The sequence below is a fragment of the Centropristis striata genome, chromosome 18 (assembly GCF_030273125.1).
Source record: "Centropristis striata isolate RG_2023a ecotype Rhode Island chromosome 18, C.striata_1.0, whole genome shotgun sequence".
In the NCBI taxonomy this organism is placed as follows: Eukaryota; Metazoa; Chordata; class Actinopteri; order Perciformes; family Serranidae; genus Centropristis; species Centropristis striata.
This window is the reverse complement of record NC_081534.1, coordinates 15,462,006-15,606,184: the sequence shown is the minus strand read 5'-3', so window position 1 is coordinate 15,606,184 and position 144,179 is coordinate 15,462,006. Positions and strand designations below refer to the sequence as shown.

The 144,179-nt window shown below is 39.5% G+C and overlaps 4 protein-coding genes and 1 non-coding gene across 6 annotated transcripts; 1 reads left to right on the top strand and 4 right to left on the bottom strand.

Moving 5' to 3' along the window:
- Positions 1-35,505: 35,505 nt before the first annotated feature.
- On the bottom strand, positions 35,506-62,567 carry rps6kc1 (ribosomal protein S6 kinase polypeptide 1). The gene is made up of 16 exons (XM_059356185.1): positions 62,405-62,567; positions 60,608-60,643; positions 58,968-59,088; positions 58,636-58,751; positions 58,459-58,552; positions 58,320-58,373; positions 57,772-58,194; positions 56,276-56,400; positions 55,641-55,739; positions 53,328-53,375; positions 52,604-52,736; positions 49,014-50,672; positions 47,690-47,779; positions 41,150-41,232; positions 39,025-39,120; positions 35,506-37,403 (listed from the first exon to the last, which is right to left on the bottom strand). The coding sequence occupies exons 1-16, from the start codon at positions 62,504-62,506 to the stop codon at positions 37,302-37,304; spliced, it is 3,381 nt and encodes a 1,126-aa protein (XP_059212168.1). The 5' UTR covers positions 62,507-62,567; the 3' UTR covers positions 35,506-37,301.
- Positions 62,568-62,923: 356 nt separating this feature from the next.
- LOC131991002 (DBH-like monooxygenase protein 2 homolog) lies at positions 62,924-74,816 on the bottom strand. Its single transcript, XM_059356276.1, has 13 exons — positions 74,547-74,816; positions 74,227-74,373; positions 69,922-70,074; positions 69,305-69,388; positions 68,913-69,068; positions 68,706-68,808; positions 66,706-66,872; positions 66,531-66,619; positions 65,773-65,869; positions 65,578-65,637; positions 64,399-64,498; positions 64,132-64,244; positions 62,924-63,973 (listed from the first exon to the last, which is right to left on the bottom strand). Exons 1-13 carry the CDS (start codon positions 74,814-74,816, stop codon positions 63,797-63,799), a joined length of 1,716 nt encoding a protein of 571 aa, XP_059212259.1. The 3' UTR covers positions 62,924-63,796.
- On the bottom strand, positions 71,496-71,689 carry LOC131991730 (U2 spliceosomal RNA). Its single transcript, XR_009396164.1, has one exon. It is a non-coding gene; the product is annotated as a U2 spliceosomal RNA (small nuclear RNA).
- A 4,035-nt stretch (positions 74,817-78,851) lies between the features above and the next one.
- Positions 78,852-101,545, top strand: snx9b (sorting nexin 9b). Of its 2 annotated transcripts, XM_059356275.1 has the most exons (19): positions 78,852-79,238; positions 81,865-81,951; positions 83,857-83,931; positions 84,913-85,044; positions 86,010-86,087; positions 88,539-88,701; positions 91,470-91,608; positions 91,820-91,904; positions 92,541-92,666; positions 92,751-92,868; positions 92,967-93,097; positions 93,199-93,302; positions 93,390-93,493; positions 94,626-94,703; positions 95,420-95,496; positions 96,925-97,014; positions 98,928-99,042; positions 99,131-99,222; positions 99,351-101,545. In XM_059356275.1, the coding sequence occupies exons 1-19, from the start codon at positions 79,227-79,229 to the stop codon at positions 99,396-99,398; spliced, it is 1,854 nt and encodes a 617-aa protein (XP_059212258.1). In that variant the 5' UTR covers positions 78,852-79,226; the 3' UTR covers positions 99,399-101,545. The 2 variants fall into 2 exon arrangements, with proteins under 2 accessions (XP_059212258.1, XP_059212257.1); XM_059356274.1 differs by lacking the exon at positions 86,010-86,087 and having other exon boundaries at positions 78,856-79,238.
- A 2,642-nt stretch (positions 101,546-104,187) lies between these two features.
- si:ch211-203k16.3 (angiopoietin-related protein 7) lies at positions 104,188-112,981 on the bottom strand. Its single transcript, XM_059356808.1, has 8 exons — positions 112,826-112,981; positions 110,864-111,079; positions 109,070-109,189; positions 107,841-107,955; positions 107,606-107,743; positions 106,345-106,561; positions 106,057-106,252; positions 104,188-105,012 (listed from the first exon to the last, which is right to left on the bottom strand). Exons 1-8 carry the CDS (start codon positions 112,979-112,981, stop codon positions 104,866-104,868), a joined length of 1,305 nt encoding a protein of 434 aa, XP_059212791.1. The 3' UTR covers positions 104,188-104,865.
- Positions 112,982-144,179: the final 31,198 nt, after the last annotated feature.

Genomic DNA, 144,179 nt, shown 5'->3' with positions numbered 1-144,179 from the left:
CCTTCTCTCTGTCTGCCCTTGCTCCGTTTCTCCTCTGGCTCACCTCTCATTAAGCCCCTGTGCCTATTGCCACCATGCCCAGTGTCCACCCACACGTCTCACACCTCTCTTTCTCGCTTTTTGTCTCTTATCTCTGTCCTTCTTTCTCTCTCCATATTTCCATTACGCCTTTATGCACCCTTGCTCACACTCAGGCTTGATCTCCTTCTATTATGTGGTTACTTTATACTTTGAAGTGATATCTCATATCAGATCTGACTGAAATGGATAACATAAAATTGACTTTAAAAATGTAGTGAAGTGTGAAATAACTTCCTGTAACAAACTGCAGATTGTCATTGAGGTATATGCTAGTTTGTAATATTTACATAAATAAATGTGTCAGTAAACATCGCTCTCTCTCTCTCTCGTTGCCTATATACTAACAACGTCTTTTTCTACTGAAATTATAATTTGAATTCTCATTTTATGTTTGTGCCTTATCTTGTTAAGATGGTAGAAACCAAATAGACTAATGCAGGAGCATTGTTACGAGAACATGTGGCAGACATTGACTGTATAAAAGAAATGGAGCCCCCATGATGTCACCCATTGGTTTGTGGACTATTGTTTTGAAGCCTTGAGTTTGGATTTTTTTGCCATTACCATCTTGTTTTTTTGTAGCCAGAAGTGACCTAGCTGGTATAGGTCACTACTTCGCTAGTATAGCTAGCTGGTTCAGCAAGCTGCATCCATAATTCTAAATGAACAACAGACTCCTTAAAGGTTCTTTAAGTACAAAATGTTACAATGAAAAACTAAAAAACAAATTCTAAAAGAGCCAAAGTTCAAAGACCAAAAAACATAACCTGCGTTTCCATCTGTTTTATTCTAAAAGGGTCCATCATTTACAAAATTAACTTCATGCTGTGTTGAAGATGACTTGAAACTACTGATTGAGACCATAAACTCTTTAGGAAAATATCGATTTGCTTATAAATTAAGTGAGAAATGTGGTCATTTTCTCAGAGACTTTTATACATTTGGACCTCTATTTGCAAACAGTGGAGTCGCCCCCTGCTGGCCATTAGAAAGAATGCGGGCAAAAGGCACTTTTCAGACCCGGAGGTCACCCCATGGTGTCAGAGTACAATAATAGATGTATGTATGTAATAGAGGTGGGAATCCCAAGAGATACTCGAGTCACGATACAATGTTATTGCGATTTAAAGCACTTTGCGATATGGTATTGCGATACAATATATTGCAATTTAACTGTGTAACTGCATTTTTTTGTCCACAAAATTAAATTCAATCAAGAATTGTTTTGTCAAATAAGAGAAACTTCTCAGTCTATTCATCTCACTTCAGTCTTTTTATTTCTCCACAATGAGAGTCAAACCCACAGACTGACCAACAAAGTATTCAGTCAAACTGAACTGAACTGATATCAAACATGTATGGATGACAATAACTGCAGCATTTTCTCAAACTTTCCTCAACTTTAAGCTTCACTGCTCTGAATTTTTTTTGGAATGAAATTTTAAAAAAGCCTAACTTTGCAGCGTTATTTTGACAATTTCCCGACATGATATCCTGACGCACATGGTACATTTCTAAAAGTGAGCCGGCTAGAGCGGGTTGAGTTTAATAATTTGTGCAAATAAACGAAACTAAAACAAAAATAGCAAAACTGTAACCTTCTCCTCTGCCAAGTTCATTATTTATGATATCAGGACACCCTGAGTAGTGTTATCATGGTTTATAGCAAGGCCAATTACCACAAGAAAAAAAAAAAAAGCAAATTGTCCACCAATTTGTTTGTTGAAACTATTAAGATTAAGATATCCTTTATTAGTCACACATCTGGGACATTTCAAGCATTACAGTAGCAAAGTGGATAGCAGAAAATAATAAATAGTAAACAGCAGTATAAACTAGAAATATAAGAGGTATAACACAAGGTTAGGAACATTTAACCCAACAGAATATACTTGTATGTAGCAGCAAGCACTGTTGCTACCTAATATTTAATATATCTTGTATACAGCTGTGGTTAAGCTGTTGCCAGAACTATGTTTGAGGAGTTGTGTTATATGATTTTAACAGTTCCCTGCCAGCCAATCACAACCAAGTGTTCTCTGTCGTGGTGCTCTTCTCAGTCTTTATGCATACTATACATCACACATTACTATCTTACTCAAAGCACCCCCTCCCCTCTCCCACCCACGTATGTACGTATGCATTTAGATCAAGCGGCAGCCTTACCTTGACCGTACGGCTCCTCCATTGATTACCGCCTATACTTCTTCGCTCAAAAACACAATGCATCACAAAGACCAAACTGTCCGTGAAGGGCTAAAATAATTGTTTATAATAGACCCTCCACTTGCAATGACAAGAGTGCTATGATGTGTTTTAGGGTGTAGACAAGAGCTCCCGCTTTGTGCTCAGGTAATTTTCTTTCCAGGCGTAAGTGGTCAAGGTCTGGCGTTTTTAAACGCATGTGAGTGATGTGGTGTGGGGGAACCGTATTGTTTCAGGAGATGCGCCAATGTCCATTTGGAGAGCAGCAACACTCGTCTCCCCACTTGAGGAACAATGGAATACACTTCAGAGATGCTGCGTATGAAGTATGTTTATGAGTGCGCTCGGACAATGGGGGACGATGTTACACAACACAAGAAATGGGTTTGGCTCTGAGAGAATTGAGGTGGACCCAGCAGACATCCTTGACATTCACCGTTAATTAAAACCCGTTGACATGGTGAGAAAAAGACTGATTCACTGGCAGTGTTTACAGTAGCATATGATTGCAGAAAGAGCCACTCTGAGTGCAGGAGAAAGTGGGCTGGAGTCATTTGGGGGTGGGGAATTGTGGAGGTACAGTGAGACAGAGCACATTGTGTTGGTGTTTTGTTTGACATAAAAAAAAGTGCCTGCTAACAGCTACTGTAAACCAGGAGCTCTGCCAAAGCTCACAGGTGTCATCAGGGATCTGGCTACGTGCCACGGAGAGCACACCCAAAGGCCCCGAGGCTCGTCTGGAGGTGTCACCCTGCTGCTGATGTACCAAAACATCACAGCGATAGGAAGAGGTCGGGAGAGGATGGAGATAAGTGTGCGAGCAGGACAAAAAATAGATACCTGGTGTGTATTTTGTTTGTCACTGTATCTAATGTTTAGAGAGGTGAAAAGAAGAAGGGGAAGGAATTTTTCACCCTAATTTGTCGGGTGATATAATGACATGTTAATGATCCCAGCATCTGCCCGTTCCATTAGAAGTGTATATTTATACTGAGAAAAAGAGGATAAAAAATAAAGCATGCAGAACAAATGCCTTTGGTTAGGTCAGAGTGTCTTCTAATGACCTCATTTACTAACAACAAACCCTGCAACCAAGCAGGGAAACACACAGCACAGCAAGACCTCTCCTTTATCCCTGTGTGACGGTGGACGGAGGGAAAGAAGGATGGAGGGAGGAGAAGGAAAGAGGAGGCCGTGGGGGAATAAGGAAGACAAGGAAGAAAGGGCAGGAGAAGAGACAGAAGTGGAGAAAGTGTTGGCTAAGAGAAAAGAAAGAGAGGGTGTTAAAGTGGAGAAAGGAGAGATGGAGAGAGCAAGGTAAGAGAGCCTAAAGGAGCAATGCAATCAAACAACACAAACACAGTCTCCGTGCGACTGCTCAACCTTGCCAAAGAAAATAGGTTACCTCTGTTTCTCCGGGTGCCCAGGGGACGCGCAAACTGGCAAGAGTTGTGCCCCTGTGTCATCCTGTAAACATTTAACCACAAAAACTGCCCCGCAACACTACTGACAACACTCACCAATAACACAGGATGTGACGTGTTATGTGTTTCATGTGCACACAGTGGCCAACATTTTCAGTTAAATGCTCACAAAATGAATCACACAAGTAAGGTTAAGTGACAGTCTCATTATAAAATGACTTATTTTTTAAGGCTTAAAACAAAATTAAATCTAAATCAAAATGAAGTTGTATGTTGTATGTATTGCAATAGATAACAATAACAACAACAACAACGATGAATATAAGGCTACAGCCAACAGCTGGTTAGCTTAGTTTAGCACAAACACAGGAAACAAGGAGAAACAGCTAGCCTATCTCCATTTAAAAGGTAACAAAACACAAATGAAACATGAAACCTGTAAATTACCTTTAGCAAAGTTCCTTTTGGTGTATTTGTATTAGATAGCTTTTTCATGTTTCCATATTTTCTAGGTGTTTTACAATGTTTTGATGCTTTTAATTTGAAAAGGTGCCATCCAGGGTGAAATGGGTGCTTTTATTTTGAAAGGAAGTGGAAGGAAATAAGAGGAATGGTGAAATTAGAAAATGAATGGTGGATAATAACGAGTGCTTCGTAATCCAAAAATTCATATAAAGTATGAAAAAGGTTGGCTGACAGGGGCACAAGGTTTGTTGGAGTTTATTTTCTTCTGTATGTTTGTGAAACATTAGTTAAGAGTCGACCGTCATTCAGCCAGGGATGCTACAAAACCTGTAAACAGTGTCTAATATAGCAACAAGATATTGTAAAACTGCAAATTGCCATTTTTACGTTTTGATTTTTATATGGTTTAACCAAACAAGATACATGTTAATTTGTAATTAGCAATTCGTTTTAGGTGCTGATAGGTAGGTAGGTTTTTTCATGCTGAATCGTCACAATACAAGGGTCATGGTTTGGGATACGCAGCCGTTTTTTGTATTTTTAATTTTACAGCATAGAAGACATATTTTCGTTTTAAAGCCTTGTGACCCGTAATTTTGTCTGTCTTTGACATGTTAAACCAAATTTGCACATGACCATGACTCTTAAAGCAGGCTATGAACCAAACCATGACTTCTGTGAACCATCTCACACCTACCGGTAGGTAGATTTGTGTCATTTGGACAGATTCAGTGACTTCCCCTTATTTCCTCTCTGTATGCTAAGCTAACTAATATTTGATGGTCAGACTGCAAACTAGCATATTTGTCAAAATGCCAAACTATTCACCAGCCAGTCATACAGACATGTTCTTTTCCTGTCCAAGATTAAGTTCATTCTGGTCCTCTTTCTACAATACTTTTTCAAAAGCTCTAAACAAATCAAGTGCCTTGGAGTCCTTTAACATCCATCTTTGGGTGCCTGAAGAATTCACACTCTTCACCAACAGGGAAAACAACTGTATCGCTTTTTCATCTCTGGTAGCCCCGTATCTTACTTCATTGGAAGGATAAGAATCCTCCCTCCCCTAACTCTTGGAGATGTACTGGTATAGGGGACGAAACATCAGTGAACGGCAGACTCCTGCTGACGACCCTGCAGCTGTCCTAATGGCACCGGCGGAGGTGCGACAGGCAGAAATGCCGAAGTAGGTAATAACACCTCACCTGTACAACAATCTGGCTAAAGGATCTAATGCCATGTCTACACCTAGAAAAAATCAAGTACAATATTAGGGGGTATGCCAACAAATTTTATAATACCTGGAATCCCATTCTTTCCTTAATCGATTCCATTCTCTCCTTAAATGATTATGATAGATGGTTCTAATTAAGATAAACTGATGAAACTTTTTAAAAAAATACATTTCAGTCAAGAACATTTTTATAGTCTATTTCTGTTGTTTGTTTTTTTCAAGCGTTCTGCATCCCTCCTCTAAATGTCCCTTTTTATTTTGGCTACTGTTAACCCCTACTGTTTTTTCTTTGAGGGGGAGAGAGTTGTGTCTGCTCATTATTAGTATTACTCATTGGATAAAATGTATCCTTACTGATTGAACATGCTGTATATTGATAACCTAATGAAGATATATATGAAGAAAAAAAAGCCAAACTATTCCTTTAAGGATGCAAAAAAAACAAGCAGAAAAAACAAAAAACCTTATAATTTAATTTGTGAAAACTACAAAGACTAAAGTCATAATCAGGTACCAAGATTGCCAACACTGGCTGGCTGCAGCTCCACTCAGCTCAAATGAAAAAGAGGAGCATGTTCAACTGCAAAGGTTCACTTCTTTTTCTTGACAGTGAGCATAAGTGCATCCAGCCATCCCTCCATCCCTCCATCCCGCTCTCCTTCCATCCATCTGAGCATCACTAAAGCCCATCTTAATCTCCCTCTTCCACAATCACGGAACAAAGAGCAGAGTGCTGGCAGATCCTTGTTTTTCTAACTAATGTCGATTACATATTTGATAAACATGCATTTGCATTAGCATTAGCCGAGGTCAGGATTAGCAGCGTTCATCCTCAAACTGTTCTGTCTCTATGCTTCGCCTGTTTGTTGATCTTTTTTCTGGTGGTGCCTTTTTTTTCCTCCTGTTGTTTGTGGCCATCTCAAATCCTAAAGGACACGACTCCACACAAGCGACGGCACAAATATTTGAAAGGGTGATTAAAAATCGTTTGGGAAAACAGATTATTGACTGTTTCCCTTTTTTTTCTTTTTTAAATAAATCAATCTGTAAACACAAACAGGCTGCTTTAAGAAGTCAAAGGGGGTCAGAAACAGTTAACGTTGCATCTGTTAGTTTAAAAAGTCTCCGTCAGATTCATGGACCCTTATCCCTTGATATGTAACATTTTTGGGGCTAAATATTAACAAGCGCAGACACAAAAAAAAATTGTAAATATTCTTTCTTCTGTTTTTTCCTCGTCTCTGTACAAAAGCAATAAAAAAAAGAATTGGCTCCAGACAGCTGGGGCTCACGAAAAGTTTCAAGTGCCTCTGTTGACCGCACACAAAGACACTGATCTGCTTAGCAGGCTTAAAACTCTCCCTCTCTCCCTCTGTCCTTTCTTATGTCAGGCTCTCCCCTAAAACCCTTCTCATACCCCCCGTACACACACACCACACAGACACACACTCTGAGATGCCTCAAACAGCGCGGCCCAGATCGCTCGTCCTGAATGAGGATCTTAAAGACCTCTTCCCGGCCACCTATTAAACAGCTTAGAGGCATATAATTGTCAGCCAAACGCTTCTCTCCAAAATGGGTTTTTAAAAGCCACATTGTTCCTCTCTGCCACCAAAGGTTGAGTAATCCTGAGGCTTAAGCAGCCGAGAAATGGTCCGTTTCATTCTGTTTTTCTCTAGCTAATAAGATCCTTCCCTTTATGAATACTCCTGCTTTAATTGTTTGACATTAATGCTAATCAAGCTTTTGTCTTTCTTTGTAACTTCTCCGCCAGACTTACAAGTATTTGTTTCACATTTCCCCTCTGTTCTGCTTGATCATTTCGAACACATTTTGCTTTTTTTTGTTAAGAAAAATGTTCCTCAGTGAAAACGAGGGCAATAATAATTGGTGGTAATTATGGAACATTTAGTAAAGAATATAAGGAGAGCAAACTGATGCTGTTGTGATGAAACGAGGAGCTGCATTAGTATCCGGAGTTGAACCTAATTACATTTGTGGAAAACAATATCGGACAAGAATCAATCAAGGAGTCCTGTAGCCGCTGCTAATCTGATTTTATTAGTGTCCTTATTGCTCGCTCATGGATCTCAAAGAGGAAAAAGAAATTAGCCGGCGACATTCTCCGACGATCCGTTTGTTTTAATTGGAGAGATGACAAAACAACTGCTCTGGAAGTCTTGATATCTGAAAGATAATTTAAGGGTCGGAGTACAAATGAAGTGAGGAGAGGGGGAGAAAAAAAAAAGCCACTCGCTCCTTAATTAAAATTTTTTGGTCTCCTTCCTCCCTGACCGGACAATTGCATATTAGAGACCTATTAACCGTATCAACGCAGGCAGAAAGACCTAGAAGATTCGGCCTCTAATAAAGCAGGACTGTGAGTAGGATGAAACGAAGACATCTGGTTGATTAAACTACGCAGATTTAACCGTGATCTTTCGGTTTCAGTGTCTTGGTTTGTGGACTCATTAGTTTCTGCGCAAAATGAAAAAACATTGAGTTTTCTGAGGGCACATTATATAGAAATGAACCACAATTTTTTTCAGTTTTATTCATGTCATTTGGTGTAGAAGCTAAAGCAGCTCGTCTGTTTTTGTGTCATCCTAAGAATCAAAGCAGTCCGTTCGTCCCGGACGACTCAACAACGAGACTTTTTCTTACATTTCCATAAAGGCAAGTGCACCTCCAATGCTGTTATTTCTGTCACCGAGAACTTAAACCAAATAAAACGATTTGAGAGATTAGAATTGTTCAATTAGCTTTCATTGAAGGCAAGTGATTGGTGGAAATGAAATCAGGGCTCTCCTGCTGGATCTCCGGGGTCGAGGATTTGTAGAGAACGTGATTGGTTGCTCGTCCCTCCGAGAGTCGTCCAAGTGCTGGTCCATATGGACCCCTCTGACCCCTCCAGCCTCTTCATACTCCCAACTCCATGGCTCCATTTAGCAAACAGAAGCTGCTAAAGGACTGCTAAGTTGTACTTCAGCGGTCCTCCAGTCCAATCACTCATTTACCTGAAGTGATTTTATCACTCTCCAGAGATAATCATGGAGAGTCCGACACAAAGTGCTGGGTTATTGAACTGACAACGAACAATTAACAAAGTTACAAACCTTGTCCATGTTCAGGCTCTGTGCTGGAAGCATCTTAATAAGGTATTACTGGGGTGAGTTTGGGGCATAAAAATGTGCTTTATTTAGATGTTGTGATGTAAATAAATACTGTTGAGTTAAAACTAGACATTAGTCTCTAAGTAATGGACGGTGGATATCCTCTCCAGATGGATTTCTCTCTGTCAAGTAGCTCTAAAAGGTTTTAGGATTTGTGGAGTGGGCATGGCCACTGGTTTTTGCATTTTGGGTCCTGCACTCGCAGTGGTTGGTCTGAGGGGAGATTTTAAGAGGGGAATTATCTGGAATGGAGAGGGAGGAATGAAGGCGATTTGTGTGTATCTTTGTGTGCGAGTGTGTATGACAGAGAGAGAGAGAGAGAGAGAGGGGGAGAGAGAGAGAGAGAGAGAGAGACAGAGAGAGAGAGAGAGAGGGAGGGAGAGAGAGAGAGACCATGCTTCAGTGGTCCCTTTGGTCAGCGTGCAAAAAACCCCACAGAGGGGCCGGAACGCATGGACCGTTTTTGAGAAGGCTGTCTGCATCAGCTTTGCTCAGATCTCCCCTAATCCTTCCCACTTGAACCTTAGTCCACCACAATCTGCATGCCAACAGATTAGCACAATACGCAAAGATAATTCAGCCGGCCCAGGACTGACAGTGATCTCGCAAATCTCTGAACGGCCAAGGGAAGATACCTTCCCAAAAACCCAGATTAAGTCCACAGATCTGAAGCCTTAGACCCTCTTAGGGCATATATTAGCATTACTGCGGGATGCTTTATTTATATATTTATCTGATTTTAAAAAGAGATAATGCTGCCTGGTCAGCTTGAGTGTCACAAAATCTGCCTTGGGTAGGATGGACGGATGAGATCATATCCCAGATTGAGGGAGCAAGAGTGGGAGGTGGAGAGAGAAAGAGAGGGAGAGCGCTCCATAATCCATATTATATGATGCCTAGAGCGAGGGAATTATTTAAGAAGCTCTTTGTTGTACTCTTTTTGGAAGTGTCATTTGGGGATGGGATGAGGGCGGCCTATTCGAGGCCATTTCTATTCTGTGACAGATTATGTGATTTCAATTAAGAGGCTGAAGATTGAAGATTGGGGGAATTATGATTTCCATTTTCGAAGGATGTAGAATTGAGAGATTTAGATAGGAAGGAGAGAGCGGGGTGGCAGAGAGAGGAAGACATGGGTGTGAGTCTTGATACAATGCTCACAATATTACTTTTGGAATTGCATTTTAAAAAAGTAGGATGAGTTTTTACAGTGTAGCTGCAAAGGGAGGGAACAGGCCAGTATGAAGAATACCAACAACTGTTCATATAGTATGTGAGTATTTAACTGTATAGGACACGTAATAGGGCTGGGCAATATGGCAAAAACAATGATCATGATATATTTTTATTATTTTTATCGTCCGATCTCAATTATTATTACAATTTTTATATTGTTTTTTGTTTTTCATTCCGGCACTATAAAATGCACCATATCTGTGTGTGTGAATTGCTGTGCTGTTAATATTATTTTTCTCTCGATACTGCGGCGGATTGATTATAATTTATTTTCTCCTTCACAACATTCACCTGTTCCTCCCTGGTTTATTGCTCCAAGTCATGGCTAACATCTATTTCACCGCCCTCAGCTCCGCGTTTAGCTCCATGTTCGGTCTTTCTGTTTACTTATCCGACAACTTACAAACAGAAGTGGAGCAGGAAAACGGTCAACTCTGTTTGAAATTTATCGCGATCACTAATCACAATCATATGATCGCCCAGGCCTAAAACGTACTTACATCAAAATACATTACTTCGAAATGCTGCACTGCAAAAATCGTCAACACAGTCAAAAATCACAGACAGTGTTGTCAGAAATTTAAAACTGGCTCACCTGAGAGGAAGAATGGCAAATATGTGGTGTGCAAAGACGGACCTAGATGGAAAAGGTCGGACTTAACGGTGTGGCCACAATGCGGTTAAGGAATAATTAGGCTTAGGAAGAAAACACTTGGTTAGGGTCACAGAAAGATTACTTTTTTAGACTATTGGGTTGGATCAATAGGACAAAGGATTTTGGATTGGAATAATGGGACTTCCCATTATTGGAAGACTGTTTTTCAGTACTGATGTATATCATGCATGCTTAACCCATGGATCTGTTTCTCAAACCGGCCTTCTTGATAAATGTTATTTCTCAGTGGTACCTGAAGAAATATGGCACCTCCAACGTTCAATCTACACACCCATTCACCACTCCAATGGTATGCCAAAACTAGTAGTGCAAGCATAAGAAAGTGGCAGTGAAGTGTAATAATATAAAAAAAGACGTGTTCCCTGACCAGGAATCAAACGCGGCCAAATCCTAACCACTAGACCACCAGGGAAAAAAAGACCATGGCTGGGGTTAAAATATGAATGCTTGTTGCGTAACTTGTTGAACAGAACTTCTGGGTGAAAGCCAGTGTTTGTTTGACCTGTCTGACCACACCGTCTTACTGCCTCCACTGATTTTCTTGCTCAATATACTACGTCACATGTTTTTTAGAGCACTTGCTCTGAGTGGCGATATTGCCACAGATGGGTTTACATTACAGTAACTTGAAAGCCCTGTGAGCCACTAAGGGACGTATTTGACAACATGTGAATGAGAACGATCTGTGTGCACATATTTTCAATGATACTGCGCTTCAATATTGTAACAAGACAAATGTGAAAAAATCCCTACCTCTCATTTAAAGAAATGCAAAAGTAGTCTGGGCTTCATTCACACACACGATTGCACATTAGCTAAATAGACAACATCCAATTCAAAAAGTCCCCATTTGCATTTCCACTCCCTCAACTCATAACTTTTTTTTTTTTTTTTTGAGGAGAGGGTGGGGGGAGACGAAGTTGCCAAACTCCTTCCCCATTGTGTTTTTCCCAGTGCGGTGCTGGGATAGTTTGGAGAGCTCGCTGTGTTCCCGCGGCGACAGACTGCGGCCCCTCTCTGCCGCGCTCAAGGGCCCTTGAGGCGGCCATTATCTGGACGCCCGCCTCGCTGAGGCATATGGGTAATTACTGAGCTAATAGAGTGATGGAGGGAGAGGCAGGAGCCTAGGCCAATTAGATGATGCATTAGTGCTCTGTCTTTTGTAAGCACCTAATGTGTGGGGAAAGGATGGGGTAGATAGAGAAAACGTGTCATTTCTGAAGGGTCAGGATCCTTGAGCAAATGCAAACAGTCTCTCTGCCTCTCTCGCACACACACACACAGACACACACACACTTCTGGGACTCACTTGTGCACAGTAGCTGCACACACATTCACACAAGCGTGTGTGCGCAAACACACAGACACTGCGACCACATTTGCACAATTGCACTTCCAATGTACCAAACCACACACACACACTGATTACTGCGCTTTGTTTTGCTCTTTTCTCTAAGTGTCTGAAGAGTGTGAAGTCGTAATTATTGCACACTCTGGCTCTACCTCATGCCTGCATGCGCACATACACACAAACACACACGCACAGACCAAATGCAGATGAGTCCAAATAAACGAGGAGACCCTGCCCAGTCTATTGAGGTCTGCTATGAGAATCCACTCCATCAATTACATTAAAGAGGCTGCCTAATGATGGCCACAGCTGTAATCACGCTCAGCTGAAGCATTTTACACCCCGCTTCTTTGTTTTCACCTATTATCATCCATCCCACAAAGGAGAGAGATTCTATCTCAAGCATCAGCACAGTGTTTTGAGTTAAGAATGTGCTTTTTTGTCATCATCCAGTTTTGTCAGACTGTGAATCAGTGTTTTGGCAGTTGCAGCTGGAGTCGTTGAAGTTGGCAGGCGACAGGAACGGCAGAAAGTTGTCAATTTGTTGCAGAGTTTCCGTCTTTTGGTTTTTCCCTCGCTCAGGTTGAATGACAACAGGTTGTACTTTGAAACTAGAGTAGATTGAGACTCTTTATTTTACAGTGCGTGCTAAAACTGTCCTCTCCTTTGACCCCCCGCTGCTGCAAGATCTAGACTATAATTATCACAGTGAATTATGATCTCGACCTCTCACAACTTTTGTAAACAGCAAGGACTGAGTCACTCATTACGAGTGCCAGTCTTTCTCAGCACCGCAAACATGTTCTCTTAAATGTCCGTGTCATTAGCTTAATCATTATTCCACTGTACAATTAGCATCAAAACAGTCCCATCAAAGGGCGAACTCAGCCAGGACTTTATTGCTGGACTAAAGCGTATGATTAACACTCCAAATCGACTTCATTGTTACGCCCGTAACAATAACTCCAAGGACCTTTTGCTTTCCTCTCCATGTCGCCTGACCGAGGTGGCCGGCCACTTCACTATCAACCCCACAATTACAGACATACAGAATGTGTGTGTTTTAATGTGAATATTGCACAAAGCATTGTTATTCATTCAATCCCAATAGATGAAAATGTAATAGCCATGTATTATTATTCTCTATCAGAAATAGCAGCTCTCATTATCAAACAAAAGACTCTATTACTGATATCATTATCAAAAGGGGAAACGGAGGAGGGGGTCTATAGCTTTCAGCATTTAGATGACTTTGTTTCGCGGGCCCTTAGTGGGATTTTACTGTTGTCGTGATTGGCATGTACGTTTTTTTTCTCTAAAAAACAGGTCATCCTCACATCTTTGACCTTGTTGCTGCTGAGTGACAATGTGTGAAGTTAGTGGGCGATTATTGGTAATGGTGAAGCCACGGCTCTCCTATCATGTGGTTTTTGTTTTATGGTGGCTGTGGAAATACCTTAATTGCACCTAATTCAAGCTCATCTTTGATGAGTAGAAGCGGGGAGGAGGAGGGGGGGGTAAACTCAACTGTGCTTGCATTTTTCGCAGATGCATTGATCTTTTGTGCAGGCAGGCGTAGCTTCAGGGAGGTTCAAAGACATTCCCAGACTGAATCACCTTGAGGAGCTCGCTTCAGGCGGTCTTAGCTCCGCTGACTCACAAATGAAAGCAGCTCGCGGATGGGAGCTGGCATGAAAATATGTTTTAAAGACCCTTGAAAAGATATTGTGACCGCTGAACACAACCTCAGCCACAGAGGCATGTCTCTTTCATGCAAATATTCTCAAGTATTTGAACTTTGATTGCAGGTAACATGTGGAGAACCAAATCCTAAGGTTCATTTTGGAAGATTAAGTTGTAGAGAAGTAGAGATAAATAGGAACATGGATAAGTAATGACTTAGGTCTTGGTAAGAGATACTTCTTGAATTAACATAAGCTTTTCAAATAACATATCTCTATTAATAGTTATTAGTAATAGCTAAAAAATGTAATTTGAGTTGAACAGTAATTGAACTGAAAGCTCTTGTATTTACAGTATTACAAACTGGGTGTCTGTGGCGACACTCCTGGGAAAATTACAAGCAGTGTACAGTTTGTGACTGTTTTCCATCCCGCAGCAGGGGCTGCTCCATCAGAGAAGGTAGGTGGAGATAAGACAACAGTGACTGTGAAATGGCATACTGTTTCCTCCAGTCTCTAATAGAGTTGCAGGTAAACGATGGCTGAACAAACTAAGAAATGATGATTACAGACAATGAAACCTCAAAAACAAGTGAAAGGTAGATCCAACAAACAAAGAGAACAAAACTTTCAAGATTAAAAACTTTTTTAACTTTCTAATTCTGATTTCTTACTTTCTTTTAGTAATTTAGCCATAACTCCTGTCAGTCATAATGAAATTGCACAACCCAAGTCACCTGAATTGGGAAGTCAGTCATGATGTCCATGATCCAAGCTACTCAATTACTTGTATAATAAGTGAGTATACTGTTATCTTAACCAATAAAAATGGTGGCTAAAACTACAGAAAAAAACACCCAAGTTGCTCATTTCTATGCACAGAATCTGATGTACAGGTTCTATTTATGCACATGTGAAGGATGTACATTACAACTATTCCAGACCAGGCATACAAACAAACTAGTGTAATCCTGGTTAAATTACAGACACAAAATCCCCAATTCTACTGTCAACCATGCCAGCGTAATTTATGGATTGTCTTCTACCTTTCCTGAAGTTGAAATCACTTCTTTTAGTAAGAAATGATGCTGCCTATGTGTCTTTTCTCTAGTACTGCATCACAGACCACCAGTGGCTTCATACAGTAGAAGACACTCGGTTAATGACAGTCAATCTGCAAGCATTAATGCCATACTGTACATTTTATGCAATTTAAAGTTACATTTTTATGAAATCAAACTCCTTATTCACATGAAAGTAATTGCACATCATTTATCTGTTTTACACAAACTTCCTGCAGTTATTGTGTTCACTGTTTTGGGTTAATTGTACAGTTTATCAGTTGCCAGTTGCCCGGTACAACATATCGGTATATATATTGTTATTTTAAACAAAACATACAAAGTGTTAACTTCTAACTCAACGCCACAAGAAATCATCATGAACATGTTTTATTTGAAGACTTTATCAAATTCAAAACCTTCCACCTTTTGAAGCAATTTCATCAGATTCAGACGCTCTTCATCTGCAATCTGAAATACCTCCAAATTACATTTTTTTTCTTCTTAGGAACTAGCTCTTGCGAGTGTGCAGAAAGGAGCAAACAAATAGTCATCATAAGTTAAGGCAACATCAAAAGATATTATATATTGGTCTGGTGGTGTTGTCTCAACTACATATCTCTTTCTAAAATATATATCAGTATAACTCGTAATACCAATATGACGCCCAACCCTAAGTTGCCCTGTACTGAATATAATATAAAGTGTCCATAAAACATGTCACTTAGTCAGGGGTTGTCAGATTAGATAGGAAGAGGGTTCCTTAAGATCCACTGGTCCAGGGTTCTTGGCTACAGACACAGTTTGATATAAAACAGTGTATTTATAGGTAGCAATGGGTTTGCATCATTTTAACCAATCTGCTGTCTGCGTAGTATAAATGTGTGTTAGAAAGATTTACATACTTTACATAAGCCTAACACGCTGTGCAAATACTGCTCAGCAAACAAGACGGTGGGTTTACCCTCCTCTGGTTGTTAGTGATACAACTGAGTAACGGACTCTGGGACAGCCGAGCTGAAAACAAAACACATGCTAATGTGTGACCTGGCTCTCCAGTCTCACCTCCTGCGATAGAGAACCATAGTTCTCAAGTACAGCCAACCTGGTCCTTAATCTATCAATGGGAGGCCCTCGGCTCCCAACATTCAGACACAGAGCCATCCTTCCATCCTCCAGACAGAGAGCCCTCTCCTTTCCTCCTGAGCCATCCACCCCTCCTCCCCACCCACACTGTGGCCCCTGCCCCGGGTAAGACCAGTCCCCCATCTCCTCTGGGCTGAAGGGCTCTTCAGACGTCTACTGAGAAAGAGCAGAGGGGTGGGAAAGAGAGGCAGAGGAGATGAGCAAAGAACAGAAAAGACTGGAGAGAGGGGAGAAAGTGTAGAAAAGAGACAGAGAGGTGTGAAAAGAGAAAGATTGAAGGAGGAGGTAGAGGAGATGAATATTGCATCGGGCCCCTGAGGGTTATGGCTATAGTTCATGTTGTGTATTAATGTGTGGAGCGTTGGTATTCTCTGTCATGCTAATCTCACTGTGTTTCTTTGTTGTGTTGGCTGGTGTCTGCTAGTGTCACATACACTCATCTCTCCTCTCTTCCTTTGCTTTCTTCTCTTTATGTGCTCCCCTTTTGGAGTGGACGATCAGAGGGAGTAATAGGGGGTAAACAGTGCTGTTGTCTAAAAGGATCACATTTGAATAACTAATACATTGTTAGCATTAGCATACATTAATTATTCAGCCCTGCAAAAAGGTGCTAGCCATTTTCCAAATAAGCCTTAGTTGTTTTTTCAGTCGTTGTTTACAGAAGGAATGCTTCCAGGAATCAGGACACATGAAAGAAAAAAGAAAAAAGGAAACTGTTAAAAGCACCTCAGCTTGCTATCATCAGCTCTGTAGACCCTGGGGCTTAACAGTGCAACGTCCGTCCTCGTTTTTTTAACATTTTTTATGCAACAATCAAAGAGGAGAATTTCCGATGTGTGGCAAGTGTTGAATAGTCAGCAAGCTGTTTTGTTTTGTTTTTTTTCAGTTTCCTCCTGATTACTTTATCGGTTTGAAATCTTGGATGGGATGAGAAATTGCAAGAGCGAGCCGAGCCAGAATTTCCTGGAGGTAGCATATCTCTCAAGTCTCAGTTGGTGTGGATGGAGGAGAGGAGGGGGATCTCCTCCTGCGTGTTTATCCACAGTAATCAGGAGTCTGTGGAGCAGGAGCGGAGGCTTGGCAGTGAGGGGACCCTGCCACATTAGAGAGGAATGAATAGAAATGTGCCAAGCCTGGCACACCAACACTTTAGACACAGCATCCTTTCTGATTTGGTCAAAACTTTAGGAGGGGAGAGAGAGAGAGAGAGAGAGAGAGAGAGAGAGAGAGAGAGAGAGAGAGAGAGAGAGAGAGAGAGACGTTGAGACTGTTAATCTGGAGCAAACTGGACCAATGTTTCAGTTTTGTTGTGTTGTTTTTTTTTCTCGTTTTTTTCTTCTCCCCGCCCATGAACTTTTGCAGCAAAGCAATGGGGAGGAACAAAAGAAGCCGTTCTGGGTTGACAAAGAGGAGAATAGATGGTATGCGAACGACAAGCCGCCATCTGCTCTGGAGGACGACCAAAATCTTGACACACTTCAGCAATCCCACAATCCCCTGCTCCAGGAGCGTTCCAGGCGCCCCATTCATACTCTCCCCTCCGCTCCCAGAGTCTGTGTGATTTCCCCCTTTTCTCTCCTCCTCAATTAAGTCATTAATTCCTTTCTTCGCCCCCCTCTTAATGACCGCAGAGGCACAAACAAGCCCTGGTTGCTTCCTATTGAGGCCCTGTGATTGGGCATAATTGCTGCGAGGGCCTAAGTATGGGGAAGCGGAGCGAGGGAGGAGGGAAGCATTGTTTTTTGGTGGAGGCAAAGAGGAGAACAGAGATGAAGATGCACATTAGGTGGGACCCTTCCTCTCTTGACCTGCGGCACATTAGTGTCAGTGAACATTCGCCGGTCTGAGATGGGAGGGACGATGAAAATGAATTGAACAAATCTGGACAAGGAAAGAGATAGAATTCAGCTTCATAGAAAGCACAGGGGACTGCATAAATTTCCATGTTAAACAGCAGATCCTTTGTCCACCTCCTAATTATTATGACACATCATGTCTTCATCATGCAAGTTTCAAGACTGCCATGTGTTGAGTGCTTCAGGGGGAAAGGTGCTGTTGTTGGCAGCAAAGGAAACCCATCTCTTAAAACCAACCCCAAGCCTGCAAAATCCATTATACAATCTTTGTAAAGAAGTGCTTTTCAGGGTTTTATCTGAAGTAAATCACCTGATACATGTATGGCACCCAGCATGTCTTTTTTGCAATCCGACTACATTGTTGCAGGCAGGCAAGCTCTTTTACTCACTCCAGTTTTTGGACTGGAAACTGGGTCCAGTTAAAGGAAGATTCAGGATTGGTTATGACTGTTGCTGGCTCACTGCGTGCAGCTAACATCTAATGGCTTCTAGCTAGCAATGTCCACCAAGGATGCCCTCCAAGAGAGAGGGAGTCCAACATTCCACCCTGAAATCAGCCGTCTTGTTTGGCTGATTGTGCATTATGTGACCATCTGCAAAAAAAAAAAAAGAAAAAAGAAAATGGGAGTGTGTGTGTGTGTGTGTGTGTGTTGTTGGGCATGGTCAGGGGGTGGGGATGGAGAAGCTGAGGGATGTGAAGGGAATTAGACAGTCTTTAATAACACATTTTGGGGATAAATGCATTTTTGAAATACTCACAGATTGCTCCATTTATAGATGTTGAGAAGTAGAAACAGAGAGGAAAAAGAGAAACAGAGGGAGAGGGGAACAGATATAGTAAATCTCCAGATTAGAGATTAGCCATAGTAGCAGATTTAAAGGGGTGTCTGGTCCTCGGCCAGCCTGCTCAGGCATCTATCTGGCTTCTGCTGGCCAGGCCTGCCATGGCCCTTCTAAGTAGATCACTCAACCCTTACTGGGGACGTCATGTTACCACTGCTATGGTCTCTCTCTCTGCCTCTCTCTCTCCCTGTTGTCACTCATCTCTCAGAACAGGAGACAAAAGGTTCTGCCTGAATCAGTCCTAGACAGAGGATGGAATGAATGGAAAGCATTTGTCCACCCTTCCTGGCTACAACTCCTGGCTTTTTCACCATTTTCCCCCCTCTCAAAATTAAACTCCAAAGCCCCCACGCTAATGTCCAGATCAGAGGAGCAGTTAAGCATCACCGCCGTCAGCTCAGTTCGCTAGTTTTGGGAGGGGTGGAGGGGTATTTACTCCTTTTTAACGTGTAATGGCGAGTGTGGGTGTTAGCGTGATGCAATGTTCCTCTTGGCCTTAATGATTATCTTTGACGTTTTTAGGCCCTGTAAGCACTTCTTATTGGGAACTAATTCCTGTTTTTACATGGGTGTAAGTAATCTGCTGTAATCGGCACACTCACCCAAACACACTCACATATGTATGAACAGAAAAGCAGTGGGTCAAATAACTATTACACACTCGTGGTGTAAATCCCATTGGGGCTAAGCTTCAGGGGTTGGGCGCAGGGGGTGGCCGCAAAGGTAAGAGGTTAAATATGATCTGTGGGAACTTTTACCGCCTCAGTCGTTTAACCCCTTTAGATCTATTTAATCGGTTTTAGAATATGTTTAAACAGACATTTTGGGCATCTGTTTACTTCCCAAATCTCTCGAGCATACGAGCTCATTGTCAACAGCTGGACACAACTGCAAGTGCACTGATCCAGAGACTTCATTTAAATAACAACATATTTTAGAATTATCTGTGGTGCATCACTTTGTAAAAAAAAAAGAAAGGTGTTTTATAATAAGAACAGCTGCAAATGCATCTAATTAAAAAAGTGAGGGGTTGGAACATCAGAAATATTTAGTTACTAGTTACAACTGCAGCATTTTATCAAACTTTCCTCAACTTTAAGCTTCACTGCTCTGTATAGCTTCTTTGCGGCATTATTTACGATTTCCTAACGCACATGGTGCCTATAGATTCCTTAGATCATCTAGTTTCAAATGATCCCAGTATATAGTTTCATATAGTGTACCAGTATCTCCAGTGTATTCCTAAAAGTATCCCCCACCGGCCTCCAAATAAAACAAATGGCGAAAATACTGACACACGCCGGTCGCCGGAACGCTAAATATCGATACTGCGGCTATAAATGATATAATATTGCAACGCAAAATATCGCGATACTATGCTGTATTTTTTCTCCTTCCTCTATTAGTTACTGACTTTAAAGAGCAGGTCGATTCTTTTTTTTTTTGGTTTTTATATAATTCTGTAGCTTCTCAGTACTGTTCCTAATGTATACAAATCCAAACATTCATATTTTGGTTAAAGCATGTATGTTTTTGCATCAAATGCTGTCTTCCTATGCCCTTCTCAAAACCCCTTCCCACATAATGTGATGTAGCTTTCTGTATGATGAAGTTGCTACAAATATTCTCCAAAGCCAGAGTGAAGCCCCCAAGAAGAGCACCAAGCTTTTCAGCCAATTCTTGTAGTGGACAAACAGTGGAACTTCCATGTTTGTCACTATGACAATGCCATGGGGCTCAAAATAATACTTTTTCCCCCATAGACCAGGATCATCAACTACATTTACCCAAGGGCCAGACATTTTCTAAGCAGTCACTTTAGCTGCCAGACTTTCATATAAAGAAAATATAATGTACTAACCTCTACTAACTAGATATAGTTAGTAGAAACATCACTGTAAATATGCTAAATACCTAAATGCATTTTCTTCCTCCTCACATTTTTATGGCTTATATTCTGTGGGCCGGGCTGGAAGCATAGGCGGGCTGAATGTGGCCTGCAGTCCACCAGTTGATGATCATAGTCATAGATTATAAATCAGAGGCTACATTTTTTTAATGACACAACAGGACTCATTTAATAGTAAGATTTTGATTAATTGAGTCTGATAGTCATCGAGAGTCTAAAAGAGCTGCAGAATTAAATAATTTTATCCCCATTCAAGTTAGCATTAGACTAAATTGGAAGAAGTGATTTTTTTATCCATGGAAATCAAACTTTTGATTGCTTTTGACAAGGGATGGACGTTTGGAAGAAATCTGCCAACTTGAGTATCTATAACATTGATTAATCGCTGCATTCATACATGTGCAAAATAAAAGATATACAGTACTATACAAAGGCGTGTTTTGATAACGGATGCTTTTGTTTTTAAAGGACGAAAAGAGTTGATCGTAAAACTAGCGTTAACTCAAGTGAGATGATACTATAAAGATAACGTCAAGGAGCTCAGTGTTTTATGTTTGAACACCAACTGAACACTCGTCATTTTTCAGTTCAGTGAGTACTGATACACTGTCATAAAATTAAAATGAAAAAAAAAACAGATCGATTAAAATTCCACGTGATCAACCAAATTCTTAAAGACCATTAATTAATCATCAATTAATTATTCCCAACCCTACTTTTGACAATGAGCAATACTGAATAAATTATTCTCTTAGACTGCAGTTTTTGCTGACATCTGAGTGGGTGTTTCCATTTGAAAAACCTGGAAAAGAATGCACAGTGAATCGACCTTATAAAAATATATATATATTTTTTACTCAGTGCATTTTCCACTTTTGACAGAGCCTTAAACAAAGACTGAGCAGCTATATCTTGCCCTGCATTATTCTTCTCTAAGCTGCTTACAACCCAGTTGTGGTCTGATACAGAGATGAAATCTTGGAGAGGCGTGTCTCTGGACCCAGGAAGCGGTGGCCACTGATTGAAGAATAGAGCTCTTGGATGGAGGATGTGCTCTGGGGGTATCACACACACCCCAAAAGACGGCGGGACACAATGAGAAATCACAGCTCTTTCACTTTCCGTCCATCTGCCCGCCATGGAGCGTGCTCAGTGTGTGCCACTTGGCTTAATTCTGTCCCATCAGCCACCACAAAAGCCCCCCGATCCAATCGCAGGGATCAGACCTGGGCCAAGACCATGAGACGGGGAGCCAAGGAACAGACCAGAATCAACAGCCCATTCTCACAAGATCACACACACACACACACACACACACACACACACACACACACACAGAAAATAGAGGGGGTAAGAAGAGACACAGGAAAGAATATGGAGGCGAGAATGGCACAAAAAGTGTGGACAGAAAAGTGAGAAATATATCCACCTTTAATTCTTTAATTCTAAAGTTCAGCTAGTTCCGACTCTGCCTCCAGGAATGGATGATGAGATGACAAAAGTCAAACAAAACGAGAGAGGAAAAGTTAACATATGTTACAGCTGGTATGCCATTTAAAAAAAAAAAAAAAGGCCAGGAGATCAGGGTAGAAAGATGAGGGCAGAAAAATGCTTTTCTCAAATACCACACATTCTCTCTCTCCCTCTCTCTCTCTCTGCTTCAGCCTCTCTCGCTCTCTCTCTCACTGACTGTTAATTGTGTGAGAGCAGGTCATCAGTAGCAGTGCATTAGAATAATGGAAATAGATGGCAGAGACCTACGGATGGCAACACAAGCCATCTTCCCTATTTGCATGGCTCTGTGCTCCGGGACAATTATGTCATTATCACAGACCTCTGCGTTTGTGTGTGTGTGTGTGTGTGTGTGTGTGTGTGTGTGTGTGTTGGGTGACAGGTGGGCAAACGAAGCTACTAAGTGCCAAGGAAATCTGAACTCACACTCTTTCACTTTCTCAGTTGATTTTTAAAAACACTTTAAATAGGATGTCCTCTGTGTGTCCTAGCAGTTTCTTTTTTAATTGTGCAGTTTTCAACAAAAAAAAAGGGAAAAAAATTCTTTGTTCATTAATTTCCTAATTTCTCTCCAAAAAGTTGGATCCCTGCAGCAAACGTAACACTTTTGTCGACCCAAGGAAAAACTTTGCTTTCTTGTAAAGAGTAAGATGAGAAATCTTTTTTGTTTATATGAAGCTGGAGTCAGCAGGCAGTTAGACTGGTTTAGCAAAAAGACTTGCAGCAAAGGGAAGCAGCTTTCCACATAACTGCTGGAAAACCACACATAATCACTTTTACACGTCTGTTTTTTACAGATTAAACAGTCTAAACTTGTTAATTAGTGAGTTTTAAATATGCTGGCAGGTGGCTGTTTTACCTTTGGACAGAACCAGGCTAGCTGCTTCCAGTCTCTATGCTAAACTAGGCTAATAAGTTGTAGTTGTAGCCTTCTTTTCAGTGTTGTTATGAACTTAAATGGGAGCATGGTTAACAGTTTACCCATGTATCTATGGCACCTGAGTCTGTTCCCCTATCAAAAAATGTTTACTAGAGGTGAGGAAAAAATCAATACAGCATAGTTTCGCGATATTTTGCGTGGCAATACTGTATCGGTTCATGGCCGCCGAGTATTGACATTTACCGTTTATTTAGCGTCATTATTTTCACTGTTTGTTTTTTTACAGAGGCCTTAGCGGGCTCACTTTTAGGAAAATACTCTATTGGTATCATATGAAACTAAAGAGATCTAAGGAATCTTTATTTCATGGACACAACCGTATCGAAGCTATACAGTATTCTATAAAGTTGAGGAAAGTTTAAGAAAATGCTGCAATTGTTGTTGTCCTTAATGTTTGATATCAGTTCAGTTTAGTTAGCCTGAATACTTTGTTGGTCATTCCGTGGGTTTGACTCTCATTGTGGAGAAATAAAAAGACTGAAGTGAGATAAATCGACCGAGAATTTTCTCTTATTTGACAAAAAAATGATTGATGGAATTACATTTTGTGGACCCAAAATTGAGTTAAACAGTTAAATCGCAATAAATCACCATATATCATGAACCCCATGGGAATTTTCCACTCCCTTAACTCCTCCCCCTGCACTCACTCCTCCTGCTCAATCAGCCACACACCTGAAACTCAGTCCGTTCCTCTGCCTCATTGCCAGATCTTAGTGAGTGCTCCTGCCTGCTCTGTATCCCGCATATGATTACTTGTTGGTTTTTTGGATTTTTGACCTTTGCTTTTTGTCTTAAGTAAAGTCTTTTTGCCTAACTCCTGCCTCTGCCTGTGACTCTGCGTTTGGGTCCGCCCTGATCCATGACACCATAACGCAAAATGCTTAAAATCGCAATAATATTGTATTGTGACTCAAGTATCGGGATAAAATCGTATCGTGGGGGCTTCACACCTCTAATGTTTAACTCCAGGTTAAAGGATAAGGTTTGGTTTCGATTTAGGTGAGGGGAAACAAATATATAAGGGGGAACAGGTCTTTGACACAACACTGGTTTTGTGGCTATTGCAAGTGGCAATGCAGACAACGAAGGTAAAAGTGTTTTGGTTTAATGAGGAACTGTGTTACTTGGTGAGTCTCGCCAAACAGCATCTGTTGAAAACCCAAACAGAACAACTAGGAGCCTTCAATTGTACTTTAATCATATTAAATATATATTCACCTTTCTTTAATATCTATGACAACCATTTACATAACTTACTACGAACAATCAAGGGTAAATTCTGAAAATCACCAGTTAACACCGCCACTCATTACACTGAAACAATGGAACCGCCGAAGCCAGTTCACATGAATATTTGGAATTGCATTGAAAAAGGATTTCAATGGACAAATTAGTAAGATTCCAATAGAAAGAAATCAGAAAGGTTTCTGCCTGACAGTCTGAACGTAAGCAAAACAGAAGAGATTAATGTGAACTAGTTCATTTCAATCTGCTGAACTTTGAGCTTGCTCTTGTGAAATGTGAACATGCACAACATTGCTTGATAGACAGATATGAGATATTTTCTAAAATGACAAACTTTTGCAGCTCCTCTTTGGACTTTGAACTGGACTTTCCCCAGAGTCCGCAAAGCTTTTGTCACCCCTTGAAGTCAACAGTTATCACAAAACACCTTAAAATGAACTCAAATGCTGGGGGATTCCCATCTTAGCCTAAAGTCTCTTCCACCCATCACCTTGTGACCCTGCCAGGCTATATGGGGATCCAGACATGGCCTTCCTCCGTTTCCAGGATGTTGGCAAAAAAAGGCAAAAGAAAATAGTAGAAACTTCATCAATGACAGCATTTGTCCTCCTTCCTCCTGTTCCTCCTCCACCCCTGGAATGACTGAGGCCTTTTAAAAGTGGCGAGACCTCATCAGGGACCCCAGACTTAAGAAAACAGAGTAAAGAGAAGAGAGGGGCGACCTTTGACCCAAACAAGTGTCCTCTGCCTCCGCTGTACACGGCTGACACTTCCTGTACTCATCAAGACGGGGAAGAGAAGGCCACCTGCTAACCACGCTCCGTCACCTCTCTCATGGCGGATGCGGTGTGCGTTTGTGTGAGTCTGTGTGTGTGTCTCTCTGCTCTGTTCCTACTTAGATTTGATCCCACTAAAATAAGTAATAACCTATTGAAATCACCACCAGCCGGGCGCTTTTCACTCCACTTTCAAAACAGCAGGGAACATACAAAGTACATGTTTTGATGGTGGCAGCCAGATCACAGCACCGTCTGAATTTAAAAAATTAGTATTGACATGACAAATCTGAGCAGTTATGAACATGAACAACAAGAGGCCATTAAATCCATCAGCGGAGTCTTCAGGCTGTTTCGGTAGCGTCAGAGATGTTGGACAACATGCATTTATCTCACTAGCAGCAGGCATTGTGGAGAAAAGGTGCGAGGTCTTTTTTTTTCTGTGAAACCTCTTAGCGTCCCATAATCAGGAGTGATAATGTGTCTCATTCTATGCTAATGTGTGTGTTTTACAGCAATCAGGCGACAGGTGATGATAGCACGCGCTGAGAGATGTTCTGCTGTGTGCATGTGGCGGCGGGTGTGTGTGCGAGCGCGCAAGTGTGGACGCAAGGCACCATTAGTGACTTCCCAGGTCCTCTTCAGGAATACAATGGGCGGCGAAATTGCTTTAATGGAAAAAGGCTAATGTGAGACGCACACACACACACACATGTACACGTACACACACATGAACACACCGCCTTAGCAAATCACTCAAGCCGGTGAGAGGTAGAAAAAGGGAGGATATTATCACTTACACTTGAAAAAATAGAGATGGAGGAGAGAGAATAGACAGCGAGGAGAGAGTCGGTGCTGCTCTTCTTCCACTTGCACATGCTTCCACCCACTAGAGTCAGTAGTTTTCCAAAACACAGGCATACATTCTCAAGTTAAGATACAGAGGGGGTTTTTTTTCAAACCCGTCTACCATCCTTAAACATGCAGGTATGATTTGTGGAGAGAGACTGTATAGAGATAGATGTAATGAAATCTATCATCCTAACATCAATGGTCATTGCTTCCTCACATTTTCATGCCAATTTTCCTTTTTTGTGCTGCATTTATATACATGCAAATATTTGTTTTGTTAAATGATAACTCTAGACATTTAGTACCCTAAATTTAGATAGAGAGAGATATTATGTTTAGCTACTAATACGATGTCATGCAAAATGACTGAAGTGAATCAGGACAATTAATGATGAGACTAATCCCAAAAAACCCTTGTGACACCACTCCATTATCAGTGATAATTAGCCTCATATACCCCTTTTCCACCAAGGCAGTTTGAAAGCCAGTTCGGAGCCGGTGTCTAATCTCAAACCAGGTCTTCCCTTTTCGACTGGCAAAGAACCGGCTCTTGGCCAGCAAAACTGGTTCCAAAGCAGCACCAACTCTTTGCTGGTCTTGAAGGGGCTGGGGGCGGGGTTATCGTGACCAACAAGACCAACAATAAAGTGTATCATTTTATCTGATTTGTTTTAACTGCAATGTGATTGATATGGGTTAGCGTTAGTGTGCTAGTGTTAGTGAGCTAGCATTAGCGGGCTAGCATTAGCTTAAAACAAGGTCTAACAATAACGTCTTATGTTCAGTGTAACGTAATCAGCATCCATAGTAGGGTTGCAACGGTTCAGGTAACCCAAGATCGCTAGCACTAGCCCGCTAGCTAGTATCAATCACATAGCAGTTAAACAAATCAAATGAATGAATGATACACGTTTTAGTTGGTCTCTCTTAACGGCACTGAGTTGGTCTTGTTCGTCAGCGCTATATAAGTGCGGTCCATTTACCATTTACCAAAAAAAAAACGCAACTCGCAACTGCCAATATTTACAAGCCCAAAGTAGCTGATAATAAGCGGACCTGTCAACTATGGCTGCACTTTGAACCCAGCTTCAGTTACAACAGTGTGACAGCGTCAGTGGAGGCACAACAGTGATTGGACATTACTTCATGGGGAGGGCTTTTCACCTGCCTGGACAACTGACTAACTAACTAACTAAGTACTAACTAACACACTTAATTAATGTTACGTAACGCTATGAAATGCACTGATTTTAACACAAACCATGATCTTTTCTGAAACCTAACCAAGTACTTTCGGTACCTCAACCTGACAAAACTGAAGCCTTAATAAACAATAATGTTGGATATGCACCTTCTGGCCTACTGGTAGAACCAGTTTGCATCGTCAGAAAAAATATAATCGTAGTGATAACAACTTTTAACAGCCATTTTATGGGCTGAAAACATTCAAAAGGTGTTTTTTTCAGACTTGACATAACAGCAATAGCTATCATTTCCACTATGGATGTGTGATAGGGACAATTCTGTTTGTTTTGTTTTTTAAACCATCGTTTGTCGAAAATGTTCTGAAAAATAGCTTCTACCAAAAGATGTTATCTAACAATGAGCATCATTTTGGGGAGGTTTATTTGAATCAGGAAACACGAACCGCAAATATATACAAGGAACAAATTCACATTTATAGTATTTTAATATTGTCAACTCTGCAGTATCCTAGGCTATACAAAGAAGGGGGAAAATAAGTAACTTAACATGAATTAACAAAGTGATTATTATACCCATTTGATGAATCCTTATGCCTCATTCTCCCAAAAGAGAATATCTGTATCAGATAAGTTAGATGAATGTGGGTCCATTAATGTTGGCCATATTTAACACAATAAACACAGTTTGTTGAAAGTGCTCAACCAAAACCTTGCAGGACTTCCTGTAAGCAGCTGACCGCCGGGGCATCGTTGTCTGAAAACCTATTGAATGCACCACCGACTGAAGACAACTGATGTGCATTAGCATAACTTCAACAAACAACTCACGCTCTCTTTTCTTTGGGAGACAGGTGCACACACACACACACACACACACACACACACGCTCCTGCACTGCTCGGTAAGACAAGGCACGTCTCTCCTTTGCTTCTAAATGGTCTCATCTGTGCCCTGCTCAAGGCTGGCAAGGCCTGCAGCATCTGTTTGACTGCAGGCCATGCCATAAGGTGCCAGGACTCCAAGGATCCTCCACACTCCCTCAAGAACACCGCTCTACGCCCCGCTAACCCCACCCTTTCACCCCCCTCTCACCTGCTTCACGCCTCACCCTCAGACACTCCCTCACTACCTTAGACACCATGATATAATGCAGTCCAGTGGTAACTCAGTGGCCTCCGCTTTTTGCACTCCTCTCTTCTCTCATCACTCGGGTTCTACAGCTTCTTTACCTCCCCTGACACATCAAAGTTACCCTTCCACCTGTTCCCTCCTTCCCTAATCACATCTGCCCCCACCCTTCTCATTGACACCCCTCCATCCTTCCCTCATTTCCGTCTAATGCCCCCCTGTCAGGATGGGTGAGATGTCATCTACCTCCCTAATCTGCTGCCCCTTTTTCCCCAGCCTCCCTCCCTTTCTCTCCCTCTGAACCGCTTCCTTTGCTCTCTCCCCCGAGGGTGAACGAGATGTCGTCTGGCTGGGACTGTAACTGTGTGTGTGTGTGTGTGTGTGTGTGTGTGTGTGTGTGTGTGTGTGTGTGGTAACAGTCTCATCACCAGGAAGACATGCGCCTCGGAGGAACAGACAGATTAGCGGGTAGATTCTAGCTCCCAGCACGCTGTTCAAGCTGCATTCCCAGGAACGTCTCCTTAACAAGCATCACATTCCCCTCCAGGTCGCCCACGGCAAACCCACAACCCCAAACACAAGGAGGAGGAGAAAGTGATCTGATGGCACTCTGGCTGTTATTTTTCCTTATCTCTCTTTTCTTAGTCAAACACCTTTGCCCCTGAGCTGCAACTGTGAGATGTTTCTGCATGTGTGTGTTTGTGCGAGCCCCTGCTGAGGCCTCTTCAAGCCTCGAGAGAGAGCGGTTGGAGTGAGTGAGAGGGAAGAGGAAGAGGGAGGGAGGGAGGATAAAGGCCTTGAAGGAGACACGGTCAGGGGGAAGGGGGGGTGGTCTTATGACAGAGGGGGTCTGCGGCTAACAAGCGGTGTGGAGCCACAGAAGGTGTGTGTAGCCGAGCGTGAGGAAACAGTTGAGACAGCATAGGCCCACTGAGATGACCGTGGAGCTAATGCTATGTTAGTGAGCTGCTAACGGCATGCCTGGGCCCTGGCGCATCGCCCTTCCACACAGATCACAGAGGCCCACAGCACAACGAAAGGAGACACCTCAGGTCTGCGGGGGAGGTATTACTAGTGACACGTCTTTTGGGCACCGGTTGGGACTCCTTTACCATCTGAGCCTCTCGTATCATGACTCACACGCAGGCATGCGGGTTATATAAAGAGACCCCTAAATCCAATGTGGCGGGGAAGGTGAGGTAGAACAACGCTCAGAGCAGGAAAAATAACCGGCACTTCAGATCGAGGTATACGAAGGACGCTTTATGCAGCAAGGCACCTTGGGTAATTTGACTTGAAGGGAGCTCAGACATCCCTTAGGGTTAGCAGGCATTTAAACTCTGCCTAGTCTCTCTCGCTCTGATTCCCTTGAGACTGTTCTCCTTTACTATAGTGTCAAAATACACAGGAGCACACAGTTGGACAAGTCGTTCAAAACAACCGGACAATTAAACATTTTTATTAATATACTTTTTCATCTATGATTTTTTTTCAGCAGCGGGGGTAAAGTGTTATTTGTCCTCTGTATAGTGTGCGCATATAAATATCAATCAGCATTTTAGAAAGTAAAAAAGATGACACTGGACTGCAAAATACATTTAAGAACCAGTGTTTCCCACAGGATTTTCTGGACTGGGGACCTGGACAAAGTGCATGCTCCCCCAGAGAAAATTTTTGCCCTAAAAGCCTAAATTTGGTGCCTCTCGCACATTCTAATGCCACTATTCCATCTTAATCATTGCATATTTTTTTATGAATTATTGTAAAGGAGAATAAGGGTTATTCTGTTGTATTTAAGGCATCATATTTTGACAGTCTTCTTGTAAATTCTGTGGTGGACTCTGCTAACACATCAATGTGCTCTTATTTTGAAGGCGGATCTAACGCCTTCTTTCCGTAACGCTTATTGAATACATGCACTGGGAAAACAAGTGTTTATGAATATAGCGGAAACCCTGATGTATGTTCGGCAAAAATCAATGCATTGATATGCATATGCTTATAACATACACACATTACACCAATGATAGGCCAGACCAATGATAGGCCTATTTCACTTCTATAGAAGGCAATTTGCAGCCTAATGAAAAACTAGAAATACAAAACCACTTTCCTCACTAGACTAACTAGACGAAACCAGAAAGAGGAAACAAAACTTAAACAATTAAACAACAATAAATACAACAAAAGAAGAAGAAGACACCGCGGCGGGTGCAACAAGCAACGTTAAATAACATGTCAAGTCTTATAGTAGCAGAAAAAAACACATCACCAAGGCAACCAACATGGACATGTATGAAAAAAATTAAAACTCCACGGCAGTTGCAGCCACAAACACAAGTAAATAGGTAGCTACAGTTTTTGCACACATGCTACATAGCCTCATAGTGTTTATAGTATAATGTGAGTAACACTATGGACATTTGTTGTACTCACCTGTCGAATTTTGGTGAGAAGTCTCCAGGTTCAACTTCTGTGCTCGTTCATTCTCCAAGCATATTATAACTCAGCCTCTTATTCCCAGTAAAAACCAATCCACTCGGACTCTGTGGTCCCACTGTTTTCTTCAGAAATCACTTGGAGCACCCATCATTAGCTTTATTTGCCGCTTTAGCATTTTAGCTATACCCACAATGTACCTGTCCTTCACGCAACTTCCTGGGTGTGTTTGTTTTGGGTAAGTTTGCGCGCTCGACGGGCGGTGTATTGTAAAATCACGATTTTTATTTATTTACTATTAATTAATTTTGTTACAGATGCGACTTGAAATGTAGCAAAGTTGAATATTTACGACAGAAAATACTTTAGTACAATAAGTTATTGACTCTTAAAATTAGTATGTACACAAAAAAAACCCGGGAAAACCCTGGAAATAGATCCTAACAATTTCCTATATAATAAAACTACATCTAAAAGACACAATACAATTATTATAACAATTTAACTTGAATTTAAATATCACTTTCAAATGTATTTAATTCTTTTAACCATCTCCAAAAGATCAAACTATTTAAAACTTTTAATTATAATAATTATTATTATTATATTTTATTATGTCCTTTGCTATGTTTGTTTTTCTTCATATCTGCTGTTGATGTCAGTGACATTACCTGATTAAATAAACATTGTATACATAAATGAGGATATGTCTTGTGGAGTAATGGTGTTCATCGCTCCAATAGAGTTCTACAGACTTACCAAGGATGATTGAAGCTTCTCTGGTAGCTCTTGGTGGTCTGACCCCATTCTGAGACACTTAATGATGGTTTCCTTTAATATGGCACCTTCTGATGAAGGCTTCATGTTGAGTCAGTTAAATTAAATCATCGCTGAAGATAAGAAGTTATGTGGGGAATACAATTAGACTAATAAAGATGTCAAAATAATATTTCTAACAGTGCTTTATTCTTATTGAAGGTTTAAAGGTCACAACATCTTTAGGACCTCGCGGGCCAATCTTTCCATTGAACTCTGAGTGACTCTGTTGTCTTGAGGCAGCAGAGCAGAGCATCACAGTATGAATCCATGCAGCAAATTAAAGTCCTTTGTAAAACCAGCACACTGCAGGTCAATGACCTGTTTGTAAAATAATTTAATCCTTAAAGCCAATGTGTGGTTAATTTTGGGGTTGTGGTTACGGACACTGATATTTAATGCACACGAGATGTCTTGCACAGTTACCTCATCGCTCGCTTCACTTCTGTTCAGTCTCGTGGCGGAGCTGAGGTAAGAGGCAGAGCTGCTTTGTACAATCTGATCAGATTAAGGCGTGAGACGGCCCAAGGCACGAGAGCAGTGACAAGTAGTATTATAGCAGTTAATTAAAGGCAGACCAAGAGGAGATTTAATTAGACCTTTATTTTTATCTAGAGCGGACTACTTTTGTGAAGATATGCTGCTGTATATTACTGTTTTTTAACTCAGTAAAATTTGTGATGCATAAAATGTAATGACATAGAAATATTTCTAAGATAAAGATACTCATTTCAGCTATTTTTTGCATGATTTAATATATTGGGCTTTTATCTTGAAATATCAGTAGATTTTATGATATATTTTGATATTTTGGGTGGTGCTTGTTTATGGCTCTTTTACAAAAAAAATAAACCTGGTCATCATCATCATCACTTATTACATTTTTTTGCATCACCTTTACCTGTCTCACAGTGTTTTCTACCTGTACCTTACCATGTGCGGCTCCCAATGCTAATAGCTTGTGTGTGTGTGTCTGCAGTGGTAAGGATGTGTGTGTGTTTGTGTGTATTGGGGGTGGGGGGGATAATGAAGAGGCATTGTGTCTCCTCATAATGACATCATGGCTCTGACAGAAGCTGGAGAAGATGCCCGGGGTCTCGGAGCGGAACTCTTCAGCTTGGCGCAAGTGTGTGTTGTGAGTGTGTGTGTGTCTGTCCCTGGGCTATGGGAGTCCTCCTGGGCTTTGTGAACGAAAGTCAAACCGTCAAAGACAAAAACAAAACCTGACCAACAGCAATATGAAGCAGAGGGCAGGCCATTTGGCTGCTGCCCGCTCGCTGGTGCCTCAGTGTGAAAGTGATGGGTGCGAGGACTGAAGGGGAGGCGCATTTGAAGAGAGAGCGAGAGGTGGGAAAAGACTGCAGAGAAAGAGAGAGGGAGGTCCAGGAAGTTGCAGAAGGGGATCAGGGGGTCAATTCAGCCTGCAGGCCTGGGTGACGCTTTTAGGGCTCTGGCCTGTATTGCATCATGGGAGTCCTTGGTATGTCCTCTTAATCTTGCCTCTGACCAGACGGATCCTTCCCTGTGGCTTTGTACACACACAAAGACACGCACACACATAAAAACACATGCACCTTGGTTCTTTGTGTGTGGAGCCAAACAGACAGTGGTGGGAGGAGTACTCACTTTACTTTTACTTAAGTAAAAGTGTGAGTAGAACCAGTTGGGGAATGTAACTAAATACATTTACTCAAGTACTGTACTTAAGTTCAATTTTGAGGTATGTGTGCTTTACTTGAGTACATTTAATGTAACTTTATATTTCTACCTCACTACATTTTGAGGCATATATGAAACTTTTAACTCCACTACATTTAGCTGACAGCCTTAAATACTTTAGTCAGGTCGAGATTTAACATAAAAACCATGATCAGTTTCAAGTGATTGGACTTTAATTTAACCTTATATCAGTATATTAAGTAGACATGAGCCCTATCTTTACCAAATCAAAACACTGCTTACATGAATGCATCAATACAAATGAGCTAATGATATATTTAGAATATACAGTATATAACCATCTGAGTGGGTCCAGAATTTCATAATCAGAATCACACTTCAAGGAATACTTCACCTGCAAAATTACTTTTTTTTATATCAATTACTCACGCTGCAGTGTCTTGGGAGAGTATAAAGTTTAAAGCTTGCACTGTAAATGTAAATGCATGTTTGGGAAAAAGTGAGCATACAACTGGATAAATGAGACTTATACTGCAAGGGTTTGTAAACTGATGTTCTGATAAAGTTTTGTTCTTAAAAGTGGTTGCCATTTGCTTCAATTCATCAAGAATTTTCTCTGTTTTCAGAGTCTCAGTTCACCATGGAGTTTAAAGTAACATGGGTGAGTAATTAATAAATGGTCATCATGTAAGTAAAGTAGTCCTTTAAGTGTAAATACCGAATTATTATCAGCAAGAAGTATCAAAAGTAGATTTACTTGTTCTGCAAATAAATACCCAGGTGAGTAATATATTATATCACTAGATAATAAATAAGAATACATCACTGAAGCTAGTTAAGTAATACTCTTTTCTGGACATATTTACATTTTGACAGAGGGAACAAAATGGAAATACAGTCAAGTACAAATACCATAATACTGTACTTAAGTGCAAAAAAAAAATGCACTTTCCACCAGTGAAAATAAAAGTCAAGTCAACATCATGTCGTGCATAACCATATTACCATATTAGATTATAGGTTTTAGGTTTTAGGTTTCTATTATACGCCGTTTCAAGTCCATATTAGATCAATTTGAGCCATTAGTGGAAGAACTTCTTCATGTACAGCAGTGTAAAGTATGCTTGGAGGGATTTTTTGTCTGCTGTGAACACATTAAAGGCACATCTACACTGAGTAAGATTGACAGGTTTCTTCTCTGAGCTCAAGTGAACCTCTTGCCCTGAGTGTGTGTGTAATGAGAGACAGGTCTTATGACGAACACTAATCAGCTCAGACTCTTGACCCCGTGGCAGTGAGGCTGACACAAGGGGATACACCCCGACACTGCTAACAACTCCCCCGACCTGTGTGTCTGTGTAGATGAGCATGTGTCATCTCAGGTAATAGAGGAATAAGTTCATGCTCAGTTTATATAAGCCAAGGTGTGAGTTTTCTTCAAAATGTGAAAATATGTGGATACGATAAGGTTTTTAAGTGATTTTTAGAGAGTAAAGGTAAGTAATCTTGTTGATTCTCAAAGAAAAAATCTGATTGATTTCTAAATTAATGAAAAGCCAGAGCCCCACCAAAATAACCATCACCACCCTGAAGTTCAACTCAGGTTTTAGCTGAAACGTTTTTTTAACTGCAGTTATCACTATGTAAATGCAAAAACAAAGGTTTTTATCGGATATGGACTAAATGGACTGTGGGCTGAGTACGTAAAACCTATAAGATCGGTCTTTCCTAATTCTATGTGTAAATTGTGACAAGCTTCCCTCTCCGTCTTGTTGTCTTTTCTCTGATCACAGTAAACTCCCAGGTTCTGTTGTTCATGGTGCAGCAAATGAAGGTTTAAAAAATTTCAAATCTTGGAAAAGCAATATGGATATAATAAAATAACGCTTTATAATAAGGTCCTTAATAACCATTAATTAACAAGTAATAAGGCATTGTTCTCGCTTTAGATTAGGTAGTTGCAAAAAGCATAGTTAACTTATAGTTAACTTATAATAGATGAGCAATAAAGTATATTTTAATATCAATAAGCAAACAAAATAAGATTAATAAATGGCATGGCAAAGACATAATGGGTGGGTCATGGGTGTTTGTAATGCCATTATTAACACTTACATAAGAGATAGATAGATAGATAGATAGATAGATAGATAGATAGATAGATAGATAGATAGATAGATAGATAGATAGATAGATAGATAGATAGATAGATAGATAGATAGATAGATAGATAGATAGATAGATAGATAGATAGATAGATAGATAGATAGATAGATAGATAGATAGATAGCAGATTTGCTAAATGGATTTTCAGTTGGTAATATCATAATTGCACCCAAAAAGGGCCTGTGTGTATCAATGAGTGCCTGGGATTCACCATGCTGTGTGTGTTGTGTGTGTTGTGTGTGTGTGTGCTGGCTCATATTACTGTCACGGTGACACTCGGCAGGAGTGACAGCGGCTTTCTGCGAGTATCATTGGCCCGGCTGATAAGAGGGGAAGTAGCCTCAGAACAAACAACACATTCCTTACAGACAAACAGTGAATCTATCAATAAGAAGCAGTAATAGTTCTCATCCAGGTATGTTTATTGTTATCCAGAGTGCACTGAGAGACATACAGCACAGACAAGAGTGAGCATCCAATAGAAAACAGAAAGAAAAAATTCCACTGTGATGTTTATGTCTAATAAAAAGAGTTGATAGGTGAGATATGGACCAGGTAATTTAGTGTCTGTCAGTTAACGTGTATCTTATCGCAGTGCATCTACAGTGCAGTGATTATCTGAGTATTGTTAGAGAAATGTATTACAAGGCGTTTGATATATGCTCCAAAAAGTCTCATCTGATTATACAGGAAGTGATATATGGCATGTAATGTAGCAATGGCGATGTTTACCATGTGATTCAGACATTACAGATATTACAAAATCAGCATCAAGTTAGCTAGGAAATAAAACGCACAATCAAATAAAAAAGGATTTGATTGATGAGGCAGTAAGTGATTGACAGGTTGGACATGTGGAGACCTGGGTGTAGCTTTCAATCAGCACAACATCTTTTAAAAGGTATATATTTACAAGACACATTATTTATTGTTCGATAGATTTTTCATCGTATTAAATATATTAAATCATATTCTTCCATGCAGAAAACGCAGTGTTGTACAGAACAGAGTTTTCCTCCGTTATTCATAAAAAAATCTGTAAAAGGGCTGGTTTCAAATGTGTGGTACAAGCTTCATTCTTTCTCTTTTTTTAAATGAATGAAACACACTCACTCTCCAAGGAGGCAGAAGGCCCTTTATCTAGCTATAATCTATTAAATAACTAAATCTTCCTACAACTAAATACATCACTCAGCAACAAAATCACTTTTCTACCTAACAATATTTTGTTCATTGCCTTGTATAGTGTCCAGCTCTGCTACTCTATGTAGGAAGTTTGTAGGAAATGAAATATCATATCTGTCCCTACAACAGAGCTTCAAAATAAAAGCTCAAGACGTCTCCGTCACAGCTAATCTCTCTGGGCTCCGTGAGGAATGATAAAAGAGTTCTAGGTGGCAACAAAGTCTGTGTATTGCACGTGTTTTTATGGAAAGCTGACGTCAGTTCGACCATGCAGAACTTAATAAATGCAGTGAAAACACAAAAGAAATGTCACCTCTAACTCTCATGTGTCATTTTGGCTTACAGCTACTGTATGAGGTGTGTAAAAAGCAACAATGTCGTAGTGGATTATCACTTATAAATTATTGCACCACACGCGTCAAGTGTTCCCTGCACCGAAAAGGTTACGCAGTAAACCCTCGATGAAATAAAGAATTGAGCGTTTAACAAGGAAGGTAATACTGCTTCTTGGCAAGTTCCATACAAAAAAAAAAATAACACATGGGAATTAAGGGGTCGTACACAAAATTGGAGATGTGTGCAGAAATGCATAATCTGTATTTACTCTTAATGTACAGTCATGGAAAAAAATATTAGACCACCCTTGTTTTCTTCAATTTCTTTTTCATCTTAATGCCTGGTACAAATAAAGGTACATTTGTTTGGACAAACATAATGATAATAACAAAAATACCTGATAAGAGCTTAATTTAAGAGACGATAATAACCAAAATCATTATCAGGAAAACCATGGAAAATGTCTAGATATCAGCTCTTAAATTAAATTCTTATGAGCTATTTTTGTTGTCATTATATTTGTCCAAACAAATGTACCTTTAGTTGTAATGGAAATTGAAGAAAATAAGGGTGGTCTAATATTTTTTTTCCACGACTGCATTTGTGTGTCCAGTCTGAGAGGAATTCATTCAGGACTCCCAGCATGCAGCTCTGCTTTTCCCACAATGCACAGCGTCTATTTGGTCCAGTCCACTCTGGCAAAGAAAGGGTGGGATTTGATATCATCCACTCCCCCCACACCTGCTCCCAGCCTCTCTGTTGGGTTGTACTGGAGCAACTGCAGGACATAGACAGAAAGAGACATAGACACATTTTTAATTCAGTACAATAAGTCATACCATAGTGTCTGAATCCATGCTAACCATATTCATAAACATTTAAAGATGATCAGTGTTGAGGATTTGCAATTAGCTTGAAGATATTAGCATGGTGAGGCTTCGTATAAAGGATGTTTCTAGGATGTATGTTCATCTGTTATCTGTCAGAAAAACATTTTCTAATCATTTAAAGTAGTTTTTAGCGAGATCTGGTTCGTATTATCTTCCTGCATCAGATGATGTTTTCAGTAATGTGATTTCTTTTACTTGTAATTTCTGAAGAAATATGTCTGTTTTTTATTTTTGCCTGTTGAGCTGCGGAAACAGGTCATGCTAACCCAGTTCTTCTTTTATTGTATTTATTTTAAGCAAACCACTAATGCTGCTGTAGTAAATTACTGATCTTCTCTGTTATCAAAAACATCAAGTTTCTAACCGACCTGAAGGCTCCTTTCTTAACATTCATTGTACTCTCGTCTTGAACTGACAGCAGCTTGAGACAGATATATGGTCATCTGCTCCAGGCACGTTACTGCAGTGTTTACATTACACATCCTGCAGCATGTAGCTACTAGGGATGGCCGTTTGAAAGAAACCTGCCAACTGGAGCATCTATAATGTTAATGACCAACTCATCGATTAAGTATGTTTTTATACAGACTCCAGGATGTATAAATACATGCATACATGGGCAAAATAAAAGATATATATATATAGTACAGTAGTACTTTTGAAAGGAAGATAAGAGACTTCCTGTCGATCATAAAAGTGAGATTTTACTGTGAAGATAACGTCAAGGAGTTCAATTTTTCATGTTTTAGCCCCCGAAGAGGCATGAGGTTAGTTTTCACAGTAATCTTACATATTTAAGTGTGTTTTGTGTTTAAATTCGTTTTGGATTAACTTAAACCAAGTAATTCATGCTAGCAAAGTTTACAGTAAGCTAGTTTTGCTCAAATTAATACTTTTGTATTTCTGTGTGTTTTATATTGCTATTGCAACTTTCACTTTGCAAACTGTAACTTTATCCAGGTTAATTCTCAGCTCATTGGCTTATTGACGTACGGATGCAGAACTGAACGCTCAGCTGTGTTTCAGTTCAGTGAGTTCTGATACCAGTCATAGATAAAATGAAAATAAAATACACATCGATTAAAAATTCCACGTGATCGACCAAATTCTTAATGACCATTTATCGATCATTGATTAATTATTCCCATCCCTAGTAGCTACATCCTAACACCTGGGGAATAGATCATCTTGGCTGTGGATTTCATTAATTTATCGCTATTTCCAAAGACCTTTCCAGCTGAAACATGTTTGTATGTTTTTTGGTTTAGAAGCTTTTATTGGTGATTTTTCAAGGTGGAAAGCAACACAAAGGCCAGTGCAGATTGAAGAGACATAATGTGCATTTTTAAGTGTATGTGACTTTTGTAAAGATTGGTTAATACATGCAGGATTAGAAAAACATGCAGGATTTCCTGTTTTAAATCAGGTAAATCGATTTCAATTCAATTCTGGACATAAAATCAACAGTTACAGTTAGAATACACAGGTTACCAGTAACACAGCACTCACCTGCTCCAGCAGAGATCTGGCCTCCTCTGAAACAGACTCAGGGATGTTGAGAGCGGTGTGGCGACCGATTCCTGCTGGATGGCACCGCAGCAGAGACTGAACAGAGGGAAGGAGGGGTGGAAAGAACAGATAACTATCAATCAAAACAAAGAAAAACCTGACAGACTGAGGGCTGAAGAGAGCGATATAATGACACCCGCAGAGCCTAGGTCAATGTGAGAACACCGGGACTGGACAAATAGGAGGAGACCAAAGAGCCCGAGCACCTGAAACAACACTGATCACACAAACTAACAAGGTCATCATTTAACTACTGTTGCTCTTTCTTGGAAATGTTGTGAGTGAGGCAGACAGAGTGGAGTGTCACAGAAAGAATGACACTGAAAAACGTTTTGGTTAGTTAGTTTTTCCATGTATAGAGAGCAGTTATAAAGCCTTTAAATTTGTTCCATAAAGCCAATTTAGGAGAGTTTAACCACCTGCTTGTAGCCAATGGCCCAATATCCAGTTTTGTTACCAATATATTTATCAACACATCTGTCAAATTTGGTGCTTTTATCACAAACTACAATTGTTATGAACAATTGTTATGTTGAGCTATGCCGCCCCATTAGTTTACTTAATAAGCCGGGCTTTTTTCAGTTAGTCTGACTCATTTCAGTTGATTTGTTAAGCAAATTCAACATAGTTCAAGCTGTGGCAATTTATAGTGGGAACTATATTGTATTTGCTTTAAGGAACTGAATTAACTGAAAATGAGTCAGATTTAATCCTGGTTTATTTAGTAAACTCGCTTTGTGGACCAGGCACCCCAGGTCAAACTGTCAATTACAAGGAATTGCTGCACTCAAAAATTAGAAATAATCTTAGAAGTGACGGAAAGGGAGCACAAGACCTGCAAGTGCTTTTCCTACCACAAAATGCAGCCCCATTGTTAAAATAATTGACAATAATGATGGTAATCACTGTATGTTGCTACAGCCTATCTTTCAGTGCATCTACACCTACAAATTGAAAATGTTAGAACAGAACGTGTGCAGCGGGAGAAAGCCTGTGAACTGTTTGTGTTGGGAGACCCTGTGTGTTTTTTTCCATCAGTTAGGTCGGTTGCCTCTCTCTCTCTCTCTCTCCCTCTCTCTCTCTCTTTTTGTCTCTCTCCCTCCTGATACGTGCTGCAGGAGTTCTGGCTGGCTTCCTAGCCGCAGTCAAGACTGCTCCAGGCAAGATCTTATCCTGCAAGGATCAAGAGACACTATGTGTGCCTGTGTGTGTGTATCCTTGCCAGGGCTGTACCCAGACATAATCATCAAAGGAGACATCTGTGTGACTGAGTTGTTTTTTTCCAGGTAAGTGGGTGTGTATTGTTGCACACATAGGAACACTAACCTAACACCCCGACTCATGTTTGGGGCCATTGATGGGAAAGACTGATAGCTGATATGAAAATATGCCCACTGGCAATCAGTTAGGATTTATTCAAATTTAATAGACAGTAAAAAATTGAAGGGACGATCTGCAGCTGCACTGTGTGTCTGTGCGTGCAACTGTGTGTGCATTTGTCCTTCAAGAGTGCAGTAAGTTATAATTAGCATGTGTACATGCATAGCAGCTGAATATGGATCTTCCAAACAAAAGGGCTCCGAGATGCTCCCCCTTCCTCCCGAGCCTGTCTTAAAAGACTGTCCCTCAGACGGCCCCTTATTCTGGACCAGCCGAGGTGCAGCACCTTGAGAGCTGCCCCGGTCTTCACCTTCCACGCCGACCTCGGATCGGCGTGCTCCAAGCCCAGCGCTGCTCCTAGAGCCAGCAAAAGGGGGGCCCGGGGAGAGCTGACCCCCTGGCCCAGCAGATGGAGCTCAGGCTGGGGGAGAAAGTCACACCGACACCCCTGGCACTCCCCGAGAACCAGAGTAAGAGACGGCAGCCAAGACGCACCTCACACACATCACACACACACACACCAAAAGCAACAAACTCCAGCAGCAAACACATACAGACACGTGCGCAGAATCATACACAACCTGGCACGAACATAAAGAGTGTGTGAGAGTTGAAAGCCGAGACACCTACAGACATCCCACAACACCTCAGCAACAAAAACATTTTTCAGACTTTTTTGACTCACCATGCCTGTCAGGAGCTCGAACAGGACGGCGCCTAAACTCCACCAATCGCACGCCGCCGTCTCCTCACTGATACCTCCCACCTCTGGAACAGGGGCAAAAAGAAGGGAATTAATCAATAAATCAAAAGCAGGGAAACAGCTCATGTGATGGGGAAGAATAATCAACTAGTGATAGATGTAAAATAAGAAAACAAGCAAATACGTATAATTAAAATCATTTACTGTGCTTAAGCTGTAGAGCACGAGACCCCTTTTTATAGTGATTACATCAAAAACCCTCAACATTAAACACTGTTTCAGCCCGACATCTTTGATTACTTAATATTTCATTGAATTGATACAATCAATTCAAAATGAGCACAAAAACATGGACACAGTCACACACACACACAAACAAGTGTGTGTCTCATAAAAGGGTGATTTGCATAATAAAAAAGCAGTTAAATTGAGGAAACCGTCTGCTGCAACTTCACACCATCTGCATGACCTGACCTCAAACACAAACACACACTCCTACAGCGCACACACACACACACACACACACACACACACCAAGAAATGTAAAGCAGGAACGACTGAGAACAAATAGTAGAACATTTCTGTTCAGTTCTCTTTACACCCCCTGCGCTGTTTTCCGATCCTCAAAATAATCTATTACTCACATTCTTATTTTCATTATTAATACATCTGATTATTTTCTCAACGAATCAAAGAATTGTTGGGGTTGTAAAATAGTGACAAATCAGAAGATTTCAATTCCTTTTTGTCAAATGAACCAGGGCGATGCCCTTTAGATCCTTTTCTAAAATTTTTCCTCATTTGATCTTATATTTGTCTTTAAATGTCTCTTAATTCTATACTACACACAAACACTTCTACAGCATCTACACACATGGTAAGACTACAAAACCCTCTCAAGTTGAACATTTTATCTTGGTCTGTCCACTGTCTAGCTAATGGCCACGCTCTGTGAGATTCTGATCCACAACCAGTCTACTGAGACTCTATGGTACGTGTTTAAAGGGACAGTTCACCCCCAAAATAAAGAATACATATTTGTCCTTGTACCTGAAGTGCTATTTATCAGTCTAGATTGTTTTGGTGTTAGTTGCCGAGTGCTGGAGATGTCTTGAATATAATGAAATCACATTTAAAAACCTCAAGTGCAACGTCTCTTTCCAGAAATCATGATGCGATTACTCCCACAGACCTTGTTGTGAGCAGTTTCATGTGGGGAATATTTTCTTTCTAGTATAGTTTATACATGAAACACCCAAAAAGTCTACATTGATAAATAACATTACAGGTAAGAGGAAAAATGTATTTTTTGATTTTGGGGTGAACTGTCCCTTTAAGTAAGACAGAGAAACCAAGAGTGAAACTCATTTGCTAAAGTCAAAAGTGTATGTGTGAGAGTGTGTGTGTGTCTGTGTGTGTGTGTTAGCTCCACTGGGTACCAGATGGCCTCTTGTGCCGCTCAGCTTCCCTCTGCTCTGCTCTCTCCAGAGGGCCGGGACCCAGGGTCACGGCTGCGTGTGCCCAGAGACCAGGCTCCTCAGCTGGGAGAGCACAAGAGACAAAGACCCCTCGTCTCCCGGAGGCTGCCGGGAACTCCAGGGGCCTGCGCGGCTCTCTTGCAGCAAAGGTTAGAGAGGGCTATGATACGACTTGCACGTTTCCCCATATACACACACATACACACGAACACAAACAGCCAACTGAGCAACCAGTCTTCAGGGCTCCCCAGGACTACTGTTTTGACAGCCAAGGAGAGAAGATCGTCATTGAACGGACTAGTGATACCTGCGTAGTTATGAGCTGGAGGGTGGATACTGGACACACACACACACACACACACACAAGCACACGTCTCAGAGCAAGGTCGATGTCATCACAATGGATTAATGTCTAAGGAGCTGCAGGGAGAGTACAGTGGAGCTGGCTACACTTACCGCTCTGTCAGAGCGAGGCAGGGAGAAGGGGAGATAGAGAGAAAGAGGATGGGAGGGGAGAATTAACTGCATCCACAGGCCATGGGTCATTCAAAGCCCACTGTTACGCTGCACTGTGCGGTTTTCAAATTCGACCCTACCTCCACTAAGCTGCCGTTTTCTTTCTTGAACAGCAAGCTTTAAAAAATGATTCATGAGAATTCTAAGAAAACAAAAGGAAGGAGTTCAGATCCACTGGAACAACAGCACAGTGTGTTCACCTCGTGGCCTCTTCTTCCCTTTCCCCTCAACAATGCAGTTCCCTCCTGCTTTGTATCTTAATCAAACTCCATCTCCTCTCTCCTGTGGCCCATAAGGAACTTTCTCTCTTCTCCTCTTAGACCGACTTCCCTAAAAACTTAACCGACAGTCATTGTTGTAAGGGGAAGTAAAGTGTATGCAGGTAGGAAGTAAGGAGGGATCGCTGTATGATGTTCCAAGACTGTCTTACGAGCTGCGGAGGCTCTGTTGAACTTGGGCCAATAGTTGATAAAAGTTTTCTATTCAAAAACAATCCGTTGACTTATCTTCGTTATGTGGATTTGAAAATATTTAAATAGAAAAGCAGAAGTACTGTCAGGCTGCAATTTCTTACTTGAAAAGCGTTTCATGAGATGACAGCTCTGTGTCAAAAGGGGAACTAGAATTTATCTTCCATTAGATCACACTGTGGCTGAGCAGGTAAAAGGAAAAAACAAACAACGAGCTTGACTATGAAATCACCAGTAACTGACTTGTTAACTCAGAGAGGAAGAATACTGAATTTCCCTATTCTTAGACATTGAAGACAATCAGTTTTGGCCCTGCTTCCCTCTCAGCAAAACAATAAACAATCCCTGTTTCAGCTCAAATCAGTTTGTGTCACACCGTCACTCAACAGCTGTTTCATTTTTTTTTCTTGTTAGAGAGAAAAAACATTAGCCATCTGATGTTTATCAATAATGATGAAATGGTGAGAATGTAAATAAGCAGAAGAGCAGAATAAATACATTAATTCCCGGCTCTTGCCGTATTTTCCGAGTCCACTCCCATGTTTTTTTTTTTTTGGGTGTGAATGTGTGCGTTTTAAAAACATGTTTCCCTCCGTCTTAAACAGACACTCACACACACACACACACGCACATACGGTCACAGCAGGCCCCCTGCTAGCTTTCTGGCAAACAGTCATAAATCTGTCATCAGGAATGAAGCCATCGCTAGAGCTGACCCTGTCTGGATAAACAGCAATACATAACAAGGGCAGGAGAGACACACACTCACTAACCTCTGTGTGTGTGTGTGTGTGTGTGTGTGTGTGTGTGTGTGTGTGTGTGTTAACAAGCACATACATCTGCAGATACAAGCATGTACCAAACGTAGGGGTTTTCAGGTTTGTAATAAAAGCATGTAAAATAGATGATAACTATTACTTGGTAATATGTGTATAATCAAGTTTACAACAACCACAACAACAACTATGAAGAAAGGTGGTCATAAGAGACACAGAGGAGGAAAAGTTGCCAGTGTTTGAGTAGGACAATCAATGGATGTGGAAGTGTTACAATACATTGCTTAACAACAGCATAACACACCCCCTGCTGGCTGCTCATATGTATTACAGCCATTGATCCACATGGGATCAACAGTCGTTTAGCTAACAGGACCTTTTACACCTGGGCTGAGGTCAGTTCAATTCCAGTTCATTTTTGTGACATTTAACCTCAACAATTAACGTTTTTTGTTTTGTTTTTTAAACTGGGTATCATTTTTATCGTAATTATTTTTGTGACTGTAAACACCACCCAAATGTGATTTAAAGAGCACCACATTTTTATTGGAGCTTCACCAGCCAATGTTATAATCCCACCTTGGCCTTTCACTGGTCAATCATTATTGGTGAATATATGGGGAAAACTTTTATTTTTACAGAACATAATGCAGAAAAAGATGGTTGGAGTAATTCAGAAATGGAATGAATGCATTTCTTAAAATTTTCTGAAATAATAAAGTTATTATTTCATGGATATTTAATCCTGTACCTGTTGTTTTTCTTAGTTATTTTGATGAATAAATTCCTTGTGAAATTTGCCATTTGCACTGATGGCATTTTGGACAATAAAGCCTATTGTTAAACTGTAAAGCATGCCGCCTTCGGTACATATTATTGCCACATTTGGGGAATTAGGGTGGGGCGATGTGACGATTAATTATATAAAAATCTCTATCATTCTTATTTTCTATATACTATCACTTCAATTGTGTTCTCAAAAAAAAAAAAAAAAACTTCAGTCATTTGGTTCAGCCGTTTTAAAAAGTAATCAAAAATTATTTGATGGTGAAAATAATTCTAATCATAATTGGTTGCAGCCCTTTAAACTTTTACTTTACTAGTTTTTCCAGAGCTTTGCCGTTATAAGTAACTGTAATTCAATTGTACACTTGTACATCTACCTTTTAAAAAATATTACATTTGAATAACAAATTCATTTTTAAATAGACAAGATTGTGCAGCATATTAGAGGTGACCTTTTAGACCTACCATCCACACTCTTCCAAATCTCTCGCTGCTTATATTAACAAGAAAATTACTACATTAATCTAACAATGACTTAAGTGGCAAACATGTCTCGGCTTGGCACTTAGATTTTAAGCTTCATTATGCATAAAGCTCCTTGCGCTGAGCTTTACTCCTGCGTGTCTTAAGGTCATCTACTGCTGGCCACTGAACATATGCCTTTATGTGCTTCTATTTCCATTAGGAGGCTTTTAAACAAGCTGTTGCTAAAGGGAATAAAAATGCACACTTTGGATATTAGATGGAGCATTTGTTGCTTTCAGATTTATTACAACAGTGGCATACTGTATGTTCTCGTCACAAGGAGGATTTAAATCTGAAGTGACCTTCCTGGCTTGAGAGAGAGAGGATGAATATGAGAGAATAGCTTAATACAAGTGCGTGGGAGAGTGAATGGGTGCGAGAGTCACTGTGTATGTCTCAGAGTTTGCAGCTAACAGTTATCCATCCTGCATATTTAAGAAAGATGGAACCGAACTCATCGCACAGCCCAAGTGTAAAGCCGTATATAAACATTTCAGCCCGTAAATGTCACATGCATATGCACAAATACACACATACAAGTGTTAAGTAGGGACGTGGTGCTGTAGTCTAGCAGCAGTTTGTTTTAGGCAGCTTGTAAACAGCATGCCAGCGCTGCCACAAGCCTGCTGAGGGCAACACATGGGGTTACCGCACTGCTGGCTCACTGCTGCACAACAACACACTCTACAGGACAACGAGAGAACTGCTAAAAGAGCCGGCCTCTCAAAACTGCCACCACAAGGTTAAAAAGTAGATTTCTAATCTATCATTAAGATATTAACGGAAATGAGTTCAATTCAAATATGTGAAATAACACCGACATCATGTTTACTGTACGTAGCCTTAAGATGTGGTTCCTTTAATGGCAAAAGAAGCAAACAAACTGAATATAAAGAGCACCTTTGCATGTGTATTTTATGTCCATTTCGGGGTCAAGAAAAAGCTGTGTTGATCGGTTCATCCTCTCAGGAGTGGTTTGTGTACACTTGGATTGTTTATTCATGTCTGGCTATGAATGAGGGTTTTGTGACCATGGGAAAGTGGCCTACTTACAGCCCTGCATGCCTGCATAGAATTAACCCCAAATAAACCTCCTGACTGACACAAAAACACACAAAATAAGGCTCCCAATTAGTATAGTGCATATAAGATATCAGGGAGACAAAGTGTATTAGCATTAGGGGTGTAATGTTTTTGAAATCAAGACAAAAAAAAAAACACATGACACAACGTCCACTGATTTCGTGTCGTTGGTCCGTCTTCGCGATCGCAGTCTTGTGAATGCAGCGGCTGCAAGGACAAACATAATCACTGTCGGTTTTCTGATGGTGTGGGCGGACAGAATCGATAAGAATAAAAGAGGTTTGTGGTGCTTGTGACCAACAGGTAATGTAACACCAGGCACATTACTGTCAAAACAAGCATCTGTTACCCAGAAATTGAAGTGTTAACTGAGAGTTTCAGTTCATATTATCTGCTATCAGAAGTTTAAATGCGTCATCTTTGTTATTGTTTACATTTCACTATCAGATACCACGGGCCCTGCAAGTGTTGCAGTCCACTCCGTCATCACAAAATGACAAGTACAGACTCAATACCCCAGTGCTTTTAGGTGAAAATTTCTGCTGGGATTGATAATATATTTTGTTCATTCTACAGAGGGAACAGAATGTGAAAATACTGCCTTTGTCAAGGACAATATGACACATTTTATAATTTAATTTGTCTTTGAATTTGTTGATCAATCCATTTTTTTATTTATGTTTAGGCTATGAATGGACAGTGAATTTATAAAGTCATCTATTTCAGTGTTTTTTTGGCACTCTTGTAATAAAATTAATAAAACCCATAAAATGTTTTTCTTATTCATTTAACCAGGTGTAAATAAAACAGTGGCTCAAAAGAGTTTTGCACTGAACCGTGCATTGGCAGAAGCATTACACCTCTAATTAGAATCTATGTTTTACTCACCTGGTGCACAGTACATGTTGGCAATGGCCTCTTTGTCACAGGACTCCTCCACATCATTCCAGCTGCAGAAGTAGGTAAGCTGAACGTGACCTATGGAGACAGGAATAGAGGGAAAATGTTCAAATTCTAAGTAAGAAACATTAATTTCATGCTCAGCCTCTGGTCAACCTCATACAGTCAAGTGTCACTCAGACTCCCTACTTTCCAAACTGTTTACTCACCTTTAGAGCACCTCCTTCCTCCGTTCCTTTCTGCCTCTCTACGTCGCTCCGCGAGCTTTTCAAGCACACAGCCCCAGCGATTACTCCTGTTTAGCGGCTACCCGTTAACGCTATCATTAGAACTAATGGTGTCATTAGGTAGCCGTGGCCATTAGCCTGGGCTAGCCAGACTGATGCACCACACTACGCCGTTGATGGGCCCTTTAGAACAATAATTACCACCAGGGAGACGAAAACAGCCACTCAGCTAATTAGACGCTTGTTGATAACGAGGTGGAGAGAGATGATTGTAGGACGACAAAGGAAGAAGTTGAGGGGGAATCTGTGACCTCCTGGTAAAACAACACTTTTGCTTCTGGAAGAGCCATTATTTTGGTAAGTAGTTGACTTACAGAGACAGTCCCTTGGTCAAATACTATCTGCTCTAAGACAGGAATCAGCAGGAATAACTTCATCCAAGTTATGTGTTTTTTGCAGGAGAAAACAAGCAAAACCATATAACATCAACATAGTACAGCAACTTCAAAGGGATGTGATTTTATGCTTGTCGTAAAAGAAACATGAGTGTATTTATAGGATTTCCATTAGGTCATTATTGAACTATTCATGTCTGAAATGTCTGTGGTTTGGGGCGTTCCTGGTGGCACACCTTGTAGAGCACGTACCATAGAGGCATTGTCCTCTTAAAAATAAATTAATTAATAAAAAAAAAAGAAATGTCTGTGGTGAAACTCTCAATAGGAAACGTGTCTAATGCTGTAACATCAAGCAGTTATTTGTCTTGTTCATTCAGGTTTAATAAGAGTCACAGATATATTTTGCACTAACCTAATCTACATTTTTTTTTTAATATTTCTTTGATTAAACTAAAAATAATGCTGCCCGGATATTATAGCTCATAAGCAATTGTGGCATAATTGTTTAGCAGTATTGGACTACGTAATTATATAACGTGGACTAGAAGTTTGTTTGTTTTTCTATATAAAAAGGTTCGAGGCTATTTAGACCTACTACTGTCTCTGAGAGCTATGGGACACATGACAAGACTGTGGGATCTTACTGAACAAAACCTTATAATAAGCAGGTAATATTAGTTGTCTAACCTTGGTGGTCAAGCAGGATGTTGTTGGGGTTCAGGTCTCGACAGACGATGCCCTCTTGGTGCAGAGAACTCAGGGCTGCCACCATCTCCACCGCCCAGCATCGTACAAACTCCTCCGGAATGCGAGCTTGGGACGCGGCCAACGACAGCTCGTCCAGCTCTGCAAACAGCCGCGATACTTCTTTATCAAATTCGCTGCCACCTGTATTACTAATAACTCTTGATGATTCACCATCAAGACTTAATAAATTTGCAACTGCTGCGCAGGCCTCGGTCCCATTTGTGGCTGGGATGGAGCCTGTGCTGTTGCCACTGGGGTCTGGTACCAAGTCTGTATTTATTCTTTCACTGGCCTCTAGTTTCTCATTAAGCGAATCAGTTACTGGAAGATCAAGGGGGAGGTCATTGTCTTGGCATGCAGGATGGACCACCATTTTGTCAGAGGCCTCTTGCCCAAATGTCAAACTGCAGTCGTCCCACAGTGAGTTGAAGGGAGAGGAAGAAGCAACACTGGTGTCGCAAGTTGCGGAAGCTGTGCAGAAAGATGAAAGCTCCTGCTCCAGTGGCTGCTCCTCCTCTTCCTCAGGCTGGCTGTGAAGCTGTAAAACATCAGGCTGAATGAACTTCTGAGGAGAGGCTGTGGCCTCGAGGCCCATACACACCCCTGAAGTGTCCAATTCCTCCTTTAAAGAGTCTACAGTTCCACCCGTTACAGGTAGGTTTACCAAAAGGTCTGGCGGGTGACCTTCATCTTCCACTAATGCCTCTTTAAATGAGATGACTGGCACTGATTCATTGGAGCCTTTATCACTGCAGTCCAACCCCCAAAGCTCAGAGCTGTGGCCTTTGACCTCCTGAGCCAGCTCTGGAAGATCCTCAGTGACATCCGAGCCCAGGTCGGATGTAGAAAAAAGGGGAACCTGCTTTTGAGAGGCGCGCTGCTCTCCTGAGTCGAGGCAGGTCACTTCGCTCGCACTGTCTTTGCTGTCAATGCGGAAGAACTCCATTGGCGTGTGCTTGGATTGATCCAACGATAGAGGCACAGCAGGGGAGGGCAAAGGACTGAACACGTCACTCTGGTCCTGTCCCTCGCCACGGTATTGCTCATTGTCAAGGGTGTGGCCACTTTTGTCGGACGACTCTGTAAAAAAGCCAAGTTCCTGAGAGCTGATAGGCGAAGAGAGGCTGTCGTTGCTAAGCAGCGAGCGGCTACGCGAGGAAGTCGTGGTTGCCCCAGTCGGCACTTCCAGAGACAGCATTTCCTGTTCGCTCTTCTCTTCCTCCTCTTCTAGTGCATCTGGTTCCACTTTATCTTGTTCGTACTCGTTGCAGAGTGTTAAATAACTGTTGGTGCACTCTTCCTCTGAGGTGGCTCCGGAGTCTGACTGCGCCCCAATTTGTTCGAGACGTCTGGGAGGGAGGACACTTCTCTTAGGAGACGCGGAAAGCTTCTCCACTTTGTTCCGCAGCCCTGAGACAGGATCAGAAGCAGCAACCGGCCCAGAACCAGAACTGGCTGACCCTACATCCAGCTGTGGTACAGCATGATGTGGAGAGTGCACAGCTGTCGTGTGGCTCTTCTGGATGAAAGGAATGTCAAAGCTCTCATCTGGGCTGGAAGTACGCAGGTACTTTCCAATGTGAGACCACAGCTTCCCACCTAAAGATGAAGGAAACAGATCATTAAAAACAAAGAAAAACTGTATTTAATACAGTGGTCAGCAGCGATATAAAGAGGGTTAGAGAGGAATTAGAGAGAGAGCTGTGCAATGCCTAGATAATTGCAGCCTTCCCACCACATTAACTTTTACAGGAATGTCACCTGGTTCGACCGGAAGAATCTTGGTCTAAATTTAGCTCCTAGGCCATAATTCTCTCTACCAGAAAGTCTCTGTGTAGCAGCACTGAAAGTTGCTGACTGGGCAAACACAAATTTTAAGGCTGCTACAATTTGTATACTTCACTATGTGCACAGTAAGCATGCACTGGGTGTCAGATCATTCAACATATGCATATGGATAGTTTTATTGATATTCAAACAAAGTAACAATGTGATGTAGCAGAATTCTAAATTACCCCTTAAGTTGTGTTAATGCAGCAGAAACAGGACAAAATAAACCTGATACGAGGTCAGTGACAGAATGACCCCCAGGCCCCTATTGAGGAGCCACTTTAAGTCTTGCTTCTTCTTGCCATTATTACCAAATAAATTAATTGTAATTGATTTAACTACAATTTACCCTGTGTAAATTGTTCATTTATCTCCTGATATTTTCATGGTATGTGTCCAAAAAAATCGGTGCCAGTGTATTTGTACTTCAAAATCTAAAAGTTCTCTGTAGCCTGTTTTATGTTAAACTTTGAACCCATTCGCTTTTAAGTAGTCCAATCAAATACGAAGCATGTGATGTAAATCTCTCTTGTAACTGTACACCGCCCAAATATTCTGATTAATTGGGAAATACATCACAGTACAGAAGCGAAAGATACTCTACCTTCAGTTTCACAGGGACTTCAAGAGTCTGGGGTTCCCTGTCTAGTTGCCGGCTTTGCCCACTTTGTAGTTTCAGAGGCAGGTGTCTTAAACACTGCTAGCTATCTGTCTGATTAGCCCAATATTCACAGATCTTAAGATGCTTTGAAAACACAAAAAGTAATGTGAAAAAGAGACTTTTCTTGACTTTGGTCTCAGGGGCTCCTTACTCACAGATACTATTTGGTAAAAAGGGTAATTAGTTTCCACTTAGGAATGAGTAACCAAGGCAAACAACAACAGTTATGACTGAACCTAATCTGCTAAATAGAGCTGTGTGTGTGTGTGTGTGTGTGTGTGTGTGTGTGTGTGTGTTTTAGTTTCCCAGTCTAATGTTAGCATTTTGACTTCTCTCTGTCTTACACACACTCGCTTGGGCACAAACATACAGCTATACACACAGCTGTAGTGTGAGCAATTGGAAGCCAGCATCTGTTGTGTGTGATGAGAATGGATAGGGAGTTCACAGTGATGATAATGATAGTGGGGCAACTCGATGGCTTAGAAAGTAAAACCATCCACATGTTGTTTTGTCCAATGTCACTCAGGTCACTGCCTCCCGCCGTCTGCCCGTCTCTCGTCATTCAACCCATCAGCTGCTAACAGCATACTAAAGACGAGGCTGAGGAGCAGCCCTGGACTTTCTGCAGTGTAACTATTCTGGCATCTGATTAGCTTTATTAGATCATGTTCATATGATATTCAATACTGTCCACTAATATTAGCGCAGGGTGGTTATAGAGTGCACCAGATTGAATAGGTTACAGGGCATTAAAAAATATGGCTGCATTTCATTGTACGCGCACACCCACACACATCCTGGAGTGAGTGGGATGTAAGGAGGCCCAGGTGTTGGCATAGCTAATGAAGCATGCCGCCACCTGGTATTCAGAATAATGACCTGTGACACACACCGATCTCTATCAAACATCTGTCTGGAACAAGGGCAGAGAGAGAGCTGGGAGAAGAGAGGAGGAGGGATCAGGTGAAGGAGGGGAAAAGACAGTTGGAGGTAAAAAAGACAAAAGAGGGGAGATGAGCGGGGACGACATGTGTACCTTCAGCATACTGCAGCAGAAGAAAAACAGTGTCTTCGGAGACGATGAACTTCCTCAGCTGCACCATGTGGGGCACGGTGTGAGGCATGATTGTCCTCTTAGTCCGCCCGCAGTCACTGCTCTTCCTCAGACCCTGCGATAAGAAAGGAGAGGAGGCGTTAAAAAGTAAGCATCGAAATCTGAATATACGGGCGAGAGGAGAAAAGAAAAATTAGCCCAAATATGGAGGGCACGAAGTGGAGGAGGCAAAGGAAGGTTAGTGTTTTAGTTTGCGTGAAGATTAAGGTGTAAAAAAAGAGGAACAGAGTGTGGCAAAGGAGAAACCTCCTATTAACGAGGTGGCAGCTTTGCCCCATGGCAACCCAAAGTCACTGGATTCATCAAGCCACATACAGCGCGTGACTTTAAAAGAGCCACACAAATTTATCAGCCCTACACGTAAAGTTCACATTGGCTGCATGTGTGTGTGTGTGTGTAGGTATGCGTGTGTGGGCGCGCACTTGTGTGTATTCATCTGTGCCTGCGCTGTGCGTTGACATCTGGCACACGTCTCACACCTGAGAGCAGAGGAGCTGACAGGGACAGGCCCATTAGAATCAATTACACCGGTCACACACAGGGGCTTCTGGCACACTTCACACTTACAGTCAGGACGACTAGGATGCGGGGCACACACACACACAACACACACAACACACACAACACACACACGTTTTAAACTTACTTTCAGGATAAACGTCTCTTGTGTTCTCTTGTCCATGACCAAAAGAACCTGTGATGGAAGAGTGCCATTAATTGCCAGATATGAGCAGACATACACAGTCTAAGATGATATAGTGGTTGTGTCCTCCAAAGCAGTGTTTTTCTACTGCTGGGTCAGGGCAAACATGAGGGTCACGGCAAGATAAATGTAGGTCCCTAAATTATACTAGAAAAAAATGGCATTAACATGTTGGATCCTGCTGTGTGGACCAAATCCCATCCCAGGCACATTGCAATGGCAAAAAGGAATCTATAGATGTCTGTTGTGTAACAGAAAAAAAAGGGAAACAAATGCAATTCTATCTGAAAAAAAAATTAAAGGTGAAGGAATTAATAAATATTTTCATAAATACATTGTACCCAACCTCCAGGGCTGAAAAATGCCTACACAAAAGTGCCAAAAACGGCAGTTCTTTGAACCGCCACATGAGGCTAACTCAAAGCAAGTCGATCCCTATAGACCCAAATGTTAAAATGTTCATCTTTGAAGCAGAAATACACGTTTACAGCCTGGTTTAAGGCTTAAGAATTGGGACATTGTGTAAAGTGTAATAAAAACAGAATTAGAAAGGAGTTTTCCAGTTTGAGCTTTAGATCCAAAGCTGTTTTTTTTCACATTTATTTCCATACAGAAGATTCACAAATTCCTTTCCTGTGCCTGTAATTTTTATTTTATTTTGGAGCGCATGTGTTCCTTGAAAAATATGCCACTAAAGATCAATGCAATGCTTTAAAGAACACACAGTAATATCTAGCTGTGCCATCTCTACCTTTCTGTCCATCTGCCCCCACATTTCCACAATAAAGGAGCTCTACTATCTCCAATTTCCTTTACTTTCTCCCTCTTAATCTTCCTAATACCTTATTTCCTCCTCCCTTCTTGTCTCTGACATCTCCATTGCTCTTCTGCTCCCTCGACGTCTCCAGGGAGAGCTTGAGCATATGTGTGTGACCTGGTCTGTGTTCGTGCGTAGTGCAGTGCAGTGCATGTGTGTGTTTTGTGGGTGCGTTATCTCCATGTGACCCTGGCTGGGACCAAACAGGTGCAGGCTAAATGGATATGAATGGAGCTGTGAGTAAACAGAGTGGCAGTGCTAGCCAGGGCGCTAATATAATTAAGACACAAACATCAGGGAAGGGGGGAGGTGGAGAGGAGGGGCAGAGGGGGGCAGTAGGGTGAGGAGCTCTCTCCATCTGTCCCCTCTGTCCCCATTAAAAGTGAAAGGAGGAAGGAGGAGGAGGAGAAATAGGAGAGGAAAGCCGGGTCACATAGTTTGCTCGCTTATGGCAGGTTTTTTTTTCTTCTGTTTTTGCCATGTGTCCGATTTGTTTGACATGTTGTGGATTTTGCATGCACCTCTGTAGAGTAACACATGTTAGTATTGTGTCAACATTTTCCTTGGGGTTTTGTGTGAGTGTGTGTATGTGTGTGTGGAGGACGAGCATCATTGATTCAATGTTGTGTGCCGCTCTCTGAGCTGCTTGCCAAGTCATTTCATGGCTGAGTGGTGAAGTTGCTTCGCCGGCAGCTGGTTGAGAGGACCAGCAACCTAAACTGACCTTGTGGTAGTCATAACTGACGCTGAACATACACACACTCAGCCCTTACCATACCATTCAGTAAATCTATTACGCTTTATTGCTTCAGATAAAAGAGATGGTCAAAGAAGGAAAGGACACAAGGAGGAGAAATTTGACACATCCACATTTATCTGGGCTGGAGCAATTGTTAAATAAATAACGGTTTGCCGGACATAAGAGTAATTATTTTGTAAAGACCTCAATTACTCGATTTTTTTTTCACAATAAGGAGTCTCCTCTTACATATTTACTATAATATTCAAGGAGAAAATTCTGTGAAAGAGCAAAGTACTGAGACTAAAACACTTGCTAGCGACCAAATGCATTCTCTAGTTTATCATCTATTTTACTCTCGACGAAGACTTGAAACTAGTGATCGAGACCATAAACTCGTCCGAAAAAATGCTTACTGATGTAATAAGTCAAGTGAGAATAAGATCATATTCTCATCAAATTTGACTTATTTTTGCAGCCAGTGGAGTCGCCCCCTGCTGGCCATTAGAAAGAATGCCGGTTTAAAGGACTTCTGCATTGGCATCACTTTTCATACCCAGCAGCTACGTCCACTTCTTTTATACAGTCTTTTACACCATTTTACTCACTTTCTTGGTAGAAAAATAATGACAAATTATTGATTTTGATTAAACAAGAAACACCATTATAGTAAACTCACAAAATGTGAAAAAAAACTGACCTTATCTATGACTCCCAACACCCTGTAAGCCCTCAGCTCCTCGGCTGGACTCTGCTGGCCTCCTCTGCTGGTGGATGGGCAGCATTGTGCCCCCAAAGCCTTGGACAAAAAAGACACTTATGCTTTAATGCTTTAATGGTGTGCTATTTTATAATTAAAACATGGTCGTAATATATTTTGTATCATCACCTCTTGCATCATGTGACCTAAGTAATATGTTAAGTTAAGGAACAGTCTGTGATCGTCAGATACAGTTAGGGTATAGTAGGCATTTAGAGCTTTTTAAAAACAGCTGCCGGCTGTGACTGAAATGTATTATTTATTATTATTGTCAATGTGCATTATGAAGAGATTTAAAGAGGTTTAAAGGTGCTGTACACGACTTTCAGACAGTAATATAGCAATATGTGTGCAGCCATTCCTGGCCCAGACTCTGAATGTCTGGAGTATTTCAAGTAAAGCACCTTTAACACTTTTTCAACATAGATATCCTGTGATGTTTTTATCTGTAATAAACCCGATTGACATATTGTCTCAAGTGGTTTGAGGACCCTGGTGGATGCACGCATATAAAGCCGATTTGCATAATCTAATATAGACATCATACAGGCCAACAGCATTTCCCTCCCACTCACCACTGTCTGTGTTGAGCCTTGACCCATGTTGCTTCTCAGATGCTGACTGGATATCTGCTCTGCTCGCATCAGATACTCTGCAGTCTTCTTCTTCACTGCTTCTCGCCGCGTGGGACTGGGCTCACCTGAAAGCAAAGCAATTTTTATAGTGCACAGTTAAAAGTTTCTGTATAAACAGTCTATTTACTGATAAAACAGCATTTTATTACTGGAGGGGTTTCTCTACCATTAAAAGGCTCGGGGGCAGCACCCAAGCCGTTTTGGGCAACACTTAAGCTATATGAATGTAAACTCAATATAGACAGCGTCAAAATTAACAAAATTACTTTTACCTTTTACTTGGCTGTATTTATTCATTATCTGCTCCAGCCTGATATTCAGATATGATAATAATAATAATATCGGTGCAAAATTAAGTGAAGATGCTTTTCTTTTTTAAACTGAAAAAGTAAAGTTGTCTTGGAGGAAGACCCCCAAACCCCCGCAAGATAAGTGTACCAAAGTCCTCCACAAATGTAGGGAGAATATAGCTAGAAAGCCTGACGATTGAGTACAAGTTATGTTTTTGTTTGCAATGTCAGGCTCTTCTAGGGCAGCTATTCTCAACCTTGGGGTCCAGACCCCAATTGGGGTTGCGAGATGATTTCTGGGGGTCGCCAAATCATTTTGGAAGTCAGCTCTGTCTTCACTGTGTTAAAGTGTTCATGTGTAAATGTGTTTTAGTCTTTTTGGTCATTTAATGTATTTTTTTGGTAATTTTGTGGGGTTTTTAGTCATTTTGTGTCTTTTTGGAAATGTTTTGTCTTTTTTTTTGGTCATTTTGTTTCCTTTTTTTGGTCATTTTGTTTCCTTTTTTTGGTCATTTTGTGTCTTTTTTTGTCATTTTGTGTCTTTTTTGGTCATTTTGTATCTTTTCTGGTCATATTGTGCCTTTTTTGGTAATTTTGTGTCTTATTTTGATCATTTTGTGATCAATTTGTGTCTTTTTTGGTCATTTTGTTTCTTTTTTGGGTGATCTGAACTGTGCATGTGAGATTCTGTTCAGTAAGCGGGGGTCACGGACAACATGCATGTTAAATTGGGGGTTGCGACTCAAAAAGGTTGAGAACTACTGTTCTAGGGGACTGCTTTGAAAGTTTGGGCCTTGTGGGCCTTGGAAGATTTTCAATGGGTTTACTAGAAGTCATTGCGAGTACTACTTAGATTCGTGAAGAGCGTGTAGAATGTTTTCTGTGACTCTGGAGAGAGCTTCATCATGTCAGACTCTGGATCTGGGATTAGAGACTACAGTTTTTTACCTCCAAATTGCATAAAGTTTGAAAGACAAGGCAAGGACGGTCAAATGCGCCATCAACTGTTATTAAAGCTTGAACTATACTAGGTACTTAAAAGTCATAACATCTCAACATCAGCTCTAAAAGACATGTAAGCAGGAGTTTTGTCAGTAAAAAAAGCTTGCTGCAACAAAACCTTGAGCTCCATGTTCCTAAACTGACCTTGCACTCCTTGCAGTAGCAGGTCAACTCCGCTGCGATAGCAGGAGAAAGCTGCCTGGAAGTCTTGCTCTTTCTCTTTCTGTACAGCCAAACAGATTAGCTCACTGGCTCTGTCCAGGTAGTCTGACTTCGGGTCCTTCGGGTTGCCGCCACTGACTTTCCTCAGACTGCCGGAGAAGAGTGGCGTTCGGCCTGGCCAGCTGACCTCTGGGTTAGGAGCTGAGGAGGCAGGGACAGGGGCAGGAGATGGGGTGCGGCGATCGTGCAGGGAAGGCAAGCGAGGGCTGCAGCTGCTGCTAATGTTGGTGGCTCCCCCCTGTGGCTGGTTTGGGGAGGTGCGGCCTGAGGCCATGCCATCATCCAGCCCAGTCAAGGAGTCTGTATCTACAGCCAGGGAGGTCAGGTCGCTGTCACTGGACGGGCCTGGGGAGGAAAGCGATGCGGACAGATACACACGTGTGTGAAGTAAAAAAAAAAAAAAGTAAAATGAGTCTATGTATTAGCTGAGATGTAGGTGAGTATTATTTTGATGCACAAACAAACATTACCTCCATACTCAGATGTGATGGTCAAATCATCTGCACCACTGATGTCTCTTTGAACTGAAAAACATTTCCACACATCTCTGAGTAAGTATGAATCAGCTGTCATTGTAAAATTAAAGAACATTAATTGTGTGTAAGCTACCGTCAGAGCTGCAGTCTGATAAACTGTCTGCCAGGAAGTCAGAAAAGGGCTCAGCAGGTCCAATGAGCTCTGAGCCGTCGTGGACCTCGCCTCCCTTGAAAATAATTTTAATGATTGCACATCTTAGTAGTCTGTCTGGGAATTTGTTAGTATTTCTGCATGTGTGCGTTTGGGTACCTTGAAGAAATCTTGGATGTGCTGACTGCTATAGAGAGCAGGGATATTAGCAGAGAACTGCAGCAGATCCTCGGAGCACTGTCGTCTCTCCTCAACTACTGAGTTGTCAAAACGACCTGCACATGCATGCATGGATAGAAAGATACACACATACACATCAGTGATATTCCCTTTAAGCAAATGATCATGATAAGTAAGAGTAGTGCTTACTGACTGAGTAATAACATTGAGCTGCCTCAAGAGGGCAGTCATCACTCCTACTCCAATGTTCAAAAGAGCCTTTTTCTCGACAAATGTTTGACACAGGGGAATCAAGGAGATTAGTGTCTTACCAAAGACTTTGGCCTTGGCAAAGGGAGGAAACAGCTCCGACTGGCTACATACATTCTTGTGTAGCTGCAGGAGGTTCTGATGAAGCTTCCGGAAATCACTGTATCTCTTCCATACTGTTATCTACAGGAAGATAAAGAGGAGAGATGAATGAAGACAAGGAGGAGGAGTTTCTGTTTATAGATATGTGAAGCTTTACCAAACAAATAATATCAATTTTGTTTAACAAAGGCTGCTTGAAGAAGTGACCTGATTTTTGAAGGACAACAAAAAATTCTAAACTTTAAAACAGCTGAAAGGAGTTTTTTTTTAACTGATTATAAATTTGTTTTACTTTAATAATGAAGCCTCTATATGACCTACATTAGCACATTTAAACAACGATTTACAGAATACATGCAAGTTTACATTTTTCCAGGCAAGGTCCGGCAAAAAAATGTTTTAAATACAAATGTGACAGCCAGAACAAGATCTTTATGACATGAGGCAGTGGTGCTCATGGAAACACTACCGCTTTTGTCCATAACTGCCTCCAAATTCAACATAAAATGAAAGTCCTTATAGTTGCTTTAACTATTTCAGTTTTTATGCCTGAAACTACAATGAATACTAATGAATATAATGAACATGAGCTATTGGTCCTCTGGCAGCACAGGAAACATTGTAACTTATATGATAAGTTAAATTACTCTTCTTACCACCTTTTATAGATTAAAACATAAAACACAAGTCACAAAGTTCACACACAAACCTGAATGAAGTAGTTTCTTACTGTGTGGCATGAACCAAAACATAATGGCTCACTGTTGAGATACGAGTCTGGTTTGCTTAAATCCTAGCCAGCCTGATCACCGCTACCAAACCACAGCACTACTCAACACTGGAGGTATGTGTCTTCAGGCGAAACTCTTTCACTCTGCCTCGAAGACACACATGCAGTAATTGACATCATGCCTGCTGCATTAGTGCTGGTTCCAGGCTAGGCTGCATTCCTCAGTGTGTGACAAATTTAAAGGAGCATATATGTGAGTTTTAGAGCATGATTGTACATCATCTTAAGAATATGGACTAATTGAATGCTCTGTAAAACATTTTAAAATGATAGTTTTCTTGGGAATTCTTTTAAAAACATCATACTGACAGGAACTTAATTTAGTTCCTGTAACTGTGGACAATAAAAGCCTGAGTGTCTGTTGTGTGTTTTGATGTAAAGATGGGAAAAAATGCAGCATGAATGAAAACAATTCTCCGGACCTTATATTTGGCTTTTTTTTCTGGCGAGATAAAACAGACTTTGCTTTATAAAATATCTGGATAATGAACATAAAGCTACACAAACTTGCAAAGCCTCTTTCCATTTCCAAATTACAGGTGTCACCCTTTACCTTGTATTTGAAAATGTGTCATGTGTTTGTATTGGAAATTTGTTATTACATTGGTCTATTACATTACTCTTTACTAACTTAGTCTGAGATAACTGATAGCTAATAATACGTGCAGAAACAGTGCTTATCTTCCAACCCTGCAGGGGAAACCCCTTCGAAAATCCTCCATCAAACTCCTGTCTTACAATAAAGTTAACTCACTGCTTTGCACACTGACAAAGTCAAAATATAAAAATATTAATGGCTGCATGTCTTACCTCTTGAACATCCTCTGGGTTCTTCCTTGAGATTATCTGTGAGAAAAAGGGGGAAATGTACCCTTTATATGAGCAATTCTTACCTAAAAAATAAGATGCCAGTGCTGATTTGAGACTTCCTTGTGAGGCTAGCACAAGTATGAGCAGGGACACAGCTTTGAGTATGACAATGAGTGCATTATATAGGGAATGACGGAAGTCTTGAGGGTCAGAACGAGACATCACCAACAACCATCATAGGCAGAGACAAAGAAACTCAGCCTGTCCTTATTCTAACTTACTGAACTGGGAGGCTGTAAAATAGCTGAACAAACTGGTAACTGGAGGACTAGCAGAAGGGTGGATGAATGTTAGGATATGTCTCTTCATTTCATAATGAGAGGACTTTTTTCTCTATACAAGTACTTGATCTGTGAGTTGCTGTGTAGTGTCAAGTGAGCCCATTCTTAGAAATGAAAGTCTGATTGTATAAAACTGAAAGTGAATTTCGGGTAGGGGTTTTAGTCATAACTTGAAATAGTTTATATTATAGCAGCACCTTACTTTGTGAGATGGATACAGAGAACAATTTGCATGTACCCAAGTTGTGACAATAACCGAGGATCTCACATTTCTCCATCCAGGGATTTCTTTGAGAAGCTTGGCTTAATTTTTTGGGCAATATGAACTAGCTATTCAGCTAACTTTAGGGTCCAAACAGATTTATTTAGGCTTTAAGATGTTTACCATTAACTCCTTAGTGGTCGTCTATCGTATCGCTACATATCGTCACACACTGTTAAAATAATCGCCTCAAGTCATTTTTTGTCATAATTGTTGTTTTTTTTGCCTAAATCATCTCCTCATGACGCCGGCCACCTATGGTAAAATCGCCTACATCCTCAGTTGATCAGTTCATGTGACTTTACCCCTTTAAGATCATCACTTCTTTGATAATTTGCCAAATTCATAGGCATCAGATAAGAACCCAGCAAAGAAGAGCTACAGGGAGATTGTTTAGTTATCAGTTTAATTTATCAGTCTTTTATTGTTGACACTAATATTGGTAACACTTTACTCCAAGGTGTCTATATAAGAGTGACATGAGCGTGTCATAAACATGACATGGTATGTGTCATGAACATTAATGACACTTTGAAGTAACATTAATGCTCATGATACTTGTCATGTCATGTTTCTGACAGGCTTGTGTGACTCTTATGTAGACACCTTCAAAATAAAGTGTTACCACATCTTGCTTAAGTCACAAAGGCATGTTAAAAAAATTGCCTAAATCATTTATTTATCTTAAGTTATATAATTTACACACAGTGTTATTACTATGCCAATAGCCATCCATTGTTACCCCCTTTTTGAGTGAAATGATCAATAAATGTCATATGTTACACTTTTGGTGAAGTTTTTTGTGTTTCCTGCAAAACTTGACAAAAATGAGTAAGGCGATTATTTTAACAGGGTGACGATATAACATTAACTAAGCTAGCGAGTTAGCCATCTACACAGTGTTTAGGTCCGATTCAATCAGACTGGCTAATGCTGCTAATGTAAATTAGCAACTAGACAATCTTGGGGGCTAAAACACCACATTTAAAAAACAGAAGCAAGTCTAAACGTGCCTGTTAGCTACATACACGCTGTTCACAAAAGATGTTACCATTGCCAGCTATTACTCAAGAGGTTAAAGTAACGTTACTGGTGTTTGCATCATATTAGCTTGGTTAGCACAGCTCAAGCTAGCTAGCTAAAAACACCTAGCATTAGCCGTGCTGTCACAGTGCCCATCACCTCTCCACTTACCCTTGCGGTGACTTTGTACACAGTGTAGCCTTTCAGGTGCTTTTTAGGATCTGTGACAGTATAAAACCGAGCCAGTTCTCCTCTGTCCCGCTGCGATATCATTCTGATAGTGACAACATTGCCAAAGCTACCAGTCGGCTAGCCCTACACATTCATTCTCTGACAGCACAGTGACAAGTGAGTGAGAGCTCCTCCTGGAGGAAAGCCTGTTCAACTGCATGTCAATTACCTCTCTTGCATTCATTTTTAAGACTGTGATAACACCAGTTTTATACATTATTGAATTTGTACGCATTTTATTGTGTGAGAAATGATCATATGATTAGCTCTTTTATGCAACTGTACACATATAAATTTCAACAATTACAGGCTTACAGTGCATAAAATGAACAAAACACACACACAGTGATAAGTCCATATACAGTCATTGGAAAATATTTGTTTCTTGTTCATTTTAATTCCTGGTACAACTAAAGGCCATGGTTTTCCTGATAGTGATTTTGGTTATTATCAAGAAAACCATAGAAAATGGCTAGATATCAGGTCTTAAATTATACTCTTAAGGAGCTATTTTTGTTGTTATCATTATATTTGTCCACACAAATGTACCTTTAGTTGTACCAGCCATTATGATGAATGGACAACAAACTGAAGGAAAAAAATGGTCTCTTGTTTTTTTCCATGACTGTAGTGCATGTAGTATTAGTACCATATAGTCTAATACTTCATCATGGCATATGCATAGACTGAATGAGAGATAAAAGTTGAGTTGAGCAATATAGATAAAACCCTCTATCACAGTAATATTCCATTTAGCTACTTTAGATTCAAGGTACAGTGCTATAGGTATTAAAGAGACAGTTCCCCCCAATATATATATATCAACCGTAGATATGTATGCCGTCTCTTGAATATAATGAAAGTAGATCGGCTTGTGCTCAAAACACCAATAGATACATGTGAAAAAACTCAACGGCAATGTGTCTTTCCAAAAATCATGACCCTGTTACTAAAGATAATCCACAGACCTTGTTGTGTGCAGTTTCATGTAAGAACTATTTTCTTTCTAGTATCATTCCTACATGAAAAAGTATGATTAATGAAATTACCTTACAGCTGTATTGATAATGCAGTTCACTGATTTGTTACCACGTAGATATAATCGAGCATTTTGTGCTTTTATATAACCAAGTTTTTAAGATGTGGGATTAATAATCAATACAAAAGGGAAAAAAATATGATATAAACAGGCAAAAATTAAAACATAGAAAATAGTGTACACCCTGTAAAGTTGAATACACCCAGCTTGATGTAGTTGAGATTTTATGAACTCCAAACTATTCCACCAAGAGTGCAATGGTTTGGATCTGTCGCTCATACAGGTCATATATGTTACATTATTGCAATCCAAACAAAAGGAAGTATGATTCCCGCTGGGTTCAAGATCCATGAAGTGCTCAGTCTGCTTGCCCTGCTGTTGTTGTTGTTGTTGTTCTTGTCCAGACAAGTGACATTCTGTGTCTTCATCATCTTCCTGACCATGCCATTTCCATAGAATCTTATGTTGTTCTGTGAAAAAGAAAATATTATATAATATAGAAATATCACTTTTCATGATACTTGGTGGAAGCAAAAACAGACAAAGGGCTCCACGGTCTTTTAAATACAAAACTACCCCCTACTAAAATGTATTATTATTACATTACATTATTCTTAGTATTACTCACATCTTCATCACGGATCCACTGTATTTGTGGAAGAGAATTCTGGATATTCTCCTGTGCAGAAATGTCACCCTGGTCTGAAGTTATGGCGTACATGCTGTCAGAAATTAGGAGAGATACGCCAAAAAAGCATATCAAGATATCGTATATTTGTGTACTAGCCTGTAGTGTAAGCTGTTTATAAAGCAGCACTGGGGTTAGATTCAGTCTCAGCAGATATATTGTGTGAGGGACTGCATGGTGTTTTACTGGTAGATTGATAGATTTATAGATACCTTGTATTTGGCTGGCTGATACATTCTGAGATCTGGATCTCAGGGTAGTAGTATAGGAAGACCAGGCACATCTCATCAGAAGTTGCAAACCCCATCTGAAGGAGGAAAATGTGAAACATGGCAGCAGAAAAAGGAAATGAGATCCTCTTTATAGATACATTTAAATCAATGTGTATGATGCCGTGAACATATGACAGCCAGGTGCTCTTTATACTCTATCTCATTTGGTTATGTAAAGGTGCACGCCACCTAAACATACCTCTACATATATTACTAAAATGCTGATTTGTTTCATAAGAAGTCTTCATGTTACTTTTATTTTTTTGTATATATTTCATGGACAACACTCATTTCATTTAAAGCTCATAACAAATGTGAGTATTCAGATTCCTTTCATAATTAAAAGTACTAATCCCATACTGTGAAATTACTACACTACAAGTAAAAGTACTGCATTCAAAACTTACATAAGTAAAAGTACAAAAGTATCAGCATCAAAAAAGTATCAAAAGCAAATGTACTCATTATCCAGAATGGACCCACTCAGATTATTTTGTAATGTATATTTTAAATATAGCACCTTATTTCACACTTTTTTTAAACTACATATTTCTACTCACTACATAATATGTGTTCTTTCATAGTTTGACGCCTTCAGTATTTATCTACAATGTTGAAAATAATAAAAAATAAAGAAAAACAATTGAATGAAAAGGTGTGTCCAATCTTTTGACTGGTACTGTATATAATTAGATTTTTTTTTTGTATTAATGCATTTATGTAAGCAGCGTTTTAATTTCACAAAATACAAAGATCATAAAAATATAGAGCACATTTTAACTACTTAGTATACTGTTATGAGGTTTAACTAACAAAAAAGTCTAATCACTTCAAATTGATCATGTTTTTCATGTTAAATCTCAACCTGAAAAGTAACTAAAACTGGCAGCTAAATGTAGTTAAAAGTACAATATTTGTATAATATCTGTAAGTATAAAGTTACTAGTTAGTAACTTTAAATGGAAATGTTAGTAATTAGTTAAATGGAAATACTCAAGTAAAGTACCTCAAAATTGTACTTAAGTACAGTACTTGTGTGAATGTGTTGAGTAAGTGTACTTAGTTACATTCCAGCACTGGTAATGACGTGCAGTCATAAATTATTTTTACCCACCTCTGTGATGTTGTTACGATTGAGAGTACTGTAGGTGCACTCCACTGCAATCTCATCACCCTGTAATGGGAGACAAATAATGTGGCACCAAGAATTATGGAGCACTGTTAATGTCATATTGATTTTAAACAGCCCAAACAATGAATTACTTACTTGTAACATATGGGCATAATATTGGAGGCAATGGAAACTTACTGGCTTGATGGTCTTGATGTTTCCCAAACTGATGCTCTGCTGTAGATCAAAGTTGTAGTTTTCGTCCAAGGCCAAGAAGTCTATCTGCTCTTCATTTCTAAAGTCAGAGAAAAAAATACAAAATAACAAAATGTTTACAAGGAAACAATGGTTCACTGCATAATCTGCATAAAAACTGGGCTTTATTGCAAACACGTTGAGCATAAACTAATTCTTTCATTTTTTATATACCATGGTCTGGTTGAATACTTGGTTCTGATTGGCTGATTGTTCATTCACCGACTGAGTAGTTCAGGTGAAACTGTCTGTTCACCGTTCTAAATTAGTTCAATTAAATTTTTAATTTTTAATTAAATTTTTTTCCAACATGGAGTGTAGTCCTTTCATGCCACATCCTGTGAACACTACAGGATGGAAATTGTTAGTGGACTACAAAAATCAAATATCATTAAAATCTGAGGTTTTATCTAAGGTTTGTCCTATTTACTGGTATTTACTGGACCTTATGGGATGGGAATATTTGTTTCAGGTATTTGTCAAACCACCAGGTGTTACCAGGAAAACAGAGTTGTGACAAAACCACATGAAAATGTAAATGAACAATTAATGTTTCATCAATGCATCATCTATTAATTCTTGATAATAGACATCTATGCCTTTGCAAAGATACCAACCATTTTTGCTGTGTTTTCACAAAACCAGTGAAATTACTGTTTATATATTTATTTTTATTATTTATCAAATCCGCTTTTTCTTACCTGTACTGGCCAACTCTGACTTTTCTCCCAGCAAGGTGAGTGTGCATCAACACGGCAAACACGTACAAATCAGGCACAGGATGCATCATCTAAAGGGGTGGAAAGTAAAAAATATCATTAAAAAAATGTGTGTTACTTTGGCAAAATTTGAAATTCGTATTAAAGCACTACACACCTGAGAAAAGAGAGAGGTATTGCACACGCCAAAGGTGTGGAACTGAGAGGCATTTGGTGGGATCTTGTAGTTCGACTGTGGAAATATGCCTGTGGTCAGGATGCCCACATCATGCTGCCGGAGAGTTGCTGTGTAGTGCAGTCTCAGTCCTGAGCTGTCTGTTATACCTGAAAAGAAGAGGCAGGATTTTAAAAATGTTGTGTCTTGATGAAAAGAGACTAAAAGGGAGAGAAAAGAAGACATATGCTTTACTGCTTTGATTATGTAACACTATGTAATTCAGTGTGTATTGTTCATTCACAGCAGCCAAAGCTCACCTTTTATGTGTATTAAAAAGCATTGGTGGCATTTCAAAGGGACATTCCACCAATTTTAAGCATTAAGGTCACGTTTTTGTTCATGTGGAAGTACAACTCAGCCTAAAATTACAACATCTCCAACCTAGACAACTGAATGGGTCACTACCCCCCCAACGACCAATGTTACCTTTTTTTGACCAGAGCTGGTTTCCGGCCGGCTCGGAGCCAGTGCTCATGTGGTTCGCAGTTGGTTCAACATGCGAACCAGCTCTGAACCTGTTTGTTTTTCCACAGGCTCTAGAGCCACATCATGTCTCCGCCCTCTCGGCAAGTATAATAACAATGGCAGACTATTACACACATTTGTGCTGCTCATGTTGATCACTATGGACGCCGAATACATTCTTATAATCCCTGAATGTAAGATGTTAATGTTGCACTTTGTTGTAAGCTAACGCTGTCCCGCTAACATTAGCTCACTAGCGTTCACTAGCTAATGTTAGCACGATATTAATCTCCCGCTGACGTTAGCACGCTAGCTTGCCCATATAAATCACAGTGCAGTAAAACCAATCAAATAAATGAATGACACACGTTTTATTTGGTGTCTCTCAACGGCACCGAATTGGTCTTGTTGGTCAGATAACTCCGGCCCCGGCCCCTGACCTAAGCGGTTCGCAGTTCAAGTCCAGCAAAGAGTTGAACCAGTTTTTTACGAATTTTTGGCAATGGAAAACCAAAGAACAGTTCACATTTGGTTAGCCGCAATAAATGGGCTTTGGTCAAAAAGCCCTATATGAGCGTTTCACGGCTCACAGTATAGAGAGTTAATTAAAAAAAATAGCAGACACAGCAACATACACGTACGGTATGTGGTCGTAAAAAATAAAAGGCTGCAGTTTCATTGAATTTAGGCTATGAAACCACTGGTCTGGTTTAGGGCAAACAACTTCCCAGTAAGGTGTTACAAAAATGTATGCAGCCTAAATGCCGGAAGTGAAATAGTTACGTGGGTGACAAGACTACCAGAAGTGACATAGTTACGTAAAAACGTGATGCACAAAGCGTTCGGTGATGTTTAAATCACATTGTTTACTTATGTTTCCACATGGGACAAGAGCCCCATTCTCCTGGGTGAAGGTTCGATGTTTGTTCAACCCACCCATTCGCCCTGAGTGTGATTTCTGCCATTCAAACTCCGCATTGATGTCAATCATTACTACTATGCCTGCTAGAGAGCAGCGGAGGACAGTTTCAAACATGAATATGGGTTGTATTTTTCTGCCTGTACAAACAACCTATATTGTTGTTTTTGAGTGGAGACCAGAGTGAGTGAAATCCTGCTCATTTTACCTTTAATGGGGTATGAGCACATGTCATCTGTGGTATTTGGCTTTAAACTTATATGAGAAATTCTATTACAAACTGAATGTTTGGTATTTACAAGGATGGGCATTTAGACGACAGGAAGGGTTTAACCAAGACATGCTATCAGTGACATCTCGGAAAATTTAGGGCCCAGCATTTTTTGGAACTCAAAATCCCCAGAAAATGTTAGAAAATGTCAACCTCTGCTACTTTGCTTTCAAGCCATTCCTTAAATAATTAAATTGCTGATAGAATCAGTGGATGTCTTGTCTGTAACCAGTGTTATATGTGTACTTTGGAATTCAAGAATCAGAGGTAGGAGAGAATATTTACCTGCTTCATTGTTTGGATTATTGTAGTGAATTTCCAGCATATATAATAATTCATTCTCTGTTCCTCCAACAGGAATACCCACATCTTCTGGAAACTCAAATACCTAAGGGTACAGAAATAAACTGTCGATCACCTTGTAGAGACACAGTACTGACAGACAAATACAGACAAAAAAAAATCAGAGATGTACACTTGTTTTTCCCTCACCCCTCCTCCCACTCCCCATGCAGCCACCACCATGAAACAGGCCACCGATCTGATGATTAAGTGGCAGGGCCCTTCCACCGGCTCCGTCACAAAGGAGTGGCAGCGGTACAGCATCATGTGATGCACGTTGTCAGATTTCTCAATCACTGGCTCAAACTGAGGTAAAATAAGAAGAGAAGGTTTAAAGACGGCAGAAATAAATGTGTAAATCATGATGCATATAATTCATTTTTATTGTAACTTTTTAGGCATGGGAATAATTTGAAGGTCTAATAATGTATGTATGTCACTACTTTGATCCAGCATCTCAGGTAAAGAAAAGCATTAAATTGCTTATTTTAAATAAAGGTGTCTGAAGAGTGATAGAAGTTACATAATGAAAGGATGATTACCTGATATATGTGATGTTTTGTACTTAAGCTTGGAAACTTCATGACCTTGCAGTGATAGTAGGTGTGTTTTTGAGGTATCATGACCTGCAAAAAAACAAAAAAACAAACACTTATATCGCAATTATTTAATTTTTTCCTTGACTTATGAATTTATCCAAAATCTTCATTCATAATCCTTAAACGCTTATCCAAACTCAGATTGCAAGGGGCTGGAGCCAATCCCAGCTGACATTGGGCGGAGAGGTGGGGAACACCTTGGACAGGTCTCCAGACTATCGCAGGGCTGACACAGAAAGACGGACAACCATTCACTCCCATGGGCAATTTAGAGACACCAATTAAACCTAAACCTAAGTGCATGTTTTTGGACTTTGGGAGGAAGCTGGAGTACCCGGTGAGAACCCACGCTGACATAGGGAGAACATGCAAACTCCACCCAGACTAGGCAAAAGTGCTAATCACTACACCATCCAAACTATATATTGAAATAATAAAGTAATGCATCAGTAAAAGCAATCCTGTTGAACAATCTGGCTCATCAGAGTGAGCAACAAGGTACATTTTTTTTAATTATTATTATTTATTTATTTTTTACAAATTTTGCATAATTTCCCTACATTGTTTACTGTGGCACTGAAATAGTTGTGGCTGGTTGGAGTCGTTCTGGGTATGTAGTTCAGCAGGTTGATTTCCTTGGTGCCTCTGCGAGCACCATGGTAACCGATGTCATCTGTTATTCCGTAGGCGTAAATCAGTTTAATGGGTTGAGCCTATAAAAGAGATGGCAATTTTAGTCAATAGGATACAATAAAGCACCATGAAGGGCTTAAATTGAGGGGAAAGGGATGGAGCGTGTCCTGTGTACCCGAAACTACCTTTTTTTATACTCAAGCTACAAAGAGAGAAATCTTTTATATACAGTCTATGAGAGAAATATAAAGAAAGGGTTTGTCAGGCCTGGCTCAAGGCAGGACTCAGACGCAGAGCAGGTGTATTTAAAGTCTCTTTATTCAAGAAGGTAGCAGAGATATTCCTCACAGAGTGAAAACAAAGGGGCTATAAAACTCCTGAATCTGAGCTGAGAAACTAACAAAGAAAAGTCGCTCTAAAGGCGGAATAGCACTGAAACCCTATCTACACTAATACACTAATCTAATAAATCCTAACCTAAGAAACAGGGAATATTATCTAATCTCTCAAGTGGAAAACTAACAAATAAACACTCCAACAAACAAAAGGCGCTCCAAAAGGGAGGGACCAAACCTGATAGGGAAAATAAAAGATTCTACAAAACACTACGATAAACCTGTAAAAGGAATAAAAGGGGGGGGGGGGGGCTGTGGCATGAACGAGAAAACGGACTGGTATGGTGACAGGGGCAAACACACTGGCACAACGCGGGTTATTTGAACACATGGAGGGAAAGGAGCACCAGGTGAACCCAATCGGTGATTAGGGGAGACAATGGCTGTGTCCCAAAGTCAAGGAAGGATGCTCAAACGGCTGGATTTGAAGGACACTACGTCATCGACATCCGCCGAAAGACTGTCCCAATGTCGAGGATGCTCCGGAGGACAGAGTCCTTCTTTTGCCCAAATTCCGAGGATGCATGTGTGTATCCTCCGTGCGCTCCCATTACCCATAAAGCATTGCTCACACTGGTCTACCGGGAGATTTAAAAATGGCGAGCGTAGAAACAGCGACGCCGGCGGTGCAATATACATTTAAATATATAAGTATTTTCAGTTTACACTGAATGTTGTCACATAACTTACAAAACGTGTGTTCAAAGTCAAGCAAAAACATATACATAAACAAATGCCAGAATATTAAGCTAAAGATAATAAACGTCATCTTGATACATTGCCGGTTAAGTTAATTAATGCGTCTCAGTCTCAGTCGCTAAAGTTATTGTTAATTAATTTATATGCGTCCGATGATGATGTACTATGTGCAGCTATGCCATTCAGAAAGTTATACATTTCTTTATTGTGTTTACAGGGACCGAAAGTCCGCTATTATCCGTTATTGTTATTTATAAATAACTGTTATTGTACTGTACTGTAAAATAAAAAATAAAAAATCACAGAACATATTTCCATGATGAATTATGCTCCGCTGCTTTTATGAAACTAAGTATCAGTGAAATATTCAGACTTAATCCAATTGTGGCTTTTACTTGCTAAATCGTGGAGATTCAACCTTAAAGCATCTTCTTCCATTTTTACAAATATGTGTCAGAGTGCTGATGCCAAAGACACATCCATGTCATGAACTGATTTTGAAATTGCGGCGCTGAATTTATTTATTTATTGATTGATTGATTTTAAACTGATAAGAACAGATACTACACTTGATCTTAGCCAAAAGGCTGAGAGCGGCGCTGAATTTACAGGACATCCAATTACGCAATGACGCACAGCTGCACACTCCGAAGGCTGTCCCATTTGTGCGTTACACCAGTGAAAGGAAGGACTCTTGCCTCCCCTCCGGAGGACCCGACTCCGAAGGAAGGATCCTACCAAGGAAGGATCCTTGACTTTGGGATACAGCTAATAAGACAGATGACACACAGGGAAGAGCAAGTGACCTGAAACGAGAGGAGAGTTACTATTTCAAAATAAAACAGGAAATAATGAGACCAGAACATAAAATAAAACACAACCTCGCGTGACAGGATTCAGACTTTGCACTGTACTACCACAAATGCCAACACATTCAGACATACATATATACTGGTTGTTACAACCAAAGCTGTATAGAATTACATGTGTTCAATACAAAGCAAAACCTTGTGCACCTTTCTTTTTTTTCCATTGTCTTCGTTTCTGAAAACACCCTATTCAATGTATAGTAAAAGCTCACAAACGGGTGCACCTAACAAAAGAGATCCTATAACATATGGATATATGATATGTGTTCGAAACTTGAGCTTTACATGGAAGAATTGAATCAGCAACACAATGATTCTATGGTATTACAAACTAGAAAATTTCCTCTGGGGAAATTTTGAAAGGGCCACGGGGGCTACTGCCGGTGTGTGTGTGTGTGTGTGTGTGTGTGTATGTGTAATTAAAATCACATAAAGTTACTGTGTGTGTGTGTGTGTGTGCGTGTGTGTGTGTGTGTGTGTGTGTGTGTGTGTGTGTGTGTGTGTGTGCGTGCGTGCGTGTGTTTGAAGCATGTGTATGCATCTGTGAGGAGTGTGCGTGCTTACGCGCATGTGTGTGTGTGTGTATCTGTAACTGTAATCACATCAAAGATCAAAGGCAATCAGATCAAAGCAATCAACAGAATTAACTGACACCTGTTAATGAAAGAGTGACAGCAGCCAGAGGTGGACTGGAATTTCTGGCCTCGAACAGAAAGCATTTTTGGCAAAACCATAATACCTATCATTGATCCGACTTCACTTTGAGCGTCCCGAGTTCTTCCTGAACGTCTAAATGTGATTTTTTTAAAGAAAAATGAAAAAATAGCTTTGTTAGAGCGATCTAAAAAAACTGTTCCATCTTCCCTTTTTCTGAAATCTCCCTGCGTTTTTAATATGGGAGCCAATGAGGCTGTTGGTGGTTTTGGTGGCAAATCTGTGGGTCGTACGCCCAAACTATAACTCTGACAGCTTTATCAGAGGATTGTGAGTGAGAAGACAAATTTTCCTACATTCCTATGTATAAATTATTTCTGTAGAGTAGAATTTGCGGCCTGGAGTGCAGTTTTTAAATTTATTTTTTGACAATTTTTTCTCTCCCTCTACACTCTGGCGATGATGTCACACACTGTGACACGAACATTCCGTGCAATACACACCCATTATAATCTCAGAATTTCTCCAAAAATGATCATGGTCATTGAACAGGGATTGATAAAAACTATATGACCTATCGAAACGCAAATTAATACACCAATACACAAGACTTGTGTCTACTGTTTAAAGTTTAAATGGAGTCTCTAGGTGAAATTATGCCGGAGAAGTAGGCGTTTAAAAATCTCCAATTATTATTCTTTTTCGCTCATTTTTTGTCGCCCGTCCCATTCATTTCAATGCAAAATTTTGGGCAGTTTTTCGCGACTTACGTCTTTTCTGTAGAGAAAAGTAATAGCACACCGATCCCGATCAAACCACACGTTTTGATATATAATTTGTCCTGCAACTCTTCAAGTTGTAGGACTAGTAGCGGGACGAAATTGCGTCCGGAAGCGGAATAAGAAAAAATCCACAGTATAACAGCACTGGTCCTTACAGCTATTGCTGTATGGGACCAGTGCTCGGTGCGATTGCCCCGAGGCCCTAATTACAATGACTCTATAGGGAACTCTTTGGAATTCAAAACAAGTTTAAGTTAAGTGAGGTCTGTTGAGTTGATGAGGGATGTTAACATACAGTTATGTAACTGGTGCCACAGAAACCACAGCCTAATAGAAGGGGGAACCCCAAATTCTTACAAAACATCGATTACTTCAGTAAGAAATAATGTAAAATGAGCAGGTCATTATTGCAGAATAAACCCTGACATGTTGATGCAGGACCCCAACATGTTGAACCACATTTTCATGGCCAAATGGCTCACTGTTCAAATCAATATTTTAAACACAGTGAACACAGTTTTGAACACAGTAAGCCATTTGGCCATGAAAATGTGGTTAAACGTATAGCTGCATCTTTGATCCGATCTTCATCTCTTGAGATAGTCCATTATTCATTTCATTATAATTGTATGCCATAACTGACATCAACCAGACTAACATTTTTCTGACATTATGGTGATAACATTTCCAATTTCATCACTAATTCACTGTTATTTACCAAATAAACCTGACTGGAAGAAATAAAACATGCTCAAAACTAAAGACATTTTTTGTATTAATGTCAACCTTAGTATGTTTTATGCAGAATATTCTGTAATATCTGAATGTCTTACAGTGATATGGAAGTCTTTGTCATCACATGATTGAATCGTCCTCCGAAAGGTCATGACGGTTTGACCTTCACTTTCTCTCAGAGAGAGGAGTTCGTAGCTCTGCTGCTCGTCCACCAGGGGCATGGAGTTCCCTATGGCATAACGATCCTAAAAGGACAAAAAGATAAACATTTTACATACTAGAAGCCAGATAGTGGTCTAACATGTTATGTTTGCTGTTGTTGATCATAGAAACTAACCCAAAACGCTTTAAATATATCCAAGTATGAAGGAAACACAAAACTGCTACACATGGTCGTTAATATCTGGTAATGACTTACCGTGAAGTAGATTCCACTGGGTCCCACTCCCCCCATGACAATGTCCGACCCCTTCATGCCTCCATTCGTACTGAAGCCAAAGCTCACCCAGCCAGTCGCGTTGACCGTAAACTTAAATGTAATTTTTCCTTGAGGGTTATCATAGCCCCACTTTAGGCTGACCAAGTGGTTCTGGTCCAGGTACACCATGAAGGGCAGGTCGGGGTCTGACGCCCCTGCTCCTTTTGTCCATATTGAGAACAGGTAGAGGAAAGGAAGCAGAGAGAGCATGATGTCTCTGTGAAGTTCTTCAAACTGAGCTCACCGTCTATGGAGCTGCCAAACGCCCTCCCACCCTCCTCAGACACACCTGCATTGCTAGATGAACCCAAGTGATACTGGGAAAAACTGCCCAGTCATTACAGATTTGCTCTTGTAGAACAGAAAAGACTGTAGTGTCTGTGGCCTCTATTACATTCTGTGTTTGTGCTCACCTCTATATAGTTTATTCTCAGTGTGAGATCAACAAGTTGTCTGTCTTTGATGTCTGAGCTGTGAAAATGTTCAGCCTCAATTTTTATACTCTTTTTATAATATGACACAAGCTCTTTCTGTCTCGGCTGAGGTCAGGTGGGCTGCAGACTTCACCTCTCCCCTCTCGGCTCCTCTCTCATTGATGACAACCTGTTCCACCGGTTCTCTCTCATTGACAGACAAATGTGACCACTCATGTGTTTGATATATGAGGAGGTGACGAGGAGAGTCAAAGTTGTTCCTTTTCACTTTGCAAAAAACAAGATTGTCAAATATACGGACTCTGGCCAAAATGAAAGGTCTCACCCCCTCTTTCTCTCTTTGTCAGCTTCTCATATATCAAATACTTGATCCAAGCCAAAACAATTATCATTTTATGAGAATATGAATAGGAGTGTGAATAGAGTAATCATTCTTTCAGATCCTCAGGCCTAGCAGTCAATGTTTAATTTTTGTATCACTTAAAGCCCTGTTGAATGCTTTTAGCATATTCTTGTATGCTGTATATCTTCATTATTATTATTCACATTGTACATCTAAATTACTTCTGGCACTAAGAGATTGAATACTTAATTCATTCCTTACATACCATACTTTGATATTATGGGATATTTGGGTTTCCATTTGTGCCAACATGTCTATTCAACTGTGATCAGTATTTCTGTTGTGTAAACTATTTTGTAAACCTGCTTGTCTGTGTGGATTGCTCACCTCTGTGTAAATTTAACTTCAAACTGTTTTTCTGTCTCTCTCTGTCACTCCCTGTCATCTGACTGTGTTGCTGTAAATGTCATCCTGATGTGTCAATCCCTTTCATATCACATTGCGTGTCGACCAGATGTGACCAGCAGTGTAAGCCTCTGTGTCTGAAGATATGGATCTTGCCAGTCCCAGATAAAGTGGATCTGAGGACGGCTGTCAAGGATTCTTACTCAAAGTAAAAGTAGGGAACGACAAATCAGGATGACATTCATGACAACACAGTCAGGCACCACATGAAATGTTAAATACTTTTAACAGTTATGCTTCATCTGATTACTGTGGCTGTTTCCTTCTCAAGACACTTTCAACACATTCAGTATGTCTCTAGCTCCGATTTAACATCTTAGATTCTTACAACTTTTTAAGGCATTTAATAACTGTTGACATAGTTTCAGTGTAAGAAAGGAAGCTTGAATTTCGTTCGATTTGTCCCATTTTATTTAACACATTCTGGTAAAATGGCAATTTTGAAAAACTACTCAAGACTTTCTTTTAATTTGTTTTTAAATGTATATATTTTAGAAACGTTTTAAGCTGGATGCCCACATTTTATGTGTGCTGTTTTTTCTCTTTAAATTGCTTTTATGTTTTTTGTCGTGAAGCACTGTGTCAATCCATCCATTTTCCTCTGCTTATCCGGGGCTGGGTCGCGGGGGCAGCAGGCTAAGCAGGGCATTCCAGACGTCCCTCTCCTCAGCCACAACCTCCAGCTCGTCCTGGGGGACCCCGAGTCGTTCCCAGGCCAAGCGAGAGATATAATCCCTCCACCGTGTTCTGGGTCTTCCCCGGGGTCTTCTTCAGCTTGACGGCCTCCCTCACCACTGGTCTCCACCAGCGGGTTCTTGGGTTGCCGCCACGACAGGTACCGACGGCCTTCAGGCCACAGCTCCTACCAGCCACATCAACAACTGAGGCTTTGAACATGACCCATTCAGACTCCATGTCCCCAGCCTCACCCGGGATCTGGAGGTGCGAGTTGAAGACCCTGCAGACAGGGGCCTCCGCTAGACGTTCCCAGTTCACCCTCACTACATGTTTGGGTTTGCCAGGTCTGTCCAGCAGCCTCCCCCGCCACCTGATCCAACTCACCACCAGGTGGTGATCAGTTGACAGCTCTGCTGCCCTCTTCACCCAAGTGTCCAGAACATGCGGCGGCAGATCTGATGATACGATAATAAAATCGATCATCGATCTTTGGCCGAGAGTGCTCTGGTACCAGGTACACTTATGAGCAACTCTATGTTCGAACATGGTGTTTGTGATGGACAATCCGTGACGAGCACAGAAGTCCAATAACAAAACACCACTCAGGTTCACCCATGGACAAAAGCCCGGCCACCAGATGCTCGCATGCGTGCTCCCCTCCCGGGTCCTGCTCCAGGAGGGGGCCCTGGTTTACCCGTGCCGGGCGAGGTACTCCTTTCTTCATGAGTCCGCTTCATAGGGGTCTTTTGAATCGGCCTTAGTCTGGCCCCTCCCCTGGGACCACTTTGTCTTGGGAGACCCTACCAGGAGCTGCTGCTCCCGACAACACAGCTCCCAGGATCACTGGAGCACACAAACCCCTCCACCGCGATAAGGTGGCGATTCATGGAGGAGTGGCGATTTTTGGAGGAGTGGCGATTCTTGGAGGAACACTTTGTGACATCTGCTATAGTAGAATAGTGCTATATAAATAAAGTCATTATTGTTATTATTATTATTATTATTATTATTATTAATAATAATAATATTAATAATATTATTATTGCTACCCTTACTAACAAAAAGAAAAAATCAACATGCCACATACAGCTCCATGCAAGTTCTGGAAAAAGTGATTTATTTATTTATTTTTGTCTTTGCTTTGGCTCTTTCATGTAAAGGACATTAGTAATGATTAAAAAAAATGCAATAATAAGTCTGATGATTATTATTATATATTTAAATACTGATATTTAAAGAGCCCAGATGTAAAAACATAATAATAATTATAATAATAATAATAATAATAATAATAATTAAATAATTAACATATTTTTTTTTTAAATTCTACTTCGTTTTGTTTTTATGCTTTTGTGCTACTTGATGGTCAAAAACATGGTCAGCATGTAGCTGTGAAAGCTATCAGATCCTGACCAAGGAGATATCACTGTGCTTGTGTTGTAATTGCACATTTAGCCCAGCAGAGGCCGACTTCAGCATTAGAAACGAGTTCAGGGTCACTCCCTTTCAGCCGTTGAGCCAGCTGTGAGCTGTCAACAACGCCGTCACTAAACACATTACAGTTGCTAAGGTATTATTAGAATGATGACCCGGAAATAAGACCATTAAATGGACTCAGAGTAAAACAAACTAAGCCTTATATTGTCGGAACCTCTCAGCATTGTTTATGTATTTTGGAAAATAGAATATTTAACACAACAAAAAAATAAAAATAAATAAGAAACATTCTTTTATTTATTTAACCTTTTTCCCCTTCAGTACAAGCATATAAAGGGTGAGGTCTGGTGTATTTACACATATAAAATAAGAATGAGCCATAAGGAAAACGACAGGTACAGGGCATTGACCCCCTTGGGTCCAGTTAGAAAAATAAAAAACATATACACACATGTTACGGATCTACATGGCTATAACAGTCCAATTTTCCCAATAACTACCTCCGCTCTCTTTTTGCAAACGAATAGTGCAAGTCATTTTCTCCATGACACGTATTGAGTTGATTATGTTGATGAAAAGGGAGATGGTGGGAGGGTTCCTTTGGAGCCAGCATTTTGTAATTGTCTTTTTGCTGGCGGCAAAGGAAGATCTTAAGAAACATTCATTTTAAAGTAAACATTTGGATAGTTGGTATTTATTTACTAGTAAAATTTAGAATTTGACTGACGCTATTACTACAAAAATATTTTGAAGTTTTTCTAATGTAAGCTACTGTTATTTTTATTTTTATTATTTTGTGATTGTACCATTAACATTTCAAAATGTAGCCTATATTGTTTGAGTTGTATTTGTTCCTTGCCTATATTTTACTTTAAGTGTGCCGGTTTTTAATTTTATTTTTTACATTAACTCGTCATGTCTTGGAGGGCCATGTCGGACCAAGACTACCTTTCCGGTTTCTCTCCGCGGTGCAGGTCACTCCCTCCGTGCTGTCAGCAGCTCTCTCCGTGGTTCAAACTTGCTGCCACACTGAACCAACTCCTCCATTCACATCGTCTTTTTTACAAGTGTTGGAGCTTTTACGTGACAAACTGTTTTTAGTAATGTGTTAAAGTCTGCTGTGCGGCGGCTCTTCACCGGGAGGAATTATCGTTTTGTCTTCGCTTTTAGTTGGAAAGCAGCGGGGGGAAATGTCCAGCTGAGGATTGGAAATCCTGAAAACCACAGGGCCTGTTTTTGTAATGATTGATCAATGCTTCGACAATGGCGCTAAAGGTAAGTCTGACAACTTTTCTAGGCTGTTTTAACGTCAACCCGCGTGTACTGTCACCTCCACTTTGCCCTGACAGCTGTTTTTTTTTTTTTAACCAATAATGCGGGCTGTAAAAACACAGACAGAGTTGTAGTTTCTCGCTTTAGGTTAACAGTGAACACTCGATAAGCAACACATTAAGAGTCACGAACGTCAGAAACTCTGCTTAAGAAACGTGTAATGGACGCCTACGACACATTTGTATGCAGTAAATGTGACACGATTGTTTTTGCTGTACATGGAAAATGTGCCTCATTAAGAAAGTGTCTTGTGACATTTTACTACCTTTCCAGTGCGGGTCATTTTTACCTCCGTGGAATGCTGGGTAATGTAGTCTTCAGCGTGTGTATGGCTTTGCTCATTCAGTACTATATACTATAGTACTGTATTATATTAGACATTATATTTTATGATTATATCAGTGGTTATGGTTGATCTTCACAACAGAATACATTGTATCATAAACACTAGTGCAGTCGGATTGTATTATTATTAATACAATAATTTGAGTTAATGTGATAAAAGTAGCACCCTTTGAGTATTAGCCTACACTGAAAAAATAATAATTTTTGGCCTTGTAATTATTATTTCAATCATCTATATAAATTAAGAAATACGAATTCAATGCTTTTTCTTTAAGCAGTTTTTCATAGTGCATTACTTAGTGATTGTTTGTTATTATGTGTCCTCAGTTTTGTATGTAAATTGAATCATTCGTTCCAAGTAATATTCACTAAACCAGTTCATTGGCTTAATTAGTTGATATTTCCAATTAAAATAGGGAAATCAGTGAATCTGCAATTTACTTGTGTATTTTCATAAAAAAAAAAGTGGTTCTATTAAATAAATATTACTTAGAAACAGCCTGAGTAAAGATTACAAACACGTTCTGTGTGGAAAAACTTGCCTAGCTTTTTTTAAGTAAATGTCACTCCAGTTGTTTTCAGTGTACAATTATAATAATAATAGTGAATAAGTGAGTGGGTCTGAGGCTTATTTTGGTAACAATTTAGTATTTGCAGTTTAAGACACCTACCTGAAAATAAAATAAAGAGACAATAAATAGTCTAGTATACAGAATCTATGAATATGCAAATGTTCTTAATTTCAAGTTCAAGTTTTACTGCTGTAAACAACATGTCTCCTACTTCACTGAAAACTTCAATCTCAGTAGGAGATTTTAGATTTTTATTGCACTTGTTGATGTTGAGGTCAGATTTTCGGGTGAGCGCAGAGAAACTTCTCCCTTTGCAACTTTCTGCAGCTGCGTGTGATAACAACTTTCTAGTGTCAAGCTGGCCAACACGGTATTCTTTTTGTGAAACATTTATTGTTTATATAATTAAACATAAATTGCATTAGAAATATAAATAGAGCTGCCTTTCACCTCTTGTTTTTGTTATTGAGAACACAACGTTCTTGTGGCTGGTCTTCCTGTGAGAATTGGCAGCTGCAGTAACAGAATTTGCTTGTTACTGAGTTAAGCCAGCACAAAATTGATGCAAATCAACAGATAAACATCAGCCACTGCCATCTGTGAATGTCATCTTATTTATTGAAAGACTGATAGCAGTCAGCATGGTGAATATCGTCCAGTAGAGCCGATTTTCGGCTGATAAATTTGTGCATTCCTAATTAACACCATGCCATCAATTTCAGAAGAAGATCCTAGCTCAATTAGAAACCCCATTTTTTTTTTCATTTTTGGGGCCAATGCCCATACAGATATTAGATATCTTGTCTCTAATTGCCACTAGATTGTAAGTTGGAGTGCAGTCTGCTTGAGAAACTTATGATGATACCATTTCTAAATGACGCATCCTTCCTGCAGCATATTCTGTGAAAAAGAAAAGTTACTTATCGCTGCATATCATTGCAACATTTACACCAATGCAGATGTATCTGTGATACAAATATCGACTGATAAAATTGGCAGACTGATGTATCAGTCTGGCTCTACCCAGTAGACTTCAAAACAGAGACAGAGTGCTTTTTTTAAATAAGAAAATAATAACTGTGACCTGAAAGAGTCATGACTCGTCCTAATGAAAAACATCATCCAGCTTCCTGAACTCCTGGGAGGTGGCCAAGTGAATTTGAATAGTGAAATGTATGAAAATAAAAAATATTTGGGTCAGCCATAAGATCTGCCATAATGAGGTGAACTGTGAAAAGCGGCATATGTAGAAGACTTTTCACACTGTTGCTTTCCACTTGTTGCATGTATGTGTTGGTGTGTGTGTGTGTGTGTTTGTGTCTGGGGTCAAGGGGGAGGGCAGATTAGTAGATGTGGGTCAGTGTGAGAGGAACTGCAGGCTCCTGTATCAAACTGAGCCAGGTGACGTGATGGTCCTGGGCTTGTTTTTGGTTGATACTGGTGCTGTGTTGAGTCAGCGTAACATCCCAGAAGAACTAGTTTTGCTAGTTTCACTGTGCCCTAATTGAACTCCGCCATAGTTAAAATCCCTCTAATATTGGGTGTGTTGTGTGTACATGCACCTAGACATGCAAATATGTGCTCTGTTCATAAAAGTGTTGATCAAACATGCATTAAGTGTTGTGCTTTTTCTTTTTCTTGTTTGTGTGCAGGCACAAGTTTTATATGACTTCACTGCTGAGGCTGGAAACAACGAGCTGACAGTGAAAGAAGGCGAAACACTTACAATCACCAATAAGGTAAATCTATACCAGCCTGCTGCAGCTTTATTTTTTTATTCAGGTTTTTCACATTCATTTTTAATTTGTGTGTTTTGTTGGTGGCTCCTGTTGTGTGTACATCACATTAAGTCAATGCTCATGTGACTTTTTAAACCAACAGTCAATAAAAGGTCTGACTCACATGATCTCAGGTTGTATATAAACGAGGAGTGTCACAAAAGGAAGGAAAACATGATGTCATTACAGCCAGTCGCCAACAGTTCAAAGGTCACTCACTGTGTGCTGACCTACATAGTTTCCTAATCGAAGTCGGTCTTAAGCCAATCAGGACCTACTGTACTGTATTCAGGAAAACAGACTCTTTTTTTTCTTCTCTAAATAAACTGACTGTGGAGGAATTTGTCCTGGAAGCTTTCAGTGTGTTTACAGATCCTTGTGTAACCTGGTTATTGTCAGCTAAATAACATGCAAATGGGAAAAGCAGTTTTCTTAATTCCAATAACAAATTAAGAGAAACACAGATACATCTTTATGTTGCTCTCTCCTCTCAGGGTTTCTGCACTAGTGCATGTGCATTTCACATGATTTCATGCTGGTGTGGCAGCAATGCAACGAGATCAAAGGGGACTTTATTACTGGAGGCAGTGAGATCCACAGTGTGACTCAAAGGGGACTTATGCTCATTTTCCGGTTCATATTTGTAATTTAGGTTTCTACTTCTACTAACATCAATTCATTTTCAAAAAACACATTCATTCTCATTGTGTCTGCCTGAATATTCCTGTATTCACCCTCTGTCTGAAGCGCTCTGTTTTCGTGCCTGTCCCTTTAAGACCCCTGTCAAAAAAGCACAATCTGCTCTGATTAGTCAGTAGCCAGCAAATCATATTCGATTTCCTCTATTTTGACTGATAATGCAACTGTGATATGATTCATGATATTGAAGATAATTTTATTTTTCACCAAAAACATTAAAATGATAACAGTGTCATTTTTTTTTACAAGGATCTGTACTAAAGATGATTTTTTTTCTGACTATAGAATATGCTTTCTAGGCCGGGACATCTCTGTAGCTCCACTGCTTAATTCAGAATGGTATTTTGATCCATAATTTGCCTTTAACAAGAATTGCACCTATTGTGATTTCTATATTTCACTTGTCCAAATTGCAATTATGATTAAATTCTGTGACACAGCCTTGCAGAAGTCCTGTTGGCTCGATTAAAGGCAAAGTTTGTGTGCATTCTCTGTGGATTGAGCATTTTGATAACTTTTGATACAATTTCAGTTTAAGGGTTCAAACTCTGGAATGGACCTAATGATGAGCTTCAAAAGAACTTAAACATGTAAAATTATGTATAATTCAATGATTATGAATTACTATATGACTATAACATAGTTTCTATTTATTTTTTTCTTTCCATTGCTGATATTCTGGGTTTTTCCTAGGATAGGCAAAAATAAGCCATGTGCTTCAGCCGAAATTCTTTTTTGTTTTTTTAAATGTGATAAAGAAAAAAATTGTGTGAAAATTGATTTTCAAGATTTACAGTATATAGCTGAAAATAAAGATCATTCTTTAATTCATACTTTAATAGTAATTCAGCAACTAGACCTGCTTTATAATAATAAAAAAACAGGGAAATCTCACTTTTTAGAATATGCAACCTTTAAACTGAAACAAAGTTTGATTCTGTGGATGAGTAATTTGACAGCTCACTTCTTTTTACAGTCCTCTCGCTATCACTCAAATGCTCCAAATGTGTTATTATTCAAACATGCTGTAGAAGTAAGAGGAGAAATCTGATTATTTAAAGTGAACCTGTTACTGCATTGTATTTATACAAATGAGTACATTTCCTGTTTTCTGGTCTGAGTGGTTTTATGCTAACATGTTTATTTTTTGGTCGGCCTCTGTTGCAGAGTATTGGAGGTGGTTGGATTGAAGCACAGAACTCCAGAGGGGAGGTTGGACTGGTTCCAGAAGACTACATCGAGGTAAGTTAGACAGTAACTTAGAGTATAATGGTGATTTTAAAGCTATCTGCTATCAGGCTTTGAGTTAGAAATGGACAGTATGTACTATCTATATCAAACAACAACCAAATATTTATAATTTCAACCTCTCAGTGGCTCTATCGGTTAGATATGTGTCACTAGAGTCAAGGATATGTTTCTCCTTCGCCTCTAAACTGTGGTACGGCCCCACATCCTCACAACAGGATGTGCCTCCTTCAGGGTTTTGCTGATTCGGGTGTTTGTGTCCAGAAACTCTGAGCTCATCACTGGGGATATGATTCACTATGAAGACATTCAGAAAGAGACACAGAGAGTTTGGTTGAAAGTGAAGTCTCTTTAACAGTTCAGCCTCACTCTAAACAACCCTCAGAGTAACATCTAACAATGCGGCGTCTGTGTGTACAAGAGATTGATATTATCCATCCGCTTTACTTAGAAAACAAGCTCATGTGGATGTGTGTGTGTTTGTCTGACCTTATGTTACCTCCCCAGCTGCCCCCAGACTGTTTTTGATTGGTTTCTAAATCATAAAAACCCACTGATGACAATTGCACTTGTTGCTTATGTAACATCTAAGGAAAAACATTAGGACACGGCCTGTTTCTCATGCAACTCATTTCTATTTCAGTGCATGCTACTAGTAAATTTGAAAAGATCTGCAAGAACAAAATTAACTGCACAAATACCCAGAAGAATTAAGTGTGGTAGCTTCATATTCACAAATGTTAAAGCAGATTCAAATGTGCAAATTTAAGTATAGCCAGCTGGTGCTATCACACTTAGAAAATCACACTGAAACCCAGCTTGCAAGGCCAGGGAATGCCAGGGAGACATGATCACATTACCACAGAAGAATGTACCTTTAAAAGTCATTAAATCACTCTGGAATATCTGGATTTGTTTTCCTCGTGGGGCTGTTTTCAGTCTCTCTCGTTCTGTCGTTTATCTTTTGATTTCTAGTTCAGTAAGGCAGCACCGTCGTTCCCGGCGTTCCCAGCAGCAGGAACTGCAGCACCGACTCCAAATGTTGCAGCTCAAGACCTGTCCATCTTTGATTCCTTCGCTCCTCCAGCAGCACCTGCACAAAACCAGGTAATGCTCTCATCTAATGAAGGTTTGGGTATATTAACCCTTAGCACCCCAGGCAGGGTATTTGCTCCCGTCACATTTCATTTACAATATAATAATTCATTACATTTTTTTTAAACAAAACACTTCTTTAGAACCCACTGGCAGGTTGTGGGGTTCAGAGGGTTCTATTTAATTTTAAAATAAATGTTCTTTCTTTCTTTCTTTCTTTCTTTCTTTCTTTCTTTCTTTCTTTCTTTCTTTCTTTCTTTCTTTCTTTCTTTCTTTCTTTCTTTCTTTCTTTCTTTCTTTCTTTCTTTCTATCAAACCCTCTGGCAGGTTGTGGGGTTCAGAGTATTAAAGTCATACTGGTGGCATATTAAATGCCTGTTTTCTGTTTTTTTGCTGACCTTTAGTCTCAGTTATAGATAAATGTACAGCCTTAGCTTCACTACATTCAGCAGCTGTTACCAGTGCTGGAGAAGTAAGCGTTAAAACCTGCAACCTTGCCATGCTGAGCACCTGCCATGTTCGCATTCGCCAACCTAAAAGTATCTGTGACAAGACGATGTTGAAGAAAAAGCAGAAGTTAGCGATGACAGAGTTCCACTGACGCCCGTGTAGCCTGTGTGATCCCCAGAGATGCAGAAGTGAGAGCAGCTGCTGTGGAAGATATTCATCGTGTCATTTATAACTGCCGCAGGTTTTCGCTCTAGTAAAATAGAACCAAGGGGAAATAAGTTGAGAGAAATCCGTTGTCAACAGGCAGGAAGTTCCACAAGTATGAGCGCGTACTGCTGGATCAGTAGAAATTTGGGCACAGTAAGTGGTTGAGTCAAGGCAGGAAATGTGTCAGCCATTATCCCTCTCTCTCTCTTTTCACCCACACAAACATATCCATATCCAGCATCACTTTAACCCGTCCCTTGCTGAGTGTTAACCTTCACTGCTGGTGCTTTGTGATGATGTCACCTTCTTTTCCCCTCAAGGTGGATGCTGGGGGCTTAAGTCCTCAGCCGGACACCCCTGACACCCCAGTTTCCCCCTACCTTTCGTCCCCCGATGAGGTAACCGCCACGTAGGGGTGGTGGATGAGGCCGGGGGCATGAAACCAAGCCCCCCACCCTCACCCATTATCTACCCCAAGCCCCCCCACTCCCTCCCTCCTCTCTGATTGGCCTGCTTTGGCAAATTCCCCCTCCTACTCCTAATGCCTGCAGAAAGCATGATCACACCTTGCACTACAGTGCACACACCCACACGTCACCAATCAACTCCCACACCCTTTATCTCAATTTTATGAATCAGCACTATAGTGAAACATGAGCAGTTTAAAGATCAGTGTTAGTGATCTTTATATCTCACATACACAGTCATGGAAAAAAATATTAGACCCTCGTTTTCTTCAATTAAAGTTTATTTTAATGCCTGGTACAACTAAAGGTACATGATTGGACAAATATAATGATAACAACAAAAATAGCTCATAAGTGTTAAATTTAAGAGCTGATATTCAGACCGTTTCCATGGTTTTGTTGATAATGATTTTTATTTATTTATTTATTTCATTTTTTGGCTATGATAAATCATGAAGGTTCTGCATTGTTTTTTCTTTTCTCTCTTTTTTTCTCTCCAACAAAACACTTCTTTAGAACCCACTGACAAGTTGTTGAGTTCAGAGGGTTAAAATCATAATGGTGTGATTTTTAATGTCTGTTTTGGCTATTTTATTTTACTTTTTTTTTTAGCTGATATCAGCTCTTAAACTCTTGGCTCATGAGCTATTTTTGTTCTTATCATTATATTTGTCCAAGAAATGTACCTTTAGTTGTACCAGGCATTAAAATGAACAAGAAATTGAAGAAAAAGGGTCTATTAATTATTTCCATGACTGTAATTGACAAATCACACAGATGAATCATTAGACCACACAAACACTCCATGATAATCAGAATCTCATGTATAATCATGTTTTCAATGCCACTTTGACTGACTGTTGTATAAAATGTCATGGAAGATGTTGTTTTTCCTCACTGCACTGCTGTGTTCATTTGTCATTGCAGCGATTGTATGTGATTCATGCATACTACTTTTCTGTGTGTCTGTGTGCATTACGTGTTACTTTAAGTGACCCTGCAGTAGTTCTGTGTTCGAGCAGCTCAGTACATGGTTAGCATTAAGCTAACTGCAACCTACAAGAGGCGCACATACACTCTATTGCATGCCGATGCCCGTACATAATGGTTTACAGCATGTATTCTTTGCAAGCACGGCATGCAGTTGTAAGTATTTTAAAACATACATGCATCATTATAAGCAAGTGTCTTGGGTCAAATATGCAACATTTTGTTTTATTTTTATATTTGTAGTAGGGCTGGGCGATATGGACCAAAAGTCATATCCCGATATATTTAGGCTGAATATTGATACACGATATATATCCCGATATTTTTATTGCAAAGTGAGAGCAAATGTTCAGTCAATGTCAAAGCCAGATATGACATGTCACAAGTAGTTTTATTGAAACCGTTTATTTAAGTGAACATAAATACTGTATAACAACAGGAGTACTTTTTTTTTTTAAATCAAAGCTCCATAAAGTTCACATTTAAATGAAAAATATATCTTAATTAAAAATTAAAAAAAATTAAAAATGATTAATTATTAAAAATTTATTAAAAATTAATTATTAAAAATTAATTAAAATTAAAAAATTGCCTATGAAATAAAATAGGCCACTCTTTTTCTGAAATAAATATATTTATAATAGAAAAGAATAACGAACATCACAAAATAACTAAATATGACAAACCCTAGTAAGGGCAGCATTTATATATAAAGCAACTTGCCTGGAGCAAGGATCACAGCGCAAATTTGAACTATAGCGATATATGCGATATGGTCTAATTCCATATTACATTTAAAAATATATTGATATATTTTTTATATCGATATATCACCCAGCCCTAATTTGTAGTAACTGCATGTGTCAAGCAGCATTTAAACATGACACTCTTAAAGGAATAATTCTTATTTACTGAAGCGGGGCTGTTTGAGGTACTTATCCATAGTCCGTTTATTACTAAATAAAAATAAATATAACACATAGTTAAACAGATGGTACTGGCTTATTTGAAGGTAGCTAAAATACGTTTTGTTGCATCCACAGCAGTACATTTTTTATCTTCAGTCAGTCATGTCAGTACCTCATACAACCCCACTTTAACTATCCCTTAAATGTTTTCCGTGTCAAGGCCAAGTCTGCATCATATGTTTCATAAAGCATGTTGTTTAAAGTTTACTGTCAGCTTCTTGTTAAACAGACTCCAAACTAGACCGGTTTCTTCTCTCTCTCTCTCTCTCTCTCTCTCTCTCTCTCTGTCTCTCTCTGTCTCTCTCTCTCTCTCTCTCTCTCTCTCTCTCTCTCTCTCTCTCTCTCTCTCTCTCTCTCTCTCTCTCTCTCTCTCTCTCATTCTCATTCTTTCGTCCCTCACATTTTCTCTCTCTGTCTCTTCCAGGCTAGTAACGGTAATGATCCCTGGTCAGTGTGGAATGCGGACCCCTCGGCGGGCTCCAATAATAACTGGGCGTCCAATCCAGAGGGCACCCAGACTGGAAAGAGCCCTGCTGACCCCTGGGGCTCCGTATCACAGGGCCACCCTCAGGCCTACCAGGGCCCGGGTAAGGACACCTTTTTACTTGGAAACATATGTGTCCGTACAGTAAAACCACCTCCTTTGAGCTTGTGTCCATTTAGTGTAAATGTCATTGTTGTGGTTTTACTTATACTACTAAGTACTATTATTTAAAACCCAATTTAAATGGACAAATGTGTCATTTTAAAGTGCCTTTGTTTTTTTTAAAGTTTTTTTCCTGTCTAACGTTTAACAGGATAATTTATTTCAAACAAGGGTCCACAAATTGTTCTGCTAAAAACGCAAAATCCACCTTTTCTACCTGGTTGCACGCATGGAAAGGTCACACACTGTTTTTAGATCTTGACATTATCATCTTGTTAAACAATAAAGTTTACCGTTTGCTTTTTATAATGCAATTTTGGATGGATGGAGTGGATTAGGTTGTTCTGGAAAGCCAAGATTTACTGCTGAACCTTCTGGAAGTTTTAGATTTATTCATCAAACAATCAAAGCTCATAATAATAAGCAAGCTTGTGTAACTCTACACTGCAATCCAGTTAGATTATGCGGCTTTTGAATTGCTTTGTACATTTGTAACGGCAGAGTTTGTTGTCAGAATCATCATTTGTTTGGGTGAAAATGAGACCTCCTAAATGTTTGAGAAAGTAGGATTTTCTGCAACTTAGACAAGTGTCTTTTGCCCTGCTTTTAATCTTGAAGAAACAAATACTAGGATTATCAACCCGTGTTTACAGACTAAAATATAGGTCAAACAACAATTAAACACATGGTTTTTGCATCAAAGAACAATATAAGGCAGATGAATCTGTTTCTGAGTACTTCTTCCATTCCTTCAACGTGATATTAAGTGAAATACCTTTAGAATATACAGTAAGCTTCTTCATTATTGGTAAATACTATTTCATCCAGCACTGCTTTCAACTCCCAGATATGGTTCTGCTCACTCGTCTGTCTCTGGCCAGTTTCTGGACAGGACAATCAAGCCATGACTGTGTTTTTGCCAGACTATGGAAAAGTTAACCTCACTCATGACTCAGAAGAACAAATTATTTGACCTGCTTTTTAAATTCTCCAGTTGTTATTGTAGAAAGAGAACTTTGGAAATAAATGGAAATGAGAAGAAATAACAGACTTTTTTCCCTCTTCCTCTCTTGCCAAAGACATCTACCCGTATCCTTACCTTATCGATTACACAGGTATCCCGTGCATCGCCTGCTGGAGCTTGGGCCTCATTTCTTTTGTGTGTGTGTGTGTGTGGACTGGTATTAAAGAGTTTCCAGCAAATAGTTTTGGGAAATAATTGACAGTATCAAAGGCATGTGTGTGCTGCATTTAATTTAACACTATATTAACTTTATTGTGATGTAGGAAATTATGTGTTTAAGAAGTTTTGCAAACTTTACAAGCTGTTTTCTCTACTTTTATATTTTTTATGGGATCATAATATCCTATATGTTTAAATAAATGTCAGAAAATCATATTCTGGTCTACTATCAGTTTTGACCACATATGTAGGCCTAATTATTGCATTTTTGTAGGGTAGATGTAATGGTTTCCTAACTTGTCTGTTTATGTGTGGAAATATTTTTTCTAACAGCTTAAATGAGATTTTCCTAGCACAGTTTCTAATTCACACTTTGGTGTATACAGCATCTGTGTGCTTTCACACCTTATTTTAGAGTGCACAGCTGTTGAGAAAATAAACAGCTATGTGTTTATTTCTTTTGCACTTTGAGACCTTAGCAAAACATTACAACATTAAAAAAGTGTCAAATTTTTGCAACTTGTGGTTCGAGCAAGGGCGACAACGTTGTGTGTTTGCTTACTTATTTGTTGGTGATGCATGGCATAAATTACAGAAATGCAGTGTCTATGATACAGTAGGTTGTTGACGAGTGCTGCCTGTTCTCAAGATAGTGCAACTGCATCTGTTACAACTGGAAAAATCTCTTCTTGGTACTATGTTTAGGACCACAGAATAAGGCTAAGCAGAGTAGTTTTCTACTGATAACATAAGAGTAAGAAATCTCCATTTCATCAACTTTAGATACTTTCATTCAGACCCATGCTGCAGCAAGTAGTTGTTTTTCTATCCAACACAACAGTAAACATGTTCCATCAGCAAATTTTAGTGGGCATTTTGAAGATTTGCATGAGAAAAGCTTGATGGAAACACCAAAATTCGCTTGGGGTGTTTTTTGTCTTTTCCGAAAAATAGTTAATGTTCTATATGGGAGATGGAAACTCATGAGTGATCAACTGTTTCCTCTCTGTCGATCAAGACACGCTGACATGAAAGTACAATTATAAATTGCCCAGTTCAGTCTAATTTCTGAAGACATATTTTCTCTCATTGGTGGCCAAAGTTGTCCAATGAGCAACCTACTTTTTTAATTATATTTTCTCTATGGCTTAATCTCTTCTTCTTCTACTGTTTACCGACATATTGGTCTACAGCAAAACATAACACTGCCATCTTCTGACGGAAGTACATTCCTGCAGCTTTGTTTTTTTGCTCTAAACCTGTTGATGGAAACGTCCCTAAAAAAATTCGCTTCAAAAGGCGATTAGACTCTAATGGAAACACAGCTACTGATCGATAATTGAAGCAATTAAGAGTTCACTGCTTGTGGTAAATTGATATAATCGAGCACAAGCTTAATCTTCCCCAACACCTATACATTGGCAGTAAGCTTCCTGCAGCATTGTAAAGTAGGTTGTTGAACACAAACACAAATATGTATTTTTTCTGTGCCTAAAACTCAGATGTGTTCATGTTTCTGCCCTCAGGAGCGGAGGACGATGAGTGGGACGATGAGTGGGATGACATGAAGTCAACGGGAGGTTACGCTGAGTCAGAATCTGGAGAGAGCGGAGCGATGCAGAGAGGAGGAGCTCATGCCACTTCAATGAAAATCTCCCTCAACAAGTAAGCAAGACACAAAGCTTTGACGAATTGAGTTTTATAGATAAATGAAGGACTAGAAGAGTGTTGGTGGTTGGAAAATCTTAGTCAATGATCTAAGATACTAAGCTGAAATGTAGCTTTTAGAGATTGGTTTATATATAGCTGTCAGGACTGTTACTCCTAGAAATTCACCTATAACATGATTTTCAAACTTCTTTTTCTCTTCGAGCAGGTTCCCTGGCTTTTCCAAGTCTGGTCCAGAGCTCTACCTCCTATGCAAGCAGCTCGCTAAGGGCAAAGAAAGGCTGCCAATTTATGTAGGTTATCTCCAAATACCGATACAAATTGTTTAAAGATTTTCATCAGATGCCTTTACTTGTTGCTGGTTGTGGCAATGTGATTAAACCTACCTAAATTAACTAAATACAATATGTTGTATTGGGGCTGGGTGATATGGACCAAAAGTCATATCCCGATATAATTAGGCTGAATATCGATACACGATATATATCCCGATATTTTTATCGCAAAGTGAGAGCAAATGTTCAGTCAGAGTCAAAGCCAGATATGACATGTCGCAAGTAGTTATTGAAACCGTTTAATTAAGTGAACATAAATACTGTATAACAACAGGAGTACCTTTCTAAAAAATCGGGCAGCATTTATAAAGAAAGAAAAAAAAGTTGAACTATGTCGATTTACACAATATGGTCTAATTCCATATCACATTTAAAAATATATGCATATAATTTTTATATCGATATATCGCCCAGCCCTATTTTGTATCATATCATAAGACAGACAAGAGTGATTGTTGCAGTCACAGATGTTATACTTTCTACTGTTTCACTATATTTATAGCTTGATTTCCTCTTTTTGCCTCTGAGAATCTGTGTTTTTATACCACAAAATTCAGAGTAGCCGGTTTCTAAACCTCGTGTTTTGATGCTCAGGTTGGAGAAGTCGGCCCGGTGTGGTTTTACCCAGAAACTCAGCTCGACTGTGTGGTGGCTGATCCCAAGAAAGGCTCAAAGATGTACGGCCTCAAGAGCTACATCGAGTACCAAATCACACCCAATGTAAGCATCCAGTAGCATCTACTCATTTTCTTGTCATATTTGTTAAATAAACAATGTGGTTAAAATATTGATGTTGGTTTTCAGTGCACGAACCGACCAGTCAACCACAGATACAAGCACTTTGATTGGCTGTATGAGAGGCTTCTAGACAAATTCGGGTCAGCCATCCCCATCCCTTCTTTACCAGACAAGCAGGTGACAGGTAAGAGCCCGACTCTGTGACCAGGACACAAAAAGGATGAGCATCTTTGACGACAACATGAATATAAAAAAAAAAGTGCATCCTTGCCTCTTTTCCAGGGCGATTTGAGGAGGAGTTTATTAAGATGCGTATGGAGCGGTTGCAGGGCTGGATGACCAGGATGTGCAGGCACCCGGTTGTTTCCAGCAGTGAAGTATTCCAGACTTTCCTCACCTACAAGGATGAGAAGGTGTTCTGTCCCTCCTCCACTACTTCTCCCATTTACCCTCAGTACTTTAGGATTTAACAGTCTTCTTATTGTTGATTAATTAAAATGATTTGTGGATACAGGACTGGAAGCTGGGGAAGAGAAAAGCAGAGAAGGACGAGACGGTGGGAGTGATGATCTTCACCACGATAGAGCCTGAAGCCGCGGACTTGGATCCTGTGGAAGTGTGAGTTAAATCAGACTTTACTCTAAAACACCACAAATTAAAAAAAACACTGGTTTATTGGATGTAAAATGTGTCCCTCGTCTGCAGGGAGCAGAAATGTGAGCAGTTCAGCAGGTTCACCAAAGCCATGGATGACGGGGTGAAAGAAATCCTCACAGTGGGCAACGAGCACTGGAAGAGATGTACAGGACGTACGTACACACTGAACTCACTCTGAAAATCTTTTCATTTAATCTTTATTTAAATCTCAAGAATTTATTGATGCCATCCTCTTATTTTTTATTGTGTCGAGAGTTCAGTTAAAAGAGAAAAAGTACACATCCAAAATAATGAACAAGGAAACCAGTGGTGGAATGGAACTAATTACATTTACTCAAGTACTGTACTTAAGGAAAATTTTGAGGTTCTTGTACTTAATGTTATTAATTCCATTTTATGTAACTTTATACTTCTACTCCACTACATTTTGAGGCAAATATTGTACCTTTTACTCCACTACATTTAGCTGACAGCTTTAGTTACTTTTTAGGTCGAGATTTAACATGAAAAACATAACCAGTTTAAAGTGATATTTTTTTATTAAACCTCATAACAGTATATTAAGTTGTCAAAATGAGCCCTACCTTGAGTAAATTCAAATGTGCTGACATAAATGCATCAATAATAATAATTTTTACTCTCTCTACTTTTACTTTTGATACTTTAAGTACATTTTGATGCTGATACTTTTGTACTTTTACTCCAGTAAGTTTTGAATGCAGGACTTTAACTTGTAGTGGAGTCATTTCACAGTGTGGTATTAGTACTTTTACTTTAGTAAGGGATCTGAATATTTTTTCCACCACTGAAGCAAACAAACTAAAAAAAAGTTGCATTCAAGAGCAGAGTAGTTTGTTATCATTGTTTTGAACTGATCTATATTTACAATGTTGTTGAATTTGAATGTGTCTTGTGAACTGTGTCATTGTGTTGGGTATGAGAACAACAAGTGGTTTTCCCAAATTTAGTGTTTGCACACGGGACTTAAAGCATCAGCCAATCACTTACACGAGTCTGATTATAAGGAAGTGATATATGATGGCAAGTTATCATTAAGGGCTTCATAAATAAATAAATAAAACCAGTGCCTGTCATGTGTTACTGTTAGAGGTGCCCACCCAACCCTTTTCAATGTAAATGTTTTACCACACACAGGCCACACCTTCACTGTGCTGTAATTACTGTTTATATAAAGCATGCTTCATTGTATCGGGTATTTTGTGAACTCGAGACAAAATTCATTCACACAGTGCATGCTTATGTCTCATTTCTTTCCCTCCACAGCTTTGCCAAAAGAGTACCAGAGAATCGGCAAAGCCTTCCAAAACCTCTCCTCTGTCTTCACCAGCAGTGGATACCAAGGTACGACAATGAATACTGATGTGACCTTAAATGTTATTTTGTGTAGGGATGGGAATAATTAGAATATTTTTTTAATTTTTATCTCTGACTGCGTATCAGTACTCACTGAACTGAAACACGGCCGAGCGTTCAGTTCTACAGCCGTATGTCAATAAGTTAATGAGTTGAGAATTAAGTTGGATAAAGCTACAGTTTGCAAACTGAAAGTTGCGATAACAATTATAAAACACACATAAATACAAGAGTATTAATTTGAGCAAAACTAGCTAACTGTATCAAACCTTGCTAGCATTAATACTGAATTTAATTTTGTCCAAAACGTATTTAAACACAAGTAGATTACTGATGAATTACTGTGAAAACTAACCTCATGCGTCATGCATAGTTATTTTTGCAATCGACAGGAAGTCTCTTTTCGTCCTTTCAAAATAACAGCGTTTGTTATCAAAACAGGCTTTTAGCATATTACTCTATATATATCTTTAATTTTGCCCATGTATGCATGTTTTATACAAACTGGAGTATGTATAAAAACATATCGATTAATTAATCGTTTTAGATGCACGTTGGCAGGTTTCTTCCAAATGCCCATCCATAAATTTTGAGTGACACCTTAAAAACTCCAACATGTGTAATCTTTATGCAGCTATTCAAGATGATACTGATACTGTTAAACAACACGGTGATGACATATTTTAACCCCTTCTTTGATGTAGGTGAGTCAACCCTGACTGACGCCATGACAGCTGCAGGCAAGACCTATGAGGAAATAGCTCAGATGGTGGCAGAGCAGGTAGGCACTACTGTAACACACTGTGATGCCACTTTTGTTCACAAAATTGTTTCTACACTTTGTGCTTTTGTCCTGTCGCTATTATTCAGTAATCTATATGTGTTCTGTTTATTTTAGCCTCGTCCATCAACCATATTGTTTTGTATTCCCCCCCTTACAATAATCATAATATCTCATAGTGACCGTGAACATTTCCTGCTTGCAGTCAGTGTTTACATCCTGGTTGTGGCGTTTTAATGACCCTGTAACCCGGCGTCCTGTTCGTGAAGTCTGTAAGGAAGAAGTCACAGGCAAACCTATCTGGTTTTGACCCTACTATTTGTGGCTTTTCTGCAGCGGTGGAAGAAGTATTCAGATCCCTTACTAAAGTTAAAGTAAAAGTACTAATACCACACTGTGAAATGAGTCCACTACAAGTAAAAGTCCTGCATTCAAAACTTACTGAAGTAAAAGTACAAAAGTATCAGCATCAAAATGTACTTAAAGTATCAAAAGTAAAAGCACTCATTATGCAGAATGGATCCACTGAGATTGTTTTATATTTTCCAAATATATTGTTGGATTATTATTATAATTGATGCATTTATGTAAGCAGCATTTTACTGTTGTCCAGATAGGGCTCATTAAACTACTTAATATGCTGTTATGAGGTTTAATTAAAAACATGTCTGTTAAATCTATCATGTTTTTTATGTTAAATCTTGACGTGAAAAGCTGTCAGCTAAATGTAGTGGAGTAAAAAGTTCAATATTTGCCTCAAAATGTAGTGGAGTAGAAAGTATAAAGTTACATAAAATGAAAATACTCAAGTAAAGAACAAGTACCTCAGAATGATACTAAAGTACAGTACTTGAGTAAATGTACTTAGTTACTTTCCACCACTGCTTTTCTGACCGTTTTTATGTAGTCTGATTGGTGTGGTGTGTAATCAAATCAAACTTGGGCCTTTTTTGCTGTCCCAGCAGCTTCCAGAGGGAGGATTCATCTGGTAAGCTTCTGCTGCTCCAGACTCTTTTTGTCAGAGTGCTACTATAGGATTTGTTAGCTTTAGTTTAGCTACGATAGTGATAGTCTGGACATTGATGGAGCAAAAAGCCTAAAATAATGCAATGTAGCTGTTGCATTAACGGTACATACAGCCTTACCTTGATAAATTAAAGGGTAAGGCAAGAAGTTTTTGTAGTCCTACAGCAACTCTTAGTTTAGTGTCTGACTCTGCTAGATGTTAAGCTGTACCTCTTCAGGAGAATCTGCACTATTATAAACTCGACTCCATTTTTTTTAAAGGGTTGTTGTGTTAAAATTAAACTTTGGGAAGTAACCCCTTTGACGTATTGTTTCCTTTCTTATCCCTTTCAGATCTGTGTGTCATTTCCTGTTTTTGATTTGAAGTTACATTTATCTGTTTTTTTTCCTCATTTTTTACAGCCCAGGAAAGACCTCCACTTCGTCATGGAGACCAACAATGAATATAAGGGTCTTCTTGGATGCTTCCCGGACACCATCGGAGTCCATAAGGTACACAGGGAAAAAGTTACACCAAGGTTTATTGTCAACAAAACACAGTTAATTGAATATCTCATTTATATACTCTAAGCTTAAGGTGTAAATGCAGTTTCTATAGCTGGAACCAGTAGTAGAGAACCTGCATGATCACTACTAAATTGCATAGAATTCTCGATGCGTTCATAGATAAGTAAAACAAATAAGTCATACCTACTTTTACAAAACATTTACAGTAAAACTAAATCATTTGGTTCCTAAAACTAGTTAATTAGGAAGTTCTGTATCTGATGCTACGGCAACTTCCTGTTTACATAGTGGATTGTTTTTGATTGGACAGCAATACAAATATTTCAGAGCCAATTTACTACACAGTGTTATGAGTCATTGTTTAATGCAGCATGTAACAGATTTGATGAGAATATTTTAAACAGTTTGACTTTCATTCCCACAGTTTAACAGACTTAAATATCACAGCTAACCAAAGGAGGCTTGCAGCAAATTAGTGACAAAATCCAAAATGTTGTAAATGAAATGTAAAGTTTGTCAACAAATATAGTTTATCTTTATGGATTATATTGATGCAGAATTGACAAGAATTCTGTCGACATATGACGTTTTTTATCTTGTGGTTCTAGGGTGATATGTTTTACATGCATGAATTGTTCATATGACCTATTTCTTAAATGGAGTTTGGCTAAATGTTTTCCACTAGGATCGGAAATCTTTTTAGAAAAGAATATAGTTGTTGTCAGTGCTACATCTTTAGGACTGAAAACTCACATTGTCTTCAGATTAGAGCCCGACTGATATGGGATTTTTAACAAGAATGCTGATACTAATTTTAGAGGGGAAAATTCATCGATAACTGATATGGTAGCCGATGTAGTAAAAAAAAATTTGCTGGAAGGAAAATATACCTTTTTTATACCAGATTTTTCAACCACTCTGCAAAGGTACCAAGAGAGCTACTTTCTCAACCATGTAAAGCTTTACTAAATAATGTATCACATTATTATACATTATACAAACGGTGTATTCCATTATCAGACAATTCTATAAATGATAACTGAGAAAATAAAGAATGAATAGGAATAAAATAAATAGCTAAATAAACATCATTACTGTCCAGGGTTAGTCAATTGCTGACTTTTTAAAAATAATAATTGAAAAAATCATTGCAAGCAATGTTTTGCTGCATTATACAGGTGCATCTCAATAAATTAGAATAGCATATAAAGTTTATTTATGGCAGTAATTCAATTCAAAAAGTGGAAATAACACATTATATAGATCCATTACACACAGAATGAAACATTTCACGTCTTAATTTATTTAATTTCTTCTAATTATAATGATTATGGCTTACATTTAATGAAGACCTAAAATTCAGTGTCTCAAAAAAAATTGAGTATTACAAAAGACACATTTTAAAAAGGTATGTTTAATATGGAAATGTTGGCCTCTGAAAAGTATGTCCATCTGTGTGCACTCAATATTTGGTTGGGGCTATTTGATTTAAACTACTAGAAATTGACTTTTCCATGATATCTAATTTATTGAGATGCACCTGTATATTGTGCAAAAAAGTTTTTATAATAGCATATACCAGACAGCACTTACACTGATACCGATATGCCTTTGATAGGCCAATATTGGCCGATAATATCTGTCAATCGATATATATGTCAGTTCTACTTTAGAGTGAGAGGGGTCAGACTTCAGTCTTTTAGAAGTCTTTTCAAAGTCTCCTAGTGTTTGGTAGGGGTTAGTCTAGCAGTCCAGAAGGGACAAAATATGGGGAACATGTACAGATTTCACTTTGCTTCTTTTAAATTCCAGATGAGATAATTGAAATGGTCTTTTGCCTTTATCTCATGTCACTGAATACTCTTGTATTTTTGTTTGCTTATTTAAAATTTTAACAGGCAGCCATAGATAAGGTGAAGGAAGGCGACAAGCTGGTGGCCGCCGGTAAAATTACCACTCAGGACAAAGTCACCATGGCTAAACGAGTCAGCACCATGTCGTACACATTACAAGGTAACATGCTCACTCAGAAGCATATAACTGATGGCGTTAATCTATCTAACATGATATCTGATTAAAGGGTTTCCTCTCTTTCCCACAGCTGAGATGAACCACTTCCACAGCAACCGTATCTATGACTACAACAGGGTCATGCAGTTGTACTTGGAAGAGCAAGTCAAGTTTTACGAGACGGTGAGGCATTTTTAGCGACCATCGATCAGAGTAAATTGGAGTCTGTAACAGGCTTTGTTGCCGTATTACCTGTGTAGTTAAGCAGCTTTAGTTTATATGTGACCTTTTTTTTTCTTCTGACTCTACAGATTGCTGCAAAGCTGAGACAAGCACACAGTCAGTTCACTACGATGTGAAAGCCTTCAGTCTCGCACTACAAGACAAGAAGAGTTCAACCAGCTCAACATCCAAAATATTATTGCTTACACTGCACTCTTTTCCCTCCCTTTAATTTAAATCTCACTTCTCTCTTTTTACTCGCTTTTCATCTCTTCCTTTACACTGCTCATGCCCAGAGGCCTGGCTCATGGTGTTACTCTACTGCCGCTCTCAGAAGTTTATGAACAGTTAATGAGCATGTGCAGCTGCTGAAAAAGCTTTGACAGTTTTTTTTGTTGGGCCAGCAGTGATAGCAGAACAAGACTCACTTGTTACAAACGCCCTTTCCTCTGTCCAGGGTCCCCGAATTGTGACACAGGAAGTAAACAGCATGAATTGCTGCACTGCGTTCAGTTTCTCTTAATGAAAGTTTTGTACAGCTATAGGTGCCAACATGCCTGTGCTCACATTATATCCACTTATTTTAAAGCCTTAATCTGCAGTTTTTCAATTTTTCATGCTCAGGAGATAGTTTTTGAGTGTGGGGTTGTATGAGGCACCATAGTCTGTGTATTAACTACAGTAGATGGCGGTCAGCATGCTGCAAGTTGGCAGAAGCAGGCCGGACACAGAAGCTGAGTAATGTACTGCTGTGGACGGGGGCAGCAGCAAAACCTAGTTTGTCAATTAAAAAAATCTTGAGAATATTTTCACCGCTTTACCTCAAAGCCACCAGACGCCATTGATAAAAACAGTAATTTTACGCTGCAGAACACGGAAGCTGCTGGTCTACCGCTGCCTTGGTTGTTTAATATTGATTTCTTTTTTCCTTTTTTTAGCTGTATATAGTCATGGAAAAAAATGATTAGACCATTGTTTTCTTCAATTCCTTGTTCATTTAATGCCTCGTACAACTATGATGAACAACCATAATGAAAACAACAAATTTAATCTAAGAGCTGATATCTAGCCATTGTCCATGGTTTTCTTAATAATGATTTTGGTTATTATGAAGAAAACCATGGAAAATGGCTAGATATCAGCTCTCAAATGTACCTTTAGTTGTACCAGGCATTAAATGAACAAGAAAGCAAGGAGAAAACAAGGGTGGTCTAATAATGTTTTGACTGTATGTGTAGCTGCTGTCCTCATCCTGCCTGCTTCTATGCTTCTAAAAACCAGGAGCATACCTCATACAGCCTCACTACTATCCCTTTAAAAATGGTAAAAGAAAGGATTTACACATGAAACACTGAAAAACCAAAGCCGTCTTCCCTCTGTCAGTACGCTCAGTGTGAGGGGAAGGGTGAGGTGTGTGTGTGTGTGTGTGGGGTGTGTGTTCCTGAATGCAGCATTGGCAACAAATCAGAGCTTTACTGTCTTATTTTCAGCCAATATTTTAATGATTTTGGCCTCCTGTTTGTACATTTCAAAGAGTCCTAAATATTTTTGGTAAAAGCAGTGGAGCATTCCTTTTCATGAATCCAAGTTTTGGGAGAATGTGTGTCCTCTGTATGTCCACTGCTGGCAGCCCCTCTTTCATCCTGCACTTCCTCAAAAGCTAACAGGAAGCTCCACCTCCTTCCTGTCTTGCCCCGTTGAGGAAAACTGAAATGGTTTGTTTAGTTGTCGTCCCCCCCCCCCCCTCCCACCCTGCCTGCGTACCATGACATTGTAGTTTACATTTCAGGAGAGACGACAAAATGTAGGATAAATGATACTCAAGTTGGGGTTTATTATTTTAAGTGCTGGACATTAAAGCCAAAACAAGTCAGTAAATGAATACCACCCTCTTTTTTCCCTCTCTATTCCTTCTCCTGAAGAATATCTGTCCTTTCTTTGACCAGATTACGATGTTTTATATGAAGGTGTAGCAGCAGTGTTAGCTGTAAGAATCTAAGAAGAGTTTGGGACGGAGCAACGGATTATGTCATGTATGCAGTTTTCTCTTTTCACCGCCCACTTTTCAATCAGTCGCTAATCTTGTTCACTCTTTGTTTTCTTATCACTTGATACATGAAAAATATACATATATATATAAATATATATATTCTATCTGACCTATCAGGTGCTTCTTGTCATTGAGATACTATTTTATGTATAGGAGTATTTGCAATACAGTGTAACTCAAAGAGGAGCAAAAATTCTGTTTGATTTATTAAACAATGATTTGTACTCATCGGGAGTTTGTTTCTTTGTGTGTTTGAAAGAAACCTTGTGTTGTTCTGTACGCAACACTAGACGCACACTCTCTGACTTAGTCACAGTAAAGCCCTTATTCGCCTCAGCAGATTCTTGCGTAGAGATGGATAGGAATGAGAATGAGTCGGCAGCCTGTGCGAAGGGTCAAAGAGTGTGTTTGTGCAGTCTTGTAGTGGAGGAAGTGAATGAGCCCTTTTTATCCCACATTCAGATCCCGGCCCCAATCAGGTGCAGCTGGATGTGTAGGCCACATAAAGTAGAGATTTTGTACACCACACAGTACATGCATTATCATTATGTGTTTGAGTGGATGTGTTTTAGTGTGTTAAGGGCTTTTCTGGAGCTCTTTTGCACTTAAAATACTCATCTTTAGTCTATAAAATCCTGCAGAAAAATGTGTAATTTAGTTTTTTCAAGTTGTATTATAGTTTAAAGCAAAGTGACTTCCTTATTTCTGTATCCTTCAGCCGATAGACTTTACCACTGCTCAGCACATGCCTGTTATATTGACACAAACCTGCCAATAGGCTGAAGGTCTGTGGAAACCCATGCGTGAAGTAATTTGAATGTAAGTAACACTGACTGGATGCCACAGATAAACAGCAGTGTGTGCTGTGCGATAAGAGTTATCTCTTATTTCCGCTGATGCAAGAAGAACTCAGATCTTGTTCTCATGAACAAGTAACAACAGGCAGTTAAAAATATTAACACACACACATCAAAATATACTACAAGCACCAAAATTTAAAAAGCATTGATAATGCAGAACAGTGTTAACGTTGTTAAAGATGTAGATAATCGGTACAATGAAATACTTTGTGAGAAGAAAAATGTTCTATCTCCAAATTCTCAGAAATTTTTTTTTTCTGGTAAAAACAAATATGTTCTTGTTTTACTGAATTTATGAGGGGGGAAAACAGCAGGATGGTTAAGCAAAAAAAAAAGAAAAGAAATACTTCTCTTGTTTTTTTCCTGAAATAATCAGATTAAACAAGTTTTTTTTCACATGAAAACTTTCCTCAGAATTCTGAAATACTATTTTCATTAAATCAAAAAAGCAGAACAAATCCTTTTTCTCAAGGGAATTTATTTATGCTGCCATAATAAACCCTAAAAAACATTTTCTATATTATTTGTTCATAATATTTTGTATTACAGTAGTGTTCAAAATAATAGCAGTCCAATGTGACTAACGAGATTAATCCAGGTTTTTAGTATATTTTTTATTGCTACATGGCAAACAAGGTACCAGTAGGTGCAGTAGATTCTCAGAAAACCAACAAGACCCAGCATTCATGATATGCACGCTCTTAAGGCTGTGCAATTGGGCAGTTAGTTGAAAGGGTTGTGTTAAAAAAAAATAGCAGTGTGGCATTCAATCAGTGAGGTCATCAATTTTGTGAAAAAACAGGTGTGAATCAGGTTGGCCCCTATTTAAGGATGAAGCCAGCACTTGTTGAACATGCATTTCTCTTTGAAAGCCTGAGGAAAATGGGTTGTTCAAGACATTGTTCAGAAGAACAGCGTACTTTGATTAAAAAGTTGATTGGAGGGGAAAACTTATGAAGAGGCGCAAACAATTATAGGCTGTTCAGCTAAAATGATCTCCAATGCTTTAAAATGGAGAGCAAAACCAGAGACATGTGGCAGAAAACGGAAGACAACCATCAAAATGGATGGAAGAATAAGCAGAATGGCAAAGGCTCAGCCAATGATCAGCTCCAGGATGATCAAAGACAGTCTGGAGTTACCTGGAAGTGCTGTGACAGTTAGAAGACGTCTGTGTGAAGCTAATCTATATAAGAATCTCCTGCCAAGTCCCTCTGTTAAAAAAAGACATGTGCAGAAGAGGTTACAATTTGCCAAAGAACACATCAACTGGCCTAAAGAGAAATGGAGGAACATTTTGTGGACTGATGAGAGTAAAATTGTTCTTTTTGGGTCCAAGGGCCGCAGACAGTTTGTGAGACGAGCCCCAAACTCTGAATTCAAGCCGCAGTACACAGTGAAGACAGTGAAGCATCATGATATGGGCATGTTTCTCCTACTATGGTGTTGGGCCTATTTATCACATACCAGGGATCATGGATCAGTTTGCATATGTCAAAATATTTGAAGAGGTCATGTTGCCTTATGCTGAAGAGGACATGCCCTTGAAATGGGTGTTTCAACAAGACAATGACCCCAAACACACTAGTAAACCAGCAAAATCTTGGTTCCAAACAAACAACATTGATGTTATGGAGTGACCAGCCCAATCCCCGGACCTTAATCCAATTGAGAACTTTCAAAATGCTGTTTCTGAAGCAAAACCAAGAAATGTAAATGAATTGTAGAATGTTGTTAAAGAATCTTGGAGTGGAATAACAGCTGAAAGGAGCCACAAGTTGGTTGACTCCATGCCACACAGATGTGAAGCAGTTATAAAAAACTGTGGTCATACAACTAAATATTAGTTTAGTGATTCACAGGATTGCTAAATCCTAGAAAAAAATAAAGTTTGCACAAAATAGTTTTGTGTTTGTAAAGTCACCGGCAGACACTGCTTCTTAAGTAAATGTACATAAATGAACCTTTGATTTTATATGAAATAATGCCCTTTTTGCATCATATTTTGTATATATAGTGTTTATTGTACAATCCATACAGTATGCATGTATACACAGTCCTCATATAGCACATCTTCTCTCCCTATACTGTGAGACAGTAGCACTTATCATATCAAAGGGGTATTATATCTATTATAATTCAGTGTTCTTATGTTCTGACTCATAATATTAAAACCTTTTTTTTTTATTATAGTTGGCATAAATTCAAAATGAATAAAATTAGAAGAATAATCACATCAATATGCAGCAGATCATTCAATAACCAGTGTCATGTGATCGGTCTGTCAGTAGCACATGCCTCCACGTCACACAAATATTTTTAGGTTGTTTTTTTTGGCTGGGTTGTTGATAGTGTGTCAAGTGTCAAAGTATCAAACTAAAGGTACAAAATTGAAGTAGAAAATAAGGAAGATTCACTTCCCTGAATGACTGAATGAAAAATGTCCATGTCCCAAAAAGAACTCCACAGTGTAAAGTTTGTGTTTCCAAAATGTGCAGCAGAAAATGAGTCCACAGTTTTGAGGATATAGAGCCAGAAACAGCAGAGTAGTGGCCATTGTTGTTGACATTCAGTTCCTTCTAGAGGTCAATAAAAACATCACTGGATGTCATCAGCACCAAGGTGTCCCAGTGACATGTGATCCCTGCTGCTGGGATCGTTCCTGTGTCCTAACGGCTGTCAGGTGACGGAGGGTTATGGTGACAAACGGGCTCGGAAAGAGCGTGGTCGGATCATCATGCTGACTTTGCGTAGGGAGTAGTAGTCAGTGTCTCTCCAGGAGTACCAAACGATCCCATCAGGACCCAGCGGCCCCCGGCCCTTAGGGGTGTAATGGCCTCCCTGCAGGTTCAGGAGGAAGAAAACAATGTTATTTTTATAAGTCAGTTCTCCCAAAAATCTAAAAAACACATTTTTCCTCTCACCTTTAGTGCTATTTCTCAATCTAGATTGTTTTGGTGCATAAATAAGGGGCTATGTAATGATGCATAAGCAGAATTTTACATTTGTAAAGATAGGGCTCATTTTACCTACTTAATATACTGTTGTCACTTGAAACTGATCTTTCTTTTTTATGTTAAATCTGACCCGAAAAGTAACTCAAGCTGTCAGCTAAATGTAATGGAGTAAAAGCATAAAGTTACATTAAATGGAAATACTTAAGTAAAGTACCTTAAAATTGTACTAAAATACTTGAGTAAATGTACTTTAAGAACTACAGTAAGAACTACAAACCCTGAAAGTGATTCATAGTGAGTAGGAGCCCTTTCCTACTCTCTCACTTGTTACTGAACCTACCTACATTTACATTACATTTAGTATTGAATATATAGCCCTTGGCTTAAGCAACCACAATATGGTTATTTTAGCACACACTAGCGGAAAAAAGAGAGCCAAGAGTGGTTGGTGGTTCAATCCCTGACCCTGACAGCCTACATGTCAAAGTATCCTTGGGCAAGATACTGGCCCCCAAATGGCTCCCGATGCTGCGTTCATTGGTGTATGAATGACTTGAATGTGTGTGTGAACAGGTGAATGACCGCAGTCTGTGGTGTAAAGCGCTTTGAATAAAAGCGCTATATAAGTGCAGTCCATTTACCAGTCCATTTACTTTAGATTAGATGCCACCACTGATTGTAGTTAATTTTCTTCTAGTGTTAAGTAATTGGTTAAAAGCTTCTCTAACACTGCATAAATCAGGCCCTAAATAGTTGATTTAGGGGAGTAATGGCCTCCCTGCAGGTTCAGGAGGAAGAAAACATTGTTATTTTTACCACTCAGTTCACCCCCAAATCTAAAAAACACATTTGTCTTCTTACCTATAGTGCTATTTCTCAATCTAGATCATTTTGGTGCATAAATAAGGGGCTATCCAGCTGTACGTACCCTGTAGTAGACTCCATTAAGGTTGGCGTAGAAGCACTGGTTGTACCACCAGCCGCCGTGGGAGATCTCAGCACAGATGTTGCCACTGTCTGGGGTGCTGAAGCCCTGCTTGTCGTGGTACCAGCTGAAAGAGTCCTGCACTGTCCCACTGAAGTCGGACACATGGAGACGGTACTGATGCTCCTCATCTTCCACACTACACACAATAGAGGAACAGTATTGTGTGATGTAAGATGCATGTTTTGCAATGACTCGTCAACTGTTTGTTCACTCGTGCATGCCACCGACCTGAAGCTCTGGTAGAGGGCATGTTTGTGCTTGTTGCTCCAGTCCTCCAGGTCGATGCGGAGGCTGTAGTCTCCCTGGGTGCTCAGGTCGTGGATGTGGTTGTTGCCCAGCCAGAACTCTGAGTGCAGGTCACCGAAACCGTCCCTGTAGTCCCTCCAGTTGCGGTCGAAGCTCAATGAGCCGTCAACGCGCCGCTGGATCACAGTCCAGCCACCACCTGAGGCAAAAAGAGGACATGACACTGGAAGGGGAGAGCAGTCAAATACATCTTATTACACTAGTAGTTTAACTGCATTTGCTGGTAGTTCAGCTCCATTCATATTTGAATAATGGTTAAGGTAGTTAGTTTTGTCATGCAATATTTGGCTATTGTTTAAATTCTTTTGAATCTGAAGTTGTAAAACTAAACTTGAATATATTAGGTTTCAATTCAACACATGTAGTGATGTTGCATACTACTTTAACTGGACTCTTGTTTATGTGGTAAATGTTGGTTTATGTATGACCTGTTAAAGAGTGGGCTCTTTTTGCAATAAACTCAATTGAGCAGCATTTTTGCTGGCATGTTTTTACTATTATACTTGTATCACATATACATTGTCAATCTTATCTTTTTCTCTTTTTGTTTTATTTGAAAGTAGTTTAAAACACCTTTTCTATATTGTATTGTTAGTTAACCAAACTAGATTTGTTTCTGGTAGCTTTGTTCAGATTGTTAAATATATTCTAAAAATATTAGATTATTTGTATTGATGCATTACATAAGCAGAATTTTACATTTGCAAAGGCTCATTTTACCTAGTTAATATCACTTGAAACATCTTTTTTATGTTAATCTGACCTGAAAAGTAACTAAAGCTGTCAGCTAAATGTAGTGGAGTAAAAGTATAAAGTTACATTAAATGGATATACTCAAGTAAAGTACCTTAAATTGTACTTAAGTACTTGAGTAAATGTTCTTAGTTACATCCCACCACTGGTTGTAGTTCAGTTTCTTCTAGTGTAAAGTAATTGGTAGCTTGTAAAGCTTCTCCAGTGCTGCATAAATCATCTGAAGAGTTGATATACTGGTTCACATCTGGTCAGAGGAGGAGAACATGTCGATTGCATCACAGCAGATCTGCAGTTGATACTCATACATCTTGCACAACAACTGAAAAACAGAGTGTGTGCTAGCCAATACACGGACTGAAACTGGACTGAAATTCAGCCGAAACAGAAGCTGCAGCTGAGCCAACTTTCTACTGTGCATGCCACTCACCATCTGTGTCCATATCACAATAGACCTGCACAGGCATGCCGGCCAGTGAGGGCACCACAGTGTACAGGCCTGACCTCCTCACTCCATTGTAGTAGATGGAAGCACAGTCTATAGGACAGTTCCTCACATGCTGGATCTCTGAGGGAACACAATGTGAGACAGGAGGAAATCAACAAGAGGGGTTTGGTGCCCTCTGCTGGAGGATCAGAGCACATGAGGGTGCATGAGAGTGTACCTGGGTGCAGAGCGTCCTGAGCACTCATCAGCGGGTTGGGTCGCACAATGTTGATCAAACACCCAGGGCTTCTTTTTACTTTATCCACCAAAAGTGTCAGATTGTGGAGTTGGCTCTAAACGGTGAAATCAATACAGTGAAAGTATCAGAATTATCAGATTTTTGTTCTTAAAATACTGAAAGTGAACTCAAGATCTTACATTTCACCTTTAACATAAGGCCTATCATTGACAAATAGGCCTTTCCTGCTATGCAGCAACATCTCAGCCTCAAATCACCAACTTTCAGGAAAACATATTGGCTTTTATCTAAATAATAATCCCTGTTAGTGGACTGGTTCATATAGAGCCGGGGTCCCCAAGCTACGGCCCGCGGGCCACTTCTGGCCCGCCAAAGCAATTGGAGTGGCCCACTTAACTATCCCAAACAATCCCTCTAAACATGGCCTGTTTTTTTTAAATTGCATTTATTATATATTTATTCATAAAATATCCACATGTAATGATTAAGGTAGATGTTCTAATTAAAATTGACCTTAGTTGTGAATTATTTACAGTAATAGCTCATTTTCACCACTTCACACAATGGTATATTCCGATCTACGTGATGCCAAGCCGTAAGCGCCAAGTTTTCGCGGGCAAGGCAAGCTAGCGTAAGAGAGTCGGTCAACAAAATGTGGAAACGTAAAATAGATTCTGAATGCAGAATCTATTTTCAGCTGTACCTGTTACAAAATCACATCACCTCATTGTTAACTAGCATCAGCTTGTGTTTTTATTTTCTACAAAATAAAAGGAATATCTGTGGTACTTCAAATAAACATGTGAAGACTTTTTCTTACTTTTTTGCAAACCAACAGGTGGTGCTAAGGCCAACAAACGATCGTTATATTTACACAATAACACTGGTGGTCACTTTGGCCCATATCATTTCCTGTTATAGACTGACCCTGGCCCCCCATCACAGAAAGAAAAGTTGATGTGGCTCCCACCGAAAAAAGTTTGGGAACCCCTGATATAGAGACTTTATAGGGTGGAACATTTTGAGGGTGATCCAGATTTAGTAAGCTTCTCACATAAACATAACATCTGGATCTTCTGGTCTGAAGATCTGACCAGGGCCAAAAGTGTCAGATTGTGGAGTTGGCTCTAAACAGTGAAATCAATACAGTTAAATTATCAGAATTGTTTTGTTCTTAAAGAGTGAAAGTAAACTGATGATGGGCGTACCTGGAGGTCCAGGATCAGAGTGCCCTGTAGGTGCAGCAGGGTGGTGGCTTCAGAATAGTGATGCTCCAATTCGTGAAAACGCTGCTCCAATGACATATTAACGTGAGTCCTCTCTTCACCCTGACACCAGATATGAAAATACCCAATAGCATAAGCACACAAATAGCAAAACACAAGCAATAACTGAGATGTGGGAAGAAACCATTTCAATTTTACATAAGATCTTTAATTTCTTTTTGTCATCTTTAACATAAGGCCTATCATTGACGAATAGGCCTGTCCTGCTATGCAGCAACATCTCCGCCTCAAATCATCAACTTTCAGCAAAACATATTGGCTTATATCTAAATAATAATCCCTGTCGATGGACTGGTTCATATAGAGATCTGACAGGGTGGAACATTTTGAGAGTGATCCAGATTTAGTAACCTTCTCACATAAACATAACATTTATAACTATATCCCTACTTTATGACTATATCAAATGTGGTTTTTTTATTTCAAACCACCAGATTGACACCATGAAACAAGAAAGAAACAGCTCAATCCACTTTACTTACTACTTTGAGTTCCCTTCTTTTACAGAAACTATAAACTAAGAGTAGAGAATGGGGGAAAAAAACAACAATTTATATTTTTTACAACCCGATTCCAAAAAAAGTTGTGATGTTGTCAAAAAAAGATTGTGATAATTTGCTTATCCTTTGTTACATGTACTTAGTTGAACTAAGTACAAAGACAGTATGTTATGCTTGAATTATAAAACACAGTGTAAACACACTAAATATACTTTGAGTAGTTTATCATTTTATGGCTTGAAGTTGCACAAAAAAAATTATGTTTATATGATAAAGAAGACCTAAATGTATAACTTAAGCCATTTGATCCAAATGTATTCTCGAAATATGAGAAAAATAATTAATTGAGACAGAAAATGTTGCTGCATAACAGCCATCTTTTAAGTCAATGCAAACATTAAAACTCAAACATGCAGCGTTTCTCGGTGCTTTCGGGACAAAAAACATGAGCCCTCTCTTCTAAAACTTAAAGCATGCGGTCAGAATGCGGTCTATTCCTAGGAGGATAACACTAACTCCCATTACCACAAACCCCGGAGCCCTCACCCCTGCCCTGCTCTCATGTACAACACATGAACCCTCTCCAACCATCCACCTTATGGCACTGAGTGCTCCAGCCTCTGTTTGTATAGGCTCACTGCCTGAGACGCATGAGGCAACACGTGGAAGAGTAGCAGGCTAATCCTGTTAGCCACTAAGGTCAAGGACAAGTTGATGAGCAGGCAGTACATTACAGTGCAGAACTGTACACAACTCATCTGTTTCCTGTGCTAAAATAAAGCACAGGAGAGCAGTTTTAATAACTAATGACAGCTCCACCAAATTGGGATTTTTAACAGAGAGAATATGTTTAGGAAAATTGCTGCCGTTTCTCCAAACAAAAAGTGAATTTTAAAATAAACTTTCATATAGACTTTTTTTTTATCAAATATTTATGTCTAGTCTGAACTGCTTCTCAACCAAGACGCCCAGAGCAGAGAAAAAAAACAAAAAAGAAGTTAATATTTAACAAAAAGTCTGGCTCTGAATGGTAATATTTAATGCCACACACACACAGAAGAACTGAATAGTTTTACTTTAAGAGCAAAAAAGTGATTTATGTCACATGCCTAGTCTGTAAAAAGTCACTGTGGACTTAAACAAGCACTTAAATCAGCTGACAGGATTGTTGCTCATGGTTGACCCAGGTCTGCTAAGTCAATATGTGAGATCTCACATGCAACTCGAGGACTTTGATGCGGTGCCGGTGGTCCCTCAGCTCCTCCTGCAGCTCAGAGATGGTCTCCTTCAGCGCCACGATCTGCTGCTTCCTCTCCTCGTTCTCGTGCAGCCAGTAGGAGACCTCGTCCGTGCAGCGGAACATATCTGGGCACTTATGCTCATCCAGCTGAGGCAGCGTGGCCACCAGCCGACACATCCCGTCCTCCATCACCTGTTAGATGACAAACAACTTCTGACTTACAGAGCTGCTGATGCTCAGCAGAGTGTAAAAATAACTTTCAAAAGCCCAGGTGTGACTGCGAGGTTTTTACTCTGACAAATCAATAAACTCTACGTCAGATTCAGGAGCAGCACATTGGGTTTTTATTTTTTATTTTCATGTCATGTCTTTGCAAAGCTTCTACTTCGGAAATATAGAGAGGACTTTGCAGGTCAAAAACACTTTTTTGCACCTGAATCTGTGCTGCAGTTTATATCATGATCTTTAATATTTGTTCTGTGATCTCTTTAATGCAGGTCAGTCTGCATTGTCTATAAACAGGATTGTTTTTATGACAATATATGTATTAAATTGACTATTTATGATTGGCTAAAACACAAGTTCCTGTCTGTGACTAAACTGATAATTCAGAAAGTTTTCTTCATCCTGATACATGTTGATATTATATATTAAATTGCATATACTGGGACAGGGGATTTAATCATTATGGCAAACTCATATCTATGTTAATGAATGATCTGGTCGTATTTATACAGCTACAGTATTTGAAGACATCATTCAGGACTGCACTTGATAGTTATTTGTCATCATTCTTGACATTTGGTTGATTATCTGCTTACCTGATTCATGAGAATCAGAACAGATTATCAGTTAATTAACTAGTCTGAAGATGAATAATATACTTTCAGTCTCTTGTGCCATGTTTCCGAACATTTGAAGAAATGGGCAGATTATGAGATAATGAGCCCCTGGGCCCCTTCAGCCTCTCCTACACAGGAGCAAGACACACAGACATTATAGTTGTTTAGCCTCTTTTTGTTGTTGTTTCTTGTCTCTTTGTAATTGTTATGCATTTCATTATGGTTTTCTGTATGTCTTCATGATCATTTTTTGTAATTGTTTGTGTGTTTTTGTAGTCACTTTATCTGAGGTTGTTTTGTCGCCATTTGTAGTTTTGAGTTTATTTGTGGTCATTTTGAGTCTCTTCCTGATTGGTGTGTGCCTCTTTGACTCACTTTGGGCCCCTTGGCCTGGGCCTGTAGTCTGATAGACCTGTTCTGTAATCCATTCATGTCTCAGTGTGATATTCAAGCATTTTGTACGGAATTTATTGTGTAATTGTTGACCGTATCTGTCCTGGAATGGTATAAGGCGACTTATTGCGACTTATTTCCTGACAAAGCATGCTGGGATACAACAAGTAGAGTGGACGCAACTGCTTTAAACTTTGTATCTACGCTTCTGCCTTTGCTTTCACGCTCAGTAGCATAATTTCAGTCTTGGCATCATTAATAATTAGTAACGCCACTAGAGGGCGCCGTGAATTAGAAGCGCAAATATGGGCCGAATAAGCTTCCGTACAAGCGGCATTATTGACTGGGAGGACAGTCTCTGCTCAAACAACTGTTCAAGGCCCAAAGAGGTTAAAATAATGGACTATTTAAAAAAAAAAAAATTTAAAAAATAAATAAATAAATATATATATATATATATATATATATATATATATGTATATATTTTTTTTTTTACTTAATTTATTTTGCCAAGGTTATGCATTTCTGGCAGAGCACTACATTCATGAGGTTGTTTCGGACAATTAATGTATTTGTAGTTGAAACATTATTGTGAGTCCTGCATCGTTGAGACGCTCTTTCACAGAACTGACACATCTCTGGAGTAAAAGGAGGAAACCTGTTGGAACCTTTGGCTCGTACTCGGGATGTTTACAGTAATTACCTGGTTAGAGTACTCTCCGCACTGGGATCCCCCGCCATTGCGCTGAGTGGTAGTGTTCAGGTCGTCTGCTCTGGCCTCTGGTAGCAGCACGATGAGGATACACAGAGCAGAGCACACGCTCCAGCCGGGGGGGTTGGTTAAAGACAGGAGAGACATTGCTGCCGCCCGGTTAGTCTGTGCCTGCCTTTTCAGTGAGAGCAGTAGGGCAAAGGAGTGTGTGCTTCACCATGTGAGGCTCTGCTGGTTCTCCCTACAAGGACAGAAACTGAGAAAATCAGTTTATTATGCTCCAGTAACTGAGCAAACAAAGCTGGTTCTCTCTGTCTCTTACACACTGTTTTCTCAGTGCGACTAATAGGACGTAAACTTATAAGTGAGATTAATTTAGAGGCAGTTGATCCATTTAGTCTATCACATTACTGTAATTTGGCCTCAGGTAACTCAGACACACACACACACACACACAAGCTCACACACGTCACCTGCCCTTAAAGCCAAACTTAGGTTTTGACTTAATTGAGGCGAGACAACTTTTTTTTAATGCACTGGTCAATTTTGAGGTTTTGGTCTATTTTGCTTCCATCATGTGTTTTCTTTAGTGGAAAGAAATATACATTAAGGTTGTTGGGTTTTTTTCTACACTTTGCCTATTTGTGTCTGTGGGTTTGCCTAAATTCACCCAAAATTTGCATTAGATAATGCATAATTTGCAAATGTAAACATACAATTTCAGATAACATGTCATACAAAAAGTAAGTTTAAGTAAGTAATCAACTGGGGAAGCTTTATGGTGATATATATTAGCTAAAAGAAAAGTGTGCAGGTGAATGTTATAATAAAATACATATTTTTAAAGGCCATTTTAGCTAAATTGCAATTTTTAAAAATTGTTTTAACACTGAGGCAGAAATCTTAGCACTTACATACACCAAGTTTAATTTCTATTGCTATACTGAAGGTTTTGCTCATATATTTTTCATGACATATCTGTAATTATCTGTATCACCAGATATGTTGTCTGATATGTGCAGATATAAAACTTTTTTTTTGACAAACAAACAAACTGAAAATGATGCTTTAGAAATGGTTTTAGCAATTTATTTTATTTACATGTATTTTTTATTTATTCTTTATTATACATTACATTATCGGCCAATTGTAGAAATGATAACTGAAAAAATAATGTGAAATATTTATATATTATATTTTATTCCATCTAAAAAAAAATAAAAAATAAAATTGATATTACTCAATATCAGTAATTGATGTTTTTTCTCCCCCTCTTAACTTATATCATACTCAAAAATCCCATATCGCTTAGGCTCTATCAGGTTAAAAGAGATATACAACACTCCCGCAGTAAAAACCCTTGACTCTAATATGTCAACATAATGAATGTTAATGTTCTGGAAATGCATGCAAATTAGCACATAATGACTCATTTGCGTATTCAATTAACACAACATTTCAGATACACTTCTAATATGAGAAATAATCAGCTTAATGTCAGTAATCAAATGGACAAGTTTCATTGTGATATCCATTAGTTGGGATATTTACCCTTTTCACCTGCAGTGTTTCCCTTTAAGCTTAATAAGGAAACAGATAGTTTGTGTGTTCTAACTTCCTAAGTCTCGCTTAGTCACACACACACACACACACACACACACACAAAATGTTGCTTTGTCCTTTACAGCCAATAGATTGTAAATGCAGTAAATGGTAGCGTACTCACCCCAGTTACAGAACATCTTCTACCCCATTCCCGGCCCATTTCAGGCCGAGGGGTTCTCTCCATTTTCTTCTTCTCTTTTTCTTTATCCCTCCCTATCTCTATCTCTCTCTCTCTGTGTGCCTCCTGCTCTTCTTCTGTCCCTCCCTCACTCTCTCTCGCTCTCAGTGTAGACATCTTAGTCCCATAATCCACCTCTAAGAGGATTCACAACCGCTGAGGGATGGAGGGAGGCGGACGAATAGGGAAGCGATAATAAAATTATTGGTAAAAGATACATGAGAGAAAACAGTACAAAATATATATATTTTAATCTATTCAATGTTCATATTTATTTGATAGAAAATCTTGAGTTAAAAACAATTTACAGTTATATTTTGTGATTTTAAAGCTTTTTAGATTTTATGATGAAAATTGTGAGTAGCCTGATATCATAGAAATAGAGAGATTACACAGTTGAACACAATAGAGTCAGTGCATTGCATCAATTTTAATTGGAATTGAATGCACATAAATTACACGCATCAGCACAACGTCAGCACACATCAGCACCTACAGTAAATAAGCATCACCTACAGGCACAATAATCCTGCTCACAGCTAGTCGTAATGAAGGCTGATGTGAGGGGGCGTATGAGGGGGGTGATCCTATTACAGTAGCCAAGCTGCTCTTTACATCTTTATACTCTCCACTATGGCTCAGCATACATTGTCTCCATGTGAAAAGAAAAAATAAATGCCATAAAAAGCCCAATTATATATTTTTTTATGGAATTAAAACGTGACAGCAATCAATTGACTGATACAAAATACAAAAGCGCTGCATAAACCATCTTTTTGTACTATGACTGCACTGGATTGATTTTCAACACTGCCTGAGGGAACTTTCTCACACTTAAAGAGGCTCTGCAGAGAAAAAAAAAGAATTCCTGCTATTTTCAAAGGTGCTGGTACACCACACAGAAGACAGAGCAGAGTTTTCTTTTGCAAATGCACACTGGTTTAATTCCACTATCAGATATGTAAAACAAGTTTTGCTGTTGTACCTGGTGGTGTCGGCTTTATGCATGTTAGAGAAGACGTGTGTGTGTGTGTGTGTGTGTGTGTGTGTGTGTGTGTGTGTGTGTGTGTGTGAGGCCACATGGTGGCACTATGTAACAACTTCATTACCTGCAGGCGTCGACTGTAGCGATAATGAGCTTTGCACAAGACAGACAATACAAACAACAAATACATCATCAGGATTACAAGAGAAGAGAAAGAAGACAAGAAGAGCTGCTGCTGATGTGGAACAAAAGACAATGAAGACAGAAGAGGAAGTGATGAACAGAGCAGGAAGGTCTGCTAACCTGATGGGAAGGCTGGTCTTGGTAACCTGGTGCCAAGATTAAAGCTGATTAATTAATCTTGTATTGCATATTATTTCAAATGCAATTTGCATGACATGCTCAGGTATGACAAAGATGTCCCTTTGGTGTTCTTCAGTTTGGGGCTCCTACTAGTTTAGAATCTATCTATCTATCTATCTATCTATCTATCTATCTATCTATCTATCTATCTATCTATCTATCTATCTATCTATCTATCTATCTATCTATCTATCTATCTATCTATCTATCTATCTATCTATCTATCTATCTATCTATCTATCTATCTATCTATCTATCTATCTATCTATCTATCATAAATATATCAATATATTAGCATTCATTTTCAAGTTTAAAAGGAGGACAGAAATTTGTTCCTTGTGAATTCAGCAGTTTCAAACCCTCGCTGAGTTTTGAAGTTAAGTTGTGTAAAGAAAACTACACTTGCAAAACCTCATGGTGATAACGTTTTGTCAGAAAAGAAATAATGATCCATTTGAGCCCATATTTCAGTCATTTATCAGAGAGCGTTTAATCAATACTCTTGCTGATTTTCATCGATGAACAAATATTTTTGCTACATATTATTTCATGCTTGTTGTGTTTGATAAACTGCCATTACCTCTGACAGTGTACTTTCTCTGCAGCAGCATATTCAGCCATAATTACATAAAGACCGGCAGACATCTGCTCAAGGATCAATAGCTGCTGATGGAAAAAAATAGAATTCAGGCTTTGCGGTTGTTTGCATTTGACAAAGTTGCAGTTTATTTCCTTGTCTGTCTAAATTTGTAGACATGACAGTAGACAACAAAAATGTGGATGTTGCTGTAAAGAAGCTACAAAAACAAAAATCTGGACACTTCAGTGTCGTACAACAAAACACAAATGTCTCTTCAGCTTGTGTTAACCACAGACGTTATTTTAGGCATCACCTAATGCCTAACCAAAAACCCATTCAAAATCCTCATTGAATTTGAGAAGTTAGATCCAAGGGTGCTAACTTACATGTTACTCCTGCTTTGATAATGATACAATTATTAATGTAAAACTGGTGTTTGCTCTCTTGACATCTTGTTTTTTTTACAGCTGCATTTTTTTGAAAAATCCTCTTTATTCATAACCACCAGACTTTATCAGTGTGTATCCTACTCTACTCATGGCTCTCTACCCCCTCTAAAATATAATCACTTTTAAGATTTTTCATCTTTATTGTGCATGTGTCAATAAATAACTGTTCACTCAAATAAAGTCTCTCCTGATTAAAATGATAGTGATAACATAATGAAAACGTGGATTCTGTGCATTGAAAACAATTCACAAGCTGTATTATTCATCACTTGAACAAGGCAGGTAAACATCTGTCATGATGTTAAGTGGCTTTTTCCCGCACACTGACATCGAGCTAAAAGCTGAGGCTGAGTGATGTGACAGTTTGACAGTACGCACGACGGGTGCTGCTGGTGTAAGAAGGAGGTGGGAGGTTTTTTTTCACTGCCTGTGCTGAGAACATGACGTGTGTGTAGAACGCAAAGAATAGATTGAATGACTAGAAAATAGCGTTTGAACTGAATCATCCATGCTCTCTTCCTCTGATTAACAATGTGGGACCTTTTGTTGAAAGGCTGCGTGTACCTAGAGACCAATCATGTGTAACCAGGGGCCAAATGTCCATGGCGCAAGGTGAAATAGCTGTTACTGGGGGTGAAGCAGCTGCTGCTCCAGGCTGACGTGAAATGAGGATGTTGTAGTTAGTGACAACTCTGGATTTGATGTAGACTCCGAGAAAAATGTCTGTTTCCCGGAAAGGATACTTAATTATACATATCTATGTCTGTGCATGTAGCTGAGAGAGAGACAGAGAGAGAGAGAGAGAGAGAGAGAGAGAGAGAGAGAGAGAGAGAGAGAGAGAGAGAGAGAGAGAGAGAGAGAATCATACAAACCCAGTGAACCATCTATACAGCATGTTACTCCTTTGATCTGACACAGCTTGCTCTATATTTCCTGAATTGAGTGAGGAATTTCACAAAGCCTTCTCAACATGACAAAGCTTCAGTGTCTTCAGTGACTGGAATATTGACCTTGTGGATGCAGAAAGACACACTTTATTCGTTATAGAATTGCTCATGCAGATACAGATTCTTCCATACAGTCAACGGCTAAGGGGTCCCTGCATGGCTTGACTAGAATTGATGTGAATTATAATGATGCTATGGCCGCCACACTCACCAGACTTTGATATCTTAATGCTCGTCTAAACAAGTAACGTTCCAGAGAAAAAAATACATTTGACAATTTATTTTTTTGATTTTTTAACTTTGAAATGGGTCAATTTGACGGACAACAGGAAAGTTTGGATTTCTTAAGTGGACTTTTATGAGGTATTTATGGCAGGTGGGAGTACAGGGACTGAAGCCATATAATGTTGAGGGGGCAGCTGCAAAAAAGGTAGAATATGAGGTAAAATCTGAAACCACCCTCCAAAGTGGAAAAGTTAAATACGCTCCACCGTAGCGTGTCCGTCTACACTGCCAAGACGCAAAACTCTGCTCAGATCTGCTCATGTTGCGTATGCGTTTACGTCACATACATGTGCCAGTACAGGGAAATAAACAAAGATGATAACAGAAGAAGGAAGATTCTACGCATGCGCGCGGACATGGCGGCGTTGTGTGATAGTTTATCACAGCACCACCTAGCCGCCTGGCATGCATACCCAATTGAATTCCACACACTTTTGCGTCACCGTATGCACGCAGATTTCCTCCTGAAAACGCTCGTCTAAACGCGGAATAAAAAGTGAAGACGCGACGCCACTTTTGCGTCTTCTGTGCAGACCGTCATCATGTAAACGTAGCCTAACAGGGAAAAAGGGGAGACAGCCCTAGTTTGTGTGTTTATGTGTAGAACTGAAGCTGTTCTATGTACTCATCAAAACCACCAGACTCCATTCACAAAAACAGTAATTTTACCTGCAAGAGTTGCTGGTCTATTGCCGCCTCTATAATCAAGATTGTTATGTCATTGTGTGACTTTGTGAATTTGAACTAACCCACCAAAGACACACACTTAAATAAAATGACACTCAAGACAGGAAGAATAAACACGTCTGAAATAATAATTTCTGAGAAAGTTTTCTGGAAATAACTATGTAAATGGGTACTGATTATAATTTCCATGAAAGCACTGCTCCATTTAACTGGAGTATTTTATTTATTTATTTTCTGCTGAGCATTAATTGAAAGTCTCGTCAGGTTGCACAAGCAGTTAATTAAGAACTGAATAATTGGTTGTATGCAGATTGAATTTTTAATATAATTTCCTATAATTAGCTTAAAAAATTGACATTGTTCTTTCCAGGAAACTTCCTAGAATAATTATACATACAGCACGAGTACTTCTTCAGGGCTGTTACAGAAATAAACAGTTGGTTCACTTTACACTAACGTCAGTGAATAATGGAGTCAGCGTACAGAGCTATTTTTCTAAAAATGTCATGACATGACATTTTTGAAAGAAACACTGTGACAAGGTCCTTATTAGCAGCACAAAGAGAAAAGATGCTTTTGTCTTGTGTGACTCAGAAGCCTCTTGTTAAAACTATTCTCTTTTTATGCAACATCAGGGAATTAGTTGTAAAATAGCAACACTTTAGAAGACCTCCCGTCTTTGAATATCTTTAAAGGTCTTTACATACTGCCCAGAAGGCTGTTTCACATAATCCTTGACTCAGGTGTATTATGTATATCGGTAAGGTATGGCTGACTGGTTATGCTGTCCAGAGAGACAGATTGTGAATTTACAAAAGGCTTTATATCTTCTCTTTAATAAATAAAAGACGGATGTTTTCTGGATGGAATCATTGTTCCCGAGAGCCTCCACCTCTGTGACATATACACTTCACCTTTCTCCTTCCAGTGTGATTGTCTTGCTACAGCTTTTATTTAACAAAGATCGCATGTTATGTCACCTGTTTGTGATGCATTGAATGCAGCGAGAGAGTATCCGTCTCAATCAATCAATCAATATCAATCAGCATGCATTGCCATTCTCTGGACGGATTATATTTATCGGCAGTACATGCCATTTCTCATGGCAGTTACTCATCATGATGCAACATTTCCGTCAGATTTCAGTCCCTTTCGGTCTCCCTCATACTGAACACACACACACAGAAACACACAAAAACACACAAACAGCTATACACTTCAAGGTCTATCTCAAAGCATTTCGGCTGCTATAAATATGAGAAGACACCAGACTTAATCTGTTCTATTCCTCACTGAACTCCCCGTGGTGTCATGCATCATGTCAGCATTATTGCCTGAGTACACCTCAGGGGCATGCTTAAACTAAAATAAGGAAAAGGCAGATAGAGCAGGGAGAGGTGGCTCAGGGTAACACAGACAAGTACTGTTTTTGATCATAACCGCTTCAGATATCATCTTCTCAGACTGAAGGGGTCACAAAGGTCAAATGGATGAGTCAGTCTGTGGTGGTGCATTTTATTTGGTGCCGTACTCCTGGCAGCATTCGTTTGAAGAAGGAGAGATAGTTTTCTAACTGACTAGCTTAAATGCAGCATCTGCTTCTACCTCACTTATAGAAAGTTTGTTTTTATTTTACTAGAGGTAATTTCAACATACGGCATCCGTGACATCATATCCACATTATATCCTCCTCCCGTGCCTCATGTCTGATTTATAAGAAGCACCTGAGGGTTTCACCTTCCTGTGCAGCAGGCGCTAATTACCAGCCCACTTCAGAAACATCACAGGCCCTCATTTGCCATGTCACTGGCGTGTTGGCAGATTCATCAAGCACACCACTGCTGGTCTCATTACTTTGCCTGAGGGAAGACTTAACCTACTCCTCCACATTGCAGCATGGCGAGTATCTTAACTCATGTCTTTTGATTCGTACCGCACGATCAGCTCAGGTATCTACAAAGTATGAAACATGGCTAGTACTAGCTGACATGAAAAAATAATTAAAACTTCCTGAAGACCTCTCTCTGTTTTTCTATCCTAGATGGGCTGAATGGTCAAGGTGACTTCAACCTCTTCTTCTTCTACTCTGACTGTTAGATTACAGCCATGTGTAGTTACATAATGCTATCTGAGTTATGGCTCTAGCTACATGGTCCAATATTTCTTCTCTTTTAGCTCCGATTTTGGTCTTCACCAACTCCTGATGGAAAAATTAATAACAAGTCAATTTCTTAAGTCATTTGGGGTATCATCACTATGTATTTTTGGCTTTTTGTGCAAAATTTCATGCTGCAAAAATTAGAGGCTGAGAGCATGTTACATTACGGGAGGTCACGTGACATGATTATGTAACATTGTTATCTTTTCCGAACCCCTACCAAGTAGTTTTTGTTTCTTCAACATAACCAAGTTACAACATTTCACAGCATTAAAAATGGTCATGTTCACATGCTTAAAACAGCGACTGTGTTTCACAACATTTTAAAAGTCAAAGAACGGGACATTAAATGACAAAAATTTACCAAATGCGTAAACATGACATGACATATCTTTTAAAGTGGCATGCTATTTTCACACCTTTTCATGAGATCCCATTGGTTCATCAGCTATCTTCGTTCTGTGTCATTTGGTGCTGGGCAAGTAGTTTTTTTTATTTTATTTTGAACTGGAACCCTGGAACTGTGAGTCACATCAGTAAAGTTGTGGGTCAGAAAACCAAAGTTGGATGATAATCTGTTGTTTTCATTAGGACTGATCCATTTAACATACTATGCATACTCATTTGAACCATTGTTAACACACAAATATTTATAAGAATGGCTTTCAATATAAATCATACATATAACTAATTTTAAATTGATCAAAAACTACCTTTAAAAGAGTAAAAATCATAAAGTTGTGTGTCTGCTGGGGATTTGTGGTTAAAGCTAGTCTGTTGTGCTTTACATGAAGCTGCCAGCTGTATGATAAACCCAGCAGAGCTTCCTCCAGGTCCATCCCTCCTTCTCCTCATCTCCTCTAGTTGTGCTGTTTGTGTTTCTAGAGGGCACAGCCGACTCGACCTCCGCTTCACAAGACAGAAATAACATTTCACACATACAGTTTGCTCTTCCTGGCAGACCACAGGGAGTGGGTTTGTGTGGTTCATACAAGAGGGACCAGGTAAGTGAGAAAAGACAGGTTTGACGAATTGGACGAGCAACACTGGCTTTACATCAACACAGTATCATTTTAACTCAGTACATTGTTAGGATGGAACACATCTTCTTTTCAACCATGATTAAAAGTGAATGGACAGAATCTATTAATGAGAGATACCAGACCAAGTCAAACCACTCAACAAATAAAAGGATCGAATGCAATCGAGACGTGTCTTCAAGCTGAATTGAGTGTTATTGTCAGCATTAAAATCAATATTCTTTTTTCAAAAGCACTCTTGAAATCTCTTTGAACGAAGAAATAAATAACACACGCCAAGAATGACTAAATAATAGATCATCACAGAGGCCGATAGCCAGACTCCATCTTTAGCTGTTAAAATAAATTGGTTTTCAAGGAGAAAATGGTTTATTTTAAAAATGACTGAGTTTCCATTAATTCACTTTTGTACAAAGTAATTTAGAGATATTTAGATGTTTTCCCTATCACTTCAAATTAATTGTAACCACTGAAACTCATTTTATCCTAATGTGTTCAGTGAAGCCCAAAGCTCGAGACCTGACATAGCACTCCTCCAGCTGTTTTCCATCTCTATTCCAGATGTTCCTCATGATACCTGTTCAACCTTGCAATTTGCTTTAACATGCACAGAAGCATAAAAAAATGACACTGTCTGTTTAGTTCAGCAGTTGCATCTGTTATAGGGTGTTTTGTTCTTTCTTGGCAGTTCTCTGATAGAAGTGCAAATTTAAAAGACAACAAGAGAATGAAGTTCATTTTAAACAGAGATAGAAAGCAGCTCACAGAGGCAAAAGGAAAACAAGACTGTTTTTTACGCATGGTGCAGGTGGATTTGACTCATTCTTTTGGATAGTACCTGGTACTTTTTGTAGTACAACCTAGATCGAGGTTGAGCTGATATTACGCTAAGTTAAAACTCTGCAGAAACAGAGGGTCAGAAACAATCGTCCCTAGTGTGACACAGGACATCCTGAACAAACCTGTAAGTTTTTAAAATAGCCAAGTCAGTAGCAATCACACTTTTCTTATTTACTTGTCTGAAATTTAAAAAAAAGGGCAGCCCACAATTACATACCACCATGCCACACACTATGCTGAACAATTGAAAAAGTGCAGCTATTCCTCTGTATGGTTGTCAATAGAGGGATTCAGTGGATGTTACGTTGATGATGATTTTCCCTGCAGTTTCACTTGGTGGCGATATGGTGAATGGCGTGGGTACTGTCTGCAGCGGAAAAAGAAATAGAGAAAAGGGTCTGGTACCACCATAAACCACTAAAGAGTCTTCTGCCATGTAATGCTCACAGCTCTGTAAGGCTATACTTAGCCACAGCATGCTTTGAGCTAAATGCAAATGTCAACAAGCTAACATGCTAACGTTTGGTGGTATAATATTTGCTATGTTCACTGTCTTAGTTTAGCATTTTAGTAAGCTAACATTTGCTAACTAGCACTCAACACTGTGCAGCTAAGGTAGGGTGACCAATCGTCCTCTTTTGCCCGGACATGTCCACTTTTTACGTCCTGTCCGGGGCGTCCGGCCGGGTTTTATAAATTCACGAAAATGTCTGGTGTTCACTGTTTTTCATAGGACCAGTACACGTGCACCTAAATTGACCGGCGCTTTGCACACAGTTTTGCGAGACGTAATTACCAAGAGGTTGCCTTGTGGGCCGGTCAGCGCCGCGCGCGCGCACACACGCAGAGCAGACAGAGGGCAGATCGAACAGCGGAGCAGCATTGCACGGGAAATGCCGAAGCGTAAGTGCAGCGTCACAGATGAACTGCAAAAAAAAATTCAGACGTACCTTCCCGGTTGGGACAGGTGGGAGGCGGAGTGCACCGTGTGCAAAGCTGGCACATATGTCTCAGTGTCTAATAAAGGTGCTGGAGATCTCAAAGCTCTCATGGACACCGAAAAACATAAAAAGCTGTGCGAGGTGAGAGTTCTTCTGCAAAGTTGACTGAGTTCTTTGTTAGATCTGGGAAAACAGAGGATGCTGTAAATGCAGCGGAAGGTGCAATGGCATTTCATACTGTGAAACACCACAACAGCTATTATTTATCTTATTGCAGTTATTAAGAGATATATTGATGAAACTAGATTTTCTAACAGAAGAGTTATTTCATATTATTTATTCATTTATTTGAAAAGAGTCTGCGAGAGCTATTATTTTGTTACAAGTTTTTTACAGATTTCATTTTATTTTATTACAGAAGTTAATTTTGCACAGTGGCGGTTCTAGACCAATTTTACTGTGGGGGCCAATGAGGGGCCAGTGTTTAATCAGAGGGGCACATTAGCACATGAAAGAATGGCAAGAGGATATTTAAGCATTCAAAATCTTTGAATGTCTTGAAAAAGACACAAAATGACCAAAAAAGACACAAAATGACCAAAAAAAATACACAAAAGAACAGACACAAAAAAAGAAACATAAATGACACCAATAACCCAAAATGACACAATAACAGACACAAAATTACCAAAAAAAGACACAAATGTCCAAAAAAGACACAAAATGACTTACAAAGACATGTAAAGACATGAAAAGGATTAAAAAATGGACAAAATAGCCCCATAAGACTACATAGAGTTAAACTATTATACAATGTACACATTCTGGGTTTCTTTTGTGTACAATGAGATATTATTTGAACAAAAAAAAGGTTAGAATTGTTTCATTGTTCATTGTTATAAATTGATCATTTTATTATTAATTTGACACAGGGGCCACAGCAGGGGCCAAAGGCTTCTTTACAGGGGCAGTGGCCCCTGTAGGCCCCTGTGTAGAACGGCCACTGATTTTGCACCATTGAAGCATAATAAAGCATGTTCATCAACCTCCGAGAAGCCTGTCTGAATTTGTGTCTCGGGGCCGTGCCGATTGTCCTCTTTTTTGGAAATCAAAATATGGTCACCCTAAGCTAAGGCGGTTGAGAATGTCATTATTTTTTCTGATATTTGGTCATAAACCAAAGTATTGACCACCAGGCTTAAAGACTGCGACCATTTAGACACATGTTGCAAATATTTTAGCAAGAGTGTAACTAGGACTGTTTCTAAATCCAAGGTATTTCTTGCCATTTTAAAACAGGCACAGCAACTAAATGTTTTTACACAGTGCCTAATAAAAAGAGGGGGGAAAACTACGAGTTTGTTTCATCTTTCTTAAAAGCATTACTTCACTCTGTCAGTTATGTTTAAAATAAAACAGCACATTGTAATTTCCAAAGCCTTTTTCAGTAATACAGTTAGGATGGAAAAATGGGAATGTGTTGCGTCAATTTAATTGGTGCTCCTAAAATTTGTGCTGGTGCTCCTGAAGCTTTCAGTATAGCACCAGGGCTCCTAGTAGAAAAAAACAAACAAAATTAATTCAATCATCATTCAATTCTTGTCGAGACTTCAGTCTGAACCTGAAGGTGACAGACAGATATTGCCATCCCCAAAGTGTAGCTAAAAATACAGCACCAACATGTCCTGTACAACCACAATATGAAGTCGACTAATCAAATGACTGTTGTGTTTGTCCCCACTTGATGCCACCTGTGTCCTCAGACCCTCTGGCCAGCTATAGGGGACACTCAAACATCAAACATCAAGACACGAGCACACAAAAACACGTGTGCACACAAAGTATGCCTGCAAGGGACTAAAAAACAGTTTCACAGTATGACCTGGATCACCAAGGTGGATAATAAATATTGATTTAATCATTGAAAATGTTAAGTTAGGCCTCTGGCACAACAAATTAGTGACCTGCTGTTGTATTATTTTACTCCGTAGTGTCATGTGCTTGCTCTCAGCTGAACTGAATTATTTTTTTAAATCTTGGCGTGAATATATTCAAGGCCTACAAAGTGCACACAGTAACATGTACTGTATTCGACATCCCTACTGTATTCACATCATGTTGCTGCTTTCCAGCAGGATGAAGTGCTGAATGAATGTTTTATGAATATGGAGCCTGTTTGTGTCCCTCCTCTCACCCTGCTGATGACGTAAAACGGGACTGTGGTTTTGCGTCAATACTGACTCTTTCACTGCTCCTCCTGATGGTTGAGAACAGATATGGCCGCCTTCGTCACAGCAACGCACGCACAGGTTCACTGATAGTAGGGAAGATAAACCCTGAGAATAGATGTGATCATCTGCTCAATGCACGAGTTTAACCCGCAAAGTCTTACATTTGTGGATTCAATTTTAACTGTTTTATTATATTTTACAGCTCTGAATAAAGATCACTTCTCCCAACTTTAGCATCTAATTTATGGAGACTGGCTTGTCTCAAATAATAAATAATAGATAATATTTTAGACATTTATATGCAAAGTATGATTTTGAAAAAATAAGAAATATTTTATTTTAAAAATTGATTGGTCGGCAATCCTGTATATACCATTAGAATGCTTTCATGTTCAGCTGTATTTATTTGAAATGTGTTCTTTTTGTTGGTGTGTATTAATGGATTGGAAAATGCATTGCTTAACACTGAATATTGGCAATATTGCCCAACACATTTCTAGATCATGTTTTTATTTGTGTATCATGAAACAAGCTTTTCTCACTTTTGACTCTCCATATATTTCTGTGCGCTGGTCCTCACTTTCCTGAGCTGATATTTTTCTCTGGTGTCACACTGACCTCGCTTGGTTTCTGTTCAGCACCTTGAGTGAAAGCACTTAACACACTTGGTGTTTTCTTGTCCACTTAGTTCTGTTCTTGAGCTGAGCAGAGCTTTAACAATGACTCACACTTGAGGCGTTTTATGTAATCAAGTGTCAAGTAATTGTATGTATTGTGAATGAAAATGCTGAATCACACATTTAATCACACGCTGAATGTGCTTAATCGCACTTTAGTGTTATTCACACTGAATTGGAGCAGCTGTATTAGCAGAAGTGGATTCTCTGCAGGCTGCAGGAATTGCTTCCAACATCCTGCTAATTAGCATGACATTGCAGAAAGGGGAAAACCATGTATCTCCCAGATGTCAGATTTCATGACCTGACAAAAATGCAGATTGACCAGTGTGTATTTGGGGGTTGATGCAGTTGGTTTTTAAAGCCATTTCAACTCATCGGCTTGACACCCCTGGTCTGAGGTTTTCATCATTGAAACTGTTTTGCTACAGACTAAAATAAATAAGAACCTCATATTGATTCCCTTCTTATTTCTTTTCAGAGTGGAGGGGATAAAATATTTATTGCCACAGTTTCAGTGTATAAAGGTTTGCAGGAAGTAAAGGTCAAAACTAATATAACAGAAGCTCAAAAGCAGAAACACAAGGGCATAAAGGAACATTGCGAGTCTGACAAGCTAGCAGGGAATGAGTGGAAAGAGGCAGAAATTAGTGTTTTAAATCTGTAGGGCTGATGAGAGAAAATGGAAGCAGGTGAGCAGGAAGGTCAGGTGACTGCAGAGCTGATTCGGAAAGTGGGAACAGGTGTGTGGAGGGGTGGGGCTGCCAGGTGATGGGGGAAGGAGGAAAAGTCCAGGTGCAGCTGGTGGATTGATTAAAAAAAAAATGAAGCAAAAAAAATGAAGCTTTGCATGCATGTTCGCTATGTCAAATGCAAAAGTAAAGTGTTGCTATGTTCTGCAAAATCATTCCCATGCCCCATTGAGTGCTTCAACTCTTTTTTAGACAAAGGCAAAAACCACCTCAAGCGACCATAACCAAAAAATTCCACACTTGTGAATTTTGCGATCCCCATGCAGCTTCTCTAATGCGATACTTTAAAATGTGCATAAAGAATGTTTATTGAAACATGGCTTGTGACACATGTTGGAGTTTTGAGGCAATTATTGTTACTGTGCATTGCATTTCCTCCAGTGTTTCACCTTTACCAAGCAGTACTGTGTGTAATGTTACATATGTGCATGTTGAAAAAGTGAGATGTTATGTTATGCTATGCCACCTTATTACCCGATTCCTCAGTGTCATGTTTGCATGTGACCCTTTAATAACTCTGTGAAACTGGATGGTTTTTTACTCACCTCACAACTGACTTTATTTTTATCAATTTACTGGGCTTCAAAGAATGTAATGAAAAAGTCAATATCACAATGTTTTTGAAGACATAGCAGGTGGAGGAATTCTACTTAGATTTCAGGCTTGTGAATTATGCATGTAGGACACACACACATATATATATATATATATATGTGTGTGTGTATATATATATATATATGTGTGTGTGTGTGTGTGTGTGTGTGTGTGTGTGTATATATATAGAGAGAGAGAGAGAGCGCAGCAGACAAACAATGTATACAGCTGTATGTATTTCTAATGCAGCACTTCCAGGAATTATTTCAGTGGGATGTGTGTTTGAGCTTCTCCATGGTTTCTGCTTTGCTGAAGGCTGTAAAACCAATATCATATGATTAACCACTGCTTCAGTCCAATTCACCCTTAGATGTGTAGCCATGATTGAAAATGTGACCCAGTGCAAATAGAAAATAAAAGCACTACCAGCAAACAACAAGAAAGTGATTCATAATTACACTCAGGCTAAAAAGATATCGACTGACACATGATTCTGTGAGCATATGAATATATATACATATGCTATGTGCTGATAAATTTCAACAAAAAACATTTTGCTTTTCATGACCTGGTAACCATGGCAACAACGCATGGTCATTCGTGGAGAGAAAAGATCTCCTTTGCTGCTCAGATGAAGGTGAAAAAACAAAACAAATAAAGGGATGAATGAAACAGAGAATGGATGTTTGCACCAGGTTACAGATGCTGCATGGACACCAGACTCTGCTGCCGCCCTGCATGACTGACAGAGGGATGAATTTCCATAATCCCTCAGACTGCACATCAAACCGCAGTTCCATCCTCCCACTCTGCCCTTTTAACTTATAGCGGTCTGCGCCCACTTTGTGTGCTAATAACAGTCGCATGCCTTCTTTTTCATTTGCATAATGATAATGAAAAGACGGGAATGTGTTCTTGTTTTTGTGTGTGTTTGGCCATTCTGCTGCCTGGCAATATATAGTAATTAGAGGATTCTGCTCCCTCTAACTAATAGGACTAATAAACAGTTTTTACTGGGTATCTCCATTCCTAGCATCGAGGGGCTAATTTCCTGCTGAAAAGCCGAGAATCCTATAAATGAGTCATTCATTATAGGCGCTAATGTAAAATACAATCTTTAAAGTCAAATGCAAAAGATGCTGTCTGTCATTTTGAATAGTACTTATCGAGTTATCGAGATTCAGTTTAAATTACTAATTTGATGTTAAAAAATTGGGCTGTAGCATGGTGATTGACAGGTATAATTGCCTTGCGTATTTGGGCTGAAACTCAATACCACGGCTCCACTTACTGCGCAGACTCAGGCTCTGTACGACGTCAACAGCACAAGATGGCATCGCTTGTTTCTGGGATATTTAGGCCTCAGTGGTTTACAGTGGGAGGAGCTGTGTCATAATAACAATACATTTTATTTGTAATGCACTTTACATTAGAGGAAATCTCTAGTGCTACAGGTTAAAAGCACAACAGTCTAATTATAAAAAGGATAAAAAAGGAAAAAACAGCTAAAAACAGAAGTATACATACATACATACATACATACATACAAACATACATACATAATCTATACATCCATTCTTTATACAGTGGCTGTATCCCAATGTCAAGGAAGGATCCTCAAACGGCTGAATTTGAAGGATACTATTGACATCCGCTAAAGGACTGTCCCAACGTCCAGGATCCTCCGGAGGACAGAGTCCTTCTTCTGCCCAAATTCCAAGGATGCATGTGTGTATCCTCCGTGCGCTCTGCGTACCCATAAAGCCTTGCGCATAGTCGACTGCGAGATTTAAAAATGTCGAGTAAAGAAACAAACAACGCGCAATATGAATTTAAATAATTAAGTATTAGCCCCTTTCATAGTGCCGCGACATTTACGACTCGCCTGCACTATAAAAGCGCCAGAAGCGGGATGCCGGGATCAAGTGATCCCACTAATTTTATGCTTCCAGAGGTAGTCACAGAGGCAGAAAATTGGTGGGACTGTTGGAAGCGGGACCACTATGAATCAACCTAATACACGCCTCCCACTTGGTCCGACATCGAATCACTGTTCAGCAGCACAACAACTGTGACCGCCGTTGCTAACTGTGAACAGCATACACCACTTATTGTAAAACAAACCGGCATGCTAACTGTACGTAAAGTGTCCACCGCTGATCGTAAACAAGCCGGCATAGATAACTGTGCATAGAGTGTCGGGTTGTTGTTGTAAACAAACCGAGGTCGCTAACTGAACACATACTACTGCTGCAGCACATACACACTGTACTGCTACAGAGCTAACTGTGCAGCTTATTAGCAATGTGCTACTGTGCAGCACTGCTGCTGCTCTGTCTCCTCCCACTATCCACCCACCTCGTTCCGCGACACCGGACTGCAATATCACGCAGGATCACTATAAACACCCTAAGGCGAAAAGCCGGCACAGATCTTTCTGGCAATGTAGCGGGACATTTGCGGGACAGCACTGTGAAAGGGCCTATAGTAAAGCGGTTGCAGTTTAGTTAGGCAACAAAACTACCATCTGAAGTAAAAAAGGACATATTAGGGCATGATCAAAGTAAAATAAAAAGAAAGAAGGGAGGTAGTTACGTAACTGACTGATATCGCTATCAGACTACACGTGGCCCTACCACAGTGTTCGACCATGATCAGCTCAAAATTCCCAATATCAGCCTGAAAGGGAGGGATCGAAGGTCACTGAGGAGACAAGGATTCACATAATTTGTGTTGTCATTCAGCTTCAGAGTCCCTACCCATTTCACTTTCTCCAAATTTTATGAGGCTGGGAGTCTTCGGTCTCGTCTAAAAGCTCTCGACCTGAGCCTCTGCTTACAGGCATGAGACAAAGATAATGAAAATTGCATTCTTGAATTAAATCAAGGATTATATTTCAGCCAGATGAGAAGGGTAATTTAATTTCTCCAAATTCAGGGGTCATCGGTGGTAACAGATACAGGAGCCTCTGCTCGGGGCGAGTCCTCTTCTCTCTGCAGACTCAAACCTGCTGTCATGTGTTTGTCGGCGTAATAGACAATTAGATAACAGATAAAAGAATTAAAAGCGTCCTCAATCTGATTTTAATGAAGGATAGATTTTTAATATGAGTACCTTTTGTTTCTACTGTCAGTGTGACAGATATTCTCTCTTCATTGCAGCTACAGTGTGTGTATGGGGGAAGATTATGTAACAAATGTAGCTTGTTTTACTGTGAATCTGCATGGTTTTCATACGACGTCTGTGAATGTGCACTACCATATGTGTTGTGATCCCGGATTCCTGCACCCTCTTTTTAAAATGATGAGATTAATTGAATAAACATTTTGCATCTTAGTTTGGTGACATTGCTTTTTAAAAAATTAGATTGTCTAATTACAGGCTGCTGCACACCAGTATACTTCTACTAAAGCACGCTCGTTCTTGTTGGCTGACAAATTGCAGAGCTGAACAAGTAGGAGGTTGTAATTTTACTTCTACTGATTTAATTTTCCAATAATGCCATGGTCAAAAATAATCCAGAGAAAGCTGCTGAATATTTGAGTGAATTATACATGTATTTGTGGATCTTTACATTGGTATTCAAGGTACCTGATTTTTTAAAATGTGTGTCAATCACCAGGGGACAATCTATAGGGAGAGGGATCTGGCTCATCAGATATACATCACACATACAATACGATTCAGGCTCATAGATGGAGAACAGATGGTGGTTGAATTTCAAATGAGCACTGGTACTGTATATATGTATAATGCCAGGTGATTGAGGTCATGGGAAGCAGGTGAGTCTGTGGGCGGGAAGGTCAGGTGATAGGGGGTTGGTGGAGGTCCAGTGGGAGCGGCTGGATCTGCAGTGACAGGAGAGTAGAAGAAGAAAAAGAGCATACAACAGAGTACTAGGAGCTGGCTGGAGTGAGACTATTATGTTTAGCCATCAAGAGTAAGATCAATGTAATGTTAATGTTAATGTTTTTTTCAAATTATAAAAAGACATAAAATTGGTCCTTAGGGAAATATCACGCATACTCATTTTTCTCTCAGCTGGATGGAGGGGCATGTTTGTGTCTGTGTTTGACAGCAGCTGGCAGGATATTAAACCATAAGGAATTACAGACAAAGGAAACAAACTTGTGCTGCAGCCAAGTAGTAGCCGCTATGAAAAGTGAATGTCAATGCAAAACTGCCTTAAACCTGCATTCTTGCAGTTAGTTGCAAAAAGATGATAGATCGTATAGGACGGCTGTGAGAAAATGACCCACTTGATTAATTACCTCAGTTAACATTATCTTATGAGTGTACGGTCTCAGTCGCTAGTTTCAAGTCTTCTTCAATACAGCATGGTGTTCATTTTGTAAATTGTGGTCTCATTTAGAGTTAAATAGACTATAAAGCAGGGTATGAATTTTCCCTGGCAACTTTGTGACTGACAAGTTGCTACCATCAGGAATTTCTGTGTTTTTGTCTTGAAACTTTGACCCTTTCATAGTGTGTTTTCAGTTCATGGAAATAAATTGTAAAATTTGATCGTCAAAAAATTTCTTCAAGCTGGTTGTTAATTTTTGCACCTTGCTAACCAAGTCAGATAGAGGGCTAGCTGATAACATAGCTCCACCCTCTGAGTCAAATGTTATCACTTTGTCTCCAAAAAAGCCAAAATGTCAAAACTCAAGGTGGTAGTCGACAAACCAATGGACTGTGACGTCACAGTGGCTATGTCTACTTCTTGTATACAGTCCATGGCTGCAGCCTACACGTTGCTCTTTGACTAAGGACCACAACCGCATCTACCCGGGATAGAGTGACTTTTGATGTTAGCAGTGGGTTTTGTTTGGTGGCCCATTCAACAAGCTAAGCTGGGATGTAGCCTATTCATGTTTGTTCGTTAGATAAGAAGGAGACTTTAGCTGAAATGTAGTTGTTAAAAGTCTGTGGCTGAAGCAAAGTAGAGATTTCTGGCACAAAAATATGGAAGTTACTCCCCACTTTGTCCATGTCACAATATTTTTTTCAGCATTTAGACACAAGTATATTTTTTACTCTTAAAGAATTAAGAATAAGAAGAATATCTTTAAAAACAGGTCACTGATCATTTTTGGAACCCTTGAAAACAAGATGGCACATCTCAAGGGACTTCATTATAAAGACTTTCCATATATATTCATTTTCAAAAAGCTAATTACTTTTCTAAAACAGCGGTGCACTGTAGTTTTTAGCAAACGTTACTGAAACAGGGATGGGGACTATTTGAGCAGGTAATTAACAAACTCATATTGTAGAATAGATTGGCGTTAACTTGTTTTAAATGACTGCTTATGGGCAACCACAAGTGTAAACACGAAATGAAGTAAAAGTCCAATTTAGCAGTGAGCCCAGGGTGATTCTCTAACAATATTGACCCTTATTGTTTTTCAATCTCGCATCACGCCCTGGTTCAGCTAATAGAGCTTGAGATACCTGCAGTGTCTAGGAGGGAAACATTTGCAATTACAGCTCAAGCCATGTTCTTTACTGGAAATTGACTTAGGCAATTGGCAAGAAATTGGCAACTGACATTAGCTGCAGAGCTGTAAATAACATAAGTCTCAAGAAAACGTCTTGTCCAACACCTCATCACGCAACGCTCGAGGCATGAAGAAGAAGCACTTCTGAGAATTACTAAGTTCATCTGGCCCTGAAATATCTGTCTCTGCAGCCATCTGGTAACTAGCCGCTTCTCAGGTTGACAGCTACGCTTGAAAACAATGAACAGCCCACAGCACTTATGTTTCACAGCAGTGTGGAGAGATTGTGGGAGCGGGCTGTCTGTCCTCGCTGCAGACAGTGCCTGTTCGGGGAAAAAAACTATGTATTTGTTCTTTGAACTGCAGCGAGAAAATAAAAACTGTGGGTTCAGGAGGAATATTTCTATCGGCTATTCTGCTCAGCAAATTATATGTCAAATGCTTTCATTAGAGCAAGATTTGATCGACCATCATCACTCAGAAGATTAAAAACATTTTCATTTAATCTCTTTATTTTGTGCACCACCAAATCGAAATGTGTCTTCACTGAATGACACACTTACACTTAAAGGTCTAGGGCCAATTTTCTTTCCCTCTCTCATGTAGGGAGATAAAATCATGAGTCCAAGAGGAGGAAATAGCCTTTTCAAAGTGCATACCGATTACCTGTGTGTCTGTAGTGTGGAAGTAGAATGAGGGCTTGCAATTCAGTTGCTCAGAGATGCTGCAAGCTGTAATTATTGCTTTCTTCTCACTATTACGCCTGTGTTGTGGGCATCAAGGAGCAAATAAAGGTCAGTCAGTCAGGGTTCAAACATTTAAAGGGATAGTTCTGAAACATTAAAGTGGGGTTCTAGGAGGTGTTTATCCATAGCCAGCGTATATTAACTTCTGTAGATGGCGGTCAGCACGGCCCAAGTTTGGAGAAACACTAGAACAGACGTTAAACAATGTACTAGCGGGGACGGGGGAAATTGTGTTTTATCCCAACAAGTTCTCCAACATACATGACAGAAGAGGTTGTGTGTCAGTACCACAAATTACGACACGTATAGGTACGTATCGCGGGTCGCGTTTCACAGCACATATGTACATATTGCGGCTCGCAGTACAACGGCGCGTCCCAAAAATATCACACACCTACAGTCCTCCGCAGTTTTTGTCGATTCATCTTGTAAAACCACCAGTGGTGGAAGAAGTATTCAGATCTCTTACTTCAGTAAAAGTACTAATACCACACTGTGAAATGACCCCACTACAAGTAAAAGTCCTCCATTCAAATCGTATTGAAGAAAAAGTACAAAAGTATCAGCATCAAAATGTACTGAAAGTATCAAAAGTAAAAGTACTTGTTATGCAGAAAGGACCCACTGTTTTATACTGTATATTCCAAATGCAAGCAGCACTTTAATTTTATAAAGACGACTCATTTTAACTACTTAATATACTGTTATGAGGTTTAATTAAAAAAAATGTCTAATCACTTTTAATTGATCATGTTTTTTATGCTAAATCTGGACCTGAAAAGTAACTAAAGCTGTCAGCTAAATGTAGTGGAGTAAGAAGTGCATTATTTGCCTCCAAATGTAGTGAAGTAGAAGTATGAATTTACACATGTGGCAATACTCAAGTAAAGTACAAGTACCTCAAAATAGTACTTAAGTACAGTACTTGAGTAAATGTACTTAGTTACATTCCACCACTGAAAACCACTGACCTAGGTTTAGGGCAAAAAACTTCCTGGTGAGGCGTTATAAAAGACAGTTTAAACAGTAAATAAATGTACGTAAATGCCAGACGTAAAGTAGTTACAAGGGTCACATGACTGCCGCAAGTTACGTTTAAAAAAAAAGTAAGTTACACTCAAAAACGTGGTTCACATAACTTACGTAAACAACATAACTTAAGTTAAAAATGTTTTTCTTTTGTTTTCACCACACGGGACCTGAACCCCACTCTCCTGGGTGAAACTCCACAGTTTGAATCTGATATTCTGAATTAACCCATTAAAACAAAGAAGTCACACAATAAGACAAACAAATGAAATTATAGCAGTAGACAAGTGTCCTACGTAAAATTATTGTTTTTGTCAGCTTCAGTTACCCGCCACAGAAAATATTCTTTATCAGGAGGCGTGCTGACCGCCATAAAGTACCTCTGACAGCCCTACTTCAGTTAATTTAAGCTATCCCTTTAACCTCCCTTTCCCATCCTCTTTACATCAGCATCACATTTGTCACATAAAAATATCAGTGTTACATAAACTATAAAATGAGGGAATTGAAGATTTATTGTGAGACTTCAGCATCACAGATTTGCTGCAATGTTTCACCTCTTTACAGTCCAATTGTGCAGTAAGGAAGACATCAATGCTAAATAGCAACAAACCCAGATTTTTCTGGCAAATGCAGCATCATGGTGTTGCAGATTGTGTTGTGCCAAACGCAGTTTCACAGTACCTGATTACACCACACCTACAGACAGCTATAAATAGGCTAAACAATGTTGTTTGATATAGGTAGAAGCAGCTCATCTTCTTTTCTTGAGCTTGAGTGTCAAACCACCAGGACCTTTTCTATGTCTATTCAATAACCTGAAAATTATAAGTAGTAGTCGTTCTCTCTCTGAACCGTCTGCTCCTACAACTTTAGGTCCACCAGCATGAGAAAGATTGCTGTGAGATGCTGTGACAGTTTGCAATAAATTACAATAAAAGAGAAAATGATCCACTTGAAAAGTATGATCAGAAAACAGATGGGGATATAGTTTTTGCACAACAACTTTATCACAAATGGAGGCTAACAGACATGACTTATTGAGAAAGCTCTGCTAGGCTTATAGCAATCTCTGTGTGCTATTAATAAATGCCTTCACAACACTGAGCATATAAGAAGAATACTTTTCATTGACAGCATGGCAAATTAAGGTGAAAATCAACATTTTTGACTGCAGTAATTTAATTGGTTTACCAGTTTGCTACCATGCATAAAGATTTGTATTATTTTTGTCTGTATAGGTAAACTAGTAGAAACATCACATATAATCCTGGTACAGTAAACCTGTGTTGACATTAGCAGCATTGTTAGCAGTAGGATATTGCAGGATAAGCCTCGTGATGTTTGTGATGACCCCTGAGGTGTCATCTAGTTTGCTGTGGGATTCACCTGTCTGTGCTCTCTGCAGGTGATCATTAGAGCAACTGGGAACAGCTGAAGTTGTACAAAAATCAATAAAACATTATTTGGTCAGAGAAACATTTATTTGGAGGAAAAAGGTCGGGGTCATGATCTTGTGTCACACCCTGCAGGCTCATGACATTCAGTCATCTTGCCACATGATTGCTATGGCAATTTTGTTTACTGGACAGGGTTCTGTTAACCTATATGCTACCAAACTTCACAAATTAAGTTTATTCTGATATGAAACATTGTTTTTGCTGTCATATATCATTATTAAGCTCTCTCTGTGCTCCTCATGGTGGAACTACCCATAGATAGATATCAATTTGCCCTATCACAGCATTGGAGGTCACAGGTCAAATTCTGTTGTCCTATAATGAAAATGTGAGCTTTACAATGACATGTGACTTCATGCTTTTCTGTGTAGGTTACCCTGTTTTATACTAGATCTAGGTGTAAAATGGTGAAAAAACATGGAAAATTATAAAGATGGAGAGATGAAAAAAGGAGTGATACACATAGAAAGGTCAGGCTGATGGACTGTATAAGTAATATATATATATATATTAATATATCCTATGTTGGAGGAATGATCTGCACTGTAAAAAAACAAAACATTTACAATCAAATAAGAGTAAACAACTGTATGTTGTTTTACAGATAATCTCTTTTAAAATACAGATAATATACAGTAAGTATCTATATTTAAAAAAGAATAAATCTGTAAATTATCAAAAGTTTTTTGTTTTTTTTTAACTTTAATATAACGGTAAGTGTTCGGCCACTTTTGCTGCCAGACTTTTGGTCTTTTTTGGTTTGGTGGTGTTTTTTTTTTACAATGTCTTTTTTTCTGACATTAAATTTATAGTAATAGTGTAAAAAAAAAAAAAAGCAAAAAGTTGCCTTAATTTCACGTTGAGTGATATACGTTTTTACATTTATTTCACTGTATTTAATTTAATTTAACATTCAAGAGCATTAAGCAATTGAATAATACTGGTTAAAAAATAAATTAATCTTTCACATGATATTGATTTACAGATTTTAACTTTTATTTTATGGTTAATATTATACGTATGTTCTATGGCATTTGCAAAAAGTGAAACCCTGTAAAATAACAGTAATAAATTACAGTAATTTCTGAAAAATAACACTTTTTTTATGGTGTGTATCAAACTTTGGCAACACAGTACTTGATAGTATAAAAGTTTGTTCTTGTTCTTGTTTTGGTCTAGTGAAATAAGAAAAATATGCAACATCATCAGCCTTACCCATTATTTTTTTTTTTTATCATTGGCAGCTACAAGAGCAGCTGGCAGCAAGAGAGACAGTGTCACTGTAGCAACCGTGTCAAAGAAGAGGTAATTATAGACTAATCTAATATGTCGCCTGTTGCAGGTAAACAGAAGGCAATGGATTAACATCTGGTTAGCTCGTATCCGTTCCCTGCCATGATAATTTCCACACAGATGGCACCTGCTATTTGGTGAGATTGTGGAAAGCACACAAAAAAACACTGCTGAGCCGATTCACCCCATTTCTATTCATTGTGTCTGTTAGCAACAGAGTAAGCTATATCTGCTGTGACGTACATGGCAGGGAGCACTGTGATCTTACACCCACGCTTTTATCTAACAGACAATGAGTGTTTGAAGAGTTTAAAAAGCAGAGATAAAAATGTCTGGGCGATGCTGCAGAGCAAGTCGCGAATGTTGAGCAACAGAAGAGAGTTGATGTAGGACCAAAGTACATTTATTATGAAATTTCATCAACTGTTTGATGCTCTCATTTCAGTTTTTAAGATGCAGTGATGTTGGAGAAAGAACCTAATCACAGGCTTGTATGATCTCGATGATGCAAATTGCACACACATGCATGCAAAAGCCGCCTTCCAAGTACAGTTTGTGCCACCGGGACGAGTGTGTCATCCAACAGATAATGAGCTGTTAGGCTGCTGTGGGTTGGAAGCTCCAAAAAGAAACCACAGAGTCAATGTGTTAGGAGGAGAGGGAGGACTTCTATGGGTGCTTCCTCATCAAAGCCCCCCACATAATAACATCTTTGGGCAAGTGAGCTTGTTATGCAAGGTGCAAAAACCCCAGTCACCATGCTGCAGCACACTCAAAGGTTTCCCTGACGTCGGAAAACAAGAGTATTCTTCAAAAGGCGTTTGCTGTTTATCTGTATAGACACATCCGAACCACAGAGGGAAAATTTTGCGGTTTGGTGGTTGTTGTTGTTGTTTAGCGGCCGTGTCTAGGGGAAAGGACGTGGTGGGAGTTAAATATGAGAGTCCAATTCACTTGTATGGATTCTCCAGTTCAGCTCTCAGACGTGTATTGATTTGTCTGTCATTGTCTCTGACCGCTGTTTGTCACTCGCCTGTGAAGACAGAGACAAGTGCTCAGACGAGTGAGCTAAAGTGAAGACTCCCTTGTGTAACTGCTGTGTGTGTGTGTGTGTGTGTGTGTGTGTGTTATGAACCTAAAAACAGTGACAGACAGTGGGGGAGTATAGTGACAGGATTTGGAGTCAATCAAACAATTATTAAACCCATTATTTTCTGTTCCAAAGACACCTTTTTAATTAAGGAATCAATCTGCTGTCAGGAGTGAAATTCAGACCATTAAAAAGATGTCATTCTGTCAGCGTTATGAATAGTTCCCATAATTTCACCACACAGGGTGCGATTATTTCAAAGCCTGTGTGTTGTTTGTCGCTGCTGCTGGCTGTGTGTGTGTGTGTGTGTGTGTGTGCATGTCTTGCACTTTGCAAACCTCCCTGTCAAACAAAAAACTCCAAAGGAAAAGTTCCCTATTTTCTTCGTGACAGAATGCTTCGTGATCCCATAATAATCTTGGCTCCTGCAGAAAGAAGAAAACGTTGAGCAGATTGATTATAGAGAAAGAGGCTTTACTCTCTATGATCATCAGTAAAGGGGAAAATATGAATTCTGTGACTTTATGTGCAGCATATGTTGCCCAATATGTTTCATCACAGGTCTGGGCAGGTGCACTGCAAGCCTGTGCCAGTTGTTAAACCTGACCTCTACTTACTTCAATTCATCAACTCTGTTTTCAGATTCTCTGTGTGCCATGGAGGCCTGACAGAAAAACAATACAAGAACTGAAGGTAAACACCTGTTTCAAATGTTATCAAAAGATTGAATGGCTGTTCAGCGACTAGGGCCTGCTCCACCTGCTGGTAGGCCAGTAGGTTGTGATCATCCCATTGAATCCGCTGATATTAACGTGTGTTGCTTTGCGGCGCCCTCTATCGGCTACAGAAATTCTGAATGACGCCATGGCAGAAGACACTACCGAGTGTGAAAGCGAAGGGTGAGGAAGGCAACACACCCAAAATAGAAACACTAAACAACACATTTAGGGCAGGTGGGTCAAACAAACCTAGGGCTTTCACCCAGGAGAACAGTGTCCCATTTAAAAAAAAAAACATTTCAATGTCCATGCATCACATCTTTACATGACCAGCATTAACTTTGTTGCCTCCTGTGCTCATCCTCATAACACCTTAGCTTCCAGCATTTACATACATTTATTTTACTTTTAAAACTATGTTTAATAACTCCTAACCAAGAAGGTTTTTTTGTCCTAATCTCGCATTTCAACAGGCAAAGAACTGGCTCACGGCCAGGAAAACTGGTTCAGAGCGGCACCAACTCTTTGCTGATCTTGAACCATGGACCACTCTGAACTGATTATTGTGACCAACTAAAAGTGCATCATTAATTTGATATGATTGGTTAAACAGCAATGTGATCGATACGGGCTAGCTTTAGCAGCTGCATCAATATCTTAAGTTCAGTGTTAATAAAAGTATTAACTCTCTATCCATAGCATTCAAGACGAGCAGCACAAATGTGTTGTACCAGCTTTGTTTGGATGCTAATGTAGACTCACAAAGCCAGGAGCAACATATGTAAAGAGACGATGTAGTCCGCCATTGTTGTGATTATGTTTGCGGAGATCGGAGATGTATACACTGATGTAATGATCTGTCTCTCTTATGGAGCTCCTGTGGAAAAGTAAATAGGTTCTGAGAAGGTTCACAAGTTGAACCAACAGTGAACCAGCACCAGCACCAGCCCAGTGTAGCGGCTTTGTACTCTTTCTCTCGTGCGTTGTGTAATTTTATGGTGAGACGAAGAGATCCAATCGGCATCCAGCCATTTATTCTGGTACAGGAATCAAATCAGTTGCATCTCTCACACACACATAACATCATGAAGCCACAAGGTCCGACTGTCCTAATTGCTTACAACGTGAACACAAAATACAAAAATCATACCTGCTATATAGCTATATAACAAACAAACACAACTTAAACCACCCATCTGCAGTGAAATTAAATTAATTAATATAAAAAAAGACGGAGCTCATAGCCCGTGAACCTACCATGGAGCCACAAGGTCCGACTGTTGCTGCCCCCCGGAGTGCACACGACTCTAGACCACAGGGGTGCTGCGTTCAATCACCATGGTTATTGAGAGATGCGTTTTTTTTTTATACATGGCAAGTGGAATCATATTTCTCATGAACTGATTAACTACGTTACACCAGCACTAGAATTAGGTTTGTGATGGTCGAAAAGGGGTATTTTTTCCCAGCTAGCAGTTATTGAATGGGCTGATAATGACCTTCTCAACCTGCCAGCGGGTGGAGCTGGCTGCTCCTGGGTTGATAACTGCTGATAAAGCCCAATCAATCGTGTGATAACATTTAAAGAATGCAGTGGGTAATTGATATGCAGATGGTCATTTTAAGGGCCATGCCTTTAACAAAACTCAATCTCAATGAGTATTACAACACGTAAGACACACATGAATTACAATATAGAGCAACATGCAAAGAGGAACATCAAGCACAGCTGCAGTCACATGTCATATCACCAAAGAAATATTCATTTCAAGTGACATTTCAGGAATGAGGATTATTTATGTGTGAACTGTATAGACACCATAATCTGGAGAATATGGCCCTTATGTGGTTTGTGATTAAATGACAGTTTCTGATCTCTCACACATGAGGGGCCCCGTGGGTACAACATCATTACAGCTTTATAATCTTATTTTGCTGAATTATACTCTCATGGATAGCTTCACTGCAGTCACAGCCCAGCGGTTATCTCCTCTCACCAGCTTGCATAGTAAAGTGTGTATATGGGTGTATGTGTGTGTCAGCAATACCCTTGTCAGCCCCCACATTAATCTTAATTAACCCCCCATTGTGCAGGTGTACCGGTGTGACACAGCGTTGGGGGATAGGTGACTGTGACTTCACAGCGGGTGGTGAAGAACACGGGAGACATGAAAGTCTGATGTAACAAAACGAGTGGATGGAAAATCTGAGCATCACTGCCATGACAAAGCTTTCAGACAATAGAAACCTCTTGTGCCGAACAGGATGATGATCTTTTTCTATCATTGTAAAAGAAATAACTACGACATTCATGCAATTTTCGTATTTGGCCATTTTTACCTCGAGAGCAAAGTAGTTTCTTCTATTTTTTCCATTTCCTTCAAGGCACACTGCATCACTAAACCTATTGATGGTGTTGCAGTAAATCTCCAACTGTGACATTCTCTGTCACTTCTTTCTTAGTTTTGCCTCCTAACTGGGAAGCACATATATTAATATTGCTTTGCATCGCCAATTTTTGATTTGATTGTTATGTGACTTTGAAACTTCCAAACCCTTAACAACCTGTGGTCCGGATGGTTTTGGCCCGAAAAATCTAAAATTATGTTACATTTATGCATGCTCCCACGTGCCTTGCCTCTCTTCAGCTCCCCTAAAGTGCCAAAAGGGACTATCGCATAGAAATTTAGTCTGTTAACAAACAAATTAACAAATGGCTAGCACCGACCACAACATGTAAAGTCCATGTAAAAACAAATGAAAAGGTATATCTAGTGAAGCTTGTCTCACCAAATAGGAAAATGACCAACGTCAGGGTGAAACATGATACCGACTTCAGTTCACTTAACCCTTAATAGGGCACTCATTGAAATCCTTGCAAATTCCAAATTTCAACCCTAGAGGATATTGGAGGATATTACATACTGCCAGAATGTGTAAAAAAAAAAAACAACATACAGACCCGGGGGAGGGGGGTCATATTTTGAGGAAAAAGTTACAAATTTATGAGAAAAAAATCTTAAATTAATGGTAAAAAAGTTAACGAGTTTAAAGTGGCAAATTTACGAGAAAAAAATGGGCAGATTTATGAGATTAAAAGTGATAAATCTGTGAGAAAAAAGTTGTTGTTTTTTCACTTTTAAGTCGTAAATCTGCGACTTTTTTCGCACAGATTTGCTTTAATCTAGTATTGTAGCCTGATCTGTGCTGATTAGTTGGACGAAATCCATGTGGTTCTTCGACCAAACAGAGAGACATGGGGACCCCTTTTAGACATCGACCGAATTACCAAATATAGTTCTTCGCTCGATAAAGGGTTAACTGCTTTGCACTATACCTTGATTGTTTGCTTTTACTCTTCCTGTAAGTCGCTTTGGATAAAAGCGTCTGCTAAATGACTAAATGTAAATGTAACTGCTACTGGTGTCATTAATAACAAATTTTCTGAAAATTTTACATAGTATCTTTAAGAAGCACATTTTAGTAAAAGCCCATCCAATTCCAGTCACTCCCCATAGTTACACTTCTCTTGTTAAAGGCATTCAGAACATTAATATAGCCGTAAACAACTCTGTATACTGTGTATAGATAGTGTGTGTTTTAGTTTATTGTTCTTTGTCGACGAAACAATAACAAATGTGTACTGGCAACCGGTACGACTGCAAGTTCATGTTAGTGCATGAGTCCCTGTCTGTATGTCTTACTTGCCGCCGCTCTGTTCTGCTTTTATAGTGCATTGTCAAGAAAGTATAAACCCCCTGCTGGTTCCTCCTCAGGCTACACTCTAAGCTCTGTCCACACTGTTGCTGTTTATAGGACTATGCTAAGCAGGATCCCCCATCACTCTCAGGTCTACCCTCTCACACCATGAAAAATAACTCATTTGTTTTGCACTAAACAATGTCCTAAGTGATTTAAGGTAACTATCAATCTTATTTATTCTTTATTAAAATGGTCAGCAGTTAACTTATATTGAACACACAGTACTGATTTTTATTTGGCCATTGTAGTTAGTTGTTTGGTTATTTTATTACATATTAGTTATATTTATTCTTTATTTTCTCAGTGTTCATTTCAAGAATTGGTTGACATGTATAATGTAAAAAAATGTATAAAAATATCTTAAATGAACATGTGTGGTCCAGAAAGCAGCCTCCTCAGTACCTTTGCAGAGTCATATTGGTGCACAATTCAC

Excerpts from the sequence above, each read along its gene's own strand:
- si:ch211-203k16.3 (XM_059356808.1), bottom strand. The coding sequence starts at position 112,981 with ATGTCTCTCCTGTCTTTAACCAACCCCCCCGGCTGGAGCGTGTGCTCT. Across the intron at positions 107,744-107,840 it reads TCAGGACGCTCTGCACCCAG|AGATCCAGCATGTGAGGAAC; the intron begins GTACACTCTCAT and ends GTGTTCCCTCAG. Across the intron at positions 106,253-106,344 it reads GCCCTCTACCAGAGCTTCAG|TGTGGAAGATGAGGAGCATC; the intron begins GTCGGTGGCATG and ends TATTGTGTGTAG.
- LOC131991002 (XM_059356276.1), bottom strand. The coding sequence starts at position 74,816 with ATGCTCTCTCTGCTTCCTTTCCTCTACCTGTTCTCAATATGGACAAAA. Across the intron at positions 68,809-68,912 it reads CATGGGGAGTGGGAGGAGGG|GTATTTGAGTTTCCAGAAGA; the intron begins GTGAGGGAAAAA and ends CTGTACCCTTAG. Across the intron at positions 64,245-64,398 it reads CCAGCCAAATACAAGGTATC|CTCTCCTAATTTCTGACAGC; the intron begins TATAAATCTATC and ends TTTTTGGCGTAT.
- snx9b (XM_059356275.1), top strand. Across the intron at positions 91,609-91,819 it reads ATGAAAATCTCCCTCAACAA|GTTCCCTGGCTTTTCCAAGT; the intron begins GTAAGCAAGACA and ends CTCTTCGAGCAG. Across the intron at positions 97,015-98,927 it reads ACACCATCGGAGTCCATAAG|GCAGCCATAGATAAGGTGAA; the intron begins GTACACAGGGAA and ends AAATTTTAACAG.
- rps6kc1 (XM_059356185.1), bottom strand. The coding sequence starts at position 62,506 with ATGATATCGCAGCGGGACAGAGGAGAACTGGCTCGGTTTTATACTGTC. Across the intron at positions 53,376-55,640 it reads TGTTGGGAGTCATAGATAAG|GTTCTTTTGGTCATGGACAA; the intron begins GTCAGTTTTTTT and ends CTTCCATCACAG. Across the intron at positions 41,233-47,689 it reads CAACATGTACTGTGCACCAG|AGGTGGGAGGTATCAGTGAG; the intron begins GTGAGTAAAACA and ends CCCCTGTTCCAG.